This window comes from Oppia nitens, unplaced genomic scaffold, assembly GCF_028296485.1.
Source record: "Oppia nitens isolate AA-2021 unplaced genomic scaffold, nextdenovo-longstitch-racon4-pilon3 scaffold9_pilon_pilon_pilon, whole genome shotgun sequence".
NCBI classification, from domain to species: domain Eukaryota; kingdom Metazoa; phylum Arthropoda; class Arachnida; order Sarcoptiformes; family Oppiidae; genus Oppia; species Oppia nitens.
In genome coordinates, this window is record NW_026533253.1 from 2,952,695 (window position 1) to 3,060,701 (window position 108,007).

At 26.4% G+C, this 108,007-nt stretch overlaps 15 protein-coding genes across 19 annotated transcripts; 7 read left to right on the top strand and 8 right to left on the bottom strand.

The window, feature by feature from the left end:
• Positions 1–13,272: 13,272 nt before the first annotated feature.
• LOC128964525 (armadillo-like helical domain-containing protein 3) lies at positions 13,273–16,587 on the bottom strand. Its single transcript, XM_054311142.1, has 14 exons — positions 16,354–16,587; positions 16,232–16,288; positions 16,013–16,153; positions 15,817–15,927; positions 15,661–15,753; positions 15,390–15,551; positions 15,257–15,313; positions 15,091–15,198; positions 14,874–15,002; positions 14,710–14,773; positions 14,535–14,621; positions 14,330–14,454; positions 13,817–14,243; positions 13,273–13,750 (listed from the first exon to the last, which is right to left on the bottom strand). Exons 1-14 carry the CDS (start codon positions 16,423–16,425, stop codon positions 13,341–13,343), a joined length of 2,043 nt encoding a protein of 680 aa, XP_054167117.1. The 5' UTR covers positions 16,426–16,587; the 3' UTR covers positions 13,273–13,340.
• A 970-nt stretch (positions 16,588–17,557) lies between these two features.
• Positions 17,558–24,600, top strand: LOC128964522 (dedicator of cytokinesis protein 1-like). The gene is made up of 10 exons (XM_054311137.1): positions 17,558–17,967; positions 18,058–18,238; positions 18,304–18,400; positions 18,485–18,630; positions 18,697–19,048; positions 19,121–19,286; positions 19,350–21,393; positions 21,472–23,571; positions 23,644–24,238; positions 24,305–24,600. The coding sequence occupies exons 1-10, from the start codon at positions 17,919–17,921 to the stop codon at positions 24,461–24,463; spliced, it is 5,889 nt and encodes a 1,962-aa protein (XP_054167112.1). The 5' UTR covers positions 17,558–17,918; the 3' UTR covers positions 24,464–24,600.
• A 501-nt stretch (positions 24,601–25,101) lies between these two features.
• LOC128964775 (ELMO domain-containing protein 3-like) lies at positions 25,102–26,325 on the bottom strand. Its single transcript, XM_054311412.1, has 4 exons — positions 26,277–26,325; positions 26,020–26,207; positions 25,346–25,934; positions 25,102–25,280 (listed from the first exon to the last, which is right to left on the bottom strand). The coding sequence occupies exons 1-4, from the start codon at positions 26,323–26,325 to the stop codon at positions 25,102–25,104; spliced, it is 1,005 nt and encodes a 334-aa protein (XP_054167387.1).
• A 2,448-nt stretch (positions 26,326–28,773) lies between these two features.
• Positions 28,774–29,145, bottom strand: LOC128964776 (uncharacterized). Its single transcript, XM_054311413.1, has one exon. It carries the CDS (start codon positions 29,143–29,145, stop codon positions 28,774–28,776), a length of 372 nt encoding a protein of 123 aa, XP_054167388.1.
• A 120-nt stretch (positions 29,146–29,265) lies between these two features.
• On the top strand, positions 29,266–32,135 carry LOC128964524 (condensin complex subunit 2-like). Its single transcript, XM_054311139.1, has 4 exons — positions 29,266–29,437; positions 29,566–31,700; positions 31,770–31,913; positions 31,985–32,135. The coding sequence occupies exons 2-4, from the start codon at positions 29,571–29,573 to the stop codon at positions 32,039–32,041; spliced, it is 2,331 nt and encodes a 776-aa protein (XP_054167114.1). The 5' UTR covers positions 29,266–29,437; positions 29,566–29,570; the 3' UTR covers positions 32,042–32,135.
• Positions 32,136–32,395: 260 nt separating this feature from the next.
• On the top strand, positions 32,396–33,679 carry LOC128964532 (ADP-ribosylhydrolase ARH3-like). Its single transcript, XM_054311152.1, has 2 exons — positions 32,396–32,670; positions 32,724–33,679. Exons 1-2 carry the CDS (start codon positions 32,496–32,498, stop codon positions 33,659–33,661), a joined length of 1,113 nt encoding a protein of 370 aa, XP_054167127.1. The 5' UTR covers positions 32,396–32,495; the 3' UTR covers positions 33,662–33,679.
• Positions 33,680–47,288: 13,609 nt separating this feature from the next.
• LOC128964527 (transcription factor collier-like) lies at positions 47,289–74,731 on the bottom strand. Of its 4 annotated transcripts, none has more exons than XM_054311147.1 (14): positions 74,252–74,731; positions 73,885–74,038; positions 73,690–73,753; positions 73,261–73,316; positions 69,090–69,163; positions 68,847–68,915; positions 50,865–50,946; positions 50,435–50,552; positions 49,492–49,634; positions 49,293–49,419; positions 48,263–48,351; positions 48,010–48,187; positions 47,483–47,674; positions 47,289–47,405 (listed from the first exon to the last, which is right to left on the bottom strand). In XM_054311147.1, the coding sequence occupies exons 1-14, from the start codon at positions 74,467–74,469 to the stop codon at positions 47,296–47,298; spliced, it is 1,674 nt and encodes a 557-aa protein (XP_054167122.1). In that variant the 5' UTR covers positions 74,470–74,731; the 3' UTR covers positions 47,289–47,295. The 4 variants fall into 4 exon arrangements, with proteins under 4 accessions (XP_054167122.1, XP_054167120.1, XP_054167121.1 ...); XM_054311145.1 differs by having other exon boundaries at positions 47,872–48,187; XM_054311146.1 differs by having other exon boundaries at positions 49,287–49,419.
• Positions 74,732–76,244: 1,513 nt separating this feature from the next.
• On the bottom strand, positions 76,245–78,330 carry LOC128964526 (ATP-dependent RNA helicase abstrakt-like). Its single transcript, XM_054311143.1, has 2 exons — positions 78,191–78,330; positions 76,245–78,115 (listed from the first exon to the last, which is right to left on the bottom strand). The coding sequence occupies exons 1-2, from the start codon at positions 78,230–78,232 to the stop codon at positions 76,253–76,255; spliced, it is 1,905 nt and encodes a 634-aa protein (XP_054167118.1). The 5' UTR covers positions 78,233–78,330; the 3' UTR covers positions 76,245–76,252.
• Positions 78,331–78,512: 182 nt separating this feature from the next.
• LOC128964777 (RNA exonuclease 5-like) lies at positions 78,513–80,094 on the top strand. The gene has a single exon (XM_054311414.1). The coding sequence runs from the start codon at positions 78,565–78,567 to the stop codon at positions 80,092–80,094; it is 1,530 nt and encodes a 509-aa protein (XP_054167389.1). The 5' UTR covers positions 78,513–78,564.
• Positions 80,095–80,600: 506 nt separating this feature from the next.
• LOC128964778 (prolyl 4-hydroxylase subunit alpha-1-like) lies at positions 80,601–83,276 on the bottom strand. The gene is made up of 10 exons (XM_054311415.1): positions 83,182–83,276; positions 83,035–83,106; positions 82,801–82,967; positions 82,215–82,379; positions 81,860–82,020; positions 81,635–81,763; positions 81,391–81,564; positions 81,016–81,333; positions 80,767–80,932; positions 80,601–80,671 (listed from the first exon to the last, which is right to left on the bottom strand). Exons 1-10 carry the CDS (start codon positions 83,274–83,276, stop codon positions 80,601–80,603), a joined length of 1,518 nt encoding a protein of 505 aa, XP_054167390.1.
• Positions 83,277–89,292: 6,016 nt separating this feature from the next.
• On the top strand, positions 89,293–91,282 carry LOC128964533 (phospholysine phosphohistidine inorganic pyrophosphate phosphatase-like). Its single transcript, XM_054311153.1, has 6 exons — positions 89,293–89,368; positions 89,534–89,578; positions 90,347–90,534; positions 90,601–90,754; positions 90,829–91,040; positions 91,100–91,282. The coding sequence occupies exons 1-6, from the start codon at positions 89,298–89,300 to the stop codon at positions 91,249–91,251; spliced, it is 822 nt and encodes a 273-aa protein (XP_054167128.1). The 5' UTR covers positions 89,293–89,297; the 3' UTR covers positions 91,252–91,282.
• Positions 91,283–93,682: 2,400 nt separating this feature from the next.
• On the bottom strand, positions 93,683–95,885 carry LOC128964531 (BTB/POZ domain-containing protein KCTD9-like). Of its 2 annotated transcripts, XM_054311151.1 has the most exons (8): positions 95,669–95,885; positions 95,548–95,597; positions 95,284–95,486; positions 94,664–95,192; positions 94,483–94,603; positions 94,303–94,405; positions 94,158–94,231; positions 93,683–94,087 (listed from the first exon to the last, which is right to left on the bottom strand). In XM_054311151.1, exons 2-8 carry the CDS (start codon positions 95,593–95,595, stop codon positions 93,969–93,971), a joined length of 1,197 nt encoding a protein of 398 aa, XP_054167126.1. In that variant the 5' UTR covers positions 95,596–95,597; positions 95,669–95,885; the 3' UTR covers positions 93,683–93,968. The 2 variants fall into 2 exon arrangements, with proteins under 2 accessions (XP_054167126.1, XP_054167125.1); XM_054311150.1 differs by having other exon boundaries at positions 95,548–95,884.
• Positions 95,886–96,509: 624 nt separating this feature from the next.
• On the bottom strand, positions 96,510–99,363 carry LOC128964523 (integrator complex subunit 8-like). The gene has a single exon (XM_054311138.1). It carries the CDS (start codon positions 99,259–99,261, stop codon positions 96,526–96,528), a length of 2,736 nt encoding a protein of 911 aa, XP_054167113.1. The 5' UTR covers positions 99,262–99,363; the 3' UTR covers positions 96,510–96,525.
• Positions 99,364–99,483: 120 nt separating this feature from the next.
• LOC128964534 (DNA replication complex GINS protein PSF2-like) lies at positions 99,484–100,203 on the top strand. The gene has a single exon (XM_054311155.1). The coding sequence runs from the start codon at positions 99,575–99,577 to the stop codon at positions 100,124–100,126; it is 552 nt and encodes a 183-aa protein (XP_054167130.1). The 5' UTR covers positions 99,484–99,574; the 3' UTR covers positions 100,127–100,203.
• Positions 100,204–104,481: 4,278 nt separating this feature from the next.
• LOC128964779 (trypsin-like) lies at positions 104,482–106,861 on the top strand. Its single transcript, XM_054311416.1, has 6 exons — positions 104,482–104,510; positions 105,589–105,839; positions 105,990–106,124; positions 106,333–106,487; positions 106,581–106,662; positions 106,776–106,861. The coding sequence occupies exons 1-6, from the start codon at positions 104,482–104,484 to the stop codon at positions 106,859–106,861; spliced, it is 738 nt and encodes a 245-aa protein (XP_054167391.1).
• Positions 106,862–108,007: the final 1,146 nt, after the last annotated feature.

Sequence of the window (108,007 nt, forward strand, 5' to 3'; positions counted from 1 at the left end):
GATAACACTAATTAAAAATTGATTTGTATTAATGTCGATAATAATAATTATTATTACTTAAAAAAAAATTTAATATTAGTATTTCACAGCCAAATATGTTGAATGTGGCAACGATTACAATAAAAATAAATAAGTTGTTAATAAGGGATTGAAGCAAATAATTGATGACTTGTGTGCAAAAAATCATAGACACAATACATTAGAGAATATGTTTACTCAATCAGAAATGATTTTTAAGCGTAAGATTAATATATAAACTATATATAAATACAGTATTATAATAATGTATATATATATATATTGATATATAAATATATATAAGATAGAGATTTAACGAATATATCTGATATATGTGTTGAACAGTTAGAAAAAGCAAACATACCTTTAAATTTATTGGCAATATTTTGAAAATTATTTGATTTTTGGTTGGAATTTGTTGTCATCTCAGACATGTTTTGTCCGTTACTTTATATATATATAATATGATATTATATTTGAAACAAAATTTTCACTATTAAATGATTGATTTTTTATAATCAGATTCTTAACATAACTGTTTGGCCACTGCTTTGCACTCAACACTACAATTCCTGCGCAAAGGCACAGACACTACCAGAATATACCACTTTTACGCGGTTTAGAGGTTATTAGGTTTCGGTTAATATCTAATATCTGACCAATAGATGCAAAACAAACATGTTTTACTATTTTATTAATTTAAATATAATTATCATTTAAATTATTAGTTTTTATCTATCTGTTTATGTTATAAATTTAATTAAGTAAATACTATATATTTTTGTATTATTATAAAACAATATATAATTATTTAATATTTTAATTTCTAAATATTTGATTTTATATTTTTACAAATACTATAGAAGCATACAGTTAGAGTAATTGTAGTAAATTGACTCATAGCTAAATATGTTAACATTAAATAAGATATATAATTTTTTTAATTACATGTAATATATCTCATATAGTTAACTTATCTAGCTTATTTAATGTTAACTTATATATCTATGAGTAAATTTTCCACAATTGCTTTAACTGTATGTATAGAATATTTTGATCAAATGCTTTTTAATCCTTAATTGTAGAAATAAATTGTTATATTTTTATTATTTAATGAATTTAATTGAAAGTATCGTATAATTTAATTTATGACTATTTTATTATTGAAATATTTATTTATAATGTTTTATAAATTTATGAGTTTATTAAAATTATAGATATCATATATTGTAATATATATATATATATATACAGTAGATAAATATATTTTATGAGATATATTGTGCTAACATTAACCGAAAACTATGGCTTTCTATGCGGACAAATGATGCACTGTTTCTGTGCGCATAAATAATAATGAAGTGATCGTAAAAGTGACGGCAAAACTGTTACATATAATAAGCAAAACATAAGCTTTAAAAACTATATTCACAAAACTTAAAGATTTAAGATTAAAGTGTTTTGTGTGTGAATTGCATTGTAAAAGATCAATGTTAAGCATATTTTGAGTGTATTTTTTTCATTTGAAACGTTAAGCATATAGAAAATGACTTTTTTGTTTGGTATGTCTTTCTTATTGTTAGTAGTGATAAACGTTAAAATAAAATAATTTAATATAAATAAAAATACCTAAAAATATAAATATATATTTTTAGTGAACATCATTAAAGTGGTTAAAATCAAATTTTGTTTAATATTATACATTTAAACAGTATTTTTATATAATATTATTTTTAGTTACTATTATTATTATCATATTATTGAATTCAACAAATAAATTTTATAATTCTTTTTTCAAAAACATTATAAAAGCAATTTAAATGTTCGTATATTTTTATAAATTAAAAATAAAAAAGAAAAATACAATACTAGAAATATCTTAAATTGATATTAATCTAATTAAATATAAAATTTCAATTTTCAACTTGAGTTAAAAAATTTAAATTTTGAAAAACACAATTACTTTTTGTTAATATAATTTGTTTAATCATACATTGAATAGTATTTATAAAATATATTTTAATCAATGCACTTAAAAACAAATTAATTTTTATGCAAAATAAGCAGTAGATATACTGTATAATTGTTTTTATAAGTTGTAAATATTATTTTAATCTAAATATAATAATGAATATTAATATTTGTATTGCAAACTTTGATAACTATTTAATAATAAAACATTTTTTAATTAATTTATGACATTTTTTTTGTTTTTTAAGTATTATCTAATCGTTTTTAGTTTTGTATTATTATTGTTTAAATGTCTATAATTAATATTAATTAAAACTATAATTAAATAATTGAATTGAAATATTACTGGTATTTTGTTTAGTTTGTTATATAAGGTCTAAGTTAAATATTTAGTATATATTTATTAAATTATTATTATTGATTCATTTACAAGTGAAATATCATACAATAAACAAAATTATAATACATTAATATTGCTATACAAACATTATTCTTATAGATATCTATATCGTTACAGTATTTCCTTAATGTATTTTACTATTTATTTTTAAATGTTAGTATTGCTTACAACTCATTTTGATACACAAAATGATTATTTAGCTATTATTGATTAGTAGTACAGAACACATGAATTTGAAAAAATACTGAATAATTGCTCATAAATTTAGGAAAAGTTAGTATTAAAATAATTATAGCTATAATTATTACTTTAGTTGATATCAGTAAATTGTATAGTAGTAGCAATAAATTGCTTTATTAAATAAAATAACTATAACTATACGGTATATGATTTGTGATAAATTGTTAACTATAACTATATAGTGGAGTTGTTGGCTATCATTGAGTATAAAGTGAATGATTTAGAGACACTCCTAACTACTCGTTTTCAACCATTTATTAAACCAAATATTTTTGCTTTTATCTATTGATATAGCAATTTGTGAGACATTGAGATAATAACATTAACTTTTTATAGATATCTACAGTTAAAATCTAAATACTTAAACAACAAATTAAAATATTATAATATTTAAAATTATTAATTCATTAAAAGAAAGAATTATTCTAAAAATACTGTCTTTAACTAAAAAAAATATTTTAAAATTGTAATTAATAAAATGTTTAAAATTATAGAAAATAAATTTATATAATCTGGGAATACAAATTTATACTAAACTATTATAAATTTCCACAACAATACTATTTTTATCAAGTGTTATATAATTATTAGTGCATCAAAAAATGTTTATTTAAAACTGAAAATATTAAATAAAATATTTACTAAAAACTATCTAAATATTTAGTTAAATATTTATTTTTTCAAAAAAATAGTCATTTTTTAGTAAAAATATAATTGATAAATTTGTGATTTATTTTTATTTTCATTTGAATTGAAATTAATGATAATGTGTAATAGTATTACAAATTGATATCATAAAACTTAAGAAAAAACGGTAAAAATGCACTTAATTTTATTTTCTAACTTAATAAGCGAATAACACATAAGTTTGTATAATTTTTACTCATTGATTGCATTCACATGTTTAACAAAATTAATGTTGTTTACATACATATGTAATATCTCTACTAATTTTTATATTATAGAGTTAATCATGTTTATATTTACAGTTTGTTAAAAACTATAAATACTTAAAACTTAAGCAATTTTAAGCAAGATTAATTAAAAATTATATTTAATTAAATATATTTTTTGATGCACTAATAATTATACATATGTTTTGCTACTGTATTTTACAACAGTATATAAAAAAATAGTTACATTAATTCTAAAATTTATTTTAAGACATTAATAACTAAATCAATTAAATACATACCAATAATATAAAATTTATTAAACAAATATATTTTTTAATTATTTTGATTTAAAATGAATTAAATAATATATATATAATACTGGATTGAATCAGATAATTAAAAATGTTAAATTATATTTGATATTAAAAAAAAATATTAATATTTTAAAGAAAACTATTAGATAACACTTAGAATACACTATTTATTATCACTGCTGTTATGTATCATAATTATTACTGATATTAAGCAGTTTAGTTATTATGGCAAAAAAATATCAAAAATATATTGTTTATATTGTATTTTAGTTTATATACTATAACTTTAAAAAATTAAATGAATTATTATATATTAATATTTTTTATTGTATTGTAATATTTTGCTAAATTTTATATATTATAGTAATATGACATGATACCATTATTATAAAATTTTTAGAAAATAAATAATTAATATTTATTATTAAGATTTTAAATTTAAAATTTTAGCATAAATTATTGAAATAATAAAATAGAAATGTAAAGTAAAAACTTTGAAATCAATTGGAAATTTATAATACTGTAATATTATATCTATTTTTGCTTAAAGATTGACACAAATTATTTTATTTATTATGTTTTCTCATGCAATCACTAATATAAATACATAATCAAACTTAGAGCTATTTATTTAATATTAAAATATATAACATTGTAAATAGCGTTAGATCAAATGCCCTCCCTTATTTTATAATCCAAAAGTTCCTTATGTTCCCTGGGAATTCCCTAGGAAATTTATTTCCTTATTCTACAACCTATTAAACCCTAATCAAGATATTTTATTACAATGTTTGAAAAACAAATATTATATTAAACTGTATTTTGAGTGGTATTGATAAAGAGTATGACTAAATTATTTTTAAATATATTTTCCGGAAAAATGGATGGATTTTATTAGAGAACTTCCTTCCCTTGAAAAAGTTGGTCGAACTCTAATTATATGCAATTTATGTATTCATTTGTATGTCTGTGTGTGTGTCAGACAAAGATAGAAAGATTAGATAATAAATGAATAGATGAATGAATAGACTATTATACAGAAAGTACTGAATATTAATATTTAGAAATTGTTATAAAACACACTTTTGTCTTAACTCAAGTTAAAATCATAAAATTCACAAAACATTAATAATTTTCTTATATTTATAAATTCACAAATATTTAATTATTAATAAAATTAATTAAGTTATAAAATTAATTTTTTAAAAATTATATATTAATTATATTTAAATATATATAATACTATGATTGTATTCTTTAAAATTTTAATTTTACTCATTTATTATTAACAATTTATTTTACAATATTAAAATATACTGCATATAAAACAATTATTAACATTATTATAAACATTATTAGAGATGAGCATAATTTCTTGAAAGTTTCTAAAAGAAATTTCTGTCTATGGGATCTCTATATTAATTTAGTTTTCTCAATATTTATTACTTTGAAACAATTGATTATTGATTAATATTAACTAAATTTTATTATTAGTATTCTTAATTAATTAATATTCAAAGTAAAAAACTAATCTATTTAATTACATTAAACTAAAAATTGAAATCAATTATAAATAAAACTTTACAAAAACTATAATTATATTAATTTTATAAATAAGAATCACATTAATATATTAGTGTAATACTATGTATCATTACTACAGTATTACAATAACTAAATATTTGGGGATTTCATAATATAATAATAAAGTATACTTTCTATAGAAATTTATTCCTGAGAAATTTTCTAAAAAATTTTTTTCCAACACTAATTATACTGCATTAAAATTATTTGTATACTTGTAGTAACAATTTTTACATTACTAATAATTCTTAATATGTTTTAATTTAGAAATTATAGTAATATTTATAATGTTTCTATTTAATTTAATATCAATTAACTATAAGTTAATTTTATATGTTATTAATATATATTATATACATTATTAATACATATTATATAAAATTTATGTGATAAATTTAATTATAATTAATCAGCAAAAAATATTATCTTTTCTTTGATATCTACAATCTTCAGCTGAACTAATAAATAAAAATTTATAGATTTTTAAAAATTTGATAATATATATACACATTAATACTTATTTGACACAATATAATTTATTCATAACGTATCATATTATTAATTTCCTAATTATATATTTTTTAATGACTAATATTATTATTCATTGTAGACTTAATTTATTTAATTTATAGTACTTTTCATTAGATATTAAATTTTATTTACAATATAAAGTAGCTGTAAATTTTAAACATTAAATTTTACATAAAGTAATACTGTACAGTACATTAAAATAAATTATATTAAATTGTATATAAATGATGAAAGACAAAAATATGCAATTATATATACCGTATATAACTTATATACAATATATATTTATATAATTGTTTGAACAATAGAGTGTTATTTGGTTGAAATGATTGTTGCAAACACATACACATTGATACCATTGAATGCATTCAATTTAGTCACTGTTTACTGAAATACCTTACAATACAGTGTCTGAATACAAATAACAATATTATAAAATAAATGACCAAATCTTAAACAATAAACTCTACTTTCGTTTATAACAATAGAATCCTATTTTTATTCACTAACTTCCAAATTGTTATACTAGTATTCAATGCTATATTATATACTTTATATATTATACTATATTTTCTTCAAATATATTTATTTAATGTAAACTTTATATATCATTCATCTATAGAATAAGTTATATAAAAAATCTCAATTGAATATAACTGATAATAATAGTAGAAAATGGGGGAAAAATTAATTTATAAATTGTTCCAGAAAAATCCTAACTATTAATAATTTAATTTAAAAAATTGAAAATTATTAAATAAAGACAGGTATATACAAATCTGCTAACATAATAAAAAGCTATTTCATTTATAATAAAAAAAATTCAATAAAACAAATTATAGTTTTATATAATAAATATAACAAATTGCATATATTTTAGTTATATTATTTTACACCAAATTAATATTGTATCAATTTTTTTAATAACGTTTTCATACAATACTTTAATTCTAATTTTTGTTTTAAAATTTTGCATTTAAAATGAGCTAATATATTAATTATTTTATATCTATAACATACTATACATTTAGATACTGTGCTTTTATTGTTATTAAGCTAATTATAATTTGTTGAAAATAGCAAATTATGCATATTATTTGCTGAGCCTTTAAATATTAAAAGTAATGTATTGTTAAATTCAAGCATAAATAGAAAACATATACAAAACTAAAATACAGTATAATAATAAATTAGATATAAATTACACACATAAATTTCATAACACTATAAATTATTGATCAAAATTCAAGATAACTTAATCATTTTATTATTAATGATGAGCTAGTGGTTGAAGTTGATTATCAATAATAATTTTGTATTAAATTATTATATCAGTTAATAATTATAGAATAAAATTAATGCACTAATTATTAATTTGTTATACATAATAAATCTATAATTTAAGCAATATTTGACAATAATAATTATTTGATTACAGCATACATCAGTATTTTTTATCATACATAATATAATTTATAAAATATATCAGTTATGCAATAAAATTTATTTATATTAAATACTGTATTTAAAATTTGAAAAACAAGACATAATGTATTTGAATTGTCAGTTTGACCATTACTTGTCCTATTAATAAACATTTTTTATATATCATAACTCCGGGATTCAGGGTTATGGAAATGCTTTGTCTTAAAAACTAAAAATATTGAAATTAAATTGAAATTTAATATTATTATCATAGTTTTGATAACCACGGATGAGATATTAATTGTCATATTTGAGATATTGATTATAACGATAAGATAATGTAAGGTATATTCAATTAAAACATTTAAACTTTTAAACAAAATAATTAAAGTTAATTTAATCAATAGGTGATTAAAGCGATTATTTTTTTTTGAATAAAAAGTCAATTATTAACATACAAAATACAATAAACTTTTAATCTACTCAATAAATATTAATTATTACAATATTGTTTTATATTATTTTAATTGAACATTACACAATTTAGAGAAAATATTAATATAATATTTATATAATTTTATATTTAATATTTAAATGTATTCAATATTATGTTTTTTTAAATTAAGAATCAGTATTATTTATACTTTTGAGTGTAGCATCAATTCCTAAGCTATGATACATAAAATATAATTATTTTATAACATCCGTCCCATGAATTTATAATGTTGAAATAATTTATTATCATAACACTAATAATTTAACAGTAATAGTAAAAAAAACTATGTCATCAATTTTTGTTACATAGTATATACAGAATATCCTGAATAATAACATTTTGTTATAAATACTTTAATATAAAAATTATATCTTATTTATCTTAAATTTATGAAATTTTTCAAAATATGCGTTTTCTTGAACTTTAATTATCATCTTTTAACTATAATTTTTTAAAACTATTTAATAAATTTGAAAATCAGATTGTTGAGATTCAGTTTCAATTGTAAAAGTATTAGTAAATTCATATATCAAATGTTATATACCGTATGATAACATAAGGCAATACTTTATAATATATTAAATCACAATTTTACTTATTGTTGTGTTGCAGATATTTTTAACTACAAATACATGTCTCCACTGAAAGAAATTTGACATATTTTCACATTTTGATCACAAATTATTGAATTTTTGTTTGAAAAGTAAAAAACTAAATATATTTGAAATTTATAACTTTTTACTAAATCAAATGTATTATTTTGTTATATCATTACTAATGTTATTTTTGTATTAAATAATTTACGATTAATATAAATTTGATGTTTATCATACTATAATTTTTATTAAATATTTTATTTAAATATAATTTAACTATTAAATCATTTTAATAAAAAGTAAACTTTGATTTATATAAAATAAGTATAATTTTATATACACTTATATAAAGTCCATAAATAAGATTATAAACATTAGTTTCAATAAAGAATTGATAAAAGCTATTATTTTTTTATATCTAAAGTGTAATAAATGAAAATAAGTTTATCAGAAAAATAAATACCACAAAAACAAAGTAAAATTTATTGAGATTTATTTTCTAAATTTTACATTACATTTTAAGTTTTGTATGTCTATATTTAATACAATGATTAAGTATATATTACTCTAAATTTTATCATTATTAATCTCTTTTAAAAATAGCAATTTGTGAACATTGTATAGTACTGTATATTACTAATTTTGCAAAATATATAATTTGTTAAAATAATGATTCAAATTGATATACATAAATGACAATTTAAATATTTAAATTTGATTATATATATAAAATACATGCACAATGATCAGTACATTGAAATTATGAAAAAAGTGTCACTCATACAGTAATATAATATATATATATATATATTTTAATTCTATTATATTTTATCTAATAAAATGTTTGAAGTAAAATATATTATTTAATAAAGTATAAACTGGAATAAAAATGTTTTAAATATCACAAATTTCTAAATTCAAAATAATGAGTTTTTTGGTAAACTATGATATATTCTGTCAAAATTATTAGACTTAAAGTTGTTGTAAAATTTAAAAATATATATTTATCTAGAAATAATATTTTTTATAATATTGTAACTTTTATGCATACAATAAATGGATTAATCGGCTATTTATATGATGTTTTGAGTTATCAATTGAATTGAATATCTCTGTATTGTCTAACAGTAAATGGATTTTCATTTGCCTCAACAATCTGTGGCCAAATCAATGACTATTTGAGTCTCATTTATATTTAGTTTTGTCGCAAACGGAAGTTAAAGTCATTGAATACACAGTATGTTTACATCCATTGAAATGGTCTTTTAAATTGTCATCAATACTAAACATTATTAGACAATATATATATTATATAATTCAGTATATATTTAGTGGTATATAAGCTTTTGTTAAAATTTTCAGGAAATCATTGTTTTCCAGATGTCTATCAATGTATGTCTAAACATAAAAGAGACGTCTTTTAGTGTTTCAATTATTTAATGATATTTTATGTCAGAGATTCCTCTGCCCATTGAATTCATAATAAAATTTTAGACATTTATGTAAATTAAAATGAAAAGCACTTAATTTGATTCATTAGTAGCTATCAATTTGGATGTAATTTTGAAAATGTTATCATCTCTTTGATGTTCGCAAAATAAAAACTTAATCAAAAATTTAATTCTCAAATTTTTTATATTCAATTTTCAAAACAAATATATTAATAATTTAAAATTCAATATTTTTAATACAAAACAAAGACAAATGTCTGACACAAAAAAAGTGGCTGAAGTCAAACAACAAATAAATAAATAAAAAATGTTAAGAAATAAAAGAAAGAATTGGATTCACCCTTAAAGACAACAAAATCAATAAAAGCAAAGATTTCTTATGAATGGATATATAAATCATTGAAAAATAGAGGAACTCTGGTATTATTGGGAAACAGTTGACTGTCAATGAGTTTATAGAGCACAGCATACACTATACTGTATCATATATATAATATACTGTACAATAACATAAAAATCTCTTTAATATTAGAGACAGACAGTGAATCTCATCCCAAAAGGCCATAAGTTTTTAATGAACCCAAAAGTTATCATTATATGTATTGACACAAAAAAATTTTGTTATCAAAATCAAATGTAATAAAAATGTGAGATTTTTTGTTGATGTTTGACGTTTTTGGCATAAATGTTGTTATTTAAAAATAAATTTTATTTTATAAATAAAAAATAGATATATAATCTACAGTATAAAACTATAAATTATATAGACATACTGTATTGATATACTGTACTACAAGTATAATAATTTTATGATTACAACTTGTTATGTAGTAAATTGCATTGAATGCTAAAATAATAATAATAATAAATTTATTATTATTATTACAATTATTTTTATTGATGATTAGATTGTCGTTTAATCACATTTTATATAAAACATGTTTAGCTATATTTGCATATAATCTATAGTTTTAGTGTTATTGTTGTTAAGAATAATTCAAAATAGGTGTTGCCTTAGGATTGTTGAGTGCTTTTCACTCATTTATCAACTAAACTAAATGTATTGATACACAATTCAACTAATTTTTTACATAAAAATTGATCAAATATTGTACTTCTTGAGGCAGTTGTGCTTCAATTACTCACATTTTTAAAAAAATAAAGAAAACAAAAATAAAATATATGATTCATTTAATTGATAATATAATGTAATATTGATTTAAAATTAAATACTGTATCTTATAATACTGTAGTTAAGTAATCGTCAAATATATATTCAAATAATTAATACCGATATATATTTTCAAGCAATAATTTTAAATTAATGAATAAATTATAATTTTTATTAGTTTAAGTTGCTTGAGTTTATCATCATAAATATGTTTATTACTTATTAAATAAATTTTAAGATAACTATTTAGATAAAAATTTTAATGAAAATAAATTTTATTTGTATAATAATTTAATTTACGATGACATAAATTTTAATTTAAAAACAAAAACATATGAAGCAATCGATTAAAAATATATTGCAATTATTTTTTTGTACGCATAAGTAATTATTATTATATATTTGGCAATTAGATATTAAACATTTATATTATATAATATATATATATATATGATAAATTGGATATATAAATATAAAAACCGGTTGAGGCATGATATTTGCGATATAATATACAAAAATAGTTATTTTGATATTTAATATTAATTTAAGTGAATTTATAAATAGTTTTAAATATCAATATTTTCTTATTTCTATTGATATAATAAGTGGACAACCAATGAGTGACCAGATATGCCGAAAAGGTTTAGGCCATCAAAACCATTGTGGAAAAAATCAGTGGATAAACCAATGAGTAAATTACAGTACAATAATCAGAAACTAACGAATAAAATCAACAATTTGGACGAAAACAACAATCAAGAAAAAGTAAATTAATTTAAAAATAATTTCACAAAATTAAACCAAATATTGAGATTTAATTTTGAAATACTCTTAGCTATAATAATACTTTTTTGATGTTTTGCATTGATTTAATCTGTAAACAGTATGTCTATCCGAAACCGTTTTACTATATTTGGAGATCGACCAGAAATCCACGGCTAGAAGTCGAGGAAACATTTGATTCACAAAAGTTGGGTCCTATTGGTAAACAAAATGAATCTCAAAGACAACCATTTATTCAACAATTGTATTATTCAGTAATACAAACATTTATTAAAATGCAATTTAAATAATATTTTTTATTTTATATATTACATTACATTATATTAACATAATATAAGTAATTTTAAAATAAGTCAATAGCAACTATTAAATTATGAATTTTTACATTAATTTATTTTACATATACCGTATGTGTTCTCAAATAACCACAAAAAATTAAAAAAAAATATATTTCGTATGAGTATAAATATCAAATATGTCCCACCATTTGGTGCAAAAAGTGAAGTCATGGGTGTATGAAAGGATTAGGGGATAGAGTAGTATATACTCTTTAGTGTTGGCAAAAAAGAGAAATTTATAAAATAATAGAGAAATTTCTAGAAAGTTTCTAAAAGAAATTTCTATTTATGGGATCCCCATGGTTAATTTTGTTTTCTCGATATTTGTTATCTTTAATATTGTTTTTATAAGTAATATTTAAATATTATCATTAGTATGGCTGTTATGTTAAGACCTATCTATTGCAATCAGAAACTATTAATGGCAAATCAATATCTATTATTGTAAAGATAATTTAAAATTAAATAAATGATAATATAGTAATGATAGAAAAAATAATTAATACAATAATTAGTTTTCTACCATCATTAAATTAAAGATTACCAATTTGTAGGCTAGTATTTGGCATTATATAGATCGGTAACCATTAGAAGACTTACTTAAAAAGGGGTTAATTACAGGCATTCAAAAAACTTCAATAATTTCAATAGTGGGCCTATTTTATAATTGATTAAATCAATAATTTGGTATTGGACTGTATCTCACATATTGCCCCGCATATAGACACTGGGGTTAGTAACGTTTACGAACAGTAATATAACTTCAATTTTTATATCAAAAGTATATGAATTTTTGTATGAATTTTCGGTCAGTTTTGTACTTTGATAGTTGTCTTGTATTTAATTAATAAATTTTCTTAATACAACTTTCAAATGTGGAAAATAATTGACAGTTATTGGCAATTATTAAATTCATTAATTTTATAAATAATAAAAAATATTTAACTATTATTAATAAAATATATGTATAATTTTATTAATCATTAAAAATACATAAAAAACTAATTAATAAATAGATTGTATAATACAAAAAAATAAATTATATACTTTAAATCGGCTTATAATCGATATGCATAAGCTATTGGCAAGTGCTTTAGTGATCATCAATATTGATGGTCATCACCGGTCAAATATTATCTCCATTTATTGCATTGCAAAGATTAGACATCATTTGCAAGTCTTGCATCAAAATGTGCTGCTCTTCAGCGTTCAATGTTATGTTCAATGATTTTCTGTAATCATTTATAACAAATCTCAACAAATCGTTAAAAAACTTGGATTCGCATTGTTTGATGGGATCGTATCTATCGTATTGATCTAAGTTGTCCTGCAATTTGAGAGTAAGTGTGTCATAATTATTGCGCACCACATCCAACACTTGTTCCTCAGTCAATGATGACAACTGATTCTGTAGAGAGTATGACTCGATTTTGGTATTGAAATGATTTATTATGGCTTTTATATTGACTAAAGTCGATGCTAGTCTTGTGGCCGACTCTTTATACTCTGCCTTTTCATTGGATGCATATCGGAGTGCTTTGTGGCCAAAAAATTATTGGTAATTAGTTTTTTATACTAATAAATATATAATGAATTACATACTCATTGAGTAAAGATGTTCAAAGACTGAATGCATACGAATGATCTCATAATAGAGTTCATCGTAAGCTTGAGGTGATGGCAAAAATGTGTCGCCAAATGTTATAAACAAATTAAATATATTGACCACATTGATGGCCAATGTAAACACATTACACTTCTTTAATAGATCAGATTCGTTGGACAAAACAAACTTTAATAAAGTTATTAATGCCGTCCAAAGCTCTTTCCACGCGTAATCTACACGTATTTTGCACTTCTTTTGATAACATAATAGTCGATGTATTACTCCAATACATAACATATATAGATCTAGTAGTAGATTCTTGCGGGTATGGGTTAGCATAAACTCAATCATTAAGTCCATTACTGAGTAGGAAAGCGGTCGTGAGGTTGTACTTTGAGGATTCACTTTCCTGTGTCTCATTGGCTGTTCCCGTAAATCAAACAAATATCAATATTAATCTAATGGTATAATCAAAAAAAGGTAACATTAAATGGCATTTCTATACTAACCATACGATGCAATTGTACAGTAAAAGGCATATTCATATCGTGCATAATAGCATTAGCGCATTGATCTTCAGTAATGCAGGTGAGGATAATGAAGCAAAGACGCGATGTTTTCAATATTGATTCATCTATGTGTTGGAAATAAAGTATAAATTGTACTAAAATTTTACAAAACAATATAAATTTACAAAATATTTACAAATCATACCTTTCGTGTGGATCATCACAATGGATGAAAACTGAAGAAATGCCACCAAAAGATTAGAGGGCGGACTTTGTATCGACTCTAACGTGTCTTTTAATAATTTCACAATAGATTAATAACCATTAAGTTATTGTCACTTTAAAATCCAAATAAAAATAGTTATCGTAACTAATCCTACCGTTATTTATCTGATTGGATGTATCGGTACTTTCATTAGCAATAGCATAGACTTCTGTAGGCGACTAAAAATTATAGATTGCAATCATTGTATTTAATATAACTTAATAATTATAGTGTATATACCATTTATTTTGAAGTATTATTAAAAATTAAAATACGTACAGTTGTAAGTAATGTAATAAAATTTCTATTCAGATGAATGGCTTCATAAAAAGCCAATAAAACTGCATTATTTGTCTTCAAACTGTTTGCTTCAATACCATTATCTTCAGCAATAAACATATTTCCGACCTAATAATGAAAAGTGCAAATAATGTATTTAATGAAGTAATCCTAGATATTCAAATACAGTATATACAGTATATTAATTATTTAGTACCATATTTGTTAATGTATTAAATAGTCCACTTGGTTTGGATTCATTATTAATTTGATGAAAGTTTTTATTGAATACTAATAATTCATTTGATATTACTCTAGCGTAACCCTAAAAATATATTGTAGTAATAATAAGTTAATATAGAATAACTGAATTTCAGGCTTACATTAAGTTGAACCTCATCGTCAACTATCGATAACTTCATTATATACGGATTTATTGACTTTTGTAAATAAAATCAATACAAAACAAACATTATTTAAAAATATATTTATTTTGTTTATATATCGCTTAAATACCTCATATTTACGATAATTTAGAAGAATTGTTAAAAGAAGTATCATTTGATAGCCATAGTTGTGACGCTGTCGATGAACATTAAGAGTTTGTATTAATGCATCAAATAATTGATCCGATATTAATAAATCTATGAGTGGATTCTTGTTAACGTTTTCATGAGTCTTAAATATAAATAATTGAGTTCAATAATTAAACAATAATAATTAATAATTATATAAAAATAGTATAATTTTAAATATATATATTATATATATATATATATAAACTAACCGTAACTAAAATCAAGAAAAATTTTATGACTAATGTCTTGAGAGATACAGGAAGTTCATTGATAAGTATGTTACACAACGTCTCTATTAAAATCTTTTAAAAATATTTAAATAATTAGTTAAATATATAATAAATGGTAAATTTTAAGAGACAAACTTGAGTCTTAAGCTCGAGATCTTCGCGACCAATGATATGATCAATCAAATCAAACTTTGGATGACTTTGGCGCCATTTGTCGGAAATCACTTTTGATAGACTGCATAATGTCTGCAAATTATTATTGAAACCAAATATATTTAAAAATATTATCATCTTTTAATAATAATAATTAAAATTGAATTAAAATTCATACAATAAGACTGTTAGCCACACGCAAGTTGTTATCACTTTTAATGGCAACAATACATTGCGTAGACATGAGATTAACAACTGGTTTAATAGTCGACACATTATTGATGGCATTAAGGATTGAGTCAAATGCCTGTCCATTGGCCTAACAAAGACATCAAAAGTCAATTAACAATTAAATTAGTCAAACATTCATTAAGTAATGGCATTATGTGTTAAAAACCTTTAATAAGAAGAATTCATTCCAGAAGTTGTTGTTTTCGATGTACGGTTCCCTTCCCTAAGACATAACAATCATATCACTAAATCATGACAGTTGTCATCGATGGTCAACAACACAAATACCTCAATCAAAGCCTCGTAGAGTTGGACTACCTTTTCTTTCAGTGTCTTCTTCGATGGCAACAGTTTTGACATAATTGTTGCATTCAATTGATTGGCAAAACACAAGAGTAATAATAATAATAATCAGTGATGTCTTCGGTAATCAACTAATAAATCTAGAAATCACTTGATTTCATGACAAACAATGTGTTGACAATATTGTTGACACAAACACTACAAACACAACAAACAAACATATGATATGACATCACATTAAATCCAAATTACTATTTATTTAACACTTAAATAAATATATGCAATGTTTGCCACTAGAGGTCAATACATAAATATAATTGCATTCAAATTGAAGTAAAAATATTTCTATAAAATAAAAAACTTTTTTCATTTGAATTGAGTTTCAATTGAGTGAACAAAAAACAAATCATAAGTTTTGAATTTTTTCTTTTAATGTTAGACTAAAGCCTATAATGTATATAATAATAATAATAATTATTATTATTATTATTATTATTACACCTTTGATAACCATCGTATAGGTTGTAAACTTAACAGTAGTTTTATTTGTTAATCCCATTGGCTTTTCAAACAATAATATAATACTGTATTATATTCACATAATTATCTAATTGCCATTTAAACAAATCAAATCTTATTTTTTATTATTTTTTTATCAAATAGTTATCAAAAGTTGTCAATCAATGCAATTAGTGGGTTGAGTATAGTATATGGGAAAGGCTTGTATTGTAATTAACGTAAAATGAGAGAGAAATAGAGAGAAAAATAGAGAGAGAGAGAGAGAGAGAGAGAGAGAGAGAGAGAGAGAGAGAGAGAGAGAGAGAGAGAGAGAGAGAGAGAGAGAGAGAGAGAGAGAGAGAGAGAGAGAGAGAGAGAGAGAGAGAGAGAGAGAGAGAGAGAGAGAGAGAGAGAGAGAGAGAGAGAGAGAGAGAGAGAGAGAGAGAGAGAGAGAGAGAGAGAGAGAGAGAGAGAGAGAGAGAGAGAGAGAGAGAGAGAGAGAGAGAGAGAGAGAGAGAGAGAGAGAGAGAGAGAGAGAGAGAGAGAGAGAGAGAGAGAGAGAGAGAGAGAGAGAGAGAGAGAGAGAGAGAGAGTTCGCTTGAATAGAGAGAGAGAGAGAGAGAGAGAGAGAGAGAGAGTCATTGAATATCCGTTCGCTTGAATAGAGAGAGAGAGAGAGAGAGAGAGAGAGAGAGACTGCTATTGAATTGACTGAATAACATAAACATTGAATGTATTGGAAAATTCATAGCTTTTTTTAAATGACATAACATTATAGAGTGTATAGACATTAAAGTGTTAGTCAATAATGCATTGATTAGATAATACAGTGTTTGAGAGTCAAGTGTTGGGACTAATAGTTAACACATTCTCTGGTAAATCACTGGTTAAGCCATTGATTGTCTATCAACTGGTATTCAAGTGACACATCAATCACTTAAACTGATCCCAACAGTAGTCAACAACAGTGTATGTGTGTGTATATGTATGTGAAACATACCATAAAGTTGCCTCTAATCTAATCCATACTATCGGATGACAAGTGGCCAAAAATGATGACAAAGTGGACACCGGTAGCCGATAGTGACAAATACGGAATTGGTTTGTATTTATTGTCGACAACTCATCACTTGTTTTCAATTGATAGTCAGATTAATGTCTTAATTGTTTTTATATTTTGTTTGTTAACAGTTGTGTCAAATCTAAAGCCAATACTTCCGCATCGACTCCGCCTCACTATCGGTGACGCCGTCCGTATCATTGAAGAGTGTGGTGATTGGTATTATGGCCATTGTCTCAGTGATCGCAACTATTTGGGCATTTTTCCCAAGAACTATGTCTTCATCAAGGATGCCGTTGTCGACAATACCGGGTATTTATAGATTGGCCGCAACTTTATAATAATTACTTCCAATAATTTGTTGTTTACATGTAAAGTGTTCACGAAGTTGTTATTCCTCGGGAACCGCCTATCATTCAGGAGATCACATCAGTTATCAGGGAATGGGGTGTTATTTGGACAAAGCTTTATGTTGTATGTTATGATTTCATTGATATTTTACATGTCTTTACTCATTATTATTAATAATGATATGATTTTTTTGCCTTTAATATGAAGACATCAAATCCGAACTTCAAAGTGATCCGTGAGATGATGTATGAGTTGATTACATGGAGAAAGCAAATAATGTCCGGTACTCTGCCGGCCGATGAAATGAAAGAATTGAAGCAAAAAGTCACCGCAAAGATAGATCAGGGAAATGCGTAAGACATATACGATTAGTTTTTTAAGTTATCATAAAATTAAACCATAAATGTCTTGCATTTTAGTATATTAATTCTCGATCTTGTGGTTCGAGACGAATCGGGAAATATACTAAATCCCGAGATTACCAGTACTATAGATCTATACAGAGCTCACGAAGCGGCCACTGAAAGAATCAAACAATTGGCCTTAAATATTGATATAAAAAACAAGCGGTCGTCCACCCGTTACAATCATAATCTTTATGTTACGGTCAGAAATTTTGTTTGTCGTATCGGTGAAGACGCTGATCTATTGATGACTTTATATGACTGCAAAGAGTGTACTTTTATTAGTGAAAATTATTTGGTTAAGTGGGGAAAAGAGGGTCTTATGCGAGATTTGGATCAGCTTAACAATCTTAGAGTTGTTTTTGCGGTAAATTTTTTAAGAGAAACTATCAAAGATTAATAATTATTGTTTGATGTTTTTAATTGGTGTCAACTTTAGGATCTTGGAACCAAAGATTTGGCGCGCGAAAAGGTTTATTTGATTTGCCAAACAATACGTATCGGAGGAATGGAATTAAAGGAAGAACAAAGAAATGTACGGAAAAGTCATCACCAAAACATGAAAAGAGCTTCCGATGGATTGAGACGACCATTTGGTGTCGCGGGTATGTAAATATTATTACTTAGTTTTAATTTAACTCAAATTATATATGACATAAATTTTGAAGCGATGGACATAACTGATTTCTTAAATGGCAAAATTGAGACCAATGAAGACGCTCAACATTTTATACCATTTTCACAGTGCGCTGAAAGAGACTCATTAGACACTGTTATTCGCAAAATGATTTCGGCCCGAGAGATCAGTCAGAAAGAATGCAAAGGCCAGGGATTGTTTTTATCGATAAAACTACTTCACGGCGACCAGAAACAGATCCGTGAAGAGTACGCACATCTGGTTTCGCCATTTACGTCTGTTGCGCGGAAAATGGGGTTTCCGGAAGTTATACTTCCCGGCGATATTCGCAACGATTTATATCTTACTTTAGTGAGCGGAGAATTTAGCAAAGGAAGCAAAAAATCTGAACGCAATGTTGAGGTAACTGTCAAAGTGTGTAATGAAAAGGGACAGACATTACAAAACTGTTTAAGTTTTGGCGCCGGATCTGAACTGATGACTGAATACAAAAGTGTGGTTTACTATCATGAAGAACGACCCAAATGGATGGAAACACTGAAGATTACCATTGCCATCGAAGAGTTTTATGGCGGACATTTGAAGTTTACATTTAGACACCGATCCTCTAACGATAATAAAGATAAAATTGAGAAACCCTTTGCCATGTCTTTTGTGAATCTGATGAATGAAAATGGAACGACAATGTCTGATAAAAACCATGATTTACTTGTCTATAAAGTGGACAATAAGAAATGGGATGAAAAAGATGTCTCATATCTTAACTTTCCGTCGACTCGTGAAGAGATGGAGAAGAAAATTATGAATTCTAATTATAATATCAATCAGATTGGAGTCAAACAGTTAACAAACATGTTTCAGGCAAATGGTATCCAAATCAGTCCTCGAGATTTGTTTACTATATCAACGGTCGTTTGTTCGACAAAATTGACACAAAATATCGATCTTTTGGGTCTTTTGAAGTGGAAATCAAGTCCAGAAAATCTTAAATCAAATCTTTTGGCACTAATGAAAGTGGACGGCGAAGAAGTGGTTAAATTTCTTCAGGACACACTCGATGCTCTTTTTGAAGTTCTTATGGAAAACACTGATTCTGATACATACGACAATTTGGTTTTTGAAGCGCTTATATTTATTATCGGTCTTATATCTGATCGAAAATATCAACATTTTCGACCTGTTCTGGACCTATACATCGAACAGAACTTTAGCGCTACTCTTGTTTACAATAAGTTGATTGTTGTACTCAAGAGTTATATCGAAAAAGTCAATTTAATGCCCGAAAGTCAAGATGTTTTGCTTCGCGCTATGAAATCACTCGAATATATTTTTAAATTCATTGTCAGATCACGGATACTGTTTGCCGCACTAAATGGTGGCAAAGGAAAGATACAGTTTGAAGAGTCGCTAAAAGAGTTGCTCCAATCGATTACATCGATGATGTTGTCCACATCGGAGAATACACTGTTAGTTCAGGGCGCGTGTCTTAAGTACTTCCCATTTGCACTGACAGATATTCTTTGTGTATTCAATGAGAAAGACTTGTGTTACATATTGACTGATCTCATCAACAATGTTCCGGTCGACAGATTGACCAAACAGAAGATGATGTGCGTCAATGACATCGTTCACTGCGAACTGTTTGTCAAATATGCCGATTGCCGGTCAATACTATTGCCAGTTATTAACGATCACTTGAGAGTACTTCTAGAGCGTAAAGAAGAGTTTGAACTCTGTGTTAGAATATTAAGTGATATGTTGGTTGTGTTGTCTAACGGTCGGGACATCGGTCCGACACAGAATGATATATCTGACATAATGTTATCTGTTTTGCGAACAGTTATTCAGTCATTTATAGACATGGATCGCGAGAATCCATTGATAGGCAATGTTGTGGCCATTATTATCGGAATTCTGCGCCAAATGACTCCATATCATTACAATCAATATATTAATCATTTCCAGACGCGAACCGATTTACTCGATTTTCTTATGGAAATATTGATAGTCTTCAGAGATTTGGTGCGAATTGTGTTTCAAAAAGATTGGAATGAAATGATTTTACTTCAGAACAGGTCTGTTGTTATCAATTAAGATATGTGTTTGACTTGAAGTTCTTGAATACTAACAAATTGTTAATAATTGTTATTTAGTGTCCTATTGAATGCCTTACGACACTTTGCGCATTGCATTCGCGACCATTTCTTGCATCCGTTTGAAGTCCAACTTTGGAACAATTTCTTTCACTGTGCCATCTCTTTCCTCACCCAAGAATCCCTTCAATTGGAAAACTTTTCCCAAAACAAACGCAACAAAATCATTGCTCTCTATAAAGATATGCGACGAGAGATGGCCTTTGAGATCAGGTCGATGTGGTTTAATTTGGGTCAATACAAGATTCAATTCGTGCCATCAATGGTCGGACCATTCCTTGAGATGAGTCTTATTCCAGAGATTGAGTTGAGAAAGGCTACGATTCCTATATTCTTCGATATGATGCAATGCGAGTTTTATTCACCCAAATCGGGTGCCTATGCTTTACATTCCGGCTCTTATCACAGTAATGACAGTCCATCCCATCAAAGAAACAGTGAATGCAAAGCAAATTTCAAATTTTTTGAAAATGAAATGATTGCTCAGTTGGACGCACTTATTGAAGGCGGAAGAGGAGATGAACAGTTCAAAGATCTATTCCTTGAAATTGTTGGCACCAATTGTGAACATCATTCAGCAATGAGAGAAAGTGGTCTGTTCTTTGTGCGCACAGTTGTTCGACTAATGAGACGATTACTGGAGTACCGATCGGTGGTTAATGAAGAGAACAAAGAAAGTCTTATGAGTTGTACTGTAAATCTATTGGAATTTTACAATGAGATCGAGCGTAAAGAAATGTATATCAGATACCTATACAAACTGTGCGATTTGCACCTGGAGTGCGATAATTATATTGAAGCCGCTTATACACTGGCACTTCATGCAAAACTTCTCAAATGGTCAGACGATTCGTTGCCACAATTGTTACGTAACAATAAATATCCGGAATGTGAGACACACCGGGATCTGAAAGAGCATCTCTATAATGAAATTATTGAACACTTCGATAAAGGAAAGCTATGGGAAACAGGTATTAGTTATTGTAAAGAAATCATATATCAATACGAAAGTGAAATATTTGATTACATGCACCTGAGCTCACTATTACAACGAATGGCTGTTTTCTACGATAATATTATGAAACAGGCCCGACCCGAACCCGAATATTTTCGGGTTGCGTACTATGGCCGCGGATTTCCCACATTTCTCCAAAATAAGACGTTTGTCTATCGCGGAAAAGAATATGAAAGACTTAGTGAGTTTAGTGGTCGTCTGTTGAATCAATTTCCAAATGCACAACTCATGACCAAATTGGATCCGCCCGGCGACGATATTACCGAATCCAATGGACAGTATTTACAAATTAATAAAGTGGATCCAATTATGCAGGAAAGAGACAAATTTAGAGGCAAATCAGTTCACGAACAGATTGTCCGCTACTATCGGGTCAATGAAGTCCAGAAGTTTACTTACTCGCGGCCATTGCGTAAAGGGGGACGCGATTCGGATAACGAGTTCGCAAATATGTGGATCGAAAGAACAAAACTATTGACATCATATGCTTTGCCAGGAATTTTGAGACGATTTCCCGTTACTCAGACCAATACATTTGAATTAAATCCATTGGAGAATGCGATCGAAACTATGGAAAAAAGTAATAATAAAATTAAAAGAATGATAATTCAATACCGATCCGACTCTAATCTTCCAATAAATCCATTGAGTCTTGCATTGAATGGTATCGTCGACGCAGCCGTAATGGGAGGGATTGTCAACTATGAAAAAGCATTCTTTACCGACGAATATGTAGCCAATCATCCATTTCGTAAAGACCAGGAAGGCATCAATAGACTCAAAGACTTAATAGCAGAACAGATGCCATTGCTTGAAGTGGGAATAGCTATTCATAAAGAAAGAGCGCCTCCAAGTTTGAGACCATTTCACGATCACATGGAAGAAGCTTTTGCTAAACTTAAGTATAATGTAGAAGAAAGATATGGTAAACGATCGCTTCCAGAGGATTTGGCCGAAAAGATTAATGTAAAGATTAGACGCGGATTTAGTGAAAAGATGAGACACGTAATACCAAATTCACATTCATCGGCACCGACCGGACAAGTCTACGACCGAAACTCCAGTGGAAGTCTTTCTAATGAATTGTAAGTTTGTTTCTATTTATTGTATTTTAATGACATTTTTATTATTTTATTAATTGATTCTTCCTTTCAAAGAACAATCAATTCTGGAAAGACTAGTCGTTCGATATCTGTTTGGGTCAAACAAAACTCATCCAACAATTCAAGCAATCAGTCTTCAACTACATTGTTCAGCTCAAGTACTTTATCAAAGTTAAAGCGTAACAATGCTTCCAAAGAGGGCATTCATTTACGACGACAGAGCAATGAAAGTGGTTCCCCCGCCCATACGGCCCCCATGTGGTACGCACCCGATCTTTTAGCAAAACCCGAACAACCAACTGAACGACCAGTGATTGAGCTCTCAGAACACTTGACATCTCACAGACCATTACGTATAGAATATGAACGACGATTAAGTCGTCCAAATAGTGGTCAATTTCGGACACATAATACCCATTCACCGACCCGTAGCCTAAGTCACGGCGCCTCTTCCAACAGTCTTTCTATATCTCATTCCAATTCACTTAATGAAGTAATTGATGACAAACCTCCACCTCTTCCTGTGAAACAATCTTATGCCGATTATTCCAATTTACCTGAAAACGGAACAAATGGTGTGACCACTGACTTGACTTTAGTTTCGCCAAAAAGAAATTCAGCAAATATGACATCAACGCCGAAGCATAAGGTAAATATATATTTTTAAATTATACAATAAAAATGAAGATTATTAATATAATTTATGAATTTATAGCCACCTCCGCCACTACCCGACAACTCGAGTCCACCATTAAGTCCACCATTAAGTCCACGCATTCCTCCAGAACTACCTAAGAAACCTTATCGATCAGTGATTACTCCTCCAGTAGTGCCATCCAATCAAAGTAATCCACAAATCATTGAAGATTTATAATATATATGACTTTTACAGTATTTATTAATACTTTTTTGAATATTTATATCATTAATTAATTTATAGTAATTAATGACACTTTTTACCAAAAGTAAGAATGATATTTAAAATTCAAATATTTCTAGTCTACCAAAACAACAAACTAATGACAATCACATTAATATATTACGGTATCATTGAAAATATTTTTGCAATATTTTTTGTGTGAATTTGTTAATCATATTACTGTAATAGTGTATAAACAAAAGTTAAATGCGATTTATTTTTATTAATTTTACTATTAAATGCAAAAATATATAATATTTAATTTTAGTTTTTAAAAACAAATATAGTTATATATTTATCATTGAGTTTTATTTATTTAATTTTTATTATTATTAAACAAGTTATTTTAATGGAGTGCCTTAATTTATATATTGTATAAAAAATAATAATGACAGTGCCTTAAAATGCATTTGTAAAGTATATTTTATTTATTTTTAGATATTTAAATTGATTCCTATAAACACATTATTATAATTATAAATTTACTTTTTATATTTACGACATACAAACGTATAACAGATTAATTCACATAAATTTATTTTTAATAAAATAAGTATTAAACTGTTTTAATATAAAGAAAAGTTTTTGTGATATTATGATGTATTTTCATCAATAATATCGATATTTTCAAAAATATCTCCCAAATTAGTAAATGTTATATCTTGTTGAGTATTTTTGTCATTACAATTTGAATTTGTTTGAAAATTGTTTTTATAATTTAACATTTCTAGTATAACACGTTTGACATCTTTACGGACCAGTTTTCGGATATCTAAAACATTGATTTTTGTTATACTAATTAAATTAGTATTTAGTTTGAAATGATTTATTGATTACCTTTGAGTACATATCCGGAATCGATAATTGTTTTATTATTTTCTTTCCACGTATTAAACAATTGTAAGAAAACTGCTGAATAAAACCAATTGAAAACTTTGATCACACATTTCGATTGATTAAATTCTTTATTAAGGAGACCCTCTCTGAGCACTTGTAGACTGATTCCTGTTATTTGTAGACTCATTACAGCAAACGGAAAATGTTGTCTCTTATCGAGTGATAATTTATAGATCTCTTTACATAAATGACTTGTTTCTGGCGATAAAATAAAGTATAAGAGCTGATAGAGACCTAATAAGCCGACACCTCTAAGATCTGTTGCCGGATCTGTTCCCTGAAAACCAATGTCTTCCCAATGATTACCGAAACGTCGGTCCATCAGTGCATTACCCGTTAGTTTTTGATAAATTGTGATTAAAAATTTAGTCTGAATCGCGTCGTGATTACTAAACGGATGCAACGCTACGGCAAAAACACGATTTCTTTCGTCACACAAACTTGAGTCCAGTCGTTGAGGATTTAGACAAAAGAGTCGTGACATTAGTCCATAAAAACCACTTCTTATCTGAATTGGTTGTATTCTTGACTACATTTAAACACAAATTTTGTATATTAAATAAATATAAAGAATATTCTTTAATAATAGTTTGTTATTAGTAATAACTTATTACTAATTGTTCGGCGATTTCAATATTTTGAAAATGAAATAAAATTTGATCTAAAGTGACAGTTAAGGTGATACGTGTCGATGCTAGCGATGACACATCCGTATTACTATATTCCGGATCAGTTTGTTTGCTCAGATCAAGTAATGGCAACGCTTTTATATTATCCCAATCGTCGCTTTCTAGCAAATAGGCTAACCATTTGGTATATTAATAAATACTAGAAAATCTTACTAATTAAAGTACTATAAGTATAAGAATACCATTAGCTCTTCCACCACTTGGATCAGCTGAATCATCACCACTGGACATGATATTTATGGCAGATTTGTCTTTAAAAAATAATGAAAACTTATTTTTAAATGACCATCAAAATATTTATGCTAATAATTAAATATTTTATATCACTTTTTATATTATCATTTAAATTTTTAAAAAAAAAATATTCTACAAAATCATATAAAATATCAAATATTATGATAAATTGTTGAATCAATAATTGTTATTAAATATATAAAAAATTCCAAATATTTTGTCAGTAATGTTGCCATAGAATTGGTATCGATTGATAAAAATAACAAAACTTTTTTAATAATTACTGAATATAACTACCGGTTATAATATGAATGAAACATTAATTTTGTAAAAATGGTATTATATTAAGATTAAAATTTATATAAAAAACAAAGTTTTAATTTGTTAAAATCAAATTAAGTGCTGTACTTTTATTTTTGTATTTTAAAAAAACAGTTTTAATACAATTAAAGGGTAGAATAATCTTAAATAGGGATAAGACTTTTATTTGATTATTTGTTTAATTTTAAATTGTATTCAAATTGTATTTGACCATGGGCAAATTTGTTAATATGTTAATAATAATATTACCTAAATAAATATTGTAAATATTTTATTAAAATTAGATTGATTGTTAATTTCTAATCTATTGATTTCCATAGTTAAGTGATTAATGTTAAATTATTATACTTTAATAGCAATATTAGTCACATAATTGTAAAGTATAGTATAATTTGAAATTTAAATTATATAATATTTGATAAAATATTAAATTGTGATTTCCATTCATATTTAAGTTATTCTATTAATTATATTTATTTAATTATTAATTAATTAAAAATAAGATTTAAATAGTTTTAACGATATCTATTCAAAATTATCAATTTTTTTTAATACAATTTGCATTGTATTAATATTAATGTATTATAATAACCAGTGTTTGGCAAAAACTATATTATAAAAAATATTTAAGTTTTGGTAATATTTATTGTAATAATTTTAATATACAGTAAACATTTCTATTTATGCAGTATAGGAGTGGGTACAATAAAACCTAACAACTAATACAGTAATATATTAATTAATTAATTAACTTAATTTGTTTCAAAAATTAAATTATTATTACACCATATAATAAATAAATATTAAAGTGTCTTAAATATTTAATTTTCTGATAATTTAATGCAATTAAAAATTAACAAAAAAATTGACGGTTGGTGTAACGTTATCAGGAAATTTAATGTAGCTTTATTATTAATAATTAATAATCATCCTGCAAATTATTAACACTTAATATTTATTTTGTTATTTGTTTTGAAATCTGTTTTAAGTATTATTTTAAATAATTCTTTTCTAACTAAAATATTAAAATTAAATTTGACTGAAAAATGTGATCTAATTATTTAAAACATTTTAATTTTTATTTATAGGTAATGTATTTTAGTTACTGTGTAATTATAAAAATGCATAAAATAATAGTTATGAAATCATTAAAAACTAGATTATAAAAATAATTTAATTAATAAAATTAAATAAAAACGTAGTATTTTTTAACTACTTTTATCACATTAATGCTTATAATATAATTAAATTTATAGACATTAATTTTAATAATTCGTTATTTTTAATTTAAATATTGTAATTTTAGTTAAATTTTGTTAAATTATTTATAAGATATTAGTTTATAATAACATTATTTTTAAATTTTTGAAGTTTAAACAATTAATATGAAAAATTACTTAATAAAATAAATCATTTTGTCTTTGTATTTGTTAATGTATGTAATGATTATATTTTTATGAAATATTAATAAACAAATATTTTTAAATACTTGTAGCAATCTAAAAATTAATAAAGTATAAAATTATTCCATTATTTATTAATTATAACAAAAAATATTACTATTTTAATTATTTCTAATTATACATTATTTTTATTTTTTAATTTGAATAAATTGAATAATTTGGTTAAAAAATTAGTTGATAGAATTCAGACATATTTAGTTATTATTAAAATTTAGTTATTATTAAAATTTAGTTATTCTTAAAATTTAGTTATTATTAAAATTTAGTTATTATTTATATTTAGTTATTATTTATATTTAGTTATTTATATTTAATTTGATTTTTATTTCCTGATTACGATGCACAACCTTATTAATTAATTAGTGATTATAGTTATTATTATTTTTAATGTTTATGTTATTTCTTAAAATAATCTTTATAATTGATAGAATATTAATATAATTGATAAATTAAAGATTAGTATAATATTAGTTAATTTGAAAATAATATTTTTAATATTTAATAAATTTGTTTATTTTAATGAACTTTTAGTGGATTTCATATAAGCATAGTATAAACAGTGCTTTCCTATACTGCATAAATCGAAATGTTTACTGTATAATCCTTTTTTAACGATCAAGGGATTGAAAATAAAATATTTTTCGTGAAAATTGAAGGGATTTTATTTGGAAACTTTCCTCCTTTGGAAACTTTCCTCCTTTGGAAACTTTCCTCCTTTGGAAACTTTCCTCCTTTGGAAACTTTCCTCCTTTGGAAACTTTCCTCCTTTGGAAACTTTCCTCCTTTGGAAACTTTCCTCCTTTGGAAACTTTCCTCCTTTGGAAACTTTCCTCCTTTGGAAACTTTCCTCCTTTGGAAACTTTCCTCCTTTGGAAACTTTCCTCCTTTGGAAACTTTCCTCCTTTGGAAACTTTCCTCCTTTGGAAACTTTCCTCCTTTGGAAACTTTCCTCCTTTGGAAACTTTCCTCCTTTGGAAACTTTCCTCCTTTGGAAACTTTCCTCCTTTGGAAACTTTCCTCCTTTGGGAAACATTACAAACTCTAATTATTACTAAATAACTTGAAAATACTGTATAAATATGTTTAAAAGTGTACGTCATATATGAACAGTTGTATTGAGTTAACTATTGGCGCCATTGTATGCATTGTAATGAATGTAATGAATGTATAGTTTGCGCGCATTTATTGCATAAACATTGAGACAAATGTTTATTGTTTTGATTATCAAAACATTTGATTCAAACAATTGATTAATTGATTTAATCATTAATTATGTCCATCACGTGTTTGGCCGTCACTTCTGTACAACTGATCCATAGCTAAAGGTATGACTTTAATCGCAAATTAGTCCATTTGTTGGCCATAATCGTAGACTTTTGGTGACCTATTGCTCGCCGTTATTCTTCCGTCGGTTACTATTATTGACATTCAAACGGACAGTTGTTTTTCGCAGTGGAAATGCCATCAAAAGGACTTCAAAGTGGCAAACGATACATCAGTTCCGACTCTGAAGACAGTATTATAACAGAAACACCAAAGAAGTCGACGATTGGCGCCAAACGAAAACCAAACAACAGTGACGAAGAAATGGTTCAAAAGAGTGACAAATACGATAACATCCGACTTTCAAACGGCAAAATTAACGGCATTTCGATGGACACGACAGGAATCAGTATTGGACCGGCTCTTAGCCCTCACGTTGTCCTCAATCGCAATGATATCGAGACGTACTCCAAACGAAAGAGTCTCGGATTTAATGCACCGAAAGCCACACCAATCGGTGAAAGAGATGAACGCATTGAGCGGATTAAACGACAGACAGAAAGAGTAGACAAACAGCGGCGAAGTGTTGGCGGTTTAGCTGCATTGGCGGCCACACCGACCGCAACATCAACGGGTGTATCAATGAGTGGCGTACAACTCCGAAAACACTATCAGACATGTATTGAAATGTCGACAACTAATAAAATTAACGCCAAGAATGCATTTGGTCTACACTTGATTGACAATATGTCTGAATTGATTAGAGAAGATACACAAAATGGTTGCGTTAACTTCAAGTTGGCTGGAAGTGCTTTAGATGCCGGCGCTAAGATATACTGTCATCGAGTGGACTCAGTTCACGCCGAAGCCCAGAAAGTTGCCTCCAGTTTAGTGATGGCTTTGAATAATGAGAAAAACAGCAACAATAATGGTTCAAATGATATGAATGCTGATGACAATCAAATGGATGACCAAAACGAAGAACTGGAAGATACAGAAGGACAGCAAAAACAAAAGAGAAAGAAAACTAAACGAAATGTTAAGACTTTGGCACAAAATATTGAATCATTAAATGCCACTAAATTAGAGACAAATTTAGAGATTGATCCCGTCTTTCATCACTTATCTGCTGCCTTTGATATGGGAAATGTTAACTCTCTTTTAATGGCTAATCTTAAGCTAAATCCATCCGGTCTACTATTGTTAGACTCAAACTCATCACTTAATTTTGACAATTATAATGTCCAAAGAGAGTCCACAATGCAAAATGTATCTCAATTTTATCCGCTAATGAATGAGATTATTAAAAGTTCAACAAAAATTTGTCCCAAATTATCAAATTTTGAGTTTCTTAACAGAGATGAAGGAATTAATCTGATTCCTCGTGAAGAAGATCCATCATTCACACGAAGAGATAGTTTTACTTTTGATTTGAATGCAGACGTCGAAGATATCGAAGATCTAGAAAATGAATATATGGGCGGAGGAGACATATTCGACAACGATGTCAATGATGATGACGATTGTAATGAGGCCGCAGCCGAAGGAACGGACGAAACGGTCAAGAAGTCGTTAATACGCGCTATGAATATGCAGGGCGTCGGAGATCTCGTGAAGATGTTATCGGATAAACCAAACGATTACACATATTTTAATCCAAAACTGTTGAGTACTTGGGCCGGACCTCTTCATTGGAAACGAATGCCGTTTTGGAACAGAAATCGAACTGAAAATCAAGGCACTGATGGTGACAAACCTCGACGACAAAGAAAGCAGTTCCCGGAACAGCATTATAAAGAAGAGTTTGATGAGGAAGAGGCAGATCAAATGGGTGGAAATGATCAGAAACTAAAAGTGGCTACACTTCAGAAGTGGTCCACTAACAACAATGAACTTAAATTACCACAAGATCACGGATTTGATCCTAAAATGTTGGCACAATCTTTCATTAAACCAGACGCTACTTTCCAGTGCGCCAAAAGTCACGAAGATGTATTGGATACCACCATCAACAGTGACAACTCGTTTGGAGCGCCACCATCTCCAGGAACGGAGCGTTACGATTACGATGACGATGACGACATCCCAACGGGTGGTTTCACTGATCCGTTAGATTTAGCGCACAGTCAGCCGTATTCACAGCTCAACACGAATACCAATATGGCGTTTATTGGCGATAATCTTGTAGAACAACCGTATGATTTGGAAAATATTCTCATAAATTTCGCCAAATTTGCCAAAAAGATGGACGTCAAGAGGCTTAAGAAGGCCATGTGGGACGTTATCATTCCCTTATCTGAACCTCTCAGTCCCACAACACCGGAGGTGAGGGTCAACTAAATCAGTTTCAAAATAATATTTGTTATTAAATCTTACTATTATTTTATATTTTAGTTGACTATACCGCGAAAAAGTCCGACAAACTTGAATTTTACACATTTGTATAAAACATTACCACAAAAAATCACACCAATTATGACTCAAAACTTGAGTGCACCCATAGCTTTCGTCACACTTCTTCATCTATGTAACGAAAAAGTATGTAATGATTGAATGAATATTTATTTTTAATTGCAATTTATTTTAATTTATTGATTTTTAATTAACAGAACCTCAAACTTATTGGAACCGATGATATGTCCGATTTCATCATCGAAACAGAATAATATATAACCAAATATAGTAATTAATTAATTAATAATTCTATCATTAATAATAATTTTATTATTATTCAAATACATTATAATATCTATTGACAAAATCCAATGTTGTTTCATAATCTTTAAATTTTAAATCCTGTAAATAATGGTTTTGAAGTCATTGAATAAAATAATTATTACCGTAATTTACTAACAATTTTTTACAAATTAAAACTAATGATTTATTAGATTTTCTTTAATTTTATTGTATTTAATGATATAATAATAATAATTATTATAAAGTGAAATACTATTTGAAAACAACAGACTAATGAAATATATATTCAATTCAATGAATTTCAATGAAATTCAATCATTGAATGAATGACTGTATTGAACACAGATGTCATACAAATGGGTGTAATGTTTGTAAACATTGTGTGAAATGTGAAACTAATTTGTGGTTAAAATATAACATAAAATGTTAAATCAACGGATGTCGGCGTCGGTGACCAACTTATTGAGCCGTTTTCGCGGTTGTCTTGTCGGTGGACTCATTGGCGACTGTCTCGGCTCACCCTTCGAGGGCGACGATCCGATCAGTCGATCTGTTTTACAAAACTTTATGGACAAACAATTGAAGGAATCGTCGAAATGTTTGTATATTTTTGAGGTCACTAATCGGTAATTAATATAACAGTGATTGAAGTGTTTCAGGTGTTTTCCTATACTGACGACACGGCAATGACAAAGTCTATGGTCGAGTCATTTGTTCAGATGAAGAGTTTTGACGCCAAAGACATGTCCAAGAAGTTTACAATGGAGTATATTAAGGAACCGAAGCGCGGATACGGCGGTAATGTTGTGGACGTGTTTTCGGCTCTCAATAGCATTAATTATGAACATCCATACGAACCGGCGCGCCATCAGTTTAACGGTACCGGAAGTTACGGCAACGGCGGAGCTATGAGAACCAGTCCGGCCGCTCTGTTCGGATATAATTTATCGGATAAAGAGTTGATCTCTTTGGCGGCCAATTGCGCTCGGATTACACACTCACATCGTAACGGCTTTAACGGTGCAATACTTCAATGTTTGGCCATTCGTTTAGCATTAGACACCGAGACATCGCAAACGGATCAATCGTTTGACATCAACTTATATCTGAATCGATTAATTGAAAAAATGAATGAAATTGAAGTAAACGGTTGTGAAAGTGATTCAGAAAGTGATGGACTAAATACTAATGGGTTATCGAGGACTCCATATACGGATAAATTGAAAAAAATAAAAGAGTTATTTAGTGATGAGTCTAAAATCAAGGGATTGTCGTCTGAAAGAGTGGCTTATCTTTTTGGAAACGATGTGTCGGCTCTTAACTCAGTTCCGTCGGCTATTTATTGTGCACTGAGAGCGCAAAAGCCAATCGATGACATTGAAAGTGATAATCCGTTTGTGCGGACACTATATTTTGCCTTATCTTTAGGCGGAGACACCGATACTATTGCATCGATGGCCTGTAGTATAGCGGGTGCTCTATATGGACACCAATTGATTCCTAATGTTTTACAAAAACGTTGCGAAGATATTGATTTAATAGTTAAATATGCGGATAATTTATATAGCTTTGTGTCAAATGTTGATTAAATATACGTATAAATAAATTAGCGTTTTTTGTTTGTTTGTTAATTATTTATTACTCTAATATTATTAATTTTTACCCAAACTATACTATCATTAATAATAACACCGATAGGCCAGCAATAGTCCCGCGACTGATGATAAAAACAAGTAATCATTATTAATGAATGTTTATTATTAATGGATATAATTGTGTTTGACTGCAAAACTTAATGAAACACAATATGTTTGGTGTAATAATAATTTTTGGTGCAATAGTTTGATGTTTAACTTATATATCAACCCTATAGGCTATTATCAGTTGGCTGTCCGTAACTAACTTTCCTTTGTATTTAATATAAAGTTTATACAGTAATGTATGTTTGTGTCTATGTCTATATGTTTAGGACTAACATTTATTTCAATGTATTATTTATTGAACCAAAACATTAATTTTCTTATTTCATACACAATTCCCAATTGAGATGTTTGATAACTTTTAGTTTAGTATAACAACAACACTACTATAATCAAAATATTTTTAATTACTTTTTAAAATAAAAGTTATGTTTACTTAATATGTTATATAATAAAATATATGAGTTTTGTTATGTTATGTTTAGCAATAAATAAAGTTGAATTAAAATAAACAAAAAAATATAATCAAATATACTATTTGTGAGCCATTTGTCATAAAATATGAAGACTACTGTAGTTATCGGAGGAAAGGCTCAAAATTTTAATCATTTTGTTAGACTAGTAGTGGAGAAATAAAGTCACAAAATATATATAATAACTGTGAAAATCTCTGATGAGAAAAGGCTTTGCTCTGTAATCCCATTAAAAATTTTCTTCACAAATATGTTTGACTTTTTGATATTAAACATTAATATTGTATTATGTGATCTTTATATCACAGTTTTGTCATCTACTGGTGCTCTGGCTGTATGCCTCATAAGCCCGTTTGCACCGATGAACTCGACAGTACAGAGCACTGGTATTCAGTAGATTGTATTTGTTATGTCCTAAGCTCTTGTGTTTTACAACTATATGGTTGGGTATGTTATGCAACAGTTTTATTGGATTCGAGGCACAGTTGGCTTTAAGTTTTTGGTGTCTATTCGTTTGACACATTGATAATTGCTTTGTCGGCTACCAGTACTTACCATTTCTCATACCAGTGCCACCAGTGGTGTTATCGCTGGGGATTTGGTGAGCGCTTCCAAATAATAACTAGTTTTACGAAATACTAGTCCAACAAAACAATAGTAATAAAACTATTGGTAAGGGTATTGGTATATACAGTATATATTCACGAACTCCTGAAATCAATACGAATCTGAATTCTTTATGTCCTTCCGTCCGATTTCTTTAATATTGAAATTTTGACTTCAGATTTGGATAAAACATCAAAAATAAGGTATAGGGGGTCAGCATTGAAATTGTCCTAGATCATCAGGAATATAGAAAAAATGGCGGCCAAAATTCAAAATATAACTTTTTAAGTTTAGATTAGGATAAAACATCATAATTTAGTATGAAATGTTTAAAAAAAAAGTTGTACTAAATCTTAATAATAAATTTTTTATTTTATTTGCAAATAACTATCAAAATATAAGTAGAAATGTTGAAAAATTAAAATAACCAAACAATTATTTATATTGGTGTTATTTTAAATTATTATAACTACATCTCTATATTTATACCCTGTTTTCATAAAGCAATCTCTCAAAGTATTTTCAAAATTTCTTAATAAAAACACTACTTATACTTGACTTTTAAAGTTAACAAAAACACAAAACTTTGAGAGAAAGTAGACTTCAAATACTCAAATGCTTTATAAAAACAAGGTATAAGACAAAATGAAAAACTCATTAAAAAACTTATACTGAAATAAATATTGTTTTGTTTTAGTGAATCACATATTACCTAAAAATGACTAAAGTTGAGTATATTATGTTTTAATGAGTCATATAAACCCTACATAACTGAAGTTGAGTTTATTTTGTCATATTTAGTGATTTGATACCCAGCATGATTTGGCGCATATTTTATTATTTCAGTTTTAATGTAATTAAGAAATTTATAAACTCAAAGAATATTAAACAATTAATTAATATATATTTACATGATTTAATCAATTTAGGTGGAGTTGGTCTGAAAATGCTTTCTGCATTCTAGCATTCTCAACTGGTTTTGTATAGACTATACTTATATAAAACTATGTCTCAAAGCTAGCAATCGGTTAACAAGTTTTCATTAATTTGATGGCTAAACACTCGACCTATAGATTCAAAAGCCAAACACAATCCTATGGTGCCATCAAATACTGGACTCAATTACATCCAATTTATGGCATAAAGTATAAAAACATTGCCTTTTGTCACACAATTGGCCACAAAATGCAACTAAATATACAATATATATATATATATTTGTTCATTAAGTCTAATCACGAAACAAACCAATGATAACAACCAGTATGTATGGAAAGGGCTATACTTGCAAATCATATATACATTGTTCACAAATTTATTGCTATAATATTAACAAATACAGTGTTGCCATTACTATTCAATTAGTTGTCATTTGATTGTATATACAAACAAATTGAATCAAATTATAAATCCATGAAATGAATAATTAAGTAAATATAACAAAATTATTTATTAATAATATCACATCAATAGTTAGTAATTAATAATAAATATAAATTCTTATTAAGATAGCAAGCGTTTAGAAAATACTTGAAAAATATAGTTTATAGTAAAATCATAATATATATATATAGGTATAATTAGATATACTGTATATAAAAATTTATAAAGAAAGATTCAATTTATCTATTTGTTTCAAATAATTTTTAATAAGTTATTTATTTATTATTAAAACTTCTAGATTAATTATAATAATTTTTAATATAAATTCTTTATGACTAAAACAATATTAACAAAATTTTAAATTTTATTATATTTATTTATTATCTAAAAGGAGATTTTAATAAATATTTTAGTTTATACTTTCAATCGTTTAAATTAACAATAAAACAAATTCAAATCAATAATAAAGTATAAAATGTTAAATATTTGTTTGCCTTACTAACTTATTAAGTGTAATATTCATTTTATTTAAATTTACAATTCATTAAATTAATTATAACTTTAAATTTAAATTACTATTATAACAGTCAATTTTATCTAATTGATAGTTAATATTATAACTTTAAAATATGTTTTTCAAAAGTACAGTTATTAACAAATTAAAAAATGTAATTTATTCATAGTATGTGCTGTATATATATATGTATTATATGTATTAAAAGTGAAAATATAATATTTATCAGAAAAAGGGCACAAATATAAGTCTATAATATGAGTTTTGTGAGACTCAATCATCATTTAGTTATATTATTTATGATCAAAGAAGTCATAGTTTTTAGATTAATTCTCCAACTTTTTAGGTATACATTCACTCACTTAATCAATGAGAGTCTGGATTTGAGCGATAGTCCCAATGGTCCAAACAAACAGTGTGTGCCTTTAAATGATAGTACAGTTCAATTCACTAGCGATGTAGTTGTGATGAGCCGACCAACAGTTAGGGCACCAATACATCCATTTGTTCAATACATACCATTTCCTGCTATCTATATCTTTGGCCGTATAGTTATTGCAATTTTGTTTTGTTGGCCTAACGGTGCTCTACAAAGTGAATGAGTGACTGACTGGCACTGCATTTACTTAACTTTTGTTTCACTGCTTTTTCGATGCCATTACTCTAACAACACATACGAAAAATACAACAGATATTACAGTGACTACTATTGCCGAGGAATAAGAAATACAGTTCCTCTTTGGCATTGCATTTCCCAACTGAATCAAAGATGGATTGCATTGCCTTCCAGTCTCTCTCTCTCTCTCTCTCTCTCTCTCTCTCTCTCTCTCTTTCTTTCTTTCTCTCTAATCATCTCTTTTGCAACACATTTAATGTTAGTGCTATAGAGTTGTACTCTTTAGTGTAATAGTGATGCACCAGAAAACACAAAATTGTTTATACTTTAGGATCGAAATTAATGTTTTGCTTTAGCTTTTCAATGAACAGATAGATAGGCAGCCAATGAATCATTTGATTATGTGATGAATTCATTTTCAACATTTTCTCAAATAAAAAGCTATCAACTTTTATGTGCTTTTTTGTGTATACATTTTGAGTAAATAGCAAATTGTTTTTAAAAATATATGACATACAAATAAGAGAGAGAGAGAGAGAGAGAGAGAGAGAGAGAGAGAGAGAGACGACTTATTTATAAAACAAAATGAGATGAAAATGAGTGAAAAAGTGAAAAGTGTTAGCAATTCATATGATATACTTCTAAACTATTACTAAATATAGTTAACACAATAGCTTGAAAATCCACTTAAACATAATTGCATTTTCACTTACTTAGTCGCAATATACGGTATGTTATATAACATTAATATATAGATATATACAGTATAATATAAGTATAGATATTAAACATACAATATATTATGATAAGTATAGTAAATCTATAAAAATAATATTTATTTGAATTTCAAATGAATGTATCGCTAAAAAAGTTTTTATGATATACCATATATAAAAATATTTCAATACTTGACATAACATATAATATTGTTCAGTATACACAAAACTATAACTTATTGAGTATAAAAATATATGATATTTGAAGTTTTGTGAAAACGAGTCTATATTACTTACAGAAAACATTATCAAAAAAGGTTATATACATACAGATACAACATATACTGTAAAATGCATATAACTATAAAAGCATTGATTGAAAGCAATGGCAAAATTGATCCCAAACCTACCGTTTGCAATAGAGAGATGAATTGATAGTAAAAAACACAGAGTAAAGTGCCGGTCGACTAATGGTGCAAAGGATAAGCAAAATTTGTTGTCGACAGTCCCCAGAGCGACATTGGCATACACTGGGCTTACACTTTGCCATCACATACCGTAATACACATAAGCAAATGCTTATATACTGTACTAGTTTGATAGCGTCGGCTAAATCTAACATTACGGATAATATTTGACGTCAAATTTACTCGTAACTTTCTAACTCATGTTTTTAACACACAATTTACATATATTGTTTCTTTTTACACCCGTTTACATTACTATTTAACACTATTTTTTAATAAACAATTTTTTAATTTGTATCTAACAAATATATTATTAATTTGTTATCATTACAAAAAAATTACTCAGATAATAAATTATAATTTTGTATATTTTTATAATACAATAAAAGTGATAAAAATGAAACCGTTTTTTATATTATATATTATTATAAAAATATAATTATTTATTTTAAAAAATTATTAACAATGTTTTATTTATATTATTTTATGTAAAAAGTGGGTAATTTTATTAAAAGTACTGAAAACAATACAAAATTAAAGTTTATTAATAACTGATAAAATAATTTTTGTTTATTACTAAATTGTAAAAAGTAAGAAACAATTATTATCTTTTAAATCTTGTATACAGTATTGTAGTTTCTTTCGTAATAGTTATTATAAACTTACACAAAAAAAACAAACATTAATTTAGTAGTATTGCAATAAATAGTAAATATAGAGCTTATATCTATACTAAATAAAAGTAACGATAGGTTAAAAATCATAGCAAAGTTGCCTTTACTATGATTTGGTGGATAAATCTCTCAATGCTCTTGTATACTATATATATATTATATAAATATAAATATATATAAATATTTTCTTTGTGTTAATTACTTTGAAGACGAAGATAATGGCAAATATTGATCGCCAGATGAATATAACACTTATAAATGAGATGCGAGTCATAAGACTTAGAAAATTGTTGTGTAATAACATAACGACTGCTAAATGGTATTAAATCATTTAGCTATAGAAGCGTCCAAATTAACATTTGGCACCCGAAACAGCTATTGGACTAATGAAGTTTGATCTATGTTTAGGAAATCCCATGCGATCCACTCGGGCTAACGGTGCTCATTATTACTAATATATCTAGTAGTAAGTTATATAAGCAGTTATAATTTAGCAAAATTTACTATTTTATTATACTACAGTACTAGTATTAGTAGTAGTAATAGTATAGCATTAGTTATTTTTATAGGTATAAAAATACTTTCCAACATTAACTAAACTTTGATGAATAAACACATTTTAGATAAGACACACAAAACACTTGCTAATGAAATGCAAATTATAAATTATTTGACATTTAATATTTCTTATATATCCTACACTAATATTTTCATATTATTTTAATTAAATTACTTTAACAAAGTTTTTATTCATTGGAGATTAAGTAAATGCATTTTTGTATATATATTACATATTTAATAACTTTTTATTTATGAATATACTGTAGTCATTTAAAAGAAATGAATTATTATTTAATTTTACTAGAAAGTTTACTTTATATTAAATAATTAATTAAATTTAGTTAAGCTTAAATATTATATATATATATATATATATATATTATATCAATAAATTATAGATAATTAAATAAAATTATAGATCAAAAGTTAATTTAGTTGTTTGTTGTAGTAATAGTTATTTTGAAATTACATAACAATTTCAGTACAATAGAAGTACTTGTATTATATGATAATATCCATACAAAGTGCATGTATGGCAACAATTAAATGTAATGCAATGCAAAATGAAAGACAATTTTATGTAACATTAGATTTTGTTGATTGCGGTTTACGACACCGTTTGACCCTTTCTTATACACCGGAGTGCTGTTCAACAATATTAAGATAACTCCTTCGGGAGATATTAACTGTTGACCACTGGCTACTGTAATGCACTGTCGGTTAATTATAAAATGCTATTACTTTTGTCCAAACCAAATGTGTACAAATATATCTGGGGTAAACAGGTTCAACATAAATGTGTTTGTGTGTGTGTGTGGTGTAGACAAGTGTAGGACAAATGTAAGTTTAGCAATTAATATACAGTAACATACAAAAAACAAGTTGACTTATCAAACATACCAACACTAATATTTATGTAATTAATAAATAGTATAGTATTTTTATTTTTAATATTTATTTATTTATATAGTTTAAAAAGTAAAGTCAATATTCATATTAATTTATTTATTAAAATAATACAAATATTATTATGTACTTGATTAAATTTCTAAAATTTTCTTAAATATATTTTAATATTTTAATCCATTCTGATTAATTTATTTTTCAATAATAATTAACAAATTTAGTAAAACTAACTATTATACAATATCAATAAAATAAAGAAAATAAAAATTATCAAGTTACTTTATTTAAATAAATGAATTATTTTTTATAAAAACTTATCAAAACAATATTGATTATTATTTAAATACCACATTTTTAATAATACAAAATAAACAATTATATGATATTATAATTATCAAATAAAGTGTTACTAAAATATATATGTAAAGTTAAAAGGTTATACAAAAGTAAAAATTATTAATATTGGTTTAGCTATAATCATGTTATAGTATACTTTAACAAAATCTTATCGTGACTTTTACTTTAAATAAATTTTTATTTTTTATTTTCTAGTCTTTATTTATTTACTATACAAAATAATTTTATAATTTTTATCATGTTTTTATAGTAAATATTTTTATGGATAAATTACAACATAAAATTGAGACATAAACACCCCCTAAACTATGAAAGTCTCTCCTAAAAGATAATAATTGTTATTTACTTTTCGTTTTTCACGCAAATAATTTCATATTGTTTAGCATATTATTAGCACATATAAAAACTATTTATTGTTTCATTGTATCAATAATAATACATTTGAAGAATTACCTTTGAGAAAACTTTAATCTATAAAACGGGATATTAGTTTTGTAAATGCAAAAACACATTTATATTTATTTATTAAATAATTTATGTCTTATTGTATAAACATTTGATTGAAAATTTAAATAAAATAATAAATGTTTAAATTTAGATATTGATTTAATATTGTGTAAATTTAAATTTTATTAAAAGTTAATCAAAATTACAATAGAAACAAATAATTTAATAAAGAATAAAATAAAGAATTTAGTAAACTGTCCATAATATATGATATATTATAGTTTTATAAATCACTATAATATTATAATATCACTATAATAAATATAACTTTATGTGACTTACATGAAATACTTTAGTATTGATATATAAAATTTATCAAAACAATAGAATTGGCAATAATTCAGTGACAAAATATATACAGAGATATTCAAAATTATTCAAAATAAATGTCGTATAGATAAAGCATACTTACAATTTTACAATGTAATGTATTATTTAAATAAAAAAATTTGTTTTGCATTTCATATAAATCATTTAAATTTTAAAACATAATTTAACATTAAGCTTAAACTGTAAAAAAATCTTGTATTGTATTCTCACACATAAAGTTTTGTCAGTTATTAATTAAGGAAATAGTTTTAATTTAATCCATTGAGATATATATCTCCTGGTGAGCACTGAATATTAAATACAAGCACACACACACACACACACACACACACACACAYATATATATATATATATATATATATATACTGTATACATATACATAATACACACATACACACATACACACATACACACATACACACATACACACATACACACATACACACATACACACATACACACATACACACATACACACATACACACATACACACATACACACATACACACATACACACATACACACATACACACATACACACATACACACATACACACATACACACATACACACATACACACATACACACATACACACATACACACATACACACATACACACATACACACATACACACATACACACATACACACATACACACACACACACACACACACACATACACACATACACACATACACACATACACACATACACACATACACACATACACACATACACACATACACACACACACACACACTCATACACATACACACATACACACATACACACATACACACATACACACACACACACACACACACACACACACACACACTCATACACATACACACACACACACACACACACACACACACACTCATACACATACACACACTCACACTTATTGATATTCAATACAAATAAAAAAGTGGTTCACAAGTTTCGCTTAACCTTTCAATGGTAATGTGTATGTGTTTGTATAGTACAGTAAACCTATGGGACTTTTAATTGGTTTATTTTCAGTGATACTCCCATCAGAATATTCTTTTGTTTTAATGACTTAAAAGCCAAATCGTGTCTAAACAATGACTTTATTGTGCGGTTGTTATTGTATTGCCATTTCATGGATACTAATAATATATTCAGTTTCACTTAAAAGTCTCATTTGATATAAGAAGAGTTACAAATACTTATCAGTTTTCAAATGAAAAAAGTTTAATATGATATTCATCGCTAAAAGGCATTATAATTGTTTTAATTTTATTGATATTTCTTTGACTTTAATTGTTGTTAGTCATGGCATAACTGTATAATATATATAAATTAATTACTGTATATGAAATGTTTTAGTTTTGTGAACTCATATATAAATTAATCATATTATTGCTTACTATTATATTAACAAATGCAATTAAATTTGCAATTTTTTGATATTACAGTATAGTATATTAATTAAAAAAATAATTTGTTTTTTTAATTTTAAAGTATTTTTTAAAATAAAATTTACTTATTTGATCTAAAATATTTAATATTTAATTTGTTTTAGGATTAATTTAATTTAGGATATTAAACTTTACGATTTAATAAATATATAATATTAAGTGATATTACGTTTAAACCTTTTTTCAACTAATCCAATATATATAGTATAAACACATAAAGATTTATTTAGAAAAAGTTTAAATTTAAGTAATTTTAATATTAAAAATTAATGTATAAAATTGAGAAATAAATTAAATTATAAAACTAATTATATTATTTGTTATATTAAAATAAGTTTAAATGTTTGTTTTATATGTACTGTAATACATTTATTTGTTTTATATAAATAATTAATAACTTGTTTTACTAATACAGTTTAACGTTAGACTATATTGCATCACACGGTACTACAGTTTTAACATAATAAGTGTTTTTCTAAAATATTTAAATGGATGAAAAATGTCACTAAAAATATAAATAATTTATACATAAATTTTTTAATTCAAATTGCTTTTATAGTTAAATTTCATTAAATGAATTTTCGCATGATTTGTACGAATATTAAATAAAATTACTAAAATTGGATATCATAGGGAGAGGGAGGCTAAACAGTATGGAAGGCATCAATTTTCTATATATATATATATATATATATATATAATAAATTTATATACATATATTGAGAGAGAGAGAGAGAGAGGAGAGAGAGAGAGAGAGAGAGAGAGAGAGAGAGAGATTGTCTTTATTAGAGACAAATTAGTTTTGCAAATCGTTTGTGTAAATTAAGGCCTCGTTGTGTCGCATATACTGCATGAGCTCATGTAGTGTTGTGTCTGTTGGGTCGGGTCTCTCACTATATCAAAATGCTGTGTACTAGAAGGTGAAGCATAGACTTATATGTCTGAATTTGGGGTGAAATCTAAATTGTATGCAAATAAGCGCTCTATTAGTTTATATATGAATGTCTTTTTGTCAGCGGCACTGGTGGTATAATTGGATCGCACAGTGCACTGCAAATATAGCATTGTTGTGGCCATTTGGTTTGGTTTGGTTTTCACATATCTATTCCTCTCCCTATCCCTATGCTTACCATTTGAAGTCTCGCAGTAAGCAATTGACAATTCAATGAAAATTATATTGAGTTAGATTTAGTGAGTCACTGGTCTATAGCCTCACCTCATTAAACCAATTGTCGCACCTGTGGCCCAACAGTCCATAAGCTAGAGAAGCTGTATATATTTACTAAAATATAATGTGAAAGAGAGAGAGAGAGAGAGAGAGAGAGAGAGAGAGAGAGAGAGAGAGAGAGAATACAGGGCTTATTGGTGTTGAATTGACTAAAAAAAGAAAATTTATTTTCTAACAATTCATTTATTTATAATCACAACAATTGTTAAGATATCCGACACTTTATATTGTCTCTAAAAAATGTTACTTTACTTTATACAAACATAACTCAATAAAACATTGCAATTATATTAACTTTTCTTTATATTGTCTATCAAATTGTGAACAACGAATGAAATGATATATAAATTTTTTAGTTTGTATTCACATTTCACAAGAAATTAGTTTTAATATTTAATGAAAGTTTTATAAAAAAAAACTAGAAAATAGTTTATTTTGTTCATCAACCGAGTCTTTCAATCAAATAATATGATGTAATCGACTACAACCTGTTATGTCCTTAAATTATATTAATATACAGTGTATATACTGTACTAAAACTATATATATATATATATAATGCGATCACCAAATTGGACAACCATTTGACTGGAAGCGGTCCGTGAAGTGCACATACAATACATTAGTATTCAGTGAAGTCATGCTTACATTTAATTCCATTATAAGAGGCAATACTGTGTGCATATGTATTGAATATATACACAAAAATATATGCAAAATAGTGAACATATATAGAGATGAATTTTGTCGATTCGGTACCATATATGAGAGGTTATGTATATATGTATATAAGTTTACATTTATTGGGAGAGCAGATGGTTTGCATAACAACATTATTAACTCTATATTATATAAATTTATGCATCAGTTATGGTCTTTACTACCACTACTACTACAAAGAGCTGTTCATTCAATATTTGTTGTGTGTGTGTGTATGAGAGAGAGAGAGAGAGAGAGAGAGAGAGAGAGAGAGAGAGAGAGACCTCACTTCAAGATCATGTATATGACCGTCGAGAGAGTTGGTTCCTAATGTCAGGTCCTTATGTACCAACAAGTCTCACACAAATGAATGACAACTACCGGTACTCTTATTGTGCATATATTTGCATTGAATACATAAACAATTATCAAATTATCTATTGATTAGCTTATTTATTAAGTATTATTATTATTCTTATTTAATTTAAATATTGCATATAACTTCAAACATCTAACATAAAATAAATAAAGAAAAAATTATTTGAATACTAAAAAATACATTAAAATTTCTTTTGTGTAACAAAATATGCATTAAAAAAAAGTTTATGAAACAGTAATTATATCTTTTACTGTATATAAATAAGAAATATTTATTTCCTATTCTATTACTTAAATACATAATATAATATATTAATGAAAATTATTTTATTCTTTATACAAATATTTTTGCCAAATTAAGAATATAATATAAATTATTTCATTAATATTTAGTGAATAACAAATCAAAATTAAACTTTAAACTTAAATATTAAGTTTTGTTATTTATATTTAAATTTTATAAAGCGATATCTTAAATGTATTAGAATTCATGTTTATTTTAAGATATTTAAATATTAAGTTTTTTATATCTTTATTTTCCCTACAGTTTTGTTAAATATTTAAATTATATTTTTTAAATATATTTCTTTTTCATTCACTATCTATTTAGATGTCATTATAATAATGTAAACAAATTTTGTTTATTTAATAAAATATATAATTTATAAATAAAAACAATTTTTATTAAAATCATTATTTCATATAATTACAAAAAACAATATTTATATATTTTATATATATAATGTGAAATAAAATAAAAATAAAGAAAATAATTTTATACAAATTTTTGTATTATTAATAACATTAATTTCTTTCAATGATTCATACAATTATTTTATAATTTTATATATTTTTATAAATCTTCATACATATAGATTAGATATACATTTATATATCAATGTTTTATTAAATATAATATACTAATACTGTATAAGAAATATAATTTGTGGCACATTTTAAGCATTTAAAGAAAAAATGTTATTTTCACAAATTTTGTATATATTATTATTGACATAAATAATGATTTATACAGTAAATAAAATCAATGAAATTGTTTATTTCTTAAGCACCAATTAATGATATTAATATAAATTTATAATAAGTATCTTAAAATTCATATCTCTAAATAAAAATTACAGAAAAAATAAAATGTTATGAAAAATGTTAATTCATATTAAAAATTTATGTATTATGTAATATTTTTTCAATATATATATATATCTATATATAATATGCATATATTTATGTACTGTATATTTTGATAAAATACAAATATAATACATGTATATATATATATAAAATGTAATAATTATTATAATAATACATTAATAATAAAAATTATTAATAACTGCAAACTCTTTCTCCTTTCTCTTTATAATTATTTTTAAATATAATTCGTTGTAAAGTTTGCCTCAATTTGTAAAATAAAAACTTTATGAAATACATTTACACTATTTTATATAATATAATATAATTATAACATATTTTATAATATAATATTTTCAATTAAGCAATATGTGCGTTAATATCAATAAAACAACAATTTTTATCATTATAATGTATTTAAAGTATAATGTAAATATAATTAATATAATAATTATATACATATATAATTATGTTGTTATTTATTAATGAATTTAAATTGATCACCGCTTTTGATCATTTGGTCGATGACACTATCGATGATCCGTATGACTGGCCATTACATGTGGGCAAAGCAAACGGATTCATCGCTGCAAAAGGAGAGGCGGACACTATACTACTCATACCTACAATTCATTACAACAATTATAATATAAAAATATTAATAATTATTATAACAAATCATTAAAATAAGGAAAAATACCATTGAAAAGACCGGGTGAACCGGGAACAGGTGTTGACATGTTGGTCGGCGGACTACCATAACCACCATTCATTGTACCGGCGGTTCCATTGCCACCATAACTACTTCCACCACTACTGCTATGAGGTGTCGATGCATTTGAGCCGTAGCCACGGCTCGGCGATACACTACTGGCCTGATTTCTGTTGTAATCTATTTTGACCAATAAATATACAAATATTAATATTTAGCTCAGATATAAATCAATCTTAAATTATTTCAACAATTCAAACATAATATTATTGTAAAATAAAAATAAGAGATATTCTTTGGAAATGTGCAAAAAAGTAGAGAAATATTAAAACTAAGAATTAGTTGAAAAAAGCTAATCAAACGAATATAACGAATACCATTATAAACATAACAATAAACATGTGATGGCATCGGTTTATGGGATGTGTTATAAGCGTTCATTCTGTCGTAACATGCATTGGACTGTGGGTTCTGGTGATAGAGGGTCTGATCATTGGTTTGGCAGCTTAGCTGACCTGCACTGGCCGCGTACGCAGCGTTGAATCCCGCAGACATGGCGGCAGCGGCCGCAACGTTGTTCAAAGCACTGGCTGGCGATCTCGGAGCCGGAAGTCCAGTCAGTTGTGACGGTGTGTTACGAGGCATACTATAAAGTGCTTCGGCTAAATCGGCTGCACGTTTCAATATTATTTCCTAAAATAAATAAAATTCGTTATGTATTGTTTGTAATTACATAATATGTTAGAAAATTATTTATAATTTACAAACCTTTGGCAGTTTTTCGGGATCTCCCGGATGTCGAGGAATAAGTTTGGCTAATCTCAGAAATCCGTGGTCTATGGTTGGCTCGTTTAGGGCTATTTCAAAAAGATTTAATATATTATTATTTAATTTATTGAACACTCACTTTCTCTCTCAACCATCACTCCCTTTCTCTTATCTCTCACTTATTTTCACTCATTATTATATCTATTAAATGCTCGTATTGTAAGAGAAACATATGAACAGAATATTAAATGAATTCATTGGTAACAATGATAGCACTGATAAATGAATTCAATTTTGAATCCCATTTTCACATAAAATTTTTGGTATACATCTTCTTATCAATGCTTTTGATCTTATTTTTAAATAAAATGTATTTTCTCTCACTTTATTTCATTATTATTCAATGGCTTTTATTTCCACTGTTAATGTCATATAAACATATTTATAAATATATATAATGTTATATTATATCCATACTATAATTTCAAAAATATAATAAGTCTATACAATATTGTATTGTATATAAGTTTTTTGATATAAATTTGAATATATATTTTGAATTCTATATCTGATTTTTTGAAAACCAAAGATTCTGATACTGTCTTATATAACATAAGAGTTTAAATTATATATTTATAAAAATAAGTTATATTTGATATAAACCAATCCCATAGAGTGTATGTCTGTTCATCAAAATAATTGAATTTTGAAAGAAAATAATCTCTATTTTTCTTTAGTTTAAAAAATGCCTTTTCCTTTGAGAAAGAAAGAGAGAGAGAGTATGTGTGTGTATATGTTTAGATAGAAAAACAAATTTCTATTTTAATAATAAATTAAGTGATGAAAAGTCAAAAGTTTTGAGTGATTGCAGTATTTATAGTTATTTTTTAAACAAATAATTAAACGATTTATTTATTACATCATCGGCTCATTTATTAATGTCATCACTTTTGTTGGTTATCATAATGTTTATATATATATAAATAGTTTTATATACTATGCAAAATAAACAAATATACCGTACACTTACAAACATAGACAAATCTGCCCGGTGCTCCCTTACAAAATTGCTTAGACTTGTACGATAAGGTCACCTCAACGACACCCGGTATATGTCTGGGAGGCGTTTGTACTTTAATGGCGTGAGCGGTGACAAACTATTTGATAAAGAAAAAGTAAAAAACAATTTAATTTTCAAATACATATCGATATGTTAACCGAAATCATACCTCACTCCACACCAACATTGTTCCGAAGACAACTTGTAGACCGTCGAAGAAATTATCACCGATTATAATAACAGTTGAACCACCAGTAGTCCAGCCCTCAGTCGGACTAATGGCTTTAATACATGGTGTGGCCGCAAACGGAACTGTAGGTTATTAATTGCAATGTATTTCAGTTATTCAAAAACCATTCAATATTTAATTCTAAAATTTAAATATAATATAATGACACTCTATGTTCACACACACACACACACACACACACACACACACACACACACACACACACACATACATATACTTATAACACAATGTACTGTATTGTACTGTACTGTAGTGCCAATAATAGTTATACACTTGTGAGTAAAGAGAAGTACAATACGGGGTAAGAGTCAACTAATGTTAATATTGTGTTCATTGATAAAACACAACACGTCTACAAAAATTGTGTCTTTTGTTATGTATTGGTCCTAAAGACTCGGATCCTATTACTGATTGCTGTTAAAAGTTTTTCATTGATTACAAAATTGACTTCAAGTAGTTTTGTGTCACCAATTTGTTTCTCTCTATCGCTTCCTACCAGAGCTCACAAAGACATATACAAAAATGCTAAGTTCACAATGCATTGCATATACAGTAGATATACAACTTTACACACAAAATAAAAATTTGATTTTACTGTATTTGAAATCTATATATATATATATATATATATATATATTTATTTAATACATTGAATAGATGTTTATATAATACTATAACCCATACTATTGTATGAATGAATTGTCAACTAATAATTAAATAATTTAATTGACATAATGACAATACCATTTATTTTTAAAAGTTTATGTCTATAAAGTTTATATATATACTTAATATATATATATATTCAAAATATATAAACTATATGTAATTACTGCATATATTGTCTATAAAACTACCGTACCTTCCGAGGCATCCAATCGTTTAGCTCTTCGGCCGTGCTTTGAGTTGTTGTGGACAAACATGTTGTCCGATAGGGCTAACGGTGTCGACTCGACACTGACTACAGTCGTTATGATAACCTATAATATTTATGATTATATAATTAATATTCATATTATTCATAAAAGTTAATCATTAATTAAAAACTTTACACAACAGCTATATCTAAAATAAATATTTATGAACCAAATATAAAGTAATGCATTTTAATCACATATGCATACTCTCTAAATGCTTATATTTGCATTATATCGTAGCTATAATTATTATCATATATACTGTATTTTATTAAATTAAACAACAAATAAAGGCAATTCAAAACATGTTATTTAATAGTTTGTTAACATCTATATAATATATATAATATAAAAAACATCAATTTGTAGGCATACCTGAAATCGTCTCATGTCTCGAGGGTTTCCCGCGTTTTTCAAACAGTTTTGGTTGCATTTCAGAAAAAATTTGAGGAAAAATCTGGAAATAAATAAATAAAATATACATATATTTTTGTTTAATATTTTATTAAATAAGATAAAATTATAACTACTAAAAGTTACATTTAAAGTAAAATTTGATATTTTTATATAAAATTAAATAAACCTTTGACAAAAATAATTATTAAATCCAATTTAAATTTTATTTTGCATCATATTTTTTACAGTAATTTATAATTGATATGAATATTGGCAAGACTTTTAGCATATAAAATATGAATTAAAAATTGTCTAAACTTTAGTATTAAATAATATAATCAGAGAAAAGGATGATTGAAATACTGGTCACAAATATATTGTAATACAATTATTCACATAAACTATTGAATATATGTGCCATTACTGTGTAATATAATATATTGTAAAATTAGTGTTTCAAAGCAAAATGATTGACTAAAATTAATGTATGAATATATGCAAAGACCTAATTATAGAAGGATTACCAGTAGTTATATTAGTTGTGACAATACATGTATTACTATTAGTAGTACTGCTAAACATGAATCATATAAATATATATCATTTGCAATGCTAACTGTGCAAAAATATTGTATTATAAACTGTAACAGTCAAGTGAGTGCCACCAATGTTGGCATTTATATCAATTTGTCTCGTATTTAGTGCTCGTATAAAATCACTGACAAAACTACTACTACTACTAGACTGTGTGTAAATCTATTGCTATTAAAAGAAAGGTCTCTCCCCTTAACTACCATATCATCTCTTTTGGTATATAATCCGTGCATAACATAGTGTTTTCATTGCATTAATCGGTTGAAAATGCAAATCAAGAAGAAAATAAAAGATTATTCCCTTAAAATTGTATACAGAAATTGATAACAAAATTCAGTGACTACTCATTGAAATTGAGAAGTTTCATCTCATAATATATATATATATATATATAGTGTAAAATTGATTGAAAATAAACTACTATTTATGCGCTATACTATGGGCCGAAAATAAATATATAAGCCATAAGACGGATAGACTGTATATTACTATTACTACTACTATTTTGGTAGAAAGTTGTTAGTGAATGTAAAACTATGCAAATCCACATCCATTTACGCATAATATGCATCACTTTATAAGTGCTAAATAAAGAGATAGATTTGTATAATACAGTATATTCTATACTATATATGGAAAATAAGATTCAATATGTTTATTATGATATCATACATAACACTTGCAATGGAAATATGGTTCCAATAAATGCAAATATAAATACTAATAGACTTTTTTTAAAAATGCATTACAAGTTTATAATAAAAATATTGCATATTCTGTCATTCAATGTTTATATGAACCGACTTTCATTTCAATGTCGATATCAGTTATTATAAATGCATTGTATTATACTATACAAGAATCAGTAGACACCATCAAACTTGTGTACACAATATTGTGCAGTCAATAGTGAGTGAGTGGGTGAGAGAGGGAGAGTGAGACAAATAGAGAGTAGCATCAAATCAAGTGTAGACCCTCTTTGATTAGCCCTATATATCCAATGTCTATTTAGCCCATCATCCCAGGGGACAGAAGCAGCGCATCAACGCTATACTACTGTATGGACTGCCAGTGCATCAGTCGATGTGATGGTGTGTATGTGCTGGTTGTGTATGTGCTGCAAACACGATGATAACAAGCATACTCTCACATAACATTTGTATGAACGGGTGAATTTTACTTTCACATCACATCCCAATCTCTCACTATATCCCTCGGCTCTCTCTCTCTCTCTCTCTCTCTCTCTCTCTCTCTCTCTCTCTGTTCATAAATGCACAAAAATATACAGATCACTGAGTTTATAAAGCATGCCTATGCCTAAAGCATAGATGGATAGTCCATACAATGCAAAGTATAAATAATTCTATATATATATATATATATAACTTATCTCACTGTTTCTCTATTGATTTGTCCATAAATTGAAATCATAATCTTATATATGAAACACAATATTGTTTTTGCTTTACTTTGCAAAAATACTTTACATTGAATTTTATATTTCACACAGAATTTACACTTCAATGTAATTATATGGACAACACTTACTATTTATTGATTCACAGCTATGTTTGTAAGTGAAGTACCTCTCATATAACTTCATAGATAAATAAAGTGCATGTATAGCATACACGACAGTACATATTAGTATTGCATCTTATATTTTGTTATCAATTCTCTCTCTCTCTCTCTCTCTCTCGAATTTAACATACTTTACAAGTTAAGCTTCAATATATCCAATATATAGATACACAGACAAAATCGATGGCATAAATTGATGTATCACTTTGCAATGTCTATGTATTTATACAGAATATTTATATAACACACACACACACACACACACATATATATATATATATATATATATACATGATATAGCAAACTATAATTTTATATATTCAGTATAAACTAGAATAAAATATGCCCCAGGTTGTAACTATAGAAAGTTAAAACATAAAAACAATCATTTCAATTCACTTCATGTAATGTAACCACCATGCTAATAATAATATCATTGAATTTTGCAAAAAATAAAAAAAAGTTTTGCAAATCATCTATGTTTAAAAATGAAAAGTTAGCTACAGTATATAAATATAGTTAGTTAACGTAAAAAAATATTTTATTTCGATGGCAATCATTTAATTTATAAAATAAACTGAAATTTTGTTTGATCACAACCAACAAAAAATATTTGTGTTTCAAATATTTAATCTATCAATAAATACACAGCAATATAAACCAACTAAAAACAACACAATTGCTAACTAACTACATGTATAATGCAATTAAAAATAATACATTTAAGAACTGTAATATAAATTTTTATATACCAGTATTAATATTACATCATTAATATAGATAAACCATAGATTTTTATACAATTCAATCTACAATAAAAGCATTTTTCTGTGTCGTTCTTATAAAACTAATAACAATAATAATACCGGTTTGTCTAGAGATATAACTACAATTCAATACATTTGTCTGTATATATATTTATTATTAGAAAAATAAAACATATATTTTATATTTGCGCAAATAAATATATTGTATAATTTATATTTGTGTGTTTGTAGGGAAGGGGAGAGAGAAAGAGACAACCGGTCGAGTTTGACTGAGTTAGGTAAACACCATTAGCCGGATCAGGTTGGATGAGCACTAGGATGAACACAATTACATTTACTCACTCACTACATACTGTATTTATATATAATACATATACAGTATACACAATGTAAAACATATATAGATATATCTCTATAATGTTTACTTTAGTGAAACACACGTAAAGATTGTCCTCAAACTCATATATATATATATATATATATATATATATATATATAGAGAGAGAGAGAGAGAGAGAGAGAGAGAGATGGATTAGGTCAGAAAAAGTCATTATGTAATAAACCAAATAAAAGCTCTGACATCACATATAATACACAAATTGATTATATCTAATGCTTACAAAAAATATCATAATAATCACATTAAATATCTTTTTAAACTTTTTAATATTATATATCCATTGAGTTAAAAAAAATGTATCAATGTTTTATTGCTATTATTAAAATTAATTTACAATATTTTCTATTAAGAATTAATTTCAAAATCAGTTATTGTAGTTATTTATAAACAAAATTTTAGCTTTTTCACAATACATTAAATATTTAAAATAAACAAATAATTTTTGTATAAAAACAAGTTTTGGAGTATTGGAAAATTGATAAAATGTGTGCTTAAAGATTATTTTAAAATATTCATGCAAAACATAATAACAACAATAATAAAATCACTAAAACATAAATTGAAATATTATTATTATTATCTTGAATTGTAATGTATTGAATAATAATATTGTTAAAGTAAATCTTTGTACAAATAATAATAATGTTAGTAATATTATTGTGTATTATTTCATGTAATCTGCGTTTGCATTATCAGTACTTAGATGTCTATATATAAGCTAAATGAAGATATAAAATGTACAGAATATTTAATAAAGTGCAGGTTTTTGATGTTAATATAAATATCGACAATACGTTTCGTATTGATATAAAAGAGAAATCAGGGATCAGACAATGTTTTCGGCCAATTTGACTCCCATTTTAGGAGTTCCTACTTTAGGAGAAAAGCTACTTATAATAGACAATTACACACTCGCCACACGTCAAATAAAATTAATATAATCATGTATTGCTAGAACAATATACTCAACATAAATATATACATAAGTTTATATAGATATATAAATATTATTATTACTGCTATTTGTGTGTTTATTATTAATAAATATTAATTTTAAAACAAATACTACTTTATATATATATTAAATCTTAAATTTAAAAAAAAAATTAAAAAATCATTGACCCATAAAATTCACAAACTATTTGTTATAATTTAAAAGATATAAATAAATAGTCATATTATTATATAAAGCATATATTGTTTTTTAAAAAAAGTAAGAGAGAGAGAGCACAGATGAGCAAATAATATAGAGATATGCTATTTGCCATCAATTGCCAGTGAATATAACAATTTGATATTATTTTTATGAGTTTGTATACCTATAGTGAGTGATATAAACATTGAAAAAAGGAAAGTATAGTCAATGCTATGGTAAGGGCTCTCCGGAAATGAAGATTAATGGCGACCGACATGAAAGTCATCGTCAAATGGATCGACACGAGAGTGAAGAGAATACTATTAATAAAACAGTAACACAAGTAATACCATACAAGCCATCACTCTATCTATAGCTATACTCTATGTTTACTACCATTTGCCCTCATAGTAGTCAAACAAATATACTGTATATACATATATATATATACAGTATATACATATACAGTATTGCACATACATTGTATTGTGTGTTGAGAGCATTGTTATAATGACTGGCAATATGTTTAGAAAGTTGTATAATATATATATATATATATATATATATATATATATATATATATATATATATATATATATATATATATACTGTATATAATAAAAAAGAGGGAAAAGTATTTTACTTTAGGATCTCATCTCATTGTTGTACAACAATTGCATTAAATTTGTCTAATATAACACTAAAGTCAATTGCAAAATATTTTCTCTGAGACAACAACAACAACACTGACACCACCACTGATATTAGTAAAAGATATCACTACTATTTATAACATTATATATTTATATATTATGTAATAAATATAACAGTTTTACATATGAATAGCGATCGTATTTAGCATATGTACTCTTCAGGCAAAAAGGAGAATAATAGAGACACAGAATATTCTTGACTATAAAATTGGTGCATATATTCAATATATATAATATACTGTATGTATATTAATATGTTTGCTTTTTACATGAATACAGTGTGTTTTTCCTAACAATTTATGTTTCATACATTTGTATTGAGAGTTCATTTTATTTACATTGAGAGACATTGAAACGCTTAAATTTGAAAATTGCTAACGGCTTGTTTGTATTCATTACATAAATACATTGACATACACACTGTTACACATATATTGTTTATACCGCTTAATTGCTATGAGAAACCTAATTAGTTGCATAAATACAATTCCGGTATATATTGAATATTTGATACTTAGACACTTACAGTACAAACAAAATTAATATAAATATATCAAAAACATATTGTTATTATAAAACGAAATTGCTGACCCTCATTGATAATTGTAATAATAAAAATTATAATAACAGTTATTTATAAATTTATTTACAGTAGTCATCTACTGTTAAATACTCTAGTTTATATTTTGTTATGAATAGAGTATATGACAAGTCCATAGTTTATAATAATATTACTGTATGGCATATAAGCTATCATATCTTAAAGCGTCCAAATATATATAAATAAATATATATATAAAGTTAGTATTTATATATAATAGCGACATTTTGGCGATGATGTATGAGTCGATAGATTTGCAAAAAATAAAGATAGTGTTAGGGTATAAAAATTCATATTAAATATAATGGCTGTATTTAGCGCAATATTTAGACACACAATGTATAACAATTGTGTGGCTCTTAATGCACTTCTAAACAACAGTGCGCCAGTGTTTGTGTATAAATGCAAGATTGGACCGTTGGGATAGATATACAGTACATACCGTATACTGTGTGTGAATTTTATATCATACACACAAACACACTAATGCTCTCTATTCAAGTGCACTATCATATTATGTATTCATATCAAAAATAAATACATCAAGAAAAATATATTTTATGAGTATTATAATATATACAGTAAATACTATAGTATATAACTACTATAAACATGGTACTACATATAAACAATAAAATAATATTATCATAAACTATAATATATACTATATATAATTATTTGCTTATATGATTTTTTTTTCACCTTTTTTACCTGCCTGATGTGTATATGTTTATTTACAATATGTATAAAAGAGAAAATCACTATAAATATATAAAAAATAATTTAAAATATAATTATATTGTCAATAAAGTGAATTAAACAATATTGTTAATATAGTTGAATAAACAATTGATATAAATATGACTGTCATTAAATATCACACGCATAGTACAGTATATATATATTTACACCTGTAGTGTATTTTCTTTCATCTTATATGATGTGATATACATTATATAATATTGTAATACTACTCGGACTCTCAGCGGAAAACTATATATATGTAACTATATATATATATATACAGTAGTAGTAATAGAGTAGTTGTATAAATATATAGTATGAATGTGTAGTGAAAATCTAAATCCCTGCGGAAGAATCAATAGCAGTGAGAGAGAGAAAGAGAGAGACGACTCTTAAGATAGTCAAGCATTATATGCTTTATATTTCAGGTTAAGTGCATAAAAAAGTGAATGAAAATAAAATGCATCCCATTATGAAATACATGTGCCAGTAGTAGCCGTTTATTTTAACACAACCGTAGAAACAAAGAGAGAGATGTTTTAATATTAAAATTCACACTCTTTTCATATATTATAAGCAATAATATTTATATACATTTCTCTCTCAAACATATTATATGAGTTTTGTGCTGACTTTTTGTTGTATTTTATTGTTTTTGGTTATCAAATTCATATTATTTTTTTCTCTCCCTCTCACTCATTGATTCATAGAGTGAAACGGTCGGTAAGCTTAACAAAAATGAGATGGTATACTATGGATAGTGTATTATAGCCATAGATGACATGTCACTAAAATATTAACTAAAATGATTGTACTATTTATGAACCGCACCCTTTGCAGTTTGTGTGCTATTTTGGGTGGAGGACTGGCATCATATATGAGATAGACATACTGTACATACAACGTTTGAAAGAGTGTTTCACTGTACAACAACCTAGCACTGGCAATAAGCACCGTTAGTATTGTCATTGCTTGACTATAAAGTATATTAGTATATAGTATGATCTAATCATTGATTGCAATCTCATTAAATAGTAATTATTCGGCTGTTTTAGGGACAACACACGCACTCATCACTACCCATCTCTATCTACTATATTCACACTCACTATATATATATGCTATTATGTATATTATATGTATATTATATACGTCTATCCTATTGTTATACAACACATATACTATGTATTGTATATAAATATGTGAGACGCTTAGGAATCCCAGCGGACTATTGTAGAGTATATCTCAGGATTACATAAGACAACAAATAAAAGAAATGATGTGTAAATCAACTATAATTTCAAAGAGATTGTGGCTATCATTTTGGTAGTCATTACCGGCCATTTAGGACTTGTTTTAGGGCTAATCAGAGTAGACAACAATAACAACAACATATAATAATTGATTATTATTTTATATAACTACTTATATACTAAATTGTTTATAATAATTAAAAAATTAAAAATCTTTTAATTAAATATTTAAATCTAATAATTATTTATAAATTGAAATATATAAATTAATAATTTTTAAATTTTAGTACAATAACAAAGTAAAATAGATACAAATAAATTAAATTTAGAAGAAAATTGTTAAGCAATTATATCCAGAATTATGGGTCGATTTGTATTAGCATTCATTGCATAGAAATCACGTCAGGGATGTTATGTGACGCAAAAAATAGTCGGCAAATACTTAATTAGATATACTATATAATAGTAATAACATATAAATATTATATATAAGTATAATATTGTTATGCAATAATAAGAAAATGTATTTTATTATTGTTTCTCGCAATCATTTAACTCAAATGTCTCTCAACTTGTTTTTAGACATTATATAATTCCCATAACAATCATTATCAATGCAATTCTGGCCACATATTTAGCACAACAAAAATAAATTCAAAGCAAAAATATTAACAACTCTTATCTTTCATACTTTTCTCCTATTTTTCCTTCAACTATTCAAAACTAAATAATATATTTGTAATGTACTCTCATATAAACATAATAATATATATACAAATTTATTTTTATATAATATAGTGTCGAGTGTTTGGTAAATAAGCAATGAAATAGCAAAAGATTATAAATAATTAATTTCAGTGACAAATTGTTATAAATAATTCAAGTTTGCAATGTATATGTATAGAAAAACATTGGTAGTAATGATAAAGTATTAAAGATTTTCAAAATTCTATTCAACTATTTGTTTTAAAATAAATTATTGTAAATTTTATGTTTATATATTTTATATTAACATAAAACTAAATACAATAAAATAATTATAAATATTAGTAAAAAATGATTAGAATGTATTTGCTATAAAAATTTAATAAATGACATACATAGCTTATTCTACTGTATAACAAAATTTTATGTTAAAATATTTGAATGCAAACAACATAAGTTTTTACACGTTTTCCGATTTTTATTATATATACAATAAGCAATAGGAAACGGTATGTAATACCGGACGGACACAACACTGACTGTTCAATTGAAATATAAGGCGACTGTAATATTAGTCTCCATATGAGTGACTCAAAATAATGTCATCTCATCCAATAATACCATAATAGCCAACAAAAATATAATGCCTTTTGCAGTGATAGTAAAAGTATTACAACAACACAACAGTGTTACACATATATGTGTGACAGACAGGCCTCACCAAAATCATCCATTCCCCACATCACTACTTTGATTAGTAAATGACTAACAGTAATAACACCTCAAATCTGATCTCTTTCTCTCTCTCTCTTTCTGTTGTTCAATAAATGGCACTATTTTTACAGACAAAATGTGGTAATAAAATGCTTCACATCTGAGCCTAATGTTAACTAACATAACAAAAAATGCAAAAAATATTTGATCTAAAGGCTATAAATATATTATATTTAATGCGAGACATAAGTGTATTAACTATGGGTACTAATAATATGGCCTCAAGATATGAGTAGATATATAAACGAGTTTTTGGTTTATTTTATATAATATACACACAGTATATACAATATATACAGTATATATATGAAAGAAATGGTATATATTTTTGGATATAACTTTATATATAAGCACAACATTGGTTTCAATTCATTGTCTATAATATCGAAAACATCTATTGCTCACTTGCATCCCTGTGCTCTCTCTCTCTCTCTCTCTATTCCCTGAGTCACTCATTTGATGCGTCCCTCAACTCCTATTCCTTAGGGAAAGGTCGGGCACTTTGCACATAGATGTAGAAAAAGAGAACTTATAGAAAGAGCACAGTTAGTCGAAATAGACGAATCAAATGTGATTCACTTTTGGCCAACAATTGCAATGTTGTATTGTATGTGCCTTTACCTCAAATATGGCTCAAATAAAACTATTCTCTTTCTCTCTCTCTCTCTCTCTTCACAATTCAAACCATCTCTGGTTTGGTTGGTCTTTCAATTCACTATTTGGAGAGCCTTTTAATTTGAGTAAATAAATATAAAACAACACATATATACTGTACTAAATTTAGCAAACCTTTAACTTTATTATATCTACTGTAAGACAATTAATGATAAACAATAGTTATAACATAGAAATCAAATTTTTCAACATAACTGACATTTTTACATAACATTTCATAATATATTCGGTTTATATTTGACTTCAATTCAGTATTTGAAATACAAATTATAAAGTAAAATAAAATTCATACAAAATAAAAATATTGAACTAACAAAAAGTTTTAGGAAATCATTGTTGGTTTCATTTACGACTGTCTGTACCTCGAAATTGACTGACAGTTTGTATGTCAGACACTATTACATGAGAATTAAGCAGATTATGGCACCGTTAGGGCACTAGTTTACTACCAGTAGAGCTCAGGCATACGGAACAGGCATCCTGTCATGTGTTTCAAATGAATTCTCTCTTTTCTGACTGTTCTGTGATTGCACTTTACTTTTCTCTCTCTATCTCTGACTATAATGAAACTTAGATAAAACTCAAACAACTCACATATATATCAATTTGACTTTATATACATCATATTATTTTACTGTTAGATTTTTTTATTTGTGGCATACCTTCAAATTAGATGACAAACTAAACATTGAAAACATTAACATCAAAAACATTCATATTATCAAAAAATTAAAAAAATGTAAATATATGAATTATATTAGTAATATAAAAACTAATACTACTTTTAATAATAATATAAATTAATAATAATTTGTGAGCAATATTTGTACGACTATTCTAATGCAGAATATTCTGTAACTCACATAATGTGTATATATTAATATTATATCAATGATAATAAATGGTATGGTATGGTGTGTATGAATATTGTTGTCTATAGAGTGGTATATCTCAGGGGACGCCAAGTTGTCGCCGACATATCTCTCACTTGTGATTATAATTCGTTAATTATGTACAGATGTTGACGTGTGAGAAGCGTGTGCTCTAACAAACACATAATGTTATACAAACGATACCAGCACTAGTATGTATGTATATATATATATATATATACACGGATAGGCAGCTCAGGTATGCATCCAAAATACATGTAATCCTCACGAGAAATGGCTCCGCAGAGAATTGTGCCGTTAGATGGTTGAGCGCAACAAAATGCCGCTCATCTATACTGTATCAGTGACATACCAGTGCTGCTGTGTGTATACCACTATGTGCTCTCCGATGACTAACCCATACATATAAATAGCAGAAACAGTTAAGAATAGTAAACAAAAACATTGACAAAACACAACAATTGAGACAAGCATTTAATGTTCAAAACAACATTTAAAATGTCAAATACTTGTGTCAATCGCTATTCTTTAATTTTTTGCTGAAAATCTAATGTATTTGTAAATGTTTTTGTTGGCCATTACCTATCTTTTTATTGTATTAAAAGCATAATATTAATAATATCTATAGATAGCCTTTACCTCTTATATTTAGCTATACATACATTCATATCATACATTGAACGCAACATTTGCTAAGCTATTGGTTTTGCAATTTATATATTATACATGAATACAGAATTTTCAATATACTCTAATAATATGATATTATGATTATTATAAGCAATTCTGTATGTTTTTAATGCTTACGCTTAATATGTTTTACATACAAGTTTTCATTTTGAGTGGAGACAGTATATTAGATATCACAAGAGTAACAGTGCATAACATTAGTACTGTATATAAAAAGTTGAAAATTAAAGCCAAAATACAGCTCTAACATACATAAAGACATGATATGCATATGCAAGCCATCGACTAATTACTATTATTGTAAATGACAACTATTTTTGCGCTTATATTAAATATTAATTGATTCAAAACTAACTTTTTATAATTATATTATTAAAGTATTCTCTGTTATAAATCAATAATTTTATGTATTTGGTGTCTATGAGTGGTATCCAAAAACAAGATTTAAACGCTTTAAAGATAGAATTATATGATATATATTTGACTACAATATATATATTTTTTTTGAATAATAAATGCTAACATTGATCAAATTATTTATAGCAATAAATAAAATTAATATTCATTCACATTTGCAAAATATTGTAATCCATGTATTAAACTTTAGAGGTATAACTAATGAAAATCATATGCATATATACATAATATATCTAATAAATATAGTGTTGGAAATTATAGTCCCAATGGATTTGGTCGATAAAAATTACAATATAAGTGAATATAATATTTGTTGATAAAAATTAATGTCTCTAAAAATAAAAATGTTATTTATTGTGCACAATAGCAATGAGAAATAAATTATTTAGATTGCATTATCTCATTATCAGATAATTATTTTCATTATATACCAAAAAATTATATTTTATGTATTTACACACACACTTGTATAGCATGTATAGCACAGTTTAGTCGATTTACAAACAATATAGTAATGAATGAACAGAATAATAAACAAAGAAATGCAAGAATAAAGTTAAAAATTGATAATATTATGGGGAAAACAAAATAAAAAGAATAAATATTTAATGAAAATTTTAAAACACGACAATATTTAGTGTACATAATAATAATATGTATACTATTACTATAATATATATATATACTGTTTATACTAACAATAAAAAATATTAGCTTAAGAGAAGTTTATATATATATTTGGCAATAAGTTTGCAATTACTACTAAAATTATATTTCAAAATAAGAGGAGAAAAAAGAGAAAAGATGAGAGACATGGGGTCTCATATTAGCACAAAAGTAAAGTGAATGACTGTGTGTGTGTGTGTGTGTGTGTGTGTGTGTGTGTGTGTGTGTGTGTGTCTGTATCACACAGTATTCACCCATTTATTTGCTTTTTGTTAATCTAATGTTTGTCATACTATTGAACGGTTTATTGAGAATCTGTTTCAATAACTGTTTATAAGAGCACTTCTCTCTCCCTTTCAAACAACAAACTCTATTGTATGACATAAATGAGTGTCTGAACGATACTATTGCAGTCAAAGTTTGTGATGACTTCATTGGCATACAATTTCATGATAAAACTCAACTTATATCTCAATGTTTGTTAGATTAGGGATCATATCACTGTCCATGACATCCAAATTTAACATAAGGTAAAACTGTTTACATAAATGATTATATGGCAATTTATTATTATTATAGAAACCCATATAAGATATTGTAAAATGTTAACTAAAATGTATGATATATTGTTTCACTATATCAATAATTATTATGTAAGAAAACCATTCATATAATTATTATTACTAATGTAATTTATACTAATTTTCTATGATTAACAAATTTTTATTTTGATTACATGTTTTCAGATAATTATAGTTTAAAAATAGATATAAAACAAATTTTTAAAAAAGTAATAATCACATAAAATTAAAACAATAGAAAAAGTAACCAAATTAATGTTTGGACAAAATTTACAACTTTTATTGAACATACAGTTTTGCCCATTTATCTCATAAATGTCACACAAAAAGCTATAAATGAAATGTTATCCGGAAAAGAGAGGTGAGTTAGTCATTGCTATATTAGAGAGAGAGAAGTGGCTATCGGATCACATCATAATAAGCGCATCAGATAACAAACTGGTGGGCAGAGAGCTAAGGGAAGGCCCTACGGAAATAGTGGGCTACAAAAATACAATATTGTGTGCTTGAATGCTGGCTGCACTCAAAACACATGCTTTTCAATGAGTGCCAATACTTTTATTATATTGTATATAATATTAGATATCTAAAAGTGAGGCTTACGTCAAGTAAAGGGAAAATATAATATATATAATAAAATAATAGGAATTGATTTTTGACATCAAAATAGTGAATGTGTTCTTCAATAGTAAAGATGAGATAGAGATGAGGAAAAGGTTTCAAATTAGAAATACAGAGAAAGAGAGATGAATAGCATTTAATGCATTTATAAATCATTAAATATACAGTATATATACACACATATATAATAATAAGAATAATATTGACTATTTGTTTAATAATTTCCACAATAATGTGTTAACTTAAATAATTTCAAATTCTTAATATAACTTTTTTACAGTTTCTGTAATATATATTATTACAAAATTTGTATTATTGTATTATTTCATACACCTCTCAACCATTTATTCATTCATATATTTAATATATATTATACTTCACTCATTCAATACACTTGCACTGTATTATAATCATAGCTATAATAATAGCAGTAATAATAATAAAACTATATATTTCGTATATAACAATCAAAATGAATAAAAATATAATATCAAAATTGAAGTTTCACTTTTTTAGTGCACATCTGCCAAATATTATATGATGTAGTTATATATATATATATATATAAACTAATAGATACAGTACATACTGATTATACACTATACAGTATAATACAAAAATAATGCACTCCTTTTTCGACATTACATCCCTATTGTAATACCAATACTCATACAATAGGACACTCATTGAGATCCCCTTTGTGTTGGATTTTATAACCTACGAGTGTTATGTAGCACCAGTTATGTATACCAATATATACAAATGCATCGGTTCATTGATTATTATTATTATTATTACAAAGTCACCAAATTAGCTGTTTGGCATAGTATGGCACTAGTATTGTATTCATCATACATCTCCTCTCTCTCTCTCTCTCTCTCATACTCTACCTCTCATTCCCCACACACACACACACACATACATACATACTGTATATATATACTACATATAACACGATAGCATTGCTCACAAATTCTCGTCAATAATTCATCAGTCAGTGAGACGATGGATGAAAAGTGCTGTTATATTAGTTTGAAAGTCTCGGAGCAAACAAACTATTAGTATTGTCTGAGAGCATGTGCTCACAGCTTTTAGTTGCCATTTGTGAACAAATAGCTTATATGTGCTCTCAAATCATCTAAATTAACAAAAGATGCTATAAAATCATCGATTGCTTGCAATTACTCTCTTATACTACTCCTTACTATATAGCCATTAACCCCAGTTTGCTATAATAAACTACCTGTCCTCACATTACTCCATATATTAGTTTTCTGGTAACATTACATTAATTAATAGTTAATTTGTTTATTTGTTGAAATAGTGTTTATTTTTTTCAAATAATGTAATGCTTTACTTATTTTACATAATTATATAATTTTTTTGTACTTATAAATTCTAATTATTTTTGTAAAAATAGTTGTTTAGTATATATTATTATAAAATAATTAAATTGCAATTACAAATATTCTAATATAAATATATATAATAATATTTTGACCGATCATTCATTCATAATTCAAACCAAATAATAACAAATTGATTAAACTTTTAGTGAAAACTTTAAAAATATCAAAATAGTCTTCTCTTGTATTTCTTGTTTAGTTTTAATAAAAAAAACATTTACTATACTATTCAACATATAAGTTGTCTTCAGATTGAAAATAATCATAAACTTAATTTAAATGCTGAGATATTTAGTTTGTATGTCTCGGGAGTGGTTGGTTGAAAACAGCTCAGAGCCAACACTCTGGCTATAGACAGACAGACAAAAAATAGTAAAACTCTTGATAATAGTGAAGAAGCCCCTGACGGCCAATCAAATATATAATGTATTTGATAAATCAAATCGTTATTATTGCACTGTTGTGTCAGTAAAGTACTGTATAATACAAAGACAATACAAACACAGATCTACGTGTGAGCCAAAGTACAGTTAGTTTTGGCTAAAAACGTTGACCGGGTTTTTTTTAACTTTATTATATACAGTACAGTACAGTATGGTATATAAGTTTATTGGTTGCTATAATGTATAATATAAAAATATAGTAAAAATAAAGCTTGGTATATACTGAAGTCAATATTGACTGTATGATAATATAATGGACATAACATGGGCACTGGTATGCTGTAGGTACGCATTGCTGACTAACTCACTAATGCACACAACTTTTACATTGTGAACATCAATATTATATTTGGATAAAACAATTTGGTTATATTTGAGTAAATTTGAGAAATAGTGAGGAGAAAAGTGCAGTTTATATATTAAATATAAGTATATATAAAGCGTGTGTCTATTAAATTCAATGTTAACCAATTTAGTGTCCAAATATGGAGTAATATAATTGATTAAATCAATACAGTATAGTAGAGAAACTGACTAAATTGTATGTATAAACTTATAAAACATATAAATTTCTAATAACGTACAAATTGCTGTCAATTATTTTTCAATATATATATATATTTTTAATTTTTAAAATTGAATTTTAATAATTGTTTAACTATTTGTTCAAACGTGCATTTATTATAAATATTTTTTATTTATTTGTCGTTAAATTGGTGGTGAATTGAGTTAGTTTTATGCTTTAGTAATTCATATATGAATCGTTCGCTTCTGTATCTCATTTGACAGTATATATGATTGTTAAGCACTGAAAAAAGGGAAGAGAAAGTTGTGATTGAATAATAACAATGACTACGAGTTTTATATATAGTATTAAACATAACACACAAATGTGGCCCAAAATTATGGCAAATGCTTTTGTCGATGCATTATATGCTAGCAAACGATAGGGCAGACCATCTGCTCAACTCAAGAGGATTATCATATGTAACATTCAGGGAAACCTCATCAGCCAACTCTCTCTCTCTCTCTATCTATCTTTCTATTTATCTATCTATCTATTTATCTATATATCACTCACTCACTCACTAATACAACAATTATAGACCTGTTCTCTCAGTGATGCTTCAAATCACAAGTGCATATCAACAACAATACAAAACCATAAATTACTGATTAAGTCTAATAAATAGCACTTCAAAATCAGTGTCTCGTTTACTGGTATTATAATATCAATAAATAACAACAATTTTGAAAAATAATGTCAAATTTAAACATAAGTTGCCAAATAAATCATTTTAACAATTTTGTAAATATTTTTTTTACTTCATGTAAATTTATATAGAATATAACATAAATTTTATACATATTATAATCCAAGTAAATATTTGAATATCAAATATATAATATTAAATATACAGTAAATGAATGTTTACTCACAATTATAACAAAACTACTTGTTTTGTGGATAAAATGTTTTTAAAATAATAGTTTATACCAGTATATAAAAAATAACGAAACAATTGACAGTTTATGGATCAGTCATTTCGATGATCAGACCGTTTTTAGGCTAAGATATTTAAATTACGCAAATGTTATCATTTGAAAGGTCGCCGGCACGCGCTCTTAAACGCACGCCTTTTCATTGCCGCACGTGCCGGGGCTTTACAATCAATAGAGTGGTGCTTTGCATGAGAGGCAATGATAACATCTCCCTTTCCTACTATGGGTTATCCCTTCATAAACTATATAATGAAGGCACTGATAACATAAAAATTTATATAATATAAAGCACTGATATTCGAGATGTTGGGCACAAACCGTATATAACACACACGCGTTTCGCGCTTATTATCGCAAAAAAAACTTTTCGCTCATCTGTTTTATGCATTAATTGTGCTTTAAATGTAAACTTAAAATAGTTTTTATACATAGACTGCATATAATATGATATATAAAATCTAACTCATATATTCAATGGTTTTTATTTTCATCCCTTTTTATGCCTCAAATTATATTCATTTGATATGTTCAGTGCATAATATAAATTATGCATAATTTTAGTTATAATAATAATACTGAACAAAAATATTTGGAATTAATAATATATATATTAAGCTTTTTTTGCACAATTTCTAGTGTTTGGATGTATTTTTTGGAAATGCTTTAATTCAAAATTTTATCCTAATTTAAAAGCCCTAAATACGTTGTAATAACAATTTGGCTTTTGGTTAACATATTTAGCGAAAAAATGACATACAATTAATGCATGCATTTAAAAAAAATATGTGACAAAACTTACCGATCAATGATCACTGGATCAGATGGCGTCTCATTTCTATTGCCACAGCTTTTCTTATCGCAACAGCGGCTAAAATAAATAAATAATTTAAAAATATATTTTTTTAATTTTCAAAATAGAAAGTAAACAAAAATTAATTGATTGAATTGTCAACATGTAGTTTATAAAAAAATATAATAAATGATGTGATATGAGAATAAGTGATGTATTGTGTATATTAATGGTCAACAAGAGCTCAATTACCTGCACATGACTTCATGGGTGAGCAGTACGCGACACATCTCCGGGTTTTTGTCCTGACCTTCATATATGATTGCCTTTTAATGGACAGAAAATTGTATATTAATAGATATAAAACAAGTATATCAATAATAACAAATATACAGTATATTAAGATAAACTCAAAAAATGTTTATATTTTATATTTATTGTTATATATTGTGCTGTTTTTTGTGATAATATTTTCACCCCATTAATAGTTAGTGTGTATATAAACTAATTTATATATGTGTTAGTTATCAATAAAATACTGACAAAATAAATTAAACAGTCATTTATTTGCTCACAAAAAATGTTTTGTTATGTATATAAAAATTGCATTGAATTTTATGCTTTTTTGATTCATTTATAATTTCATTATTTAAATACCCGGTGCCAAGTTTGCATTTTATTTTTTAATAGAGAAGCGCATATAACATACAAATGAACAGGTTTTCGGGTGTATCGGACCCATACATTCCATCCATACACCCATATGGGCCACAATTATCACAACATTGCAGACACATGAGTGAAATCAATGACTATAATAAAAATAATAGTTTTATATAATGTAATGAAAGTGCGAGAGGGAGAGAGAGAGAGCACCTACTATATGGTTGACTGACATCTGCTTCAATATAGAGGGCATCAATGAATGAACGGCTCTTTCTATACAATATTAGTGAAGTATATAATGTATTTTCAGAGGGCAAGCACTGGTAACTATTGAAACGTATCATTTTTGGTCTCTCCCTCTCCTCCTATGCCTATACTATGCACACATGTATGTACTACTTGTTAATAGAAAACATCTCTCAAAACCTAAACACGAAAAGCATTTCAATGTTCATCATAGATACCACATAATACATACACATCACTAGTAGTGTGTATTATACTGTCACTGACTGACTACAAGTGCCCGAAAAAAATATATATACAGTAGTAATAGTAAACATGTAGTGATAGTAGTCATGTATTTGCAAGAAAGCGTCATTTGAGGCGACAATTCATTACTTTTGGTTTTTGAAGAGTTGACAATCAAATAATCAAATATTTATAAAAATATCTAACATTTAATTCATAAAAATCTGATATTATAAAACTGATTGTATTAATGGTTTGCACTGAAATGGGCTTATATCAAAAGAGCACTGGCAGGTGGCCTAATGAGTCGACCATGTGTTCACTTGTATGTATGTTAACGATAGGGACAAAACAATTATTGCTAACGAGGGCTCATACATGAAAAGAGAGATGTGGTGGACATTTCATATCACATGTCACACAAATTTTTGTATATAAAAATCGATTACATTGTAAATTCATAGACTTTTTTGAAGTACAGCAATAACATTACAGACACACAAAACAATCCCCTAAAGATTCAATACATTGTATAAACACTAACACACAGACAAAAACTACTACAATAACACCAAAATACTTCATTAAATATCAAATATATTTAAGTTGTGTTTTATTTTCAAAAATTTCAAATTTAAATATTATATTAGAAAAATTAGTTTTAAAGTACTGTTATATCGTATCATCTATTTTTTAATACTCTCTACTTAAGTACCAATTATTTAGTGATGATATGTAAAATCAGCGCATTTTAATAGCAAAAAATATAAGAAGCTTTTTATTTGTGACTAATAATTGTGTTTAAGATTCAGTAAATTTATTCTCCAATGAATTTTTGTAGCAATAAAATTATTTATATATCTATACAGTATATAATATATAGCGTATGTATATTATACAGTATATATTTGTGTATAAAATTTTTACCTTTATATCATATTACTAATATTATAGCTATAATATAAGCAAATATCTTTACATATATAATAGAGAATTGAAACAAGTAGTGGTGTATGTAATCAATCTTTTTCAGCAAAATATCTATCGTTTTCTTTAAAGTCAATGTTGAATTTGTTTGACTAATTTATGCAAAAACTTTGAATATATGGTTGTGTCTGAGCCATGAGCTGCCTGTGCCCAGACAAGCGTTAGATTGAAGTGAAACGTTTCATTGAATCCACAAAAAATAGAGAAGAGATGAGACACTAATTCAGTGTTTGGTTAGCGAACAGCACTGTTAGCTTAAAGAAAGTATATGTATGTGTGTTTGTGTATGTAGTATATGTATGTGTGTTTGTGTATGTAGTATATGTATGTGTGTTTGTGTATGTAGTATATGTATGTGTGTTTGTGTATGTAGTATATGTATGTGTGTTTGTGTATGTAGTATATGTATGTGTGTTTGTGTATGTAGTATATGTATGTGTGTTTGTGTGGTATTTTTTCTGGTGTATTACTAGTGCAATGAATTGAGCGCTCATTGGTTTGGAACAATTGATTGGATTCAATCCAATTGATTAATATATAGTATTGTTTGTGTACTACTCTTTAAAAACATTTTGAAAATTAAAGTCCATATATATTATTATAAATTATAAATGTTGACAATGACTGCTAACAGTGACTCTTTTTTTGAGGTCAACTTTAAAATGTTTTACATTATGATTATAAGCCAAATAAAGTGTTTAGTTTGTTAACCACCAAGAATGTGGAGAATCCACTCAAAAGCCATTAATGTATATAATCTCGAGTAAGCCCTACAAACATACAGAGCTCTATGTACTCTCACTCCTTACCCAATCTCAATGATAGGGAAAATCAATAGACTTTTTGACTGTAGGATCAAAAGCGGCTGATTTATCATTTGGTGGTTTTGTTTTTATATGAATCACGCGCTTCATGAGCACCGGCAGCTCAGCACCAGTTTCTTTCTATTTGCTTCTTCACTCTCTTTACTATTGATATAACAGTGAGAGAGAATAGCAACACTCGAGTAAAATATTAATATATATTATGGTTAATATAAGTTCAAATGCAATATGTATTATATTTTTTTTTATATAATATATAAATTTATATATTTGAGAGAGAAAAATCAAGAACAGCCCATAAACTGATGACTCTTATCAAAAATAGTACTAATCCTTAAACAACTGAAAAACTTTCTTAATCTCTATCATTTGATTTCAAATATTTTTACAAATAGTTTAATTCAAAATTTATAACACATTTTTATTAATATTTCATTCAAAAGTATAAATAACTATTAAATTAAATTTATTATAAATAAATAATTGATAATAGAGTTAAATTTTGTTTAATTTACATTATTAATGTTTATTGTAAAGTTGGGCCTTTTATAAATGAGTCTAAATAGTTATGGGCTGTTTTTGACTTTTCTCTCTCATTTGTCTGGTCTCATTTTACTATTTACTCAAATAAACAAATAGACAGTAGGATATAAATAATATAATAATGCTGTATAAATTTGTATATTTTTACAAAACGTAAGTTAAATTTATTGAAATATAATTTATACATATACTGTATTTATTCACGAGATTTATTAAAACAGTAAACATTAGCTAATCATTTTGCAAATGCTCCATAAATGTTGGTTTAATTGAAAGATAAATATTTATTATATTTAATATATAATTTTTATAAACGAATTAATAAAAATAGTTTAGTTTTGTTTTCACTGATTTGTTTTTCTTTATATATATTGTAATATATATAAAGTCTATCAAACTATAACTTTTATGTTTTGTTTGTTTTACGACATATCTATGAATATATTTATATAATTTATTTTGATCAATATATAATCAGACAATGAAATTGAGACTTATCTGAACAGATATAATGTATTGATATATATGTTTCATTGTTGAAGAATAATAATGGTTACTAATAAATGAATTACCAAATGATTTATGGATATCAAGTGCTATGAAGCTTGAAATCAAACTAATAAACTAAATGCAAATATTAATACATCACTCTTATGTAAGACTTATAATATTTTTTTGGTGGCATTTGCTTTGCAAACATAGACATCAAAACACATTTATTAATATTGATAATAATGTTTTGGTTAGTTATGAGTTATACTGTTTTACATACAGCACAGAAAGTGTGTGTTAAACTTAAACGTTAGTTTGTATTCAGCGATGCATTGGTTGGCAAAATAGTCGACATCAAAATATTCATAAATTATCTGAAAATTTTATCACTTGTCATGTGCTATATGTTTGTGTTATCTTTGATATAGTGGTGGACATACCTGTTTGGTGACTGAATCGATGAGTCGTACGTAGAGATCTTGTTCTTGTCTGACACCTGTTTTATCCAAAGAAAATGAGTCAATGAGTGAGTGAGTGAGTGTGTGTGTGAGAGAGAGAGAGAGAGAGAAATAAGTAATTGATTTAATGCTTTTTGAATTATGTATTAACCAATCGATTCAAATGCTATGCAATGTCTATGTTTTGTCAGTGTTTTGCTACCGTTTTTCAGTTATCAGAGATAACACTCAATAAAATACAGAATATATATATATATATGACATGAAAAGGTATATTAAGCTCTTGTATATAATTACTATATACAGTATATATATATATATATATTCCAACAAAAATACAAAAACATAAGGATTAAGGTTTAAAAAAAACTGTAGTAAAGAGTGTCACAAAAATAAGATAAAAAGTATTACCGTTTGCGTAAAGCAGTTGAAGTCTATAATGGATACCATTATTTGTTTTTTGACCGTCAAGTTCCTAATAATATCGTAAATATTATGTAAAAACAAACATTTTATAATTATAAATGTAATTATTATTACAAAATAAAATAATTAAAAATGATTACACAAAAAAACAAATTAAAATATGATTAGTTTGTGACATACCTGATCTTTTTCAACAAAGCCGATAAATGTTGTCCTCTCGACCTCCACGGGTTGGTTGGCCTTATCGTAGAGTGCGATAACAAAGTGAAAGAAATTGCTTTTCCTTAAGTTGGACGGCGGCTGCTTCTCGAAGTGGGCTCGACCTAAGCCTATGCTATATATATGAAAGCAGTATATGGAGTGTAAAACAATACAATAACACAATTAGTACATCATTTTCATTAACATGTTTACACATTTACACATAAAAAATAATGACAATTGACGACACTTTGCAATTTACACATCAATTATACTAATATAATATAATAATTAAAAATATATTAAGACATAAAATTGAAGTAAATAATCCTAAAATGGTACAAACCTGGCCACAGAAGCCTGGTCAAGCATAGATGATTGCATCCATGCGGCACCTGTACGAACTCCGTGGTGATGATGGTGATGATGTAACTGCGCGTGCGGGTGATGTGCTGTCGGCACATGCAATGATGGTTCTTCCTTGAGTGTGGTGGTCGGTGCCATACATGGGCCCCGAGGTTGGTGCAGACCAGACGTATCACCCGTATGGTGTAGACCAAACATCGACGACACTGAATACGCCACAATTGGGCCGTTTATCGGGACACTTGGTCGCCGTTCACGTATTACAATAATACAAATACAGTATATATAAGTCAACAATAATAGTGTTCACCAAATAGCGATTGGAGTCAATGGATGTTATTATTTTATTTATCAATTTATTTGACACAAAAAATATATTTAATTGATGAAAATTTTATGGGTTTTGATTTTTTCAACCAAATCAATGAAATCAATGGACAAACCGAATCCCAATGTACTGTATATCTCAATAGTTTTGATACAAAAAAGTTTAATAATATAATAATAAATATATTTGTATCGAGAATTAAACGTTACTTTTCACAAATACAACAAAACTGAGTGGAAAAAAGCTCAGCAATTGCTATACTAAACAATTGATTAGGGATTTAGTCTTAAGTCATTCAAACCACATGTGAATTTGTATGGCACTGGTAGGTAGCTCTGAGGTCTTCTCTCAAATGTCTCTCTCAGTGGCAATAATATCATCTATTGGCGTGCAAGTGCTCAGATGCCTATCCCTGAGGAAGCACTATCTCACATGTTGATGCCTGTGTCACGACAACAAGTGCATCGCATACACGTCCACTGAGACCACTCCCTTTCCCATACGCATCGGTGACGCCCAGAGATGGAGTGCCGGCGCTGTGCGCCCAATGATAGGCCTACAGAGTACGTGTGCTCAATCAAAACGTGCGGACGATATCCAATAGCATTGGTAACCATAACTTTATATGAAACTATCATCGATGCTATTAAATACCAGCTCTAAAATCACACACCAATTGCCAAAAGTTGGTAAATATTTGAGATGCCTTTAAACAGTACAGCATTGACCCAACGGTGCACTGGCTCTTTGGCACTGACTTACATTGTGGTCATTAACTTATTAATCTGTTCTTAGGAATAGCCAACTGGGCATTCATTTCAGGTTATTAATAGGTTATTAGCATTTTAAGAAACCATACGTTCCTCTCAAGCTTACACACACACACACACACTTAGGTTATGCTATCCTATAAATATAAGATAACCAATAGATTAATAATGATATACATTGCAATATATACCTATACTACCTGTACATATATACAGAATGTATATATAATCTATTTTGTTGACCATTTAAAAGGTCACTAATGAACGGTTCCTCTTTTATATATATATATACGTGTAATGCATTGTATACTCTAATATATGTTAACTGTGCACTACTGGACTACTTATAGATAGCCAGAGCCGCTAATAACCTATTAATAGCTGTGGTAATAGTGTTTTGAAAGGAATGCAATTGAAATTAGACGAATCCATGTGAAGAGATTAACTGTCCATTCAAGACAATAGACGGTTTGCCGACTAACCTAACAATAGGAAAGCCATTTCCCAACAATCATTGAGCCGACAATTAATATATCAAAATAATAATGACAGCAATTATATTGTAGTGTCTTGAAATTTCCAAAAATATAATGTATAAACTTATATCGATAAGTGTATAGACAACTTATAAATTATAATAATTAAATTACTAATAAGTAGTACATTGCATATACAGGTAATATTAATTTTTAAGTCATCTATAAACTAATTCATACTAAATAATATTAATTGAGGTAATAATAATAACAACATTTGAAAAAACTACTACCGTTAAAGTAAATAAAATATTTTACAGTAAAAACAAATATTTATTATATGATAAGATAAATACAAAATGATATTTTTAATATATTTAATAAAAAAATAAATGCATATAACATGTTCACCAATCAGCTGTTCCGGCGGCCAAGTAATCTTTGCGGCCGACACTCGAGGCCTGTTTGTTTTGCATGGCCTCCAGTTTAGGACAGTTAGTGATACGATGACCCAAACCGCCACAATAAGCACATCCCCTTTCATCTCCCAAATCCAAATATTTTTCAGATTCCGATTGAAGTGCCTCAAGAAATGGGGGTAATATTTGTTTGGCTTCAATAAGCAGATGCTTTAAATCCAATAAAATTGATTCTTCGATCGATTTATTAATAAAAGTTGTCGCTATTCCTTGTCTACCATAACGACCCGTACGACCAATTCGGTGCACATAATCTTCAATATCTCCCGGCATATCATAATTAATAACATGTTTGATCTCTTGAAAATCGAGTCCTTTAGAAGCAACATCAGTGGCCACTAAGACATCCTTTTCTGAGCGCCTAAACTCGGCCACAGCGCGTGATCTCTCTTCTTGATCTTTGCCACCGTGAATGGCCACCGCTTCTACACCTTTTAACAACAAATATTCATGTATGGCATCGACATCCTGTTTCTTCTCTGCAAATATAAGAACTGGTGGCTCTGTTTTTTGTAATGTATCCAATAGGTGAACAATCTTCGCCTCTTGTTTAACATATTCGACCTGTTGTTCGACATCCTTTGACGCGGCACCGGCGCGGCCGACATTAACTGTAACCGGTTTGACTAAAGCACTTCTTGCAAAGTTCTGGATTTTCTTAGGCATTGTCGCTGAAAATAATAGTGTCTGTCTTTGGCCTTTAAAATATGAGAATATGGTTCTGACGTCCTCTTCGAATCCCATATCAATCATACGATCCGCTTCATCCAAAACTAAATATCGACAGACATGGAGTCCAATCATTTTCTTCTCCAACATATCCATCAGACGTCCCGGAGTGGCAACCATTATGTGAACTCCTCGTCTAATTAGATCTGCCTGTTCTTTGATGGAAACACCACCAATGCATAGACACGCCCGAAGAGAAGGCATTCCGCTGTGCATCAGTGCTTCGCAATAATACTGTATAATTTCGTAGGTCTGTTTGGCCAATTCACGGGATGGACATATGATCAGACCATATGGACCCTCATCTTTGATAAATGGTAGCGACAGCTCCTGTTCTAAAGAGAACATAATGACTGGCATCACAAACACCAATGTCTTTCCTGAACCGGTAAATGCAATGCCAATCATGTCTCGACCGGACAGCACTGCTGGTAATCCCTGCATCTGAATGGGTGACGGTTTAGTAATTTTTTTCTTTTTCAGTGCATTTATAATACTTTTTGGAAATTTCATTTCTTTAAATGTTTTGATTGGTTCGGGAATGTCTTCGCCTTCGACCAAAATTCGGTACTTTTGTCTCAAAGCTTCGTGTTTTTCTTTAGGTATTTCCCGAATATGTCGCGGCGGTTGCCAACCGGTTTTAATCGGATCAAAGTATTGAATACCTTTAGCCAACTCAGACACAGCCATCAGCGCCTTCTTTTCGGCCACACTTTCCAGAAGTTTTTCTTCCTCTTTCAGTTGTTTCTCAATCGCCGACTCTTTTTTGAGTTCAAACTTTTTTTTCAGTTCATTGTGTTGATCCAAAAGACTGACATTAGATTTACGCCATTCGTCTAACTCATCGACAACTTCGGCAGCTTTGCTTCCATCGGCCGTACGGTTCTCGTGATCATCGAAACCGGTTCGTGACCTTTCCTCGTCGGTCGACGAAACCAAATCGCGGACACGAGTCAACTGTTGGTGCATTGCTTTCTGTCGGTGTTTGACCGGAACGTACGGCACATACGAGTCGTCATCTGATTGATTGGACTCGGATTTCGGAGATTCGCGACGATATCTCTATTGAAAAACAACAAAAATAATGACCAAAAAAGTTTGTGAAACTCTTTGTCATCAAAACCAATGAAGACATACCTTAACGACGGGTCCATCGGTTGATTGGTTTGAATGACTCATGTCTTGGAAAACATTGATTTTATTCGTAAATATTTTGAATACTTTCTATGTTTTTGTTTACTTCAAGTATTTGTTTATTGACGTAATTTATGCTCAAATTGTATATCAATTGTGTTGAGTCAATGTATTAAATATTAATAAATTTATGTTTGTATTATTTCAAACATAAATTACGTCTAACACACAAATGTGTTGTTTAAATGTCGACACAAAACGTGTTTTTTAAATAACAATTAAATTAATTAATATTTATTTGTTTTATTAAAACATTTTTTTCAATCAAATGTTTTGTTAAATTAATTGATTTGAAAAATACATTGAAATAAATAGTTATGAAACGTATTAGCGATAAAAAGTTAGAAAAATTTGAACGAAAAAAGCAAAAAATCCAAACATTTTTGGATCTGATTAGTAGTGATACTAATGGTGTGAACAGCGAAAAGCAGAAGAAAGACAATTATATCCAAACTATTGTTAATAATAACATTGAAAAAGAAGATAATAATGTTTTTACCACAAACTTTAAACAAATGTCTGAATTAAGAAAAAAGTTGTCCAAAAGGTTGGTCACTGAAAGACCGAAAATTTCTGTTGAAGACAAATATTTGGCCACTGAGTCACCCGAAGTGCTATCTATTGAAGACATACAGCAATTGATTTTAGCGACACTTTTGCCTCCACCTCGACTCTCGTGTCCACCCAATTGGTGTAAAGTTTTTAAGCCAACGAAAGCATCAAAAGTGACAATTTTTGTCATCGATTTGGACATAAGTGAAGAATTGTTTTCTGAAAGTGACTTTAAATATTGTGTCCAATTTGACGTCAAAGACGATTGGATTAACTCATTACTTACGGTTCGGTTAAGTAATCGACAGATCGATAAAATGCATAAAAAAAGAAGATCTGACGCTTCAGTTAAATCAAATCCAATTGAAATATCTAATGAAGAGAAGATTTCAAGAACTGAATTGTTGTTATCGCCGCTACAGATGGCCGTCGAGAAGTATCCGCTGTCTTCAGACAAGTCCTGCAAAACGTTTTGTACTCTTAAATCCAATTACATTCCCGTTACTAATAGATCGCCGTTATATGCCATCGACTGTGAGATGTGTTTCACAACAGCTGATAAACTGGAAGTGACCCGTATTTCTGTTGTCGACGAGAACTGTGTCGTCCTTTACGACACATTAGTTAAGCCGCCAAATGAAATAGTAAACTATTTGACGAGATTTAGCGGAATTACAAAGAAATTGTTGGATCCAATCACCACTACCTTAGAAGACGTTTACAGAGAGTTAGACAAACTTATTCCTGAAGATGGTATTATTTGTGGTCAAAGTTTAAACAGTGATTTATTGGCTTTGCAATTGATTCATCCTTATGTTATCGATACCAGTGTTATATACAATACATCCGGTTTGAGACCAATTAAATCGTCGCTCAAATATTTGAGCAAAAAGTTTTTGAATTTGGATATACAGAATCACGAGAGTAATGATCGACACAGTGGTCATGACTCGGCTGAGGACGCGATAGCGACAATGAAATTGGTTAAACTGAAGCTAAGTATGGGTCTTGAATTTGGAGACAGAGTATTGTCAAAAGTGAACTACCACTGCAACAGTATGTCAATGAATCAGACGATTTCTATTAACAACTTCTTGGAGACCCATAACAAGAAATTAACGCTTTTCTATGATTATGTTGATCTCGACTGTAGCGACAAATTGCTTGTTATTTACAATTGTCTTAACAAACATAAGACACAACAAGTCTCAGAAGCCATCAGTCGATGCATTCATTCAGACAAACAAATATGTATTCTTATTCATAAAAATGGCAAATGTTTTATTAAATATTAATTTTTTAAAAATAAATGATTTATAATAAATTGTATTTTTATTAATGCTTTACGAAATTATATTTTAACTAAAAATTTTATTAATTTATACCGTAATCTATTGTATAATAAATTTTAAATCTTATTATATAGATTACGGTAATTATACTATAATTAAATTTGACATGAAATCATTTTATTAAATTTTTTATATCTAAAATAAAATTATTTTATAATACATTTATAAATTATAATACAAATTATATAACATAATAATCTTTGAAAAATAATCTCACTTTTAAATATCAATTGAATCAAATTATTTATATTTACAAAAATTAAGCCAAAAGAGTGATTCGTTAAAATTTTCAATAAATCATTAGTGAATGTAGTTTTGCATGAATTGAAACAATGAGTTACTGTATAGAGTATTGATTGTATTTGTGCTATACTTATATATTTGAAATTATTTTAATATTTTATTTCAATATTAATTATATTAATGACTTGTATTTCTTAATCATTATTTCATTCATTTGGATTTAAAGAGCACCGTCTGTTGAAAGTCTGTCCTATTTCTCTGATCCAATAGTTAGCAACTATTCAATTGTAAAGTCATTTAAATAGTAATAATAATTATTATTAATGATTTTTAGTTACTTAATTGAATTTTTTTAATAAGTGAAATATTTACCCCATTTTTCACCCATCAGTACAGGACAGGCCCCGTGTACTGTGTCTTCAATGCCCTCACCATTTCTGTAGAGGTTATACCAGAAAACTGCAGCACCTTTTTCTGGTGTAACTTTAGTACCCAATCGAGGAAATACAGTCGAACCACCTTTGATAACATCTGATAACTATTTAAATTTGAGAATTAGATATCAAATTAACTGATATATTGATTAATATTTATAATAAATTGTTAAAAAACACGACTAACATAAAACATAAGAGTTGCTGTCCGGTCACCGGCTGCCACTTCACGGGCTGGCGCCAGATGTCTTTGATCTTCTGGTCGGTCGACTATTAGATAGTCATAGTGAGGCACATAGTGGCCACCCATACCATAATTGGCAATTTGCACTAATTCACAGTGACTTTTATCCATATCTACTGATAGACCGGTGACGGCTTCGACTCTATGGTTAAGATTAGCGACCATTTTATGACTTTGTGGCGAAAACCAAGCCGTCTGACTGGTTCTCACTTTTGATACTTCGTCGTCGTGATTCTCTGTTTGAACTCTGGCTCGAGTCAACTACCGGTGCCCATAAATAACAGTTAATTTAAATGATATTCAATAATATAGTCATACCATAGGAATTGCCAAATCTTTATAAGTTTGCATCTCATATTCAGTCATCAAATCGTGAAACATAACTACTAATGGATTTTCGTTAAACACTTCCACTTTGATGGGCTGTAGTATGAGTAATGGATTTCCTTTATTTGTTAAATAGCATTTTAAATTTTTTTCCTCTTTAGCCGTCTAAAAAATATCAATTTATAAAATAAATAAATTATATATTATTTACTAAATCTAACGTTTGGTATCTTACTTTAAGATTTTCTCCGCGACATAAAGCCTGGTAGTTGTGATAATCATCTGACTCGCCCTCAACTATCTTCAATTTGGTGGCACCTTTTATCCGGTTTTCATTGAAATAATCCGTATAATTTTGGTCAGTCTCCAGGTTATCGTGCTATAAATTAAATCAAAATTATTTTTTAAGAATCAGTATTAGTTAAAAATTTATGAGAATTATAAAACTAAATTATCATACAATTTCAACGGCCATATTATAAAACGGCATAATTTCCTCTACCGATGCCGTCCGGTTGTCCTCCCGATGAGCTCTAATGAGCGCCTCCTCAAACCACTCAATTGAATGACCGTAATATCCATTATTAAAGGAATGTTTTCCCAAATAAAGGCAGTCCCGGGCTTTTAAATTGAGAATATTTTTTAAAAATTATTCATTTTTTATTTATATATATATAAATCCGAATAAAATTTTACTAATAAATAAATATTATTGTAAAACTAGTATTTAGACTTTAAGGCATAATATTTTATTTATAGGTTAATTAACAATAATGGGAATGCAATGGTTTTTATTTATATGAATAAACACATACCCGTCATCTCAACGTTTGTTTGATAGCCTAAGATCTGGCCTTTGGCTAAGTCAGTCATATTTAGATTATAGGTATCCTGAAGTCTGACGAGTGCGAGGGCTGCCCCGTGAAGGTCCTCCTGACTCGGCATAAATGACTGATACACATCGGTTAGCTCTTCAATTTCTGAAATAATTTCAATCATAACATAGACATACAAATCATTAAGTGGTCTAATAATGATATTGGTATCATATTTTTGTTAAATACAATAAAAAAATAAAAATAATTTTCTGTAATGAATTTCATTATCAAAAAAGACAAGTTCAATGACAGTCTATTTATAAGTTTTTTTAGTAGTTTTCAAGATTTTCAAAAAGTGACATTAATTTAACAATAAATCTGTTTGTTTGTACAAAGAAAGCAATGTTTTTAGAAAAAAGTTAAATTTCTGAAAATAACTACCAAAACAACAACTAATATATTAAAACAAAATAATAGAAAAAATTGCGATAATTATTGCATTAAAGTATAGTTATATTGATATACTAATAGTATTGACAAAAACTAAAAATAATTAAAATAATTAAAAAAAACTTTTGATTACTATTCCAGAGATTTTCTTTTGCCATAATGTTCTCAATTCTTCTCCAATTTATTGTCAATCGTTTAACTAATTGAAACGCTTGTATGGGATTTCCTACGATCTCATCGGTGGCAAACTTGCCGGCAAACTCCTCCCGACCGGCAGTGTACGCAAACTCATGTAAATAACTGTTAATTAAGATATTTGGTTTAAATCATTTATGTTGATATCAATAAACAATATGATGACCACTACCTCTTGATCTCATATAATTTTGCCTCCATTTTAGTCAAATAGTCACTCATTTCACTAACCAAATGTCTTTCACTAATAAAATGTATCATAAAATTGATAAATTTGCTGAAATTAGATTTAATCGCATTATTTAAACTTTTGACTTACAGATGCATAAGACTCTGGAGATGAGCTGTTGAGCTAAAGATATCACCATTTGTTTTGGCCAAACATAGTGTCGCAAACACAAGGATTGTTCGCATTTTTGTCAATTTTAGTTGTATTTATAAATCACTGTTGAATCAAATCTGACAAATAATATAAGATTACACATATAATGAAATTACAAAAATAAATAATATTAATAGATTGAAGATTTTTTAAATAAGTTTATTATAATTCAAACATTAAAATATATGATAATTTTTTTTGTTTTACACACAGCGGTAGTCTATATATTAGTTAAGATTTCATAATATAAAATTCACATTGAATTGCATTAAATTTTAAGATTATAAAAGTTTTGTCTTAAAAATAGGTTGAGTTCGCAGTCGTGAAATAAAAATATAAAAATCAATTATTTTCTGTTTTATACCTGTATATTGTTGTTTTCTTATATTTATCTTTATTATTTTCATATAGTTTTTACTATTAAATTTTAATAAAAAAAATTAAGCTTTAAAACTAAATAAAAATAGGGAACAGGAGATGAGCGATGCTGTTAAACAACTATAAATCCTATAGTGTATCCATCAATTAGATAATAGATTTGCAAATATAAAAAACAAATTAATAAAAAGCAATAATAATAATTGCTTAACAATGCTATTGTAAATAATTGAAAAACTTTCATTCCTTATATTTAAATAATAGTAATAATATTAAAAATGGGTTAAAAGTTAGTTAAGTAAAAAAAATTATTTACGGAAATGATTTATTCAATATTTTTTATGTATGTAAACAAAACAATATTGAAAATTATTTGATAATTTTTGAGCATCACTTCCTTTTTTTTGTTAGTTTTTTTGTTTTGTTAAAAGAGAAAGTAATAAATGTCAGTTAAAATAATTATTTAGCCGACAATTTATTCTAATAATCGTAAAAAATTATTTATATAATTACTATACAGTATAAAACTCAAAAAATTAGTATTTTCAACATTTGTATCTGTAATTTCAGTATTTGTAATAAATGCTACTTTTTTGTTTGTAATCAAACAAATCTTATTTTTATTTAATTAATGTGATTATATGAGATGTAATAAATTACAATTAAACACAAATATTTTATATATAATTAAATACATTCTCATCCTATTTGTATAAATATATAGATATTTATTATTCATATTTTATATATGATGTGCGTCAATAAGTTATTATTATTTTTAAAGTGTTAAGTAATATTTTTTAACAATTACGAAATTTAACCAATCACTTTTTAAAGAAAATAATGATAATAATAGAGGTAAAATATAAGTTATGTCAAAATAATAATGTTAAAATCTTTAATTTCACGACATATTATATTTAACACTAATTTGATACAATGCTTTCAAATAGTGTCTATTAGTTTATACTGTAGTTAATAACCCATTAAATCCTAAGTTAACTATTATGTGTTATTTTTTTAAAAATATTTCTAAAAATTAATTAATAACACTTAAAATATTAATTAACTAAAATAAATCAACATAAATATATATTATTGTCTAAATTATAAATAGTTTGTCATTAAAAAATAAATTAAATTATTTATATTAATAGATATGAATATTTGTAAAATAAAAAGAAATAAATACATTATAAAATATTTGGTATAATTTATAGTTGATATACACTCTAAGTTTAATTTCTAAGAGGTATTGAACTCAATTTCACTCTTTTTAATGCAAATAAATTTAATATAAATCAAGTTTTGTAAAAATTAATTTAAAATAATTTTAATACAAAATAGTATTGATTGGTATAAATATATTTATATAATCATAAATATACACAAATATATAATTATATAAATTATTTAGATATTTATGATTTAAAATAAATAAATATTTATATTAAAAATTAAAAATAAAATAAATAAACTTACCTTAAAGATTTATTGATACATTAATTCTTATTTTAAAAATAATTAAAATTTTTACTTACGAATGTTTTAAAATAATTTTGAAATTTAGTTTATAATAAACAAATAAATGTTTATATTATTATATTATGTAAAATTATCCATATTTATAATGTTAATTGTATTATTAGAATCTTAATAACAAATAAATAATAATTTTAGACAATTCACACTAAAAGTTAAACTGAAAGCAAAATTTATGCACAAAGATTTAAACTGAAAAATTTATTTCAATGAGAAACCACACACCAAATCAAGTGCTAACAAATCAATGTTTAATAAGAAACAGTGTTTGCATTAAAAAAAACTTTTTACAAAAATTTATTTTTAGAGTCGTTGTGACCCATTAAAGGACTTGTTTATAATATATTGGATTTAGTATACTTTAGTATTGTAGACGCGTTATATAATGTTGTTGTTGTTGGATAACTACAAGTTATATAATCGACCGGTGCTTAAACATATATATATATATATATATATACAGTACTCTTAAATGTAGTCTCTGAGGATTGGCAGTCAATTGCTATATATTTATGTAAAAGTATCCCAAATAAATGTTTGTATCACTTAAAAAAGTGTAACTAATTTTTGTTTTAAGAGAATTAAGAGAAACTTGTGTTCAAATGATTTTATAGTCAAGAGATTGTTATAAAATAAGATCACAGAAAGGAAAGTCAACCACAAAAACAACAAACATTATTAACAAAACAATAATAGTTTTTCTTTACAACAGTATATAACTATTTATACTATTGATAAACGCATGAATTGTATCACAATTTGTACGGTATTTTTCAGTCAACTTTCCAATCGGTTATTGAATAGATATGTATGAATCATATGATATGAGGAGTGACTGATTTTGTTTGTGACATATATTTTTATGGTGAAACATATTTTTACTTAAAACTTAAGTTATAGTATATAATGATAATTATCAAACAAAAGTCATTGATATATAAAATATCGAAACAATTAATTAATAATAAACTCGAATATAACTACAGTATAGTTAAATACAGGCCATGTGAGTACATGTATGTAAATGTTAAATATATACACTGTATATATTTGTATATTGCATGTGCTATGTCTATGAGTTATACTCATTGAGTATATGCATGAGTGGACAGGTATTAGACTTTTAGAGAAGCCATTCACTCGAGACACTAGTGGTTTGTTTCAATCTATTCACTGCGTAGTCTCTGAGATAACTGTGCTTTTATATAGTCTTACAAAAAAAGTATTTTTGAATTTTAATAAGAAATTAACGATAAGTAAACTCATCTTCATTTTTAATCAACAATAAATCCCATTTCTTTTGTCATCAAAAATGACATGAATTTAAAAAATAATTAAATAAAATAATATAATATAATTTTCCATCAAATACTTTATGTAATTTGAGATGAAAAGATTTTAAGATAACAATTTGAGATAAAATAATAATAATACTAGTAATCATCAAATCATGAAATAGTGGTTTTAATATGACTTTTCTCATTGAATATTGCATTAATATATATATATACACTGTTTGTTATATTATACAGACAGGAGTGGTTTTCAATGCTTTTTAAATGCATTAAATTTTTAAATATTAACACACATTTTATACTGTATTAATGTTTTTGTGATTATTATTAATGCTAAAAATATTTTTGTTGTAATCTCTCTTTTTTAGTGGTTAGTGTGGACTTATAAATATAAAACATATTATACATACAAATAAATATTGTAATAAATATAGTGTAATTGACCCCCAAATGTTAGAAAAATTTACCAAATTTAGGACACAGTTAACATTGATGTTATATATCATCAACAATCATTAGATAATCAACATAATAGCAAAATATTGTGTTATATATTTTTAAAAAATGTTTTATTAACAATAACAAGTTTATCACATTTAAATCATTAAATTAAATGCGATAAAATTCCCATTTACACCAAATAAAAACAATTATTTAAGAGTTAATGAGATTACATTGAGTAATTTAGAGTAAAAATTGTAAATGTTAAATTAATTTTTTTTATAGATATAACGTTAAAAAATAAATATTATTAATTAAATGTATTTAATTATTAATATTTAAAAATTATAAATATCAATTTTTATTACTGCATAAATAGTTTATGAACTAATTTAGAAAAAATTAAATAAGTTTCACCTAAAAACAATAGATACTAAATATTATTATTTATTTAATTTTGAAACACATGATTGAATTAACTGTCAAAATAAATCCATATCTATTTACTAAACATATAATTGTATTTAACTAATTCATTTTTGATAAAACATAATAATACACAATTGTTAATACCCATTATGTAAACATTGTATATATAATTTGGCATCAATTGACGGTACCTTAAAATTGAAATAAAAAACTTTAGAAATATTACTATCTGGAATAAAATTAGTTAATTATAAAAAACAATTTTTGATAAGATGTTTGCTTGTATTTAAAAAAAAATTATGTTATGTTAAAAAAGTTAGTATTTATCTAAAATCAGTTATACATTACTATATTGTAAATGAACATAATTTGATAATTTAAACTTAAATTAAGTTTCACGTTATGCTAACTAAATACTATTTTTTATTTTTAACAAAATTATTTGTGATTATATTTATAATTAAAATATTACGGAAAATAAGTGTTTTCTAAATGAATTAATAAATACAATAAATAAATTCTCCAAAAAATCACGGATGAAATACTGTGCTATATATTAAATAAAAAAGTATGAATTAATTAATTGTTTGAACTAATATACAGTAAATTATAATAATTTTTTTGTGTTTTCACTTCTTTTTTCAACTTAATTGAAAGTTATTATGCAATTTAATAGTTGATAATAAATTAAAATACATATCTCTATATTAGTGATATTTATGTATTGCTAAAAATATTTTTTGAGTATTATTTTATTATTTATAATTTCATACAATATATTTAATATACATAATATATAATGTACCTGTATATTAGATTGCATTAGATTTATCGAGAACTTATATAATTGATGATATAAATAATTTTTTATGTGCATAAAATTTATTATTCAAACAATAAAGTCATTAATTTGAATACTGTATTATTATAAAATAAAATAAGATAATAAAACATTTAGTCATACTTATATAAAATAGCTTAATGAGTGTAGACTTTTAATAATATTGTGTTAACTATGATTAATTAAAGGTATAATAAATTATCTAATTATATATATATATATTTAATATAAATAAAACTACTGTATATAACTAATTTAAATTGAACCATTTTACTATTAATTGACAATAATAAATTTTCTTATAAAAAATTAATTAAAATTATTGAAAATAACTATAAATAGAGTATATACTGCACAATATAAAATATATTATAAATTATACAATTTCTAAAGTTGGTTTATTTAAATTTAAATTAAATTGAAAATAAATTAAGTTTTTTAATACAACTTTACAATAAAAACAATTTCAATAGGCTATATATAACTAATCTATATTGATATCTATTTTACTAAATATACAAGTTTTAAAAAAATGTATTATAAAACTAACAATAAATTTACAGAGTCTGTAGATTTAAGTGAAACTTGTATTTCCCACACAAATAATATTTTCAATGTTATTATCATATGATATGTATTATTGTATAACACATGCGCTTATAATCCGATGTTTACATTGAATTCAATGCAGTCATTCAATCAATCATTCATTTAATCATTTAAAACACTAATTAATTGATATTTTAAATATAGTTTATTATCAATTTTACTATCATATGGTGTGTGTGTTTGGATTTTTAAACCAAATATTTTATTTATTGCTGAATATTATGAGATTGTTTAACCACAAAAATAATAATAATAATAATAAACTGGTTTTATAATTACAATTAATTTTTAAAATTATTTTAATATCTATTATTATTTATTTGCATTTATTATATTATATTTTAATTTAAATTCCGGTATTTAAAATAATTGAAAAATAGCGAAAAATTGATTGGCAAAAGTTGTTATAAGTTAATAATTATAAAGTTTAAAATAATATAATTTATTTGTGTATTAATTATAAATATTTTTAAAAACTAATTTTGATTAGAAATTAAATTATTTTGTATTTGAAAATTATGAGTAAAAAATGGTTAGAAAAACAAATCAAAGGCTTATTATTAGATATAACCGGAGTTTTATATGAAAGGTATTTAAACATTTGAAAAATAAATTTTTAGTATTATTTCGTAGATATTAATATTGTAAATAAGTAATTAATACTTAATAGGATATATATATATATAGAAACTTAAAAAATTAAAATTATTTTTTAATATAAAAAATAATATTTAGAAAATATTTGTATTTATAGTGGTTGTGATACAGCTATAGCTGGAAGTGTTGATGCTATCAAACGGTATGTATTTAATTATAGCGCTTAACTCTATAATACTGTATAAGTATTCATAACATTTTATATTACATTAGATTTATTTTGAATTAAAAATTATTATCATTTAATTAGATTTTTACGTTTATAGTTATATAGTTGACATTGATTATGATAATTAACATTAAATAAGATATTTTATATAAAAAGTCGTTTTAATACAAAGTTAATATCGCGGTATTAATTAATTAATTAAATTGTGATATAATAGTGATATAATACATTATACATATTAACACATCATAATTATAGTAATAATCAAAAAAATATATATAATAGTTTTGCTGCAAATTTTGCATTTAAATTTATATAAATTTTATATTAAATATTTTTTGTACAAAATTTACTGAAATAATAATTTTTTGACACAAATTTTTATTTTAGCTTACTTTATTTAAAAATTACTGAAAATAAATTTGATTATTTAATATTATATAATTATTTTGAACTTTTCAAATGTCATTTCATATTTGATTAGTTCCAATAAAAAAAATTTTTGTCTAAAATGATAATACATATGTAGTTAAATTATTTTTTCATACAATTGTTTTATAGGAATATGATTGTTATTTATATAACAAATTTATCTTAAATTAATTATATCATTAATTTTTATAGTATTTATTATCAATATATGTATTGACATTACTTTGTTTAAATTGAATAGAAATATGCATTTTATTTATAGCATATACTAATTAAATTTGTTTATTTGATTGATTGACATACATATAGACTCCGGCAAAATGGCATACCTTTCCGTTTTTGTACGAATGAAACGCAGAGAACCACCGATTCATTAGTCTCCAAATTAAGACGTTTTGGCTATGAGTTGGACAAATCGGAAGTGATAGCACCGGCACCAGCCGTACGACATATGCTTATCAAACAAAACTTAAGACCTTATTTATTAATCTACCCGGGTATGTCAATGTTTAATTGGTAATAATATTTCATTGAATTTACAATCAATTATTTTATAATAACAGAATTAATGCCCGAATTTGCGGACATTGACCAAAGTAATGCCAATTGTGTGGTCGTTGGCGATGCGGCACAACATTTCACTTATGATGCGGTCAACAAAGCCTTTCAATTGCTGTTATCAATGAAAGATCCACTATTGATCTCAATGGGAAAGGGGTATCTAAAGAGATCATCTATTATCACATCGTTTAGTTGTATTCAAAAGGTGTTAATTAATTTTTACGATTCAGTAAATACTATAAAGAGGGCAATGAATTGGTTCTGGATTTGGGCGCCTATACTGCAGCACTGGAATACGCGACCGATAATAAAGCTGTTATTATGGGAAAACCAGCCAAAGAGTACTACATGACTGCTATCGACTCTATGAATCTCAAGCCCGAGGATGTAGTTATGATTGGTGACGACATCAATAGTGATGTTGGAGGCGCACAGCAAATGGGTATAAAATAATTTAAAGTTTATTTGATATTTTGTTTATAATAATTATTGTTATTAAAGATATGAGAGGACTTTTGGTCAGAACAGGCAAATACAGGCCAAGCGATGAAAATCACACAACAGTTAAACCAGACGCCATTGTTAACAATTTGGCCGATGCTGTCAACCAAATATTGACGCACAGGGCTATTGCAAACAACAGTGACAGCTAATTGATTATTATTATTATTAATTATTATTATTATGAACAAATATTAATATATATAACCGTATATAAAATTTATATATTATATAAATAACTTATACCGGTAAACATATTTTAGATTTAACTTACGGTAATTGATCTTGCTGTTTTTTACAAGATATTAAATAAATTTATTCTAGAAGTCATATAATAAAATGCTTTAGTATTACTAATAATGATAATAATAAAATATTTATTTGTCATATTTAATGTTAAATTACTGGTAAGTTTTTATATTTTATTATTATGATAATTACATACAAAGTATTGCCCTAATAGCTGATGTGTTCATAGATATGAAACATAAGTCCGGAGGCATTTATAAAGTTACTGACAAAACGTTTATAAGTTATAAATATACAGTACAGTATTAATACACTATTTTATATACTATACAATGTATGGCAAAAGATATATACAGTATAATACATAATATGTTTTGCATTGAAAATCCTTGACTTTCAATATACCGGTAATTTTATTATCAAATTAATAATCAAACGATTGACGAGAAATGATGTCTTTTTTTTATTAACCAAAAATCCTTTTACAGTAATAAGTGACCAATGATTTAACACCTGTCGACACTCCCTTTTATTTGCATGAAAATTATTTTTTTTATTGTTTATTAATATAATTTTTTCTGGTATATGAATTCAATTTTGAATCTGTAAGTAACTCATTCATAGAAATTATATAAAAGTACAATATATAAAATTACTTTAAAATAAACTAAAGTATCAAATATTTTAAATAGTAACTAAATTTTTGGAAATTTCCAATAATAGTTACGAATTATTAAAACAATTTAAAAATTAAAACAATAATATATATTATATATAAATAATTTAAAAACATTTATTATAAAATGCTTTTTAATCAATAGAAAGCTTTTTTACAAAGGTTTTAATGAATTGCACTATTATTTTCATTGTGTATCTCTCATACAAAGAGTTCACAATATATGTTATATAATACCGGCATTTATATAATTAAATTGATTTTTGTGTTTAATTTTTTAGGTTTACTCATACAATGATATATTGATTTATGTGCTGTTTTTAGTTGTATTACAATTTTCTATAACAATCAATACGTAACTATGTTTATTTTGAACGTATAAATTGTTTTAATATACGTATAAATTACACTATATTTAATATATCACTAATTATAAATTATATAGTTATTTTTATAATTAAATTATGTCATAAAATGTTAGTGTATCTCAATTAATAAAATGTTATATATATCTAATAGAAACTTTTGGTTTGGTTTTCACTACAATTGTGGAGTAAAAAATTAATTAAATAGTTATTGTTTCTAATATGTATTTCTGATTATAAAATAAATAAGTAAAATGTGTGAAAGTAAAAATAATTTATATATATAACGGTTTTCAATAAAAATAATTTTAAATTAATTATGAATATATTTAATTCATTTCTAGGTATACATCAATTGGGGTAATATTCTAATATAAGTTCATATTATAATAATTATTATTATATCCATAAGATATAAATGTGTTTAAAAAAATATCCAAAAATCCATTACATTTATAATCATATTTACTTACAATTATTTTAATTTTTTCATACAATTCAATACAATCACTGATTTTTTCAATTCACAGTTCGTTTCAATCACCAAAAACTAACTTAAATCTCAATTCAATCGATAGTAAATCTCAATATATTTTTATTTTTAAAAAATTGAAATTTTATTTTTTGAGAAATAAAATTTAGGGCAAAAACTGTTGCGTTTAGAAATTGGTTTAAATTCATCATCACTTTATGTCTTCATTTAATTATTTTTAACTAATAAAAAATAATGTTATCAGTTATTTGCCTAATTAATTATTATAACTTAATTTTTTATTATAACATTTCGGGTTTTCAACAATAAATATTGTGCTTATATTAAATAATTATTAATTAACTTTAATTCTATTTTTTTTATTTCAGTCATAATAAATGTCATCTAATAAAATGAATTTTAAATTTAATTTATTAAATATAACTTAAGATAAATATTAGATAATAAATTAGATTTTATAAATTAAATTATATATAAAAAATTTTGACTTCTATATCAAAATGTTTAGGAACTCAATTGACTGAAAAAATATTTTGATTTTATTTGTAAATCGATTGAATTTTACTATTATTTCAATCACATTAACATTTCATTTCTCCAAACAAATCACTTTATCCAATAATTTCATAGAAATGTGACAATAAATATGTTTTTTTTGGATCAACTTATATGTATTAAATAGTAAACAAATATCAAATACATGAGTAATTGAATTATCGTTTTTATAATAAAGATATACTAATGATAATAATTATTATAATAGATATGAATATCAACTGATAAGTTAATTCAATGCCAAAATTGAATATATTTTGTCACATATTTAAGGGGTTATAAGTGCATAGAAAAGCATAAACACAGAGAAAGTGAGAGCAAAAGAGGCGTTGCTCTGAATATTGTTTTAAACATAAATTGCATTCAATTAAATCGTTAAATTCAAAACTATTATATTTTTGTATATTTCATATAATATCTGTCTGTATGTGTGAATGTGTTGTTGTTATTGTTGGGTGGTTTGTAGGATTGTGTGTGTCTTGGTTTCACATTATTTTAATTACTATAACTAATACTAAGATTACCCGCATATCAATTGGCCACATAAGACATGTGCAATGGAGTCAACATTAGCTCAAAGGCGGCCCCCTTCAAGTTAGCCCCTCTCAGATTGGCTTCGTGTAGATCAGAGCCCGAAAGATCACAGTTTTCTATAGAAAAATATAAACACAATAGAAATTAGTAAAAAATTATCATTTAGTAAAATAACCATGGACATACCTAAATCAGCGCCGGCTAAAACAGCCCCTCTTAGATCACAGTTTTGCAAATTAGCATTTTTAAGAGTCGCAACCCTTTAACAACAATTAATTAAAATTAAAAATATGATAATCAACTAATATGTTACCAATAAAATTGTCATTACCTAAGATTCACACCAGCCATTTGACTGCCCTCTAAATTAGCGCCTTTAAGATTGACGCCCTCCATATTAGTCCTATTTCCGTGCGGTTCCTCCATATTTGTACCTAAATTATTGTATCAATTATCAAACTAATCCATTTGGTTTCCATGAAATCTTTTAAATGATTGGCCAAACACTTACCCCTAAGGTTGCAATTTTCAAGATTAGCGCAAACCATTTTGCAACCGAAAAGAGTGGCCCCTTCTATATTACTGGATGAGAGGTCAGCCCTTTCCAGACAACAATAACTTAAATTTGCCCCCTATTTAAGGTAAATTGAAATCATTAACCGATAATTACAATATAAATTTAATAGCCATACTTGGAGTCGGGCGCCTTTGAGATTAGCATATTTGAAATTAATATAACTTAAATCAAGACGTGATAGGTCAGCACCGGCCAAATTGACGCCCTGGAAGCGCAACTCAGATGATGTGGCCGTTTTGACAATTGCATTGATGACATCACGTCTAGTAAGTGGTGCAGCCGTCGAGTCTGGTATCTCATCAATGATCATAGACTCCAATTCCGGTATCAATGATGTTATGCCATAAAACTTGGCCTCTTCCAGAACTCCCTGAGGGTTAACATTGCGGTCGACAATGAGCTGACCGTGTCTTAGATAACCGAGAATTGGTTCAAAATATTCAGGACTTCGATCTATAAGAAAAGCGCCGCTCTTGTCCTTTGGTGACGGAAATATCATTAAGTTTTCATTTTCGATGGCAAACATTCGGGCCAACATCGAGTTCGGCTCTTTAGCTACTAATGTACTTCTGGTCGTCGAAAATATCTTTCCGCCGATATTCAACAAAATCCATTCATTCATTGGGTTGGCGTTTAACACACTTCTGGACAAAACAAAACATTTATTTAATTATGTTTTTGAGACATAAACAAAAAAACCGGTGATTGTTATCAACTAAATGTCGATTAAATTACTTTTTATTTTCTTTGTTGGCCTCAGAGTCCGTCGGTTTGACGAAGTCCTGGTCGTCCGATACATATAGTATATCGTCGTCTTTGATGAGTTTAATGTCATCAATCTCTCCGCCCTCTTTGGTAAAGAAGCGTTTATATTGAACTCCAAACTTATCCGACGCCGAAACCAACAACTCATCCAACGAATTGGTCACCAGAAAGACCTATCAATAAGAAAACAACAATCAATGGATGGATGAGTCGATGGATATGTCCATCGCTTACTTTGCCGTCGTGTGCGGTGCCGTTGCGGAAGATGACCACCCGTTTCATCGCTTCAATAGACGTCAACAATAATAATCATTGAAATGAAAAACTAAATTGAAATTAATGGCAAAAAACAAACCATAAAATCAAATCAAATGATCTTAAAAGCAATGATTAAAAAAGCACTGAAAAAACACAACACTTTTGAATGCAATGTTTAAATGAAATGTAAAACTCAAACAAAATTAAAGCAATAATTAATTGAGTGTTCAGTAGTTGACTGACAGCTATAGCTATAAGTAGTGCAGTGTTTGTGTTGTCGAGGAATTGGGTCAACGCTTACAAACACTAAACGCATAACAATATTAACAACACTTACGGTATATGTTGTTATGTATTATATAATCGATTCATTGCTCACTCACTCACACACACTATACAGTATTAATAGTATATTGTAGTGTATATACCATTAGAACTATTGCTTTCAGATACCAATCACAGACAATGTAAACATATGATAGACTTTTACAGTACAACCAGTAATAGCCATATCTGTCAAACATTACATAACAATATATCAATTGGCGATAAAACTATTGATATTACTATCAATAGATGCCCTTTCAATCATATTATCAATTAAATTAATATTGAATTTTAATTATCAGTAATCTATTAATTTTAATCCAAAGTGTTTCTTATTTTAAAACAACTGACAAATTATTGATATATTGATAAAATGAAATTGTGATCAAAGAGTAGACATTATTATAGGTCAGGTTAAGTCAGGTTATGTCAGGTTATGTCAGGTTATGTCAACTTTTTTCAAATTTTTTTAGTTTAAGAAAGTAATTAGTTTTAGTGATACATAAAATTATTAATACATTTAAAATACATTTACCGGTATAGATATAATTGAATAAATACAGTAAATATAGATTAAACTCAATTTATGTTTTAATAATTTATTTTTAAATAAAAAAAAGCATTGATTTAAACGTAAGTTCGCAACAAAATCCTTAACAATTTGCTTCTCCTGATATGTGCGGCCTCTTGGAGTACAACATCACTGTTGTTGGCGTTAAGCTCTAACTGACCCATCAATTGAATTGCTTTTGTTTTCCTTTCATTTTCACCTCTTCTTGAATGTAAATTAATGAGAAACTCTAACAAAGTCGTGTCCCAAATACACTCATATAAGTCATCGCACGAGTCGTTGCACACGCGCTCAGACAGAGCTTTGAATGCCAAACCATAGTTGGGTTCGCGGGTCAGCTGATGAAGAAGTGCTGCCTGAGTGTGACAACACATCTTAACGCAGCACTGAATCATACGCTGAATAATCGGCTCTTCTTCAGTGTATGAATAACTAAAACACGTGAAGTATTTGGTTTTAATCGTCAATATTAATAAAAAGTATTTGATTGCATCGGCAAACTGTCCGTCCATTAGACACAACTCTGCCCTACATTTCAGTAAATATACTTCATTTGGTTTTTGACATAAAAATTGATCCAAAAGTTTATTTAAAGTCAATTGGACTGCGTTTGTGTCGATACTTTGGATAAACGATTGGACTAAAGATGTCGGCCATAAAGTGTTGAATTGCAATGGAATTGTCAGTTCTTGAGCTGAATTGTCACGAATCAGATTAAGTAGTTTTGAAAAACATGATATTATAAGAGTTATTACTGTTGTATCCTTGAATTGAGACACAAAACTGGTAAAAGAATTTGAAAATAAAAGAGTTGACAATTTGTTGCTATTGTTGTCGACAAACATATTTGTAATCATATCCCAAAAATCCTTAGCTCTGACAACAGTGTTTCCATTGGCAGACGTATCAAACGCTAACCAACTAATAGCCGATGAAAACTTGATTAATGGAACCGATGAAACATTAAAGTCTTTTAGAGTTTGTGGAAACGATTCCAAAAGAAATAGACAACAGAGTTCTGTCAATTCAGACCAATCCTTCATTAGATTCAAATTGTCAATAGTTCTCAATGTATTAATTGCTTTAACTCTCAAATCATTGATATGCCGTTCATCAACATCAGTGGTATGAAAATGGTATTCCATATCTGTCCTAAATATCTCCCATTTAATGACATCAGCTAACTGTGGAAGTGATGCCTGGATGTCCTCGAATAATGATAAATATAAAATTCTTGACTCAACAAAAAGCTCAGCATTTCTCAGTTGATTTGCTTTTGCAAGAATTAAATGGCATTTGTCGTATTGAGTCTGAGACATATTGTGAAGATGTTTACTTTGATTCAATGGTAAAATCCATTTGTTGTTAATCATAAGCGGATGCTTTTTGATCTTTGAAACCAAGTCTTGTATCGTCTCTGGATCTGTAGCTTCCAGTAAAACAAGTTCCGGTTCTTTACTGATAATATCATCGTCAGCGTCGCCATCAATCTCTCCCTCTTCATACATATCTGATTCATTATCGGAATCAATTACCACTTCCATTGGTTTTTCGTCATTTTTCATAAATAATAATAATTTATTCACTTCTGGATCTAAATTCTTGATTTTATTTGCCAAGTATTTCGTTAGTCTAATCAGTTTATTCCTATGTTTTGTATTTGAATTATGTTTGAAAGCATTCTCTAAAATTCTAATGATTTCAGGCGAATCCAAACTCTCGAAGAAACTTAAATCAAAAGTTCTACCATTCAATAAATCTTCTAATGAATCGATTGACTGTTTGTAGAAATCAATAACTTCAATGTCTTGATCCTTATGGGCTAACTCTACAACCAGATCCCGAGTCGATGTCAATAAATCATTTAAATGTTTCATTGATTCCCTTTTATTCATCGAAATTAATTCAAAATAACGATTAGCTTTATAGTAATCTTCGCGAAAGAAAAACCAACGACCGATATCATAGAGAATATCATCGATTATATCAATTGTATGTACTTTAAGACAACGATTCCAGTGACAAACAATTTCATTACCAGAAGTGAAAGCAAAGCAATCATTTGTTGGCATTAATATCTCAACTTTACTTGACTTTTGCTGTTCGTAAACCACTTTTTCCAAATCTGTTACTGCAATCAAATATTCATCCATTAGTTTCTTCATAAGCAGATCCAGTGCCTCATTAGACACAAAACAAGGATCTATTTGTTGCTGAAGTGTTAAAGGAATTGTCGGACCTTTCAATGGTTTTAACGGATAATTAGATTTAATAATATATCGCAAAATCCATCGATAGTAGAGAATACAAGCAAATAGTTTACAACCGGTGGGACTGTTGTTTTGGTCACAATAGCGGATCAGTTCGCTCAACAAAAAATCTTGTTGTGTCGGCGGGAGATTAGTCTCCAATAAATTCAAATCCCACTTCAAATGTGCCATAATTTTGAACGACAAGTGCCGGATGGCTGTACTCTTCTTGCAATCCATCGCTTTCTTGATCGAGTCTACCGTTTGCTGTTGTGATGAACTAACCGCTGAAGTTGTCTCATCATTGGATCCATTGGTATTCGTGGTCGTCAATGACGACAGTGAAGTGGTTGAAATGGTCAACGCATTGGTCAACAGTTGTGATATCAATTCAAACAGATGTTGACTGGACTTGTCTGCGGAAACCAATTGTGTGTCCAAAAGTTTCGGTTGCAATAAAAATTCAAACCACAAAATCTTCGTCTCAGATGATTGAAAACCATTGCTTTGGATGTCAGTTGTTGTTGTTGTTATTGTGGCCATTATTTGTGACCACTTTTACCGCAATAACTGTTGAACTGATTGTCAATCTATTGTCGAAACAAAACATCAAAAATGTATGTTTTGTTTGTAAATAATGTTTTAATATTTATTAATAATTCAATTAAGTGTTCGTTAATAGAAAATGTTAACTAATTTATGTGAAAAATCAATAGAAAATAATTACAGTTTTGTTAACTATTTTTGACGTTATTTATTGTTTGCTATCAAAGCGCCAAACATTGAAACAGTTGTCTGTATTGTCAGTCTTTGTGGTCATCAATCAAATCCAGTGATAATCCCATTGAATTCAGCGATGGATTGGTGCGAGTTCTTAGCCGAAGATGAACTCATCGAAATTATACCACTATTTAAATACAACAAACAGTTGAATCTAATTAGTGGTGATTTTGGTCCATTTCGACCGTCGATTCCCATCAAAGTTCCCGTTTGGTTGGCCTTCAATCTTCAGCGTCAAAACAAGTGTACCATTTGTGTACCCGATTGGATACAAGAGTTGCCGCAACTACAGGAACAACAAGAGGCGGACAGCGAACGTCTAGTCCCGATGCCAGACGATCAGTGGCGAGAACTGCTAAAACTTTTGGAGCAAGAGTTTCAATCGTCGGTCAACTGTTCGGAACTTATTGAACGCCGCGAAGCTATTCTTCGTCTTTCCGCTCATCAGTTGTTCCGAGTGGCCAAACATAAGGAGCAGCTGTTCATCGGTGATGTGACGCTCAACAACGCGACTAAAGCCGAGTTACAGTCCGTGAAACCATTAATTCAAAAGTGTTTTCAATATTTACAACAATTGAGGACTACTTTAGCCGATAGTCAACACAACAAACAATTAAGTCAAATGTGATTGTATTTTCAAATTTGACATTTGATTACATTTATTGATTAATTTGTAAATTAATTATTTAATAAAAATAGTTTATATATTACTGTAATTGATATATCATTTGCTATATAACTCTCAATTTGTCTCTTTGTTTAGATTTTTAAAAAATATCTCTCAAAATGACTTAAACATAGAAAAGTATTTTTGAAATTTATATTTATTGTAATTATAATTTATTAATTATTTTAATATTTTATATATCAAACGTTACACCTAATTCAAATTTTAAAAATACAAAATACACCAAAAAATAAATATTAATTTAGGTAAATATTTTGTAATTTATACGGAAATTTACTTTATTTTCCCTCAACTTGGAAACTTTTTTAAAAAATTGATTAAAAATACAAAAATAAATTATACGTAACTCTATACTTCTCATAGAAACGAAAACCTTGCTTAATTATGATATATATAAAATTGTGTAAATTATATGCCAATTCAAAATTAAATAAAATGTATATTATAAGTCAATTGATTAAATATTAAAAAATAAAGTTTTAATAGATTGCCAAACATTTTGAAGATTATTAGAAAAATATGATTTGTTTTAAATTTATATTTTATAACAAAATAAAAATTTATTTTCTTTTAAAAATTTATTATAATATATAAATTTGCGTAATATTTTAATGTTTACTAACTCTACATAAATATTGATTTCATTTCAATAATAATAATATTATTATTTTTATATTTTGTTAAATATAATTTATTGCTAATAAAGTGCATATTTAACTGGGAATACATATATATTATATATTTAAAAAATAAAACGATAAATTATTTTAATTTGTTTTTTTTTGTATAAAATTATAATAGATAATGTAATTAATTATCATACATTAATCGTAAAGTATTTCCCATAAATTTAAGTAAAAAGTTATTAATTTAGTGTATAAAGTATTGAATGAAAAAAATGTAAAATAAAATTGAGTAACAGATTTTTACTATTCAAGTTATTTTATAAAAATTATATATATATTTAATTTCAATACTTTTCTAAATAGTATTAGATAATTGATAAATAATATAATTGTCTCAATTAGTTGACAATTAGATAAAATAATTCGCATCATTGGTGGTATTTAATCATTTATTTATTATACAGTAATATTAGTCCAATTAAGTCAATACGTGAAAAATTTTTTCATTTAAATTAAATATATATATATATTAATGAATTCTCTAATCATATTAAGTCATTTGTAATAAGTTCTTCAAAGAGTATAATTGCATTAAAAATCGTGTGTTTTATAAAATCAAAGCAAGAAATTAGTTATAAAAATCTAAGCAATTATTTGATTTGATTCACATGATTATCATTGAATTTGATTTTATTTTTCGATATATATATATATATATATATTCAATACTGTATATATAGTATGATATTAAATTATTGATGTTTGATTATTCAATTAGAAACATTGATATCTGTTGTGAACCAAATAATATAATTATATGTTTTTACTAACTTATAAGTTACACATACTGTATAAGTAAAAACTTTTTCATATTTATTGATTGCTTTTTAATTCAAATTACATATTTAAAAATCCATTTATTTTATATGTTTAATTTATAACCGGGACAATAAACAAAAATTATGACAAATATTGTAAAAATATAATTTATAAAGTGATATTACAGGTATAGTAAAATCATTAATAAATTTATATGTATTTTAAAGGATCCCCTGATGTGTTTCCTGTGTTTGCTATTACTATGAGTGCAATAATATATATATATATTAGCCACCGATCTCTCACTTATATAATATACATTATACATGTATTATTTATATTGTTAGGATAGATATGATAAGTTTATCAAAAATATATGCAATCAAATTATTTATCTGAGAAAGACATTAATGTTATACTGTATTATACAATGTAATAAATATGTGGCAATTGATTCATTAAATTCTTGTTTTTGTGTGAGAAAAATCATTTATACATACATTACATTATATTATATTACTATATATTATACATTATACAGTGTATTATCGAAAAGATTAAGATAATCAAAATCTATGAGTAATTTTCAATTGATTTTCTCTCTAATTATTTAGAAAATTATAGGCCAAATGACGATTTGTTAGATTATAATTATGTTATATCACTAAAATTGCTATTATTATAAAATCATTTTAGATGTCAATCGAGATATTGAATGTATTTCTTGTTTTAGGCCCTTCTCTACAGTATTTAGATATCAGTGGTCGATAGGAAAGGTCACTGATATGTCAATAACAGATCATTTATATCGCTTTTTATTAGAGATTAATAAAATAATATATAGTATTGAATATAACATAAATTATAAACACATTTAATAAATATATCATATAAAAATTAAATTATTTTTATTGTACTGTACATAGATTCAAAATTTTAATCATTTAACTAAACATTACTATTGAAAAAATTAAATTTTATTGCTTTAATAAATAATAATTGCGTTAGTAGTTATCCAGTTTATAAACATCTAAATGTTTATATTATCAATCAATTTGTAATATTTAAAAAGATCTGACCTGATTACTAAAATAATCATTAAAAAATATAAAATTCATTATTTTAATTGTTATATTTGTTTTTATTTACCGGTAATTTAAATAATAAAATGTTTTTAAAATAGATTATATTTTATAAATATTTAAACAGATTTAACGGATATTAAACTATTATATATAGAAGTTCTTTTAATACATTATTTCATATAAACATTATGATAATTAAAAAGATTATATTGTAAATTTACATTAATATACAAATTATGATATATTAAATAATAAACAACAAAATTAATATTAATTTTAGTTGCATTGTTAGTTAGTTAGTGGTAATACAGTCTATAATAAAGTTAATGTAATGTTAGCTAATGTTTAATTACAATAAAGTGTTTAATCAAATTTAATAACCGCTAATTTTTAATCATATTTATCGTATCTAATGAATAATTCATGTTTAAAAATAATATATTTAGAAGAACAGATCATATAAAATATATAATAAATTTTTATCAAAACATTTTATAAAATTTTATTTTATTATTTTATTATTATTTTCTTATTTTTAATAGTTATATAAATATAAGACACACTCGCGAGTGTCTAAACTTGCAAATTAATTGAAGCGATTAATTAAAGGCTGAGATTAAAATCTAAATAACTTTATTCTTGACGTTAATTTCAATTTAATGAATTTACGAAAAATCTTATATATAAGTGTTGTATTTTATTAAAAAAAATTGTATACTGTTTGAGTAATATAAGACAAACTTTATAAAAACAACTTTCAATCAATTTCTTGTTTCATATATATATAATTTATACATTATATGCTGTAAAATATTAGATTACATTTAATGAGTTAATGAGTTGTAAAATTAATGAACAAATATATTTCATTTGTATTGCTTTTAGATAACGAAAGACATTTGTTATAAGTTATTAATAAAATATTTATATTATTTTCTAAGTATACTATTAAACGGATTGCAATCTGCAATCTACTGAATAACATAATTTCTACTTGTTTTTAAAATAACGCTTATAATTATTAATTTACTATTTGTTTGCTTAATAAAAACAAATATGATATATCATATCCATAGTATACTATTAAAAACTTTTTAACCTATTAAATGTAAATGTGATTTGAGGTCAACACAAATACTGTATAAATTTACATTGTGTATGCTATACAACCTATTTGAATGCGATTTACAGTAAATTAGGATAAATGGTCTCTAAAATAGCAATTTCTTATTTAAAGGACATAAACTATAATTTATATTGTATATGGATTTTACAAAACAATAATACTATTAATATTGCCTATTCTATGGGTGCCATATCTGTAGGTCACGTTTTGGTGGTCTATCATATAGTTATTTGAAGAGTAGAAAGTGGTGTTACGTTAGATTCGCGCTTCTGGGGGTACTTTTGGCACATAAACATATACAGACAATACCACACTATGATATGTGACTTTTATGATCGCACAACATAATGGCAATAAACATACAAAACATTTATTTACTAATAATTATCATTTTATTAGTTATAAAAAATGCTCAGCAAAGCAATTGTTATAAATGTATGTTAAACAAAACGAAACAAAAAAAGTTTATTTTACAAAATGTTAATTGACTTATATTTAATTTAATTAAATTAAATTTTATTACTTATTTGTTTCATCTTATTTACTAAAAATTTATAACTATTTTTTTATTTGTAGTAAACAAAACCTATACATGTGGTCGACCAGAGATAAGAAGTCCGAGAATTGTTGGCGGAGAGGATGCCTATTACGGGCAGTTCCCGTGGATGGTATGTGCTATACATTTCATATTTAAAATTATTACTTATAAAAAATTAATATTTATTTTATTTATATAATTTTTTTCATTTAAAATAATTAAAATGTTTATGTTTTTGTTTATTTAAACACAATTTTTTCTTATTTCATATGTAATCTCAAAAATTTAACTACTGATAAATTTTTAAAAACTATTAATTTAAGTTAAAACTTAAATTGTATTAATGTATGTATGTATGTATGTGAATGAGTTTGATATGTTATGTTAATATAATTAGAAATACAGTACTTTATTATGTCTTATAAATTATATTATATATTATAGTTTAAGAGTCGAGTTGTTAATAAAGTAATTAAAATAAATGTTGTTTATTGAAGATTCGCATATTAAGGGCAATCAACTTTTACAATTAAAAGCAATTAATATTACATAAATTTATGTGATTTTATAAAACGATACAAATTTTTTTATTTATATAAATTATTATTTTTATATACAGTAATATTAAATTAATTTTTTTATTATAGACTTACAGTAATTCCGTGACTTTAAGACTAATCTTATTTTTTTAGTTAAAAATCTAAACACAAAATCGAGTGCTCATACTGTATGGTCATAACTAATGACTAACAAAAATATTTTTAATTTTATTTTATTTAACAAAATACAGAAATAGAGAGAGAGAGAGAGAGAGAGAGAGAGAGAGAGAGAGAGAGAGAGAGAGAGAGAGAGAGAGAGAGAGAGAGAGAGAGAGAGAGAGAGAGAGAGAGAGAGAGAGAGAGAGAGAGAGAGAGAGAGAGAGAGAGAGAGAGAGAGAGAGAGAGAGAGAGAGAGAGAGAGAGAGAGAGAGAGAGAGAGAGAGAGAGAGATGTGATTAATTTTGACATTAAATTAAATTAATGATAACAATTTTATTAATATGTTTGTATTAGTATCAAAATACTAAGTGACAAATATTTATAAATAATACTTTTTTATCAAATTATTTACCAAAAAATAAGTTTCATTATTATTTTTAAATATTTATAAAATTCTATTAAATACAAAAATTGTAATTTATTTTATAAAACAATATGAATTACAAAAAGTTTAATCAATTTTCTATATTATGGCATTGAAAAGGTTTCAATTTTGATGAATGCAGTGCAACCCCCAACCCATTACTGCGGAGGTATTATTATCTCTGATCAATGGATCTTAACAGCGGCTCATTGTCTTGAAGATCACATACGGGATCAGTTTGTTGTCCGTTTGGGCGCACATTCAATACAAACTCAATTGGAGGTCAATTCAATTGATATACCCATTGATGCCATAGTAATACATGAAAACTATTCGCGTCCGCAACCATATGATAATGATATCGCATTAATTAAGTTAGTTTATCTGTAATATAGAATTATAATCATAATTATAATTATTTATTAATATAGATTAAAAACTGCTGTAAATTTTACAAATTATATTCTACCCGTATGTTTGCCTAAAGCTGACGATCCAGATAAGGGAGATCTACAGTCAGCGCTTATAAACAAATACGACTTTATGACTATTGATGGCATCAAAGTTATGGGAACAGTTGTTGGATGGGGATGGCTTAAGGATAGCTTTGATAACAATCAAGGTAGTGTATGACCAGTTGTGTGCACACATACTATATATATATATCGTACTATAAAAATAGTAAAGTAGTTTCATACTGTTTCTAAGAGTCACACAAATCTAATTTATCATTACCTATGAATATGTCAGGAAAAGGGATATACCGTAATATAGTTTGTATATCACACACATGACTCTCTCAATATATTTGTTTTATACTATTGTTTTAGAGGAAAATTTGGGAAATATTTTGCAAAAGGTAAAATTGGCCATTATATCAAACAAAGAGTGTCAACAATGGTATAGATCTCAAGGCAAACCACTGACCATAAGTGGCCGTCAATTTTGCGCCGGTTTTTTCAATGGAGGCAGAGATTCCTGTCGTGTTAGTGCACCTAATAATTGCTTATATATTTTTATAAACATATTATGATTATTATTATTTAATGTTTTGACTTTTGAAAACTTATAACTTAAGGGCGATTCCGGGGGTCCACTACTAGTGAGAGACGCCGAGACAAACCTCTATCATCTCATTGGTATCGTTAGTGCCGGTATTGGTAAGTAATTTATGTCATATGATATATGAATTTTTTTTTTTGATAAAACAAAATTTTATAGTCTTTTATGTATTTTTAAAATATTATGTTTGTTATATCAATACAACAAATAGGCTGTGCTTTGCCTAAACTACCCGGTCTTTACACTCGAGTAGACGTTTACATACATTGGATCAATCGATATGTAAAATCATCATAACTTTAATGCAGTTTTTTAACGCTGAAACTGATAAACTAGAAAACTTAAACTCAAACCATTAAACTATTGAATGTATTAGAAATATTAATCTATATAATATCAAAAAATGTATATACAAAAATATTAATATATTTAAAAACCTAAAAGTGAACGTCAAAATTGAGATAAATATTGACACAAAATAGCTCCGCATATAACAATACATACAGGTTTTTAGAGTTTTATATATATGTGTGTGTGTATCAATCCAGTAAACATATATATCAATTAGTGTATTGAATCTAACATTAGCCAAATAACATGTAAAGCAAATCAAACGTTAATGCTTTTAAAAACACCGACTAATAATAATTGGTTATCATCTCTCTCTCTCTCTCTCTCTCTCTCTCTCTCTCTTTCCTCTTTAACTTATTTACTCACTCACTCACTTACTCACTCTCTCATCAAATGTTATTCACATTACTACATTATATAAAATTGTTAGTGGATTTAATACCTCACTGTATAATTATTTTGCATTTAACATACACAATCAAAAAAATGCATGTTTATAAATATATTCGCCAAACTATTAGACAATTTATTTTTGACATATTCTTTGAATTGATATTACGATTAGTTATATTATATAATATATTATATAACTTATATTTGCCTCTAAAACCAATGCCGAAATTGTTTTGCCAATAACAACATACAGCAACACATTACAAGTCATTTGTAAATACCAACGAAAACTAAATAGAAATTATTATTTTGTTTGTAAACTTAACCTTTTATTAGGTAAACTAATTTTGTTTATCTAATTGAAAATTTTTGTCTCTTTTATTTATTTATTTATTTATTCATTTGTTGGAAGTTGTGTATTGTAGAGATAATTTTGCTTCAATTAATCAAATAAATAAATATTTTCTGTATTGTAAATAAAAATTGCAACAGGTTTTTTATTTATATAAAAAAAGATATGGATTTGCGATTATTTAATATATATATTATAATTATCTTATAAATATTTCTGACTGTTTTCCAAACTCCAAAAAAAGTTTAAACAAAATTTAGTTATTTTTGTTGGAAAATAACACTTTAATATTGGAGCATTGAAATTGCTATAATGCACTTAAAATATTTTTAAAAAGTGTATTTAAT

Excerpts from the sequence above, each read along its gene's own strand:
- LOC128964533 (XM_054311153.1), top strand. The coding sequence starts at position 89,298 with ATGAGTAAAAAATGGTTAGAAAAACAAATCAAAGGCTTATTATTAGAT. Across the intron at positions 90,535-90,600 it reads TTATTTATTAATCTACCCGG|AATTAATGCCCGAATTTGCG; the intron begins GTATGTCAATGT and ends TTATAATAACAG. Across the intron at positions 90,755-90,828 it reads TTGATCTCAATGGGAAAGGG|TAAATACTATAAAGAGGGCA; the intron begins GTATCTAAAGAG and ends TTTACGATTCAG.
- LOC128964532 (XM_054311152.1), top strand. The coding sequence starts at position 32,496 with ATGTTAAATCAACGGATGTCGGCGTCGGTGACCAACTTATTGAGCCGT. Across the intron at positions 32,671-32,723 it reads ATTGAAGGAATCGTCGAAAT|TGTTTCAGGTGTTTTCCTAT; the intron begins GTTTGTATATTT and ends CAGTGATTGAAG.
- LOC128964525 (XM_054311142.1), bottom strand. The coding sequence starts at position 16,425 with ATGTCAAAACTGTTGCCATCGAAGAAGACACTGAAAGAAAAGGTAGTC. Across the intron at positions 16,289-16,353 it reads TCTACGAGGCTTTGATTGAG|GGAAGGGAACCGTACATCGA; the intron begins GTATTTGTGTTG and ends GTTATGTCTTAG. Across the intron at positions 13,751-13,816 it reads TGAACATCTTTACTCAATGA|CACTCCGATATGCATCCAAT; the intron begins GTATGTAATTCA and ends TTGGCCACAAAG.
- LOC128964778 (XM_054311415.1), bottom strand. The coding sequence starts at position 83,276 with ATGCGAACAATCCTTGTGTTTGCGACACTATGTTTGGCCAAAACAAAT. Across the intron at positions 82,021-82,214 it reads AACAAACGTTGAGATGACGG|CCCGGGACTGCCTTTATTTG; the intron begins GTATGTGTTTAT and ends TCAATTTAAAAG. Across the intron at positions 80,672-80,766 it reads ACTGATGGGTGAAAAATGGG|TTGCTAACTATTGGATCAGA; the intron begins GTAAATATTTCA and ends ACAATTGAATAG.
- LOC128964526 (XM_054311143.1), bottom strand. The coding sequence starts at position 78,232 with ATGAGTCATTCAAACCAATCAACCGATGGACCCGTCGTTAAG. Across the intron at positions 78,116-78,190 it reads CCGATGGACCCGTCGTTAAG|AGATATCGTCGCGAATCTCC; the intron begins GTATGTCTTCAT and ends GTTTTTCAATAG.
- LOC128964534 (XM_054311155.1), top strand. The coding sequence starts at position 99,575 with ATGGATTGGTGCGAGTTCTTAGCCGAAGATGAACTCATCGAAATTATA.
- LOC128964775 (XM_054311412.1), bottom strand. The coding sequence starts at position 26,325 with ATGTCCAGTGGTGATGATTCAGCTGATCCAAGTGGTGGAAGAGCTAAT. Across the intron at positions 26,208-26,276 it reads AAGTGGTGGAAGAGCTAATG|CCTATTTGCTAGAAAGCGAC; the intron begins GTATTCTTATAC and ends CCAAATGGTTAG. Across the intron at positions 25,935-26,019 it reads TTGAAATCGCCGAACAATTA|TCAAGAATACAACCAATTCA; the intron begins GTAATAAGTTAT and ends GTTTAAATGTAG.
- LOC128964777 (XM_054311414.1), top strand. The coding sequence starts at position 78,565 with ATGAAACGTATTAGCGATAAAAAGTTAGAAAAATTTGAACGAAAAAAG.
- LOC128964776 (XM_054311413.1), bottom strand. The coding sequence starts at position 29,145 with ATGTTTCCCAAAGGAGGAAAGTTTCCAAAGGAGGAAAGTTTCCAAAGG.
- LOC128964522 (XM_054311137.1), top strand. The coding sequence starts at position 17,919 with ATGATGACAAAGTGGACACCGGTAGCCGATAGTGACAAATACGGAATT. Across the intron at positions 19,287-19,349 it reads ACGACCATTTGGTGTCGCGG|CGATGGACATAACTGATTTC; the intron begins GTATGTAAATAT and ends TAAATTTTGAAG. Across the intron at positions 24,239-24,304 it reads CATCAACGCCGAAGCATAAG|CCACCTCCGCCACTACCCGA; the intron begins GTAAATATATAT and ends ATGAATTTATAG.
- LOC128964527 (XM_054311144.1), bottom strand. The coding sequence starts at position 74,469 with ATGTTTGGTCTACACCATACGGGTGATACGTCTGGTCTGCACCAACCT. Across the intron at positions 68,916-69,089 it reads ACCCATGAAGTCATGTGCAG|CCGCTGTTGCGATAAGAAAA; the intron begins GTAATTGAGCTC and ends TATTTATTTTAG. Across the intron at positions 49,635-50,434 it reads ACGATTGGATGCCTCGGAAG|TTCCGTTTGCGGCCACACCA; the intron begins GTACGGTAGTTT and ends AATAACCTACAG.
- LOC128964523 (XM_054311138.1), bottom strand. The coding sequence starts at position 99,261 with ATGGCCACAATAACAACAACAACAACTGACATCCAAAGCAATGGTTTT.
- LOC128964524 (XM_054311139.1), top strand. The coding sequence starts at position 29,571 with ATGCCATCAAAAGGACTTCAAAGTGGCAAACGATACATCAGTTCCGAC. Across the intron at positions 31,701-31,769 it reads TCAGTCCCACAACACCGGAG|TTGACTATACCGCGAAAAAG; the intron begins GTGAGGGTCAAC and ends TTTATATTTTAG. Across the intron at positions 31,914-31,984 it reads TTCATCTATGTAACGAAAAA|AACCTCAAACTTATTGGAAC; the intron begins GTATGTAATGAT and ends TTTAATTAACAG.
- LOC128964531 (XM_054311151.1), bottom strand. The coding sequence starts at position 95,595 with ATGAAACGGGTGGTCATCTTCCGCAACGGCACCGCACACGACGGCAAA. Across the intron at positions 95,487-95,547 it reads GCACCGCACACGACGGCAAA|GTCTTTCTGGTGACCAATTC; the intron begins GTAAGCGATGGA and ends TCTTATTGATAG. Across the intron at positions 95,193-95,283 it reads GCCAACAAAGAAAATAAAAA|AAGTGTGTTAAACGCCAACC; the intron begins GTAATTTAATCG and ends TGTTTTGTCCAG.
- LOC128964779 (XM_054311416.1), top strand. The coding sequence starts at position 104,482 with ATGCCTATTACGGGCAGTTCCCGTGGATG. Across the intron at positions 105,840-105,989 it reads AATACATGAAAACTATTCGC|CTGACGATCCAGATAAGGGA; the intron begins GTCCGCAACCAT and ends GTTTGCCTAAAG. Across the intron at positions 106,663-106,775 it reads TATCGTTAGTGCCGGTATTG|GCTGTGCTTTGCCTAAACTA; the intron begins GTAAGTAATTTA and ends TACAACAAATAG.